The 144,179-nt window shown below is 37.5% G+C and overlaps 4 protein-coding genes and 1 pseudogene across 8 annotated transcripts; 3 read left to right on the top strand and 2 right to left on the bottom strand.

The window, feature by feature from the left end:
* Positions 1-32,857: 32,857 nt before the first annotated feature.
* On the top strand, positions 32,858-35,862 carry LOC145060980 (uncharacterized). Its single transcript, XM_079008321.1, has 5 exons — positions 32,858-33,110; positions 33,726-34,932; positions 35,020-35,280; positions 35,355-35,510; positions 35,598-35,862. The coding sequence occupies exons 1-5, from the start codon at positions 33,103-33,105 to the stop codon at positions 35,715-35,717; spliced, it is 1,752 nt and encodes a 583-aa protein (XP_078864447.1). The 5' UTR covers positions 32,858-33,102; the 3' UTR covers positions 35,718-35,862.
* An 88-nt stretch (positions 35,863-35,950) lies between these two features.
* Positions 35,951-119,190, bottom strand: LOC145060978 (lysine-specific demethylase JMJ28-like). 5 transcript variants are annotated; one of them, XM_079008317.1, is made up of 14 exons: positions 118,174-119,189; positions 117,948-118,084; positions 117,435-117,682; positions 117,287-117,347; positions 115,777-116,746; positions 114,843-115,304; positions 114,649-114,721; positions 114,495-114,580; positions 114,149-114,268; positions 113,991-114,058; positions 113,636-113,712; positions 113,462-113,538; positions 111,839-112,018; positions 35,951-36,113 (listed from the first exon to the last, which is right to left on the bottom strand). In XM_079008317.1, the coding sequence occupies exons 1-11, from the start codon at positions 118,927-118,929 to the stop codon at positions 113,688-113,690; spliced, it is 3,006 nt and encodes a 1,001-aa protein (XP_078864443.1). In that variant the 5' UTR covers positions 118,930-119,189; the 3' UTR covers positions 35,951-36,113; positions 111,839-112,018; positions 113,462-113,538; positions 113,636-113,687. The 5 variants fall into 5 exon arrangements, with proteins under 5 accessions (XP_078864443.1, XP_078864442.1, XP_078864441.1 ...); XM_079008316.1 differs by lacking the exon at positions 35,951-36,113 and adding an exon at positions 111,481-111,737 and having other exon boundaries at positions 113,632-113,712; positions 118,174-119,190; XM_079008315.1 differs by lacking the exon at positions 35,951-36,113 and adding an exon at positions 111,481-111,737.
* On the bottom strand, positions 36,890-99,599 carry LOC145063812 (lysine-specific demethylase JMJ28-like; annotated as a pseudogene).
* LOC145062050 (uncharacterized) lies at positions 100,193-103,272 on the top strand. Its single transcript, XM_079009663.1, has 5 exons — positions 100,193-100,479; positions 101,094-102,300; positions 102,387-102,647; positions 102,719-102,874; positions 102,978-103,272. Exons 1-5 carry the CDS (start codon positions 100,472-100,474, stop codon positions 103,095-103,097), a joined length of 1,752 nt encoding a protein of 583 aa, XP_078865789.1. The 5' UTR covers positions 100,193-100,471; the 3' UTR covers positions 103,098-103,272.
* LOC145060979 (uncharacterized) lies at positions 108,491-111,493 on the top strand. The gene is made up of 5 exons (XM_079008320.1): positions 108,491-108,737; positions 109,353-110,559; positions 110,647-110,907; positions 110,982-111,137; positions 111,225-111,493. The coding sequence occupies exons 1-5, from the start codon at positions 108,730-108,732 to the stop codon at positions 111,342-111,344; spliced, it is 1,752 nt and encodes a 583-aa protein (XP_078864446.1). The 5' UTR covers positions 108,491-108,729; the 3' UTR covers positions 111,345-111,493.
* Positions 119,191-144,179: the final 24,989 nt, after the last annotated feature.

The following is a 144,179-nucleotide window of genomic DNA, read 5'->3' as shown; positions in this document are numbered from 1 at the left end:
TGGTTGAGTGTTTGGGGTCCCGGGTAGCATTTAAGGGTGCTAAGGGTCTCCTATCAGCTGTGGGACTTTTCTATACTCACATATCTAGTGTGTAAAGGGGTTTAAAGCATCAATATGGACCAAACAAGGAGTTTACGGCCCAACCTAAGGGAGTTTACGGCCGTAAACTCCCAAGGTCATGTTCTTGGGTGTTTGATGCTTCTAGCTTGTTCCTTGATTTATTCTAAGCACTTTTCCCAAAAGGCATGAGTGGAATTGAGGCCTCTAAGGGTATTTTATAGGAGTTTACGGCCTAAGAACTCTCCCAAGGGAGTTTACGGCCGTAAACTCTCACCCTTAGTGATTTGTGAAGTTTCAAGCCTCTAATGCCTTTCTAGAATTTTCTTATGAAGTTTGATGCTATTATGGGTGATTAAAACCAACATTTGAGGGGGTTTTGGGGAGTTTACGGCCTAGATAAATGCTTGGGCCGTAAACTCCAAGAAATCCCTCATTTTCTTGGGTTTAAGTCCTTAGATCCCCTCCTAGTATTTTATGGTAAATGTCTAAGGCCATTAGGGGGGCAAAATCACACTTTTGGGCATGATTTAGGGAGTTTACGGCCTTGACCAAGTCTGGGCCGTAAACTCCTTTCTTTAATTCATTTTGGAGTGTTTCAAGGGTCTAAACTCAAAGGAATAAGTCCCTAAATTATGTAATAAGCCCTAGGATGAGTTTGGTGCACATTTGGGACCATGACTTGTGGAGTTTACGGCCTAAGCATGTGCTTGGGCCGTAAACTCTTCTTTGAGTCCTAAATCCATGCATTTTAGTGTTTAAACACCCCTAGGCTATATCCCCTAATAGTTTCTAAGCTTATGGTCAAGTTTAAAGGCATATTTAGCACCTTTTTAGGGGTTTACGGCCCTAGAATGTTCTTGGGCCGTAAACTCCTTATCCTATGCCTTCTTGGATGGTTTTTGGGCTGTAAACATAAATCAATACGCTTAGAATAAGCTAGGGTAAGCAGACTTACAATATGGAAGCGTTTGGTTGCGAATTCGGGGCGAAAACGGGTCTAGAGAGAGAGAGAGTGTAAAAAGTCTCCAATGGACTCCACTCATCCATATATAGGTTTCACAGTCAAGGCTCAGTGAAATTTTACCCGATACTGCCGTTAAACGGGGCTTTTGGTCGCACCCGATTTAGGGGTCGTAATATTAATACTTGACATTTTCCAATTGAATGAAAATGTGTGTCCTGTGTTTTTATTTCCTTTTATTACGACTTAACGGCATGTTAAAGGTAATCAAATGGAATTTTTATTAAATTGATGCCCTCTAATTAACGGAACTTTTATACAGTGGAATATTCCGTTAACGGTAACGGGGCAACTTGGGTTGTCACAGTAGATGACTCAGAATTTGGGTAGCGCTTCACCTAGCACTTTAGCTTTTCCTTTGGTATGACCTATGTAGAAAGATCACTAAACATTAGTCTTATATTCCTTGTGACTAATGATATTCTGGATTCCTCAACAATCCCAATGTCTACTAATCTATACCTGATAAGGAGCATCCAGGTAATTTGAAGTAGGTTATGTTTGGTATACAAAGTATATTGTTGGCAGATCCTACTTTAAACACCTCATTAAATCAAGTAGAGATTTTTCTAGCGAAAAGTCAAAAATTGCACTGGCATAACTCCGACCCTATAACTTCTAATTACCGGGATCTCAGAGACCCCCGAGCTAACCAAAATACCCTAAATACTAGAAAATGTTCAAGCCAAATGTATAGAAATTTGAGAGAGATAGAGAGAGATATGGAGAGATATTGGAATGTGTGAAGAGTGAATGGGGGGTGCTAATCTAATTATAAGTTGAATTTTGCATAGGCGTGTCACACCTTCAGAGGTGCATGGCATGCACTCTAGCCACGTGGATCATCCCACCTTGTGACACGTGTCATGCTTCTACTGGTCCTACGTATGCCTTTTAGAAGCGTGTGTCGTGCCTCTTACACGTAGCATCAACGAGGAACTTTCAAAAATTCATATCTTCTTCATATAAATTCTGTTTTTTGACGTTATTTATATCCACGTGTAGCTATCTACAAGATCCACAACTTTCATTTAGACTCCATCGGCTAATTTTCAATTTATTTTTAAAATTATATTTTTAACATGCTTAGACTATTAAAGTCTGTATAAAAATCATAAATTTCTCATACGACATCCGTTTTCAAATGTCTTTATATTGATGAAATCCTATTGACGAAATCTTTAACTCTTGTTTAGATTGTTTCGGCTAACAATGATTTGAATTTCAATTTATGTGCTAATACAGATGCCTTGAAACTTCGAAAAATCATAACTTCCTCATACGAAGTCAGATTTAGGCGTTCCCTATATTTATGCTCTTGGTTTTATAATTACTACGACATTGGTTTAGTTTACTTAGACTAATAAGAAACATATATCTGATTCACTATTTATGACATGCATAGCAGTGCCAATTTTGATTGTGAAACTTCAAGATAGTATAACTTCTTCATACGAAGTCAGATTTACACGCTTCTTATATCCACGAGATAGTCTTTATGACTACTACATATTTAGATAAGATTATCTATTACATTTTAAATGTCTAGCCCAAATTTACAGGCATTACTATTATCCTCCCCTTAAGACGATTATGTCCTAGAATCATCAGCAAAACAAGGCTTGTATAATGATTATGCACGTCACCTTTCCATCCTAGATAATAATTGTAACTCTTATGTTTTTGTCAAATGAGTATCTAACTCTTGGACTTCTTAGCTGTTGGCGGTGTTCAACCTTGCATTCACTCTTCATTCTTGGTTGGACCTTCAGTCCTAACCTTTGAGTTACAAACTTGGTCTTCATCGGAGACTCCTGCTCCTTCTATGTAATGCTTGGTTCCTGGTATGCATTTAAACTTATAATTTATTCATGTTTACAGAGTAACTCGACGAGTTGGAAGCCCCAAAATCGTCGAGTAGAGATTATTAGGACCGCGGGTTGAGAAACCTACTCGACGAGTTGGGAGGCCTCAACTTGACGAGTAGGCTGGCAGATATGAAACCCTAATTTACGGGGTTTGCACCCTATTTAAACGTCTTAAACCTTTCATGTTGGCCTCATTTCCAGCCTCCAAGTCCCAAACCCTAAAGCCATCTGAGTGTTTGTGAGCTATTTTTAAGTGTTTTGGTGTGTACTTGAAGCTATTGGAAGAAGGAAGAGCTTAGAGACACAAGAAGGAGCATATAGATCCACAATCCTTGCCTCATCCACGTTAGTTTTCTGGTATAAAGCTTGAACCTTGCCTTGTAGTTGATTAGATCTTCTTTTAGGGTTATTTTGCTTCTTTTTGGTCCAAATGACATGGTTCTTGGGATTTGGACGTCCCAAATAGAGAATACTTCAGATCTAGGGTCTTGAGCAATGTTTTAAAAATAGGTTTTTTAGTTGAACCGGTATGGTGATCAATTCCTGGTTCAACCGGTTCGACCGTCGGGTCAACCGGTTTCTATAATTTTCATCTTTTTTCCTATTTTTTTACACATACATACATATATAAATCATGAATTTGATGTTTATTAGTTCAAACATTAAAAATATATATAAAAATAAGTTTTACATCAATCTAAATACAATAAAATAGCACATAACCATAAGTTTTAGTGTTTTACATCAATCCATATATGTCAAAAAGAAAATAAAATATAATACCGAAAAAAATATAGTATTAGATGAATACAACGATATCAAAAAATAATATAAATTTACCATATGTTTTTATTTAGAGAAAACTAAATATATTTGAAAAAAATCACCAAAGTTTATTATGAAAATAGTTCTTTTCCATATGTTTTTATTCGCTTTAATCGGTTCAACCGGTTTATTTTAACCGGTTCAACCGGGTTTTCCTAAAAACCGACTGGTTCAATCCGGTTCAGAAATCGACATAAAACCGGTGATAGTTGAACCGCTCTCTCCTCCAGATCCCGGTCCAACCGGTTCGACCGGCCGGTTCAAACTGGTTTTTAAAACATTGGTCTTGAGAGGTTTCATGGCATAAAATGCCAACTTTATGGCCATGGAAGTCCCATGGAACCTTTAGACCATCATTTTGGTCTTTTGAAGCTTCTAATGGCCATGCATGTAGAGAAAGTTGGGACTTTACATGATCTTCTTGTCCTTAGAGTCCAGATCTATGACCTCAAGGTCTATCTTGTAGTTTTTGTGGTTTTAGATTAAGACTTTGGCCCTTTTTGGGTTAGGGTTTGAGCTTAATCTCTTTAGGAAGGATATTAGTGGGTAAAGTTGGAAACTTTACCCTTCTAGGGGCATTACCAGTCAAGATCTAAAGTGTAGAGTTTAGATCTAAAGAATAACGACTTAATGAGTAAGAAGGGGCTAACAGACAGAGGAACTCGACGAGTTCGAGGATCGACTCGACGAGTTGACTTGAAATGTTCCAATTCTGTTGATAAGGAAGAACTCGACGAGTTCATAGAAGAACTCGACGATTTGGAACGCGAAATCACAATTCTGTGATCCATAGGAACTCGACGAGTTGAAGGGTAAACTCGACGAGTTGAATCAAATCAAAGCGTTGACTTTGATTTTGACCTAGACTTGACGTTGACCATGGTTGACCCTAAGAGTTGTGAGTAAGAAATGGCAGCTAAGGGATTGTTTTGGTTTAGGGAGTGAGTAAAGGTAATTTTGGGGCAGAGACGTTTCATCTATCATCCAACATTTGAGGTGAGTTTCCTCCTGTTCGAATGGGTCGAAGGCACCAATGTCGGCCTGTATGTATGACTATATGAATTCCGGACTAAGGTTCGATGTCGGGCGGCACCCGATGTAGGTTTATATGTTTTTTGGATTTCGATCCGATGTCGAGCGGTGCCCGATGAATGTTTGTACGATTGATGTATTCGTGATTCTTACATGTTTCTATAAGTGTATGCTTCCGGATTATGGTCCGATGTCGGGCAATGCCCGAGAAATGTTTGTATGCTTCCGGATTTCAGTCTGATGTCGGGCAGGGCCCGATGAATGTTTATATGTTTATGTTATGTGATTAGCCTATGTGTATTTTTTGATATGTTATATGTATACCGATCTTTTCTCGATGCCGGGCAGGGCCCAATGACAGGCAGGGCCCGATGCCGGACACTGTCCGATGTTGGGTGAGGCCCAATGAAGGGGCGGGCCCACAATATGTTTATATGTGATTATGTGTATGGTATGTGGTAGTTTAGGGAGACTCGCTAAGCTTCGTGCTTACAATTTTCAGTTTTGGTTTCACGTACTTCTGGTAGCAAAGGGAAGAGCTCGGGATGACTGCATTGCACACACCATGATGTTTTAGCCTGAGATGTTTATTCTGATATATTTGATAGATGTTTTGATATGGATTGTTTTGAGATACTATGACTTATGTTTTGATGAGATGATTTTGATAACTATGGTTTTATTTAATAATTAAAAATGAAAATTTTGGACCGTACTTTGAAAATGATTACAAGGTTATTCAAGTTTACAATACACCATGCTCTTACATCAGGATACATCACATAATACTGTCTATATGACTTATTTATATCCTAAACTCCACATAAGCAACTCCCTATTCTAGATCTCCTACAACATCTGCTTAATCAAGGATCATATCGAATTCTCATTCCTTTGGCTTTGACGACACATTTGGTTTTGCAACTTCTTTCTTCTTTGGATAGTCCTTCATTAAGTGTCCTTCTTCTGTGCATTCAAAACATACCCTTCCATTGTACCTACATTGATCAGAATAGTGACCAGGTCTGCCACACTTGTGGCAGGTCACTTTTTCTTTGTATTGCCCAAAATGCTTCTTTTTGCACCTTTCACACCATTTGGTGTAATTTTTACCAATAGACCTCTTGTCGTTGGGGTTATACTTCGAGAATCTACTTTTCTTATCGGATCTTGAAGAGCCCTCGAGCTTCCTCTTCTCTCTTGTCTCAGCCTTCTCCAGACCCCTCTCCCTTATTTGTGTCTCTACATTCCTAGCCGCCCAGATGGTTTCATTCAGAGTTGTTGTTAGCTTCATCGTTGGACTAAAATATGTTGGTAGTCCACTAGAAAACTTATTTACTTTGGAAAGTTCGGTAAGAACCAAATAAGGAACTAACTTCATCTTCTCAACAAAATCTGCAACATACTTGCTGACACTCATATTTCTTTTCTTTAGGTTTTGGAATTCGTTGTTGATCTCCATAAGATCTTGTTCAAAGCATAATTTCATTTTCAATTCCACAAGGAAATTTTCCTAAGACATCTTCCTTTCTTCTCCGTTTGGCATGCAATCAGCCAACAACTTCCACCAGCTCAACACTCTAGTCTTCAGTTTTTTGACTACTAAGATGGTGTTATGTTGGTCATTGTAGTCACAACTTTCAAAAACCATCTCCATCTTAGAGATCTTGTCCATAAATTCTACTGGTGTGGGGCTCCCATAAAGACTTGGTGGTTTGGAATCCATGAAGTCCTTATATTTGCATCCATTTCTTTCAATCTCCTTATCAGGGTTGTTCTTTCTAACCCTTCGTTGTTTAGCTTGGTAAACAGTCCTATTGTAGCTTCCCTCTTCAGACTGTTCCTCATTCAGTTTAGGTTGCACAACTGGTGCAGTTGGTTCATCCATATTCTCTCAAAGTAGCCACTTTCTCTCATTCATCTTTCGTTCTAGCATGGCTTGCATCATTTCCTATACTCCTTCCATCATGATATGTTTGGGTTCAAGTGCGAAGACTAGTGCACGACCAATCACACACTCAGGCTCAAGCTGTCGACTTCCATTGCAATGTTGCTACGGGTCCTCACCATGATGTTTTGTATACAAGAAAAATCATTCATGGTACCGAAATTGCGAGTATATTATGATAAAGAAGGTTTTTGTTATGTTTTAGACGCATAATACTCCTTATCACTCCGAAAAGTTATATGTCAGTTCTAATACAATAATTAAACGTTTAGAATCCTGAAAACATAAAATTTCCAAATCGAGGTCGGTAATAGACATTAAATCTAGTCTAGTAATAGCAATCTAGGTAGGCAACCTAAAGCATGCTATAATATAAATCATTTAGAACATAACAACATTTTAGGCATCTTATCCTAAAGTAAGCTAGTTCTTTTGTCGAATCAGTTGTACTACTTGAAATATAATAGACACGTATCTCACGATTATCGCTTGACATTCTCGGATTAAGTCTAGAAATCCTCAAATATTCCTAGTTCGCTTAAACTAATGCTCTGATACCAACTGTGACATCCCTATTTTCACAGTCAGAAAAGATTTTTTTTATTTATGCTTATTAAAATAATAAAGTTTACTTATAACTACAGAATTTGTCCCATAAAATGTATTTCCGAACAAATGTTTTTAATTGGTTATTAAAACTTGTGATTTCATAACTGATACAAAAACATAAGCATAAACATGGTCACTACATTCCTTACATCATCTTTTATACTATGTCATATATTTCCTCTGATCTCTCGTTGGATCCAAACATCATTATCTTTGTACCGCTTCTTGTGATACAGAGAAATTGAATGGGTCAAGTTGGGAAACATGACATTGGGTTTTCAATCCATAATATTATAACCTTTAATTATATATATATATATATATATATATATATATATATATTTCAATAATCACTACTGCAATTATCCATTCCGGTTATCCTCACTTCTTAATCCTAAAAAAACGATCTCGAGGGATCTCTCCTAAAGGATCTTTATCAACATCAGTCGTCATCTATTCTTCCTTAAACATATAGACACATCAATATGTTAGTACTTTTAGCACAACACAACAGTACAACAAGACTTTGGGTAAACACAACAATATGATAGTACTTTGGTCACAACACAACATATCATAACTCATTATTTCACACTTTCTTTTTCTAACTAATGCTTTCCTAAATGACTAGGCACAACAACACAACAATACTTTGGGTAAACACAACCGTACGATAGTACTTTGGATGAACACAACAGTATGTTGGTACTTTGGTCATAACACAACAGGTCACAACTTATTATTTTGCACAACCCTTTACTAACTTATCTCAACCTCTCATTTATTCTTCCACACAACCCTTCACTAACCTATCACAACAGATCATTTATTACTTCTCACATCCCTTCACTAGCCAATATTTTTTTAAGTTTGCTAAATATATAGTTTAATCAAGTAATGGCTATATCATGTGGCACATATATATTAAGCACGGTTAAACAACACATATAACATTTCAACAATTAGAGTACTTGTATCTATGTGTAAGTTGGAAGTAAATATGCACCCACCTGTTAAAAGTGGATGACTCAAAATTTGGGTAGTGCTTTGCCTAGCACTTTAGCTTTTCTTTTGACATGATCTAGGTACGAATATCACTATGCCTTAGTCTTATATTCCTTGTGACTAATGATATTCTAGATTCCTCGTCAAACCCAATGTCTACTGATCTATAGCTGATAAGGAGCAACCAGATAAGATCATACCGGAGGTAGGGTCTATTTGGTATATAAAGTATATTGTTTGGAAATCCCACTTTAAACACATAACTAAATCTACCAGAGATTTTTCTAGCGTAAAGTCGAAAATTGCACTGGTAGAACTCCGAACCTATAGATTCCAAATGTCGGGCTCTCAAAAACCTCTGAGCTCACCGAAATACCCTAAATACTAGAAATTTTTTGGACCAAATGTGTGGAAATAAGAGAGAGAAAGTTTGGAATGTGTGGAGAATGAATGGGGGTGTTGATCTATTTATAGGCTGAATTTTGCTTAGTTGCGTCGCTCCTTTAAAGGTGAATGTTGCGCAATCCCTCTACGTCGATCCTCCCGCCTTGTGACACGTGGCATGCTTCTACTGGTCCTACGTAGTGCCTTCTAGAAGCATGTGTCACGCCTCTTGTGCATGACGTCGACGGAGAATTTTCAAAAATTCATATCTTCTTCATAAGAACTCCGTTTTTTATGTTCTTTATATCCTTACGTAGCTATCGACAATATATACAAGTTTCATTTAGACTTTGTTGGTTCTTTCTCACTTTATTTTTAAAGTTATATTTTTAATAGGCTTAGACTATTAAAGTCCGTATCAAAATCATAACTCTGTAACATCCCAAGATCCAATCACTTGTAAAACTAAGGATGTGTACGGTCACGCCTTTGCCTTTCCATCACCATCTGAATCACCTGAAACAATAAACTGAAATTGTAAGCACAAAGCTTAGTGAGTTCCCCCAAAGTAACAACACACAAATATATAACATATACAAATAATAGCATGTACTGGGTCCACATCTAAAGACTGGATTACCCCTAAGCCCACAGCATAAGTCGGGCTTTCCCTCAGGACCTACAACTTATGTATGGCTTGTTCCCCGACCAGATCAGTCACTAAATACCACCAAGTCCTCAATACGAGTTTGGCATGCCCTACCCAACCCTCAGCTCGCATCTGGAATGCTCATGAGCCCTCAATATGAGTCTAGCCTGCCCTACCCGATCCTCAGCTCATATCTGGATTGCTCCATGGGTTGTTGGCTACCACACGGAGTAGTACAACCTTAACCCAACCCACACAATATGTCGACATATTACAGATACTCACATATACAGATAATCATACAGACAATATCATAGGTAGTCCTACCGATCTACCAAACTATCATGCATATTTATTCCACACTCATCATATCAACGGATATTAGGTTATCAAACCACTCGGCCGACCTTGTTGCCTTCGACCCAAAAACACAGTGAGGAAAACTCACCTGAAGCGGCTGAATATCTCAGACCAATGCTCAGACTACTGATCCGAAAATCCCCGTGTGCTAGCACCATCAATAATCACCCAATTAATAATTGAATCTCGACCCATACCCAAGAATCTGAGTTGCTTGCCTAATGACCAGGGTAAAAGACCGTTTTACCCTCTTTCTTACTTGGCCCAAAACCAAGGATTGATATGGCCCAAATTCCTAATTGGGCCTAAAAACCATCATGAATGAAATCCAAAGAAAGCTCATACTAAATCCAAGGCTTAAGGTTAGAAGTCCAATGGTCCAACAAAGCCCAAACCAAAAGGTCAAAAATTTCACCTCCTGGGGAGTACGCCCCACGTACCAAAAGTGTACGCCCCGCGTACTCGCCTTCCATGCACAATGTACAAGTCCTTATAACATGATATCCCATTTATGCTAAGCGTACATTTGAGTACGCCCAACGTACTCATCAGGGGCCAAAAATTCACATTAAGCTCTTATTGGATTAAGTCAAAGGCATCCAACCATTTCTCTTAACCCTAAATGATGTCTTAACCCATAAAGTTGAAACCTTTAAGCCTTTGCATGGCTAAAGAAGGATAAATCTCCAAAATCCTTTGTTTCACAACACTCAAAACCATTTAAATCTTGCATGGTGCTAGGGAAACAATCAAGTAAGCATTTTTATGACTCGTTACACTTCAAGACCTCATAAAGGGCAACTAAAATGCTTTGGACTACTCCATACTCACAAATATCCAAACTTTGGGACAAAATCTCATGAAAATATGCCATGACAAGATCTAAGAATAGATTCATCAAGTTTGAAGCTTTATACCTTTAGAAGATAGATCATGATGCATTAAGCCTGGAACCACAAGCTCCAAGCAATCCCACACTTCTCCAAGAAGCTCCTTGATGAGTTAAAAACTAACTTGATGATCGATTAGATCTTTAAAACAGGTAAAATAATAAACGAGTAAACAGCAAGAACACAATAATGGATCAAAGAGTGTCGAAATGATTAATCAATAATCCTCAGCAGAGCTCGATAAAGAACTTCTACTGTAGAGGATTTAGGGTTTACAAGAACGATGAAGTAATAAACTGTGATCTATCGTAATTGCTATTGTCTTCTAGATCGTTAACCTAATATGCATGCAAGCACATTAATTTATACTAAAACCTATCAGCTCATGGTTGGACAGGCCCAAACCGGAGTAACAAAACTTGGACTATTAACCGAGCCCAATGGACGCAATACATCAAAAAGCTACGCTACCCAACACTCCTTCTTCTTCTATGAGCACCAAGATGCATGAAATACCACCAAGAACTCAAAAACTATTCCAATGGAGGCTAGAGCTTTATTTCTAAGGCTAAATAGGATGGAGGCTGAAGATATTAGGGTTTGGTGGTGAATTAAGGTGCTTAAATAGGGCCAAAGACCCTAAATTAGGGTTTGGGACTGGCTAGAGTATGCCCATCATACTTATGGTACGCCCAACGTACTCCATAATGCTTACACGATCATCAACGTAGTATGCCCAACATACACCAAAATACACGCCACCTACTGGACTTCTCACTAGTATGCCGTGCGCACACTTATGTACGCCCCGAGTACGTGGATAAACCCTAAAATCACCCCAAACTTCCGAATGCCATAACTTATTCATTATAAGTCTATTTTCGACGATCCTTATATCCACGAAAAGGTAAAGAGAAGCTCTACACTACTATCAACTCATCATTGCCTTAAAACTTTCCGAACAAAAATCCAAAATTCATAAAAGGCCCGACTACCACTTTACAATTATACCCTTGGGTTCCACATCACAAACCGAACTTCCCGGATCATCTATCCTACCTAACCCACACCCAAATGGGTCTGAATCTCCCTTTCTCAAAGACCTTAAGCCTTATGATGATCATTTTTCGGGTCACAATCCCGAATTAGGAAACAATTTGGGACAGAGTGTTACAACTCTCCCCCACTTAAATTGGATTTCACCCTCGAAATCACTCCTTATCACCCACCTGGGAACCAAACACTCCAACCCACACCATAAATGAGAACAAACATTGATCCTTCTACTGACGAACCAATGCTACTGTTGAATCCGAAGCCCAAACTTGTGCGTTCTGCACGCAGGTTGACCCAAATACAGAGCCTTCAGCATGACTGGATTGCCTCAACCCAATATACCATCACATAAACCATAACTTGTTGATGAAAACATTTGATACATCAATACCATGACGACTCCCAATGTGAGCCTCATCCATTAGCCGTTGCAACGAAGCCTACAAACTGCCAAGATGATCTACAACTTCCTAGAAATAAAACCAAACTTTTAGTGTGAGCCAAAGTTTTTGTAACATCCCGGAATATCAGAAGTTGAGTTGAAGGGCTAAAAGTGTAAGTGTGAAAGGGCAACTCGGCGAGTCCACGAGTGGACTCGACGAGTAGGGTCGCGACTGTGGTCGCGTGTTAAGTAACCAACTCGGCGAGTAGCATGGGTGGACTCGGCGGGTTGGTGCTGAGTGGAGAAAACCCTAATTTCGGGGGATGAGCCCTATATAAAGAACATAACACTTCTTCCCCAGCCTCTTTACCTTCCCCTTGAGTTCTAGAAACCCTAAATTCGTGTGAGCCTTCCTTGGTGAGAGATTAGAGCCTTGGAGGAGGTAATCTTGGAAGGAAATTGAAGAGCAAGAAGAGTGGAGCAAGGGGCTTTGCAGAGAATTGGTTCATTCATCAGTGGGAGCCTTCATTTGAGGTAATAATCTTCTATTTGAGCTTTTGTGCATCTAGATCTATCTTTTGTGGGGGTTTTGGGGGAAAAGATGAGGTCCATCTGAAGTTTGGTGTAAGATCTGAGGTTGCTACCTCAGATCTAGGTTGTTAATGATCCAGAAAGCCATAAAGTCTATGCTCAAGAGTTGTTGGTGAAGTTCTTTTGTCCTAAACCCTAGCCCTAGAGTGTAAAATGCCTAGATCTCTTTGGATTCGCGTAAAGTTTGCCACTTTACGTGATAGATGGCTTGTAAAAGGTCAGATCTATGGTTTAGAGCTTCTACATGGCTTGGAAAACCTCTGTATGGTTTCAGATCTAGGGGTACTCGGCGAGTCACAAGGGTGTACTCGGCGAGTTGCTTGAAGATAGGCTGGAACTCGACGAGTTGGATGAACAACTCGGCGAGTTGGATGAAGATGGGCAGGAACTCGACGAGTTGGAAGAACAACTCTGCGAGTTGGTTGCAGATAGCCTTGGACTCGGCGAGTCTGGTTGTGAGGTCCTAACCTTTCTTCTAGTTGATTTGTGAATCAGTGAGTCAAGGGATGATTCGGTGAGTCGAGTGTGAAAGGACTCAGGGTTGTGGAACTTGGCGAGTCTCGGGGTGACTCGGCGAGTTGAGTCGCGGATTGGGGAAGTTCTGTGCATGGGGACTCGGCAAGTCATCGGGTTGACTCGGCGAGTAGAGTCAGTCAGGGGTTGACTTTGACTTTGACTTTGGCCAAGGGTTGACCAGTTGATTTCCAGGGGCATTTTGGTGATTGTTGGCTTTTGTTTTGAGTTTAGTGTTTTGGTGTTGGCCAGTGTTGGAGATCGTATCAGTAGTCGGAGCAGCTTGGGTTTATCTATTCAGCCGGCAGTTGCGAGGTGAGTTATCCTCACTATATCGACAGGGTCTACGGCACCAAGGTCGGCCCTTTATCGGATTGAGATCCGGGTATCGCTGTTATGATATTGCTTGTTGTGTTGCATCTTGGTAGTTAGGATGGTATATGTTAGAGACCTGGTTAACGTCGGTATCCTGGTTAGGATGATGCTATGCTAGTGATCGGTTAGGTCGGTATCCTGGTAAGGATGATGCTATGCTATGCGATCTGCTAGATCGTTTGATTAGATGTGAATTGCTTTATGATTGAATGATTATGTGCACATGGTTGTTGGACTGGGGTTGGGTTGAGGCGGGTCCTGCTTTGTGTTGTAGGCCAACATACCCAGGGCGGACCGGTTATCCCGAAGGCCCAGCGAGCGGTCCGGATAGGCTGTAGGCCCCATGAGGGTGGACTAGACGTGTCGAGGCTCGGAGAGTGGACCAGGCCGACTGAAGGCCCAGTGCGGGCGGACCAATCATACTGTAGACTCAAGGAGTGGACCAGGTGGATTGAAGGCCCGGTGCGGGCGGACCAATCACACTGTAGACTCGATGTATGTGGCTAGACTCGGAGGGTGGACCGGGTGGACTGAAGGCCGGTGCGGCGGACCAGCCACCCAATAGACCCGAAGTGCATGGCTGTTCTGTGTTCTGTTATATTATGGCATGTTATGCGTGTATGGTATATGTGGTTGGTATTTTGGGGATATCTCACTAAGCTTTCGGGCTTATAGTTGTGGTTTAATGTTTTTTTCGGGTTCTTCAGGAGACCGTGGCAAGGCAAAGGCGTGATCGTATCGCTCCTCATGTTTATGTTTTATGATGTGGTTCTGGGAAGACTCTGATAATAATTGTATTGAAAACCTTTTTGTAATAACTTCATGAAACTGGGTTGTTTTTGAAAAAGTTTAAATTGGTTAAAATTTTATGGTCGTTACAGTTTTGGGCACTCTCAACTACAATCACCGACCCAACTCAAACAATCTGCCTCTCGAGACCAGGAACCCATCAAATCTAAACTTCACAAATCAAATCCAGAGCCAATATTCATCCTTTCATCGAATCTACCTCTTGCCTTTGAGTATGATCACTACTAAATTTGCGGAAAAAGATCTCAAACCCATCAATTGCGAATTTTTTCCCACCAACTCCAAATCCATAATATGCATCGAAATCCTTTAATAAACCCTTGACTCCCTGACACACCATTCGCAACCACTGCTCCCTCGAGCAAAGATGAGAAATCCAAGAATTTTCATATTTGCCTCCAATCCTTATCAACTCAGGTGTACCCCACCTAGCAAATCACTCGGTACATTCACAAAGAAATTTATGATTCGAGACTTCATAACCGATACCCATTCTTGATAATCAAACCCCTAATAACAGCTTGCGAACAAACGAGATTTACAACGCAAACATTCTGAAGAGACTTTCCGATGCACGAATGATACTCCCAACAACCCTTAACTACTCCCTTTATCCAAACCAACTAATTTGTGAGTCTACCGACTTCCAACAACGCATCAAAACCGAAAGTACCACAAGCTAAAGAAATGAACAATCATCTTCACTGGGCCCACAACCTATGACTATAATACCCCTACAAGGTCCCCATCATAGGTTTGGCTTGCCTTAGAGCCCACAGCATGAGTCTGGAATGCCCTCCCCGGCCCTCAACCCATGTCTCGAATGCTCCCGATATCACACTGACCTTGTCGACATTACATCATTCCCCCAGCACTCCGGGACTAAAGATACCCACCTCATTATATTGCCTTGCAGGGACCTAATCAACGTCCCTCACAATGTCAACCGAGCACAATAATGCTGTAATCTTACCACGCACGATTCCCTTTACGAAACAAGCTGCTAGCAAAGCAAAACCCTACGAAAACATGGTCGCAGACGACCTGAGAATAGGAGAACGGACAAACTCTTGATCCAATTCGCAGTCTAACACCTAAACAGAACCATGCACATAATTCGAACCAAATACTCCAATGCTATCTTGCCCAGCTCACATATGCCCCTCTCGGCCATATATATAAATTTACCACAATGAACATCCTTAGGGAACCCATTACCTCATCCAAAAGGGAATAAATACCAAAGTTTAATCGAAACAACACCTCAATTAATAACAGAAGACATCCCCATGATCGGTCGAAACAAGATCCCATACTTGATTGAGACTGAACAGATTCCACCAATATGAAACTAGCCCGAGAAGAGTTCTAAGGTGATCCTGAATGTTTCCAAAACCTGAGTCTGATATGAACCAAAATTCCACTCCACCATTGAGGGTAAACATACCCAAAGACCAAAGGAACATAGAACATACTGAACATGACGATAGGTTGACACGTCCATTGAAATTCAACTATCAAAACTTGAACTTTCGGAGAACCTATGTTCAATGATAAATGAAAAGACTAACGGTCGAGACTGCATTGACAACTAACCCAATAACCCAATACGCCACTTGCATAATACCCCTACGAACCATTCTTACAACATAACAAACTCAAATAGATCATTGATCCTCCAAGCAGAATACCTAGTTCTCCCCCACTTAGGGTTCGAACTACCATCCACTGGTGTTGCGAATAAGCCACATCTCAAACCAACTTAACCAGGTACAACCACCCTCGACTCTTTAAGTGTATAACACACGTAGGATGATCTTCCAGCTAAGGATGAAACAAAACCTCAGAGAATCTTGAATTTCAGCCGAAGACCTCTGAAATTTTCCAATCATGCAAAAGCATAAGCAAATACTGACTTACAATCCAAAACATACCCTCATTGCCAACAATCCCAGCCGTCAATTCGGCACTTGACCTGCCTATAACCAAAGAAAACGAACCCTTGATCGCATCACAAGACATCCATACCATATCCATCCACCTATGTACTTCCAAGCTGACATATTGCCGTCAAACACCATGGCCAATAGTGTTGGGTTTTGAGCATTCTAACTCCCCTAAGTGTACATGCAACCCTAAATACCTTGGTTCTATGTTTTCTCTATTATACATGCAATTATGAACATTCCAAGGTATTCATCCTAACTAGCATAATAACATTGATTCAAATGAATATCTTAAGTTAGAATTACATACCTCTTTGATGTAGAATGTCTTCATGAAGCTTAAGTGCCTAGTGCCCCAAGTGTGACACCTCAAATGGTTCACACAACACCAAATACAAATGGAACGACTTGAGAGAAATTGGAACACTTCATAAAATCGGCTAGCCCTTCATTCTCATACATAGTGGCCGATTTTCTCCAAGAATAAGATAATTATATAGTTAGGGTTACACTATGTAAACCCTAATTGTCATGGCCTTTCATTTCCATGATCCATGGGTATAAATACACCATGGAGCATCCATGGAGCATCTTATGGGTTTTAGCCCAACTTGACAATCCATGGACCATTAGCCCACTATATAAGTATGGATGATTTACACAATCAACCCATATATTTAATTAGTCTTCTTTTGATCACTTAATTAATCGTAGATTAATTCTTGATCAATACTAATTAAATAATCTTATTAATATATTAGAACTTATAATATATCAACAAACCTTAAGTGTTATTTCTATCATTATAGTCTATCCAAATGCATGATGCCATGCGACCCAAATGGACCATGCCGGGTCGGGTCAAGTCTTACCAATTATAGTTATGGACTTAGACATTAATCCAACAGTATCCCACTTGGATAAGTCTAAAACTATTATTGCGTATGACTTCAAGAACCGACTGACAATCGTAGCTCTCAAAAGCTTCTGTCGAACTCTGACCTTGCTGATGATCTCTGACCTTTGTCAATGACTTGTCCATTAGATAAGGGATCATATATTCCTCCATTCTAGATATCATATGGACTGAGACATGAATTATAATCATTCTCTCTGTCCATTTGTTGTTTCCCGATTTCCGATTTATGACGACTGAGTAATTGAACAAATCAAATCAGTCCAGGCCCGGCCGAGCACTTACATTTGTCATCACCAAATCATCGAGGGGCCCACAGATATCGTTTTTATCCCGAAGGTAAAAGGAATGGATAAACTTCAACTCATATGGCTTGTTCCACTACTTGTTGAATCATACACAAAGGCAAGTTCTATAACATCGAGTTACCAATGCGTTTTCGTGCAATCAATGTATAACCAACTCATAGTAACAACTCATATCTCTAGGTTTGAAGAATATAAGATATTATCATCTCATGATCACTCGTGATAAAATCCATGAAGTGATTCCAATGAGCGCGGGTTGAATCCAATACTCAGAACTTATGAGCACTCATGAGTGTTGTAGCATCACCTTGTCCAACATCTTAGACCTCTACAAGCCCAACCCATGACAGTCTTGATTCATATTTACTTCCAACATATGATCGATTGTGGATGGTTTGAATAACTTAGTCATTCAGAACAATGACCTAGTTATTCTGGAAGTCAAAACATGCAAAGTGAAACACAATAATAATCGAATCCAATATGGTCTCATAATTTATGAATATAAATAAAACACCTTTTATTTATCACCATATGATTACAGATTATTCATTGTATACTGTTTCAGCTATCAACTTTATTCTTGAATTTAAAACAATAGTAGTCCCATGCTCAAAGCATATACACTATGTTTTCTAAACACTAGTCATGCCATACACCAAGTATGCATACTATGTTTGTCTATGATATTTACTTTGCGAAATAGACCAGTTGAACATAACTCCAATGATTCTCATTTCACAGTCCCAATTCCTTACTGCAAATGCAAGAATTCCAACTTCATGCCGTTTACTGAAATCTGTTAGATTCTAAACTTATATGCATTGATCCTCTTGTAATGATTATGCACAAAGTCACAACGACTTGACAACAAACATTACAGAGCATTCCAAAGGAGATCAACTCCTTGGAAATATCCTTCTTGCATTAAGTTTCTTCTAATCTTACATAGATTGAATAATTTCTAACTTTGAAACATTTTCATATTCCATTTTGACTATCACTTCTAAACAAGAGTTGCCTCCTTACAGATTATGTCAATATGGTCCTTCCAGAATTAACACTATACTTCCAACTGTCCTTGAGCAACCAATCTTTGGTAAACCTTAGATCGTCGTCGACAATTGCTTAATCATTTTAGTCATATCCAATTCTAGACCTTTTCCCTTCTTAATGCCCGAGGCATTTGGAAAATTTTAGAACGGATGAATATAGCACATGTAATCGATCCTATATCCGAAGCATATGGTACACGATTCATGATGTCTCACATAAAAACTAAACTAGTCTTTTGCTATAATATTTCCATTTTAATTTGCCAAGTTCTCATAATTCAAATTATGAAAAGGGATGTCGTAATCATAATCGAATTTTAGAACGCAAATAATGGACCCATATATAGAATTTTTTTATGTTGAGCCATTCCAACATAACATACATATATATACTTGACTAAATACGATTAAAACATCAATCTAAGCTTGTAGATTTGAGATGAAGGATAATTTCCTCTCCCTTAATTATAGCAAAACAACTCTTTCCTAACTGAAACCTTTTGTTTTCTATAATTAACATTGCTAACTTGCAACCTTTATCATAATTATCATGCTCCCACTAACATGATGATTATTAGCATAACACTTATGCTCCCACTAGCTTTGACATGTACTCAGAAATCAGCTGGACTTCTAGAAATCAATACTTTATTGACTTTCTTACCAAAGTTCAGATTCCTGATACGAGATTGATTTGATAAAACTTTATCAATATCATACACCTTATCTTAGATAGCTCACAGGTGTGTCTAAACAATTTTAAGAACTATGAAAAGGGATGCCGTAATCATAGTCTCGATTGTTTAGACCTTTGCCACTTCTCACAAGTCCATGTTAGTGTGCTGGTTAACCACACATGCTCCACTAACGACTTTGAGAATGCAAATATCACAATTGCTATCTAGCTAAAATCTACTTAGTGAAAGTGTTTCCTCACCATCATTTTCATGAATCGGAGAGAAACCTTATGACACTTAGATTTAATGGTGTATGTATTCTTATCCATGTGAATTGTCAAAACCATAGTCTCAAGACAAGGATAATGAAAAATTCAAACTCATATGGACTGAACTCAATCTTAATTTATTGCCATCTGGCAGGCCAAGGGCCTGCCATTGCTTCCAAGTTGTTGTGCAACCAATTGAGAACTCTAAGAACTCGTATGCAAAGCCAACTTTAATTGGAATGGGCACAAACTATGTCAACACGATAGGTTATACACCTCAAGTCGTGTGCTAGTGAAGAACTTCAGGTTTTTATTCTTGATTATCCTTTCAGGATCCTTAAGACTCCCACTATCCTATTGACACATAAGACTCACTTGCCGAATATTCAAGAGATAGTTTGGATTCTTTATCAAGACAAACACTTCACACAATTGGCCTTAGTTGGTCTTTGTTTTATCCAAAACATCACAACTTACCAATTTCAAATGTACAAGAGTATAAAACTTTTACTCTTACATTTGACAAGTGTTTTAAACCTTCTTTAATACATGTCACTCAAGTTACAATCTTAGAGTATAACTCTAAGAAATGTTTTTGAAACGAAGTATGACTCATCTTCTTGATTTGACCACTTCAACAATTCATAGCTCCTCTTCTTAGCTATCAGAATACACTTAGAGTATGAATTGTGATAAGGTCTCTTAATCATTAAGATGATTATATAACATGATACTAAAGTACTCTCCCATCTTTCAAATTTGAGAAACTTTTATCCTTCTGCCTAGTTTGATTATTTTCATTCGTTCTGCCATACACTGAAATTTTTCCAATGCTTCAGAATTATTCTTAAGCCTGTAAGTATAACCATATTTACTAAACTTTAGTAAATAATGACGAATAGTCTTAACGATCTTTTGTGGTGGACTTAATCAGTGCACAAGAATGTGTACTCGACCCCTTAGTCCGTTACTTGACTCACTTAAACATGTGAACAAGTAGTTAGTCTTAATTTTTCCAATGCTTGAAAGTTCTCATTCATCATGCTATACAACTTGCATGATTCCAAGTTTCTATCCAACTGAAACTTGGGTGATGAGAATCTTTCCTTATTTGGTAAATTTAGACACTACCACAAATGAAAGAATCAAATTCATATTTCCACTCTTTCTCTTAATGGAATCTTATAAGCAACAAAATTTTCACAAATGCCATTGTAAGGATATTTTAAAATAAATAAAATAAAAAATTTTCCTTTTATTTTAAAACGTTGCGGAAAAACTATCCTTACAGTGCAAAAGCACATGAAAACTTTGTTGTTATCTATTCCTAAGCAATATATCATAATTCCTAAGAAGTAGCTCAAGAATCTGATCTTCAAACTATGCGATAGAAATCCATCAACGCGATCAGATTCAACATATTCTTTCTTTAAGTTTCTTCACCTTTTCTTTGATTCTTAAAACATCAACATGTGACCCAGTCACATCAAGTAACAAGAATCTCAGAATAGAAACTTAGCAGAGTTGGATAGTGGACTTTACCTGGAGTAGAGTCAAACTTATTGACTTTAACATACTTATGTAAATTTGGCAGCTTTGCAACTACTGCCCCTTCCTTTGGCAATAGATACCTATGGACCCTTGATAATGGGACTATCTCAGACTTAGCTTCTCTCTTTACCATTTGGTCAACCGAGTTGACTATGGCCGATCCCTTTACATTGGGAAGAGAGAGCTTTACAGGATATCCCATGTCATCATTGTCAATGTCCATAAATTTTTAGGAAGTTGATCTTATCAAATAGATAAGATCATTAAGGGTCTTGTCATAGTCTGCTTCATAGGTGTCCTAAAGAAACTCACTATGTGACTTAGAAAGTAGTTGAGCTACCAACTTTCTAAAGACTTTGACACCCGACTCTCCCGGCTTGTCAATATGTGACTACATCTCCAAGATGTGATCACACCTAGACCTTGCCTTGCCAATAGGGCTTGAGTGACCTTGAACTTGTGGGTTAGGGAGAATAATTGGAGGAGGTGAAAGAAGTATGATTTCCATGGGACATCATCTTCATTTAGGAAAGCTTGTTTCAAGAGATTTGGGAAGATCATAAATGTCTGAACTAGACATCTTTTGGGAGATATTCAAGATAGTTGATTTAAAGTCCTTAATATAACACCTAATATGAAATATTAAGGCTAGGACCCAACACAATATTTTATAACTTGGAAGAGGGATGCCGTAATCCAAGCTATAGAATATTTTAAGGTAGGTGAATGACGATTCACCAATTTCCACCATGAAAAACAAAATAATTTAATTAGGTTTTACTTGGATTTGAAACTCCTAGATCTTTTGAGATTCATTGAACTGTTCAATGGCATGTTTCAATCTCGAGTGTGCTATTCAGGTTTTGTGACTGGGATGTCGAGGATCATAAAACAAGGTGTGAATAACCATGCAAATATACTTGGTACCCTTAATATCTACCCCTTAATCAATGTGTCGGTTAACCACACACAATCCACCGATACTATGACAAATATTAAGTTACCCTTTGCCTACCTTGTTAAATACGAGTTAGTGTGCCGGTTAACCACACACGCTCCACTAACCGACTTAAACGAAGTGCAAAGTGTAATTTCATGGATTAGCACCTTGTTCACATTTTCCTAAGTAACTAAATTTGGGTATTTATAAAATGTTTAGTTACTTAGTATTTATCATTAATACTTATAATGAAGGGAGAATTCTAGTCCTTGTCCTACCCGTTCGGCTAACGACCCTCCACCGGTCAAGGAAGCGGTGGGTGAGAGTGGACACCCATTAAACTATCATTTTATAGGCAGTAACCTTATACCCCCTTATAGACCGGCTTCGTGAATGAGGCCTACTAATAGTAAGACCGACTTTACTCTTATACATATATATATATATATATGTAAATATTATTAACTTATAATATTATAAAGTATAATTGAATTTTAACTTTTAAAATTCTAAGGGCTAACTTGGAATTAAAGTATTCATAAGTGAAAACTTTTCAAATTCCAAAACTTGAGGGCAAGTTTTGAAACTATTCAAAACTAATTAATTCCATAACATATGTGTTTAAAGTAGTTTTAATTAAAAAACTCTTCAAGTTCCATAACTTGAGGACAAGTTATGGAAGACTTTAAACTAATAAAAGAATGTAACTTTTCTTTATTTTGTAACTTATGGAATTAATTAAGGTTACACATTTTACTACTTAATGAAGTGACTCGTGAACCTCCATAACTTGAGGACAAGACTCTTCATTTTTTGTAACCATTGCCAACTTTTATGAGTTTTATGAAACTTAAATGTGACCTTTAATGTAACATGAGGACAAGTTACACAAACACATTTTAGAATCATCTCTTAGATTAAAATGGATTGAAAACACATAATCAATTAACTTTTCTATTAATCTAAGCAACTCATAAGAACAAGATAATTCAAATCAAACTTTTTCATGTAATTAGTCTAAACCTTAAACTAATACAAAACATGAATCTATTGACAATTATATTTGAAATTGGATTAGCATGAACATTACCACATCAAAAACAAGTTTATAAGTCCAAAAACATCTTAGGGTAATGTTCCTAGTCTAATTCCAAGCAAAAAAGTCAAAAATATGATGTATGGGGGTCCAAATCGTCGAGTGCATGAACCAACTCGACGAGTTGGATTGTTTTGACCACTTAAAGGCATGGACTCGTCGATTCCTCTGATGGACTCGCCGAGTCCGTTGTCCAGACAGCACAAAACTTCGATTTTTAAGCAGTTTTTGCAGGTATAACAAGAAAACAAGCCTAGGCTCTGATACCACTGTTGGGTTTTGAGCATTCTAACACCCCTAAGTGTACATGCAACCCTAAATACCTTGGATCTATGTTTTCTCTATTATACATGCAAATATAAACATTCCAAGGTATTCATCCTAACTGGCATAATAACATTGATTCAAATGAATATCTCAAGTTAGAATTACATACCTCTTTGATGTAGAATGTCTTCATGAAGCTTGAGTGCCTAATGCCCCAAGTGTGACACCTCAAATGGTTCACACAAAACCAAATACAAATGGAATGACTTGATAGAAATTGGAACACTTCATAAAATCGGCTAGCCCTTCATTCTCACACATAGTGGCCGATTTTCTCCAAGAATAAGATCATTATATAGTTAGGGTTACACTATGTAAACCCTAATTGTCATGGCCTTTCATTTCCATGATCCATGGGTACAAATACACCATGGAGCATCCATGGAGAATCTTATGGGTTTTAGCCCAACTTGACAATCCATGGAGCATTAGCCCACTATATAAGTATGGATGATTTACACAATCAACCCATATATTTAATTAGTCTTCTTTTGATCACTTAATTAATCCTAGACTAATTCTTGATCAATACTAATTAAATAATCTTATTAATATATTAGAACTTATAATATATTAACAAACCTTAAGTGTTATTTCTCTCATTATAGTCTATCCAAATGCATGATGCCATGCAACCCAAATGGACCATGCCGGGTCGGGTCAAATCTTACCAATTATAGTTATGGACTTGGACATTAATCCAACAAATAGATCCCATGCAGGGTTTACATCCCTGCTCTGACAATCACAAGCCTGCTCACTCCTTCTTCAAACTTGGAAAACTGAAGGGACATAATCCCTTAATGTATATAGCGACAATCCAATCCATCAATCCGCCACTTTAACTTCCAGCTGCAAACCCCAAGCCAATCATAACAATCGTTTCCTTCTTGAGTCATACGACTCAATGCATGACCTTGAGAAAAAACCTCGAGGCCTCAAAACCCACAAACTCATTAAGGTATGAACCAATCAATCCAAACCGTTATTGCCACTAGGGCTCAAAACAATTACCAGACATATCCTTATGCCTGAGCATCCATAACCCAAAGGTCGACAGATACGGACCCACTGCCACGAATCATGGTATCAAACCATGCTATCTCTCCCGACCAACCCTTAGAATCCCCGAAACTCTCCTTGATTCGAGTATAGATCCTATGCTTCCAGCAGTACGGTCCTAATACTACCTTCCACACCTATCCATACTTTCCTTAAGGATCATCTTGGGTCCTCTAAGACATACCCATAAAATACTCCTGATACCTGCTGCACAACGAAACAACCGCACTAAAACACTTCCTAGGCTCTCCTGGGATTCCCCCACCTCCCCTACCATCAGCTACTGAAGCATCCCCTACTAGTGTCGGATAACCACTTCATGAATATAATTACATGCAACAAAGTTTAAATAATCTTTCGACTAAAGGACTCAACCCTATAACGGTTGGAATCAGACAAGAGTTGCGTAATAGGTCCAAGTCCTTCATTTTGAGATTATTTAACCTTCATAGCATGTAATTTAATGTATTCATTTGATGGTTAACTCACATCAATATAGGTCCCACAAATCACAAAGCAAGCAACATTCAAATAGAGGAGTTGACTGTCACTAAGACTCAATAAAATTAGGCAAATCCTCATACGAAATTCTTGATCTCTTAATACAGCATCTCGGATACACCTACATCCTGTGCTGACCCTCTTAAGAGTGGCTAACTATTCCACACACTATCCAGCCACGAACTGCACCCATTAATGAAACATCCACCAACCCTACAACCACCCGTGCATGCTAATCATACATAACGCTGGATCCCATAGACAGTCGAATACTTGACTCTACTCTAAGCCCTTAATCAGACAAGAGCAGGAAGTAAAGCTAAATCAAACATTCTCAGGATATAGAAATTTTTTTATGTACGACTATGATGCACACATTAAGTGACCGCAATAATGATGTCAACTTCATATAAGAAAGAACCTCGAGCTATCAGACATCATATAATCAGGTAATTCTATCATGTAATTCATGAAGATCCTTAGCCTATCTCTAGCATGCAGTTCTAACATATCATGATATCAAATAACGATATGGTAATTTGGGGTCTACTTATTGGCTACGACTGGTCGTACACATCGCATCCTCTTTTGGTTATTTTGAAAGCAACTTTGAAAATTATTTGTAAAACCCTTACTTTGAAAACCATTTTCCTTAGTTTGAGACTGCATTCACACGAGTGTTCCTCCAATTTACTCAAACCAAGGCTCTGATACCAACTTGTAACATCCCTAAAATCTCAACAAATTTAAACTTTTTAAAACAACCCATTTACTAATAAAAGTGTTTACAAAACCATTGTTTCCAAAACATGATTTAAAATTAGAGTCTCCTAAGATCCAATCATTTGTAAAACCAAGGATGTGTATGGTCACGCCGTCATGCCTTTGCCTTGTCACCACCATCTGAAGCACATGAAACAATAAACTGAAACTATAAGCACAAAGCTTAGTGAGTTCCCCCAAAGTACAAACACACAAACATATAACATATACAAATATCATCATGCATTGGGTCCACAGCTAAATACTAGATTACCCCTGAACCAATAGCATAAGTCTAGCTTGCCCTCGGGGCCCACAACTTATGTCTGGCTTGCTCCCCGACCAGATCAGTCCTCGGAATGAATACCACCAAGCCCTCAGTGGGAGTTTGGCATGCCCTACCTGACCCTCAGCTCCTATTTGGAATGCACATGAGACCTCAGTATGATTCTGGCATGCCTTACCCGACGCTTGGCTCATATCTGGATTGCTCCAGGGTTTGTTGGCTACTGCACGGAGCAGTGCAACCTCAACCCAACCCACACAATATGTTACTAACATATACAGATAATCATACATACAATATCACAGGTAGTCCTACCAATCTACCAGACTAGCATATCAAAAATAACATGCATATTTATTCCACATTCAACATATCAACGAATATCAGGTTATCAAACCAATGGGCCGACCTTGGTGCCTTCGTCCCGAAAACACAGTGAGGAAAACTCACCTAAAGCGGCTGAATATCTCAGACCAATGATCGGACCGCTGATCCATAAATCCCCATGCGCTAGCACCATCAAATATCACCCAATTAATAATTGAATCTCGACCCATCAAGAAAATATAACTATATCTACTATAATCATCACTAAATGTAACGTAGTAGTGATTTCCATCCTCCGTGGCATATCTGAGTGGTCTACACATATATGTATGGATGAGGGCCAAAAATCCTCACCTCTTTCACATGTACCAGTGAAAGGTGATTTAATCATCTTTCCCATTAAACAAGATTCGCATTCATCGTTTAATTTTAGGTCAAACGATTCCATCACTCCATCCTTTTGGAGTTGGGCGATGCGTTTCTTGTTAATGTGCCTAAGACGACAATTCCATAGGCATGACTGGTCTAAACTTTTAGAAGAACCAATACTATACACATTCTTTCCTAATTCATTCACACAAACAATAGTCTTATACACACCATCACAAGATAAGCTTTGAAAACAAATACACCATTAAAATAAACTGAAAAAAGTACCATCATTATTATCAAAACCATAATGATATCCTTGTCTAAATAAAGCATGAAAAGAAATAATGTTTCAATCCATTTCTAGCGAATAGCAACAATTATACAAATCAACCCTAATACTATCAAACATAAGCTTGTAAGTCCCAATCCTAGTAATAGTCGATCTTCACTTGTTCCCCATGATCAAGTTTAGCTTCCCAAGCTCAACCTATTCACTTTCCTTTAGTCCCTTCATATCTGAACAAATGTAGAAATCACATCTTGTATCAAGAACTTAGGAATTGGAAATGAAAGTATTGTTGACTTGAATAAAATACACACCAAAAGAAGAGCCAGTAGCTTTGGACTTGGCATCTTTCACTTCCTGCAAGTACTTAGGTCAGCTTTTTCTCCAATGGCCCTTTTGGCCACAATAAAAGTACACAACCTCTTTTGGATTAGCAACAGGAGGAGCGTTTAATTTGGGCTTTGCTTTAGATCCACTGGACTCTCCAAGGTGAGCCTTCCATTTCCATTTGGATTAGGAAGCGACCTTTATCTTCTTTCCTCTGCTTTTTGGACAACCATGACAGGAGCAATTGCAGAATTATTTGAATGAGATTTCTTTATTCTCGCTTCAGCCGTTTGCAACATATTGTGAAGCTCCATCAACGTAGTCTCTGTATTGTTCAAATGATAGGTCAATAAATCATCCAAAAACTAAACAACTTTCTACTTTCCTAGTCATCTACCCATACACTATCCAAAATATTGGTTGGAATTATATACCATCAACCATAAATACCTTGTTTGATCAGGCACACTTCAAGGACACCTAAACCACATCCCAATATCTAACATCCCGTTTAAAATAGAATAACTAAATAATAAACTTGGAACGTCGAGAAGTAATTATTATTATTATTTTATATTATCATTGTCCAAAATCAAATAATAATTAGTGGGATGTTGGTTTCGGGGAGCCAAATGACATGACTTGGAGTTTCGGGGGTTAAAGTGTAATTTTGGGACTTATTTTGTAAAGATTTTTAGAAGTTAGGGAGTGTTTGGTATTATTTGGACTTAGTATGTAAGGATTTATGGAAGCATGGCTAATTGGTAAGATTTCAGACTTAATTTGAAAAGGATTTCAGGAGGCAGGGTATAAATGGTAAATTATGGATGTGCTTTGAAAGAAAAAGGAAAAGGAGGGACTAATGTTGTCATTATGGGGTGTAGTTTATGTGAATCGGGTAGTTATCCTCTAGGTTCTGTCTAACCCTAACCCTAATCTTCAGCCGCCACTACTCTTGGAGTGCCATTTAGCCGCCGTCGGACGTAGCCTCCCCGACCGTCTCCGACTCACTGTTGCGAACCACCGAGGCAGCCACCTTCGTCTCTTGCTGCATCGAGTCGCCTTACTATAGCGGCTGCATTTCCTTCCTGGCGAACTCGTGTAACATCCCAAAATTCAAGGCCAAAAATTTCAATTTTAAATAAGTTATTATAAAACCAGCAGTATAAGAAACATCCATCATATCATGTCATGTCAAAACCAAAGTCGAAATAATCAAAACATGCTATCATAAACAATATCAGAGTGTAATCCCAAAGATCTCGTGTGCGGAAAAAACCATAGTGTGATGCGCTGCGATCGAGCCGGCTCCTTTCCTTTGAAAATGAAGTACCTGAAACCAAAATTGAAAACTATAAGCACGAAGCTTAGTGAGTTCCCCCATCATACCACATACCACACAACATACATGCTGTCGGGCAATTCTGGGGTGCCTGACCTACCCATGTCAAGCCGTTTTGGGGTGCTGATCTACATATGTCAAGCCATTCCGGGGTGCTGACCTACTCATGTCAGTCCATTCTGGGGTGCCGACCTACCCTCCGGTCTATCTTAACCGGCAACGGGGACTATTTCACCCCTACCACTACCACACAATAACATATCATAATCATACTGTTAGGCATATCTGGGGTGCCCGACCTACCCTTCGGTCTTAACGACCAAACTTGGGGACTATTCCCCTCTTACTACCACTATCACATATAACATATCATAAACATACTGCTAGGCATGCATGTGTTCTGACGACCCCTTCGGTATCTCTGAATTGGTATCTGGGGACTATTTCACCCTTACTACTACTAACACGTATCACAAAGCATCCTAGCACACAAACATAACAGATAACGACATACCAGATAATTATCACAAAGACAATCATCTAACAAACAACTCCTGCTAGTGGGCCGACATTGTGGTCGTAGACCCACTTCTACTGGAAGGTAACTCACCTCACATTGCTGAAGTCCCGTAGACACAATCCCAACTGCTGGATGACAGCTTCCCGAACTGTCAATATCAAAACATCACCCAATTAATAATTAGGTTCCACTACATAACCATATGTACATACTTGGGGTCATTACTACATTACCCCATGCTTGGCTTTATTCAAGCCCAAGGCCCAATCCATAGGCCCAAAAGTCAATCTAGGAATCAAAGCCCAACATATGGCCCAATTTTCCAAATTGGGCCCAAAACTTTACATGATGTTATTCAAAGGCCCAACCATTTAGTCCAGTCCATACACTTGGCATTTCAATGGCCCAATGTCTCATAATTATCTAGACCCAAACTATGGCCCATCTATGGCCTAATTTTCCAAATTGGGTCCAACCCCTCATACAGGCCTACCCTAAAGTCCATCTAATTATTCTAGTCTATTGATTGTCCTTGGATGGCCCATTATTGGCCCAAACACCAAAACCCAATAGAAAGGCCCAACACAAGCCCAAGTGAAACTAGGGTTTCACATAAAATGACAATTAGGGTTAGGTGTTTCTCACTTAACCCATTAAGGACTTAATCCATTAAGTCCATTACTCTACTAGGTATATCATATGGTGAAGTCGCGCTTAATAGACAATTCCATTACTCTACTTGTAAAATTGTAATCGTGTCAGAATAATCAAAAGAAAAACTCGTAACCACCACCAGCCATCGTGTTAGGTGACAGTGTGCTTTTGCTTGTGTTTAGTTGCTTTTGGGATGCTTGGACAAAAATGGACTGCAATCATAACCACCACCACGAGGTGGTGGCCGCCGCCGTGAGCCGCCATTGACCACCACTACCTGAGGTGGTAGTGGGTGATGTCCAACTAATGAAACCCTAATGGGCCCAATGAAACCCTAATGGGCCCAATGAAGACCTAATTGACCTAAAAGCCCAACTATGCGACTAATGGGCTAGTATTGGGTTGGAAACCCTAATTAGGGTTTGGAAAACCCTAATGGCATAAAACCCTAATTTTGGGGATCGATCGGGACCCGCAGGGGAATTATTTAATAAACCTAAGATATTTATTATTAATCATTTGCAATTAACCTAAGGCAATATTGGACTTAATGTATTAAGTCCTTAATGGGTTAAGAAAGAAACACTTAACCCTAAGGGTCATTCCATGTGAAAACCCTAATTTCACTTGGGCCTTAAGTTGGGCCTTTCTTTTGGGCCTTGGTGATTGGGTTATTGATAGGCTATCCAAGAACAAGTAAATGGACTTAAAATAATTGAATGGGCTTTACGATAAGGCCCATATGAGGGGTTGGGCCTAATTTGGGAAATTGGGCCATAATCTGGGCCTTGATGATTATGAGATATTGGGCCATTGGTATACCAATAGTTTGGACTAGAATTTATGGATGGGCCTTAAGGAAAGACCATGTAGAGGTTTGAGCCCGGTTTGGAAAATTGGGCCATATGTTAGGCTTTGGCCCATTACTTGACTATTGGGCCTTTGGAGTGTGAGTTGAACCTTGGGCTTGGAACCCAATTATTAATTGGGTGTTGTTTGATGTTAACAGCTTGGGAATCTATCAACCAACAGCTGGAGTTTTATCCGCGAGACTTCAGCAGTATGAGGTGCGTTTTCCTCACTATACTCAAGGGTCGAAGGCACCAAGGTCGACCCTTTGGATTGTTATCCTGGTATGCTATGCTAGTATGATCTGTTAGATCAGTATCCTGGTAGATAGGACGATATTATGTTATTATGTGGCTATGATCTGTGAGATCGGTTTGCTTGTCCATAGACTGTTATGTGGTTATCTGTTATATGTGCACATGTTTGATTGGTGGTTGAGGCTTATTTGAATATCTGCTTTGTGCGAAAGTCAATAGACCTGGGCATTCCAACCGGATGGTTGTGGGTCGTGAGTATCCCATCCCGAGGATGATTGGACTCGTAGTATGTGGGCTTTCCAACCTGATGGTTGTGGGCCGAGGGTATTCCATCCCGAGGATGACTGGACCCGTTATATATATATATATATATATATATATATATATATATATATATATATATATATATATATTGACATTCCAATCTGGGGTATTCCATCCAGATGGATGACTGGACCCGGAGGTTGATTGGGCCTGGGGTATTCCAACCTGATGGTTGATTGGACCTGACATATTTGTCAGTGTATATGGTGAGACTGGGCTGCTTTGTGTGCCTGGGGTATTCCATCTTGATGGATGATTGGACCTATAGTATGTTGGCATTCCAACCCGATGGTTGAAGGTCTGGGGTATTCCAACCCGATGGTTGATTAGACCCATAGTATGTTGTGTGTGATTATATGTGTATTGTTGTGTGTATGGGTATTTTGGGGGAACTCACTAAGCTTTGTGCTTGCGGTTTTAGTTTATTGTTTCAGGTGCTTCAGATGACTCGACAAGGCGAAGAGGTGACCGTACACATCCTCGTGGTTTGGACTTATGGTTTCTGAGATACTCTGATATTAAATTATTTTGAAAACGTTTTATAATAACTAATGGCTTTTGGATGTTTGAAAAAGTTTTAAATTGGCTTGATTTTTATGTGTGTTACACAATGAATGCAATGAACAAAACAAAGATCACACACTTAGCAGTTCCCAGGTAAGTCTTCATCACAGTGTTTTTCTTCATCAATTGTCTCTCAAACACTTCGTTCTCTGTTTCCATAGCTTGCTATAGCTTAACCACCTTCTTTTGAGCCTTCAAAACTTCATTAAAGTCTTCCTTTCTGCGCAACTCAAACCTCATCTTACAAAGCCGCTCTTTGTAATACCCCTCCTCCATTGCATCGTCTTTCCACAGAAAAACTTACATTTTGGACCTTCAGCTGGCTGATTAAAAAGGAAGATGACAATTAGGGTTACGATTAAGGAAAAGGTGCTCATTTCCAGCTCAAGATACCAAATAGAGTGTAATTAAACAGAAGGAATACTCACCAAGAAGTTTTTGTAGTTCCAAAACCTTCGAGTTACGTTGTCGTCAGTCCAAGAAGTCCTTTCGACGCTTATTCCATCTTTACAGTCACAAGGTGGGCATGCTTCATCATCGCGATGGATTCCGACACGCAGGAGGTTGGTCGATTGACCGAAGGAGGCAGACATTGCTCTGGTTATATCAATTGAGTAGATTGTATCGGTGTGACCTAATTTGGGGTAAGAATGTATCATTTATGGTTCTAATGAGGTTTCATTTAAGGAAAATTTCCACCGTATACAATGATATGGTCAAATGGTAGTTCATATAAACCAAGACACGTCAACGGTGACCCGTAAACCGGATTTACTAACGTTAATGACCAATTGAGCATGTAAAAGTTAGTGACAAAATATACAAATTAGTCAAAGATTATTGTGCTACAATGTAAAAAACTATTTGTATCTTGAATTCATTATGTATCATATCAAAATTAATTTGCACATTTTGACCTATTTCTAATCCCTAATATTGGGAAGATCTTTTACATGTACAAAAATATCTTATTGCCAGAGGAAAGGGTTCCTCCTAAAAAGCGTATCAAAAAACGTCTAACCTAAGATCCCAAATCAAAATCAGCCTTGAATCCCCCATTGTTGTAATCAAGTGGAGCTTGACGATGATGCAGAACGAAGATTGAATTAAATTTGCGTTCAGATGATCAACTGGAGTCGAATTTACGGCAGTATTTATAGAAAATGATCAACGAGAGTCGTAACAAAAAACCACTCCATTCTCGCTATGTCAAGGTTCTTTTATTTTTATTTTTGTATTCAAATTACTTATTCCCTGCTTCCATTTCATTAGGGTTATGTATTATTGAGGAGATTGCTGTTGAAATCTCGAGTCATGAAACATTTAGGGTTTAGCTCCGACATTGATAATATAAACGTTCTGTGATGACATTTTTAACTATGGCAACATCGTTGTGACTATATTTTGCTTAGCTATTAAGCTAGGGTTTCACTTTAGTCCTTTTTGTTATGTAGATTTTAGTTCATGTTCTTGTAAAATTTTTGCATCTAGGTATTCTTAGCTAGAATTTGCAATACCATCATTATCTTCTCAGAACAACTTATAAGGTTCTTGAACATGCATCCCTAAAATGATTAATACCACTTCATTAATCACAATCAAATAATGATTTCATTAAATGTAAAATCATCTACGTTTCCTTAGACATAAACAGCTGATTATACAGTTATCTACCTACATGCTCTATTCTTTTAGGGTTAAACACAAGAAATAACAACTTACATTCATTTATATGTTTATATCATCCTACTTTCACTTCTATATTTGAGTAAACTGTTCAAACTACAATACTATAATCATCTGAAACTGACTTCCTTATTTCAACACAGGTTCTTGGGGTTCAGAAACATTAAAAGAATTGTGCAATCAATTCGAACAAACAACTCAAGAATCCAATCAAAAGATGGGAACCACAAATCAGTCGATAAAATCGCTCTATTTTCCTCACAACCCGCTTTCCCTTTTAAACAACGTACCTTCTTTTCCCGAAATACCCCTGCTTCATTTCACAATGAGAAACCACTTTCTCCCATACTTAAAATCTCCCGAGCATTTACTTTATCACTAACCCACTCTTATATAGTCATTCCCGGTATAATACTATACAAAAACACAACATTAGCAAAAACCAGAACAAATCTTGAATCTTTTCAACCAAGAAACAACACTCTTTACATAGAAGATGGACACGCCCTTTTAGTTTCATCAATCTTATCACTTTTTGAATGCTTCATATTACTAATTCGTGCATTATATTTAGCAATTTTATTCTCCCCCAGCATAACCACAGCTCCATTCGCTGAATACTTCGGTGATTCCTCAAGAAAAAAATGGCTAAAACTCGTTCGTAGGACATTAGAAATCGCGGGTCCCGCTTTTATCAAATGGGGCCAATGGGCTGCAACAAGGCCCGATCTTTTTCCTAGAGACATATGCACAGAACTTTCAAAACTTCACACAAAAGCCCCTGAACATTCCTATGCGTACACTAAAAAGACAATTGAAAAAGCTTTCGGGCGTAAAATCCACGAGATTTTTGACGATTTTGAAGAGGTTCCGGTAGCTTCCGGAAGCATTGCTCAAATTCATCGGGCAAAATTAAAATTAAAATCACACGGTAAAAAAACGGTGAAGCCGTTAGTGGTGGCTGTAAAAGTTAGGCATCCGGGGGTGGGTGAATCTATTAGGAGAGATTTTGAGATAATTAATGTTGTTGCAAGAATTTCTGGGTTTTTGCCGACTTTGAAATGGTTAAGGTTAGATGAAAGTGTGCAACAGTTTGCTGTTTTTATGATGTCACAAGTGGATCTTGCACGTGAAGCTGCTCATTTGAGTCGATTTATTTACAATTTTAGAAGATGGAAAGATGTTTCGTTTCCTAAGCCTGTTTATCCACTTGTACATCCTGCTGTTTTGGTTGAAACTTTTGAACAAGGTGAAAGTGTCGCGTTTTATGTTGATGAGCTTCAAGGACACGAGAGGCTTAAAAGTTCGCTTGCTCATATCGGGACCCACGCACTTCTCAAAATGCTTCTGGTAAGCTAGGGTATATTAGTAAATTTTAGACGGTGCTTTGATAATCAATTTTGTTGGTAGTTTTACGATTGTGGTGGTGTTTTTCAGGTGGATAATTTCATACATGCGGACATGCATCCTGGGAATATTCTAGTACGAAACAAATCATCGAGGAAAGGGATATTTAAATCGAAGCCGCATGTTGTGTTTCTTGATGTTGGAATGACTGCGGAACTTTCCGGAAGTGATAGAGTGAATTTGTTGGAGTTTTTTAAAGCGGTTGCAAGGCGAGATGGTGACACTGCAGCAAAAAGCATGTTGAGGTTATCAAAGCAGCAGAATTGCCCTAATCCACAAGCATTTATAAAGGTAATATATATAATTTTAATTTTAATTTTTTTTTTTGGAAAGTATGAAGAGATGAAAGTATGTTGCTATTGTAGGAAGTCAAGGAGTCGTTTGACTTTTGGGGTACTGAAGAAGGCGACATTGTACACCCCGCTGATTGCATGCATCAATTGTTGGAGCAAGTAAGGCGTCATCGAGTCAATGTTGATGGAAATGTTTGCACTGTGATGGTTACAACTTTGGTTCTTGAGGTATATTTATTACGAAATTACCCTTTTGTTATGTGAATAGATATGAATACCCTTGTTTTTTTTTTTTTTTTTTTTTTGTGATTGTAGGGTTGGCAAAGGAAGCTGGATCCGGATTATGATGTTATGCATACGCTACAAACATTGTTGCTAAAAGAAGATTGGGCAAAATCACTAACCTACACGATAGAAGGATTAATGGCCCCATAAACTTGATTTAAAAAAAAAGTTTTGGAAACATAAAGTGTTCATAGTTGTTCAAACAATATCTTGATTGGTTTAATCTTTTTTTTCCAATTGTTGAAATTTTGTAGATGAATTTTTGAGTTTATGAAAGCAAAATACTAGCAATGAATTTTTGAGTTATAAATAAAGATTGTTTCATAGAACAGTGACAAAAACACATTGAATGGAACTGAATGATACAAATTATCGTTGAGAAGCATACAAATGTACAACTGTACAAAATTATATCACATCTAAAGTGTTGAATCAGAACTCTAGAGTAACAATGGAGGTGACAAAAATGGCGTCCATGGTGAAGCTGTTGGGTTATTGATCCTGTATCTTCTTAGTTCTTTGGTTGTGATCAAAGAGACATTTTATCTGCAATAGTAAATTATGGGATTAACAGAAAAAAAAAATTGAATATAAAATTATACTATAATTGGGTGGCTTTTTAAAAAAAAATAGAATGTTTGTAATACCTTTTGGCTATTTTTTTTTGCCATTTTTTAGCTTCATTTCCAGATCACCAGCTTCTTCTTATCCTGATTCAGAGTCCCCAAGAACATCTTTAATTTAAATTTCTTTTTCAAGAACAAGTTGAAGCCAAAAACGCACTTGCTTTCTTCCAAACTCCATTATTTCAACTCAAGAACACCACCTACAACACAAAATTAATTCAAGTGATTATAAAATGAATATATATATTTTTTATCGATTTAGCAATTTAACTTAATGTAAAATAACATATTTATTCTTATTATTATAATCCGTTTCAAAATGTACATCCAAACACCCATCAAAATGAGATTGAATCTTACATAGGGTTCATGATGCTACTTTAAAATGAATACATCAATCAATAAAGACAAAAATATTGATATGCATTAGTAACAAATGAACACAAAACTTAAAATCTAACGTTCAAATAATACAATGTAGAATTCATGTTGTTAAGAGACTCTTAACTAATATTAATGCAGAAAGAATGTCTTAATAGAAAGAGCCAGGAAAATGAGGTTTTCCACATTAAGTCCTAAACTTTTTACAAATTTACCCTTTGTAGTTTTTTTCTCCTGGTCTCTTATCATTTTTTCAAATATTTTTTAAATATCATTTATCCAAACAACACTAAATAGGAAAAAAGAATAAAGTCTTTACTCTGCTTGTGATACTCTCTTGATTTCTTCAACTACAACATTTACACTATGAATAGTCATTCTCTTAACCTAAAAAACAATTTTGGAATTAGTCATGTCATTTAAAAAAAACACTACAAATTCGAAGATTAACTATTGAAATATAATAATATATACCTCCAACATTTTTCCTTTTGCTTTGTGATTTACGGGAAGTTGACGGATTTCATCACTCAACTTGATGCCCATGGATGCACTTTTAGGTGAGATGAATTCAATAACCACATCAAGATTTCTTAGGATCAACAAAAAGATTCACACAAGCATATGATAATGGTTGCATGGAACAAAAAACTAAACATATAATGTTTACATGATTCAACAACTTGCCCAAATTGAAATAAGTATAAATGATTAAACACTTAAGTGGATAAATCGAGATATAATGGGAAAAGTTCAAGTGCTTTTCTGTATTTTAACCTATGACAGACAAAAGAATCATACCTTAATTTTCTTTACTTGATAAGGGTATCTAGCTGGAATGATGACAACTTCACCAATACGTTGTTCAAATGTCCATGGTTCCATATCTGTTTAAATTGTATTAGTAAAAACACAATGAATGAAATAGAATTTAACCCTATTTTATAAATGTTGTTGAAGGTCATCATTAGCCCAATGGAGCTTAGCCTAATAGAGTTTAGCCCTTTATCAAAAAGATGTAATAATGTTCTAGAATGATCTAGAAGAATCTAGAACATCATGGAAGCCTATGGAATATTCTAGAACATACAAGAAGACTCAAGAATATTATAGAATGAGACGGAAGACACCAGAATGTTATGGAGCATTCTAGAAACATATATAAGCATGTAATAGATATAGATTACGGTAAATGATTCTAGAATAGTCATGAATGTATGTAGTTTGTAGGAAGATGTAGAAACTTCCTATAGGGAGGTGGAAACACCTATAAATAGGCGTGGAGCTCATTTGCTCCAAGCCATCCCAACATCCAAGTATCCAAGAAAAGCTTCAAAGAAAGCAAAGTGTAGTAGTCTCTAAAATTGCAAGTTCTTCTTAAGTGTCTTAATAAAAGTATTGTTGTTTCTCACATAAAGAGTCGTGTTCAACAATATGGTATCAGAGCGAGGTTTTTTGATAGTGACAACGAGTGTTTCTCTTTGTATCGTGAGTAGTCTGTGACTCTGCAAGTTTAGTGTCGAAACTAGCTTGTTTGGAATTACTGAGGTATTGCCAACACGATGGGTGATCTCTAAGTCGTTGGAGGAATCAAGAAACTCAAAAACAATAACTACAAAACGTGGGCAACATGTATGAAGTCCTACTTACAAGGACAAGACCTATGGGAGATCGTTGGAGGAAGCGAAACTGTGCTGCCAGAGGAAGATGTTAATGGCGCTCTATGCAAATGGAAAATCAAAGCAGGCAAAGCGATGTTTGTCTTGAAGACCACAATCGAAGAAGAGATGTTGGAGCATATTTGAGATGAGAACATGCCGAAAGAATCTTGGGACACGTTTGTGACACTTTTCTCAAAGAAGAATGATACGAGACTACAAATTTTGGAGAACGAGCTATTATCAATCTCATAACGTGATATGATGATTGTTCAATATTTCCACATGGTCAAGTGTTGGATTAATGTCTAAGTCCATAACTATTTTGGTATGTACTTGACCCGATGGTGCATGGTCCTTTTGGGTTGCCTTCACCAAAGCAACTTGATTGGAGAAATAAATAGAGAGAGAGGTTATTATGATTTATTAATATGTTATAAGAATAATATATTAAAGGAGAAATCATATTTGTTTAATTAATATTGGTCAATAATTAATTAAGAATTAATTTTGTGATCAAGTGTAATTAATTAAACTAGAGGGGCTGAATTGTAATTATGTGATAGTTACAAAATAAGGTAAGGATTATCTTAAATATAGGGTGAACGAATTTAAGGAGATAATGCCTTAGAATTCGACTAGGATAAGGGTTTCTAAGATTTATCTTATGGTTGCTTGGTGGGCAAGCAACTAGATAAGGATAAAGACTAAAACCCTAATCTTTACACCTATATAAACCCCCTAAGGCTCATGAATTCGTCTAAGCCTTCCCAAGATGTCCTAAGGACGAATTCCTACCTCTCTCCTCTCTCTTTATACCTTCTCCATTTTCTCTTGGTGTTTGTAAGCCATTAGAGGAGTGACACTTGTGACTCTAAGCCTTCCAAAGTCAATTCAAGGAGGAATTGGGATTGTTATTGCTACATAACAATCAAGGTAATATCATAAACCTAATTATATGTTAATATTGATTTCCATATGCTAGAATTAGGGTTTATAGTCTTGGATTCAAAGCATGTACAATAGAGAAACCTAGATCCAAGCATTAGGGTTTGTATGAGCACATAGGATGTCTTATGACCAAAACCCATCATCAAGTCGATATGTCGAGAGATTACTGAACTAGATCCGCAATCCATTATTGCAGAAGCTCGAATGAAGATGATCATCATCCATGGACTGAGGCTAGAATATAGAAGCTTTGTTACTACTGTACAAGGATAGTCCATTCAACCATCACTTATAGAGTTTGAGAATTTGTTGGCCAGCCAAGAATCCATGGCCAAGCAAATGGGAGGCATCACGTTGATGAGTGAAGAGGAGGTACTCTACATAAGTAAAAGTCAGAGGAATTTCAAGCCACCTGTTAAAGAAAGATACAAAAATGCTGACAAAGGGAAGAATCAACAAGTAACCTCACAACCATGGAGATCTCAAAAGACCGACAATAAGAGTCCTTGGGGGAGGAGGTTCGAATGCCACTACAACAATTACGGAAAGTGGGGTCACATGTCCAAGGATTGTTGGTCAAAGAAAAAGTTCGTCGAAAGCAATTTGATGACTTCCAAAAAGGAAGTAGAGGATGAATGGGATGCTGAGGCACTATGGGTCATAGAATAGAATAAAACTAAAAGAGGAAGGCTAATGTTCGTGGAGGCCAGGGTAAATGGAAGATACATCAAGGCATTAGTAGATACTGGTGAATCTCATAATTTCCTTGCTAAAGATGAAGCTAGGAAGTTGGGTATTAAATATACCAAAAACCCAGTTAGGTTGAAGTTCATCAACTTTTTATCCAATCCTATCATTGGTGTTGCATGTGGAGTACATCTTAAGATAGCAGAATGGGAAGGCACCATAGACTTGACAGTGGTGCATATGGATGATTATCGTATGGTATTAGGAATGGATTTCCTAGACAACATACGACCCTATTCATTTGAGAGATATGATACCATGCGTATCACTAAGGGTTCAATAATTCACATTGTACCCTTGAAGAGAAATAGGATTGGATCCCGAATCCTATCAACCATGCAACTCGACAAAGGTCTCAAGAAGAGTGAGACAAAGTTTATGACAACCTTGAAGGAGGAAGTTATTATTGGATTAGGTGTCTAAGTCCATAACTATAATTGGTATATACTTGAATTGATAGAAGCATAGTCCTTTTGGGTTGCCTTCATATTAGCAACTAGACAGGATGACCTATTGAGGAAGAGGAAGAATTTATTATTTGATTGATAAATTGAAATTAACAATTTATTAATGTATTATGGAAATAATATATTAATTAGAAATCATGTTATTTAATTAATAGTTTATCATAAGTTAATTGCAATTAATTTTGGGATTAATTGAATTAGTTAAAAGTACATGGGGGTTGTTTAGTGATTTATTGATAGTTGAGGAAAGAAGCTCTAGAACCCTCCTAAAGAGGCTTGGACGAAATCTTCTAGGAAAGCCCTAGAATTTTCATCCAAGGGCTTATGTTTGGAAGGGTTAGGGTTTGCTTGGTCCTTAAGCAAAGCAATTAGGATTTCCTACTTCTAACCCTAGCTTAGGCTCTAAGTCACCTCACTATTTAAAGACCCATACCCTTGTTAATTTTCGGCCACTTGAAACCCTAGAGAGTAATAGCCGAAAATTGAATCTTCCCCCTCCCTCTCATATCTCATCCTCTTGCTAAGTGTGTTTGTGATTCATTAGAGGTATGACACTTGGGATACTTGCTCTCAAGCTTCAAGATCTTCAAGGTTTTGGATTGTCATTACTACATAACAATCAAAGGTATGTATTTTAATCCTTATTGTGTGATTTTCGATTATTATCCATAGATATAGTTTTTGCATGATGTTTTTCATATTATATGTTCAATTAGAGAAAACGTAGATCTCAATTAGGGATGCATGCACACATAGGATTGTTTGTAATGCTCAAAACCCATCAGTGGTATCAAAGTCTAGGTTTAGTTTTCTATTGAATTGATACTAATATGAACTTGAACATTTACAAGCTAAATAGAATCTGCATTCTGTTCCACTACCACGATGTGGTGACCTTCGTTTTTGCCTTCACCACGACATAGTAATGTTTACCACGACGTGGTGGGTTGTCAGTTCCTAAAATTTGAATTTTTAAGATATCTCATGATTTGATTAGGATAATTACCTTTTATAATATCGTTTAATTGTATAAATCTGAATATTTTGAATTGTAATTTGATATCCTTATCTAAAAATTCATAATTGGTTTTATTTTTAATTTGATTAATTGATATTAATTTTGAAATTTTAAGATATAACCCACGTATTTTGAAAAGTTTAAAATACGTCATTATGGATCTTATTATTAATTTAATTAAGTGATTAAATAAAAGATAGTTAATAAATCCATAAATGGTTTATATTTAATTAAATTAAAAGTTTAGTTTACTAAAAGCTTAAACCCTTAGTATTTTGAAATGTTTAAAATACACCCTTATACTATTATATATCATTAAAAGTTATATATGTATTATATCTATAAGAAAAGTCAATCGAACCGCTAGTACGCCTCATTCACGAAACCATACTATAAGGGGGGTTTAAGGAAGGGACCTATAAAATGACCGCCATTGGGTATCCATTCTTACCCACCACTCACTTATATGGTAGAGGGTCGTTAGCCGAACGGGTTTGATAGGATATAATCTCAATAAAAGTATAATGACATAAAGTAACTAAACTATTTTCTAAAATCCCACTCTTAGTTACTTTAGGGAAAATGTGAATTTGATGTTAATCCATGAAATTGCACATTGCACTTCGTATAAATCGTTAGTGGAGCATGTGTGGTTAATCGACACGCTAATATGGACTAATAAAAGGTGGAAATGGGTGTCTCGTAAATTATCATTGATTAATAAAGCGTGTGTGGCTAACTGACACATTGATTAGATTATAAATGACATCAAGAGTACCGAGCTAATTTGCATGGTTATTCACATCTCATTTGTGATCCTCGACATCCTAGTCACAAAGTGAGAGCATAATCGAGATTAAACATGCCATTGAATAGTTCAATGAATCTCAAAAGATCTAGGAGTTTTATAAGATTGAAAAATGGTAAATGCTTTACCTACCTAAAATAGATTTGAATTTGATTACGGCATCCCTCTTCAAAGTTCGAATCGAAAATATGGATCCTAGCCTTAATTTAAATTTTTGGGTTAATAATTAAGGATTAAAATCAACTAACTTGAATTCTCCTTTATCCTATTATAGATGCCAAGTTCAGACAACAATGGTCTTCCTCGTCTTTCTGGAAATGTTTTTCCTTCTCAATCTGAAGATGATCTTCCACATGTTGATCAAGGTGAAATGATGTTCCCTTCTTCAAGCAATGGTGGAACTGGAAATCATGTTTCTCCAACTCTTCTTCCACCTCTTCCAGTGACTCTCCCCAAGTCATGTTTCTTTCAAGTTGAAAAATACGAAGTTACTCAAGCCTTGTTGGCATTTAACTGTTGGATTAGGTGTTTAAGCCCATAACTATAATACGTATGTACTTGAATTGATAGTGTCATGGTCCTTTTGGGTTGCTTTCACACTAGCAACTAGACAGGATGATTAATTGAGAAAGAGGAAGAATTTATTAATTTGATTAATAAACTGCAATATATTATTTACTAATATATTATGGAAATAATATATTAATTAGTAATCATGTTATCAATTATTATTTAATCAGAAATTAATTTTGGGATTAAAGGAATAAACTGAAAGTGTAGGGGTTGTTTTGTAATTAATTAATAGTTGTGGTTTGGGCTCTTGGATCAACCTAAGTAGGGTTGGCCGAAATTTCTATGAGAGGCCCTTAGAATTTCGTCCAAGGCCTTAAGGAGGTGGGTCCATGGGCTGCTTGGGGCCTAAGCTGTAAATTAGGGTTTCCGCCTAGAAACCCTAGCTTTGGGGCGAAGCAACCTAACTATATAAGGAGCATTACCCCTTGTGGGTCCATGTACTTGACCCGGTTGTGCATGGTCGTTTTGGGTTGCCTTCACCAAAGCAACTTGACAAGGTTATTTAAGAGAGAGAGAGAGAGAGAAAGAGAGAGAGAGAATATATTATGGTTTTATTATTCACTAGCTAAGTCACACACAATAATGCGTTTTATAACATCAAGTTACTGATGCGTTTTCGAATTATCAATGTATAATCAACCAGCAAACAATAACCATATCTCTGGGTTTAAAGATTATATGATATTATCATCTTGCGATCACTTGTAATAAAACAGTGATACCAGCAAGCGCGGGTTTATTCCAATGCTCAAATCATATTCATAAGCACTCATGAACTTTATAGAAAACTTTTTCTATGCCCAAAACCTTTTAGACAATCTACAAACAAATTCATGACAGTCTTCATTCATACCTACTTCCAAAACATGAACGACTGTGGACTATTTAAATAATCTTATTATTTAGGAAGTCAAAACATGCAAAATTGAAACAATAGATAAATAACCAACACAAGATAGTAGCTTTACTCATAAATAACACAACTTTATTTATTCATCAAATGTCAAGTACAAATTATCTATTACACGTTTCTTGTCTATCTAATCTAAACTTATATCGTCCTTCAGCTCAATGCTCCTAGCGTGCTGCAAGTGGTTGACCCTACTCAGTCCCTTCGTATGGGGATCTGCTGGGTTTTCTTCTGACGATACCCTCTTTACAACAAGGAGTCCCTCTTCTACCCGATGTCTAATAAAGTGGTATTTTCTGTCGATATGTCGAGATCTGCCATGATCTCTTGGTTCCTTGGTTAAGGCAACCGCTCCTTCATTATCACAGAAATTTTCCATTGGCTCCTTTATGGATGGCATAACTCCAAGGTCTCCAATGAATTTCTTCAAACATATAGCCTCCTTTGACGCTTCGCTCGCCGCAATGTACTCTGATTCACACGTTGAATCAGCTACGGTGTCCTGTTTGGAACTTTTCCAAGTCACTGCTCCTCCATTTAGGGTAAAGACCCAGCCTGACTGCGATCAGTAATTATCCCGATTCGTCTAAAAACTAGCGTCACTGTACCCTCGTACCCTTAAGTTATCACTCCCACCGATGACTAGAAACCATTCCTTGGTCCTTCGTAGTTACTTAAGAATATTCTTAACTGCAATCCAATGAGCTCTACCAGGATTCCCTTGATATCCGCTGACCATGCTCAAAGCGAAGGCCACATCAGGGTGAGTACAATTCATAGCGTACATGATAGAGCCGACTGCGGAAGCGTAAGGTAATCGGCTCATATTAGCTATCTCTGCCTCTGTACTTGGACTCTGAGTCTTACTCAGCTTGGTATTGCTTTGGATTGGCAAGTCCCCTTTCTTTGAATTTTCCATACTAAAACGCTTTAGTACCTTATCCAAGTATGTATCCTGACTGAGTCCTATCAGTCTCTTTTCCCCGTTTCTTAATATCCTTATCCCCAGAATATAAGCAGCCTCTTCGAGATCCTTCATAGCGATACACTTCCCAAGCCAGGACTTGACCTCCTGCAAGGTTGGGACGTCGTTTCCTTTGAGCAGTATGTCATCAACATACAATACAAGGAAGCTTACTATAGTCCCATTGGCTTTGACATATACACATGACTCATCTTCACTTCGTAGAAAACCAAACTCTTTGACCTTCTCATCAAAATAAAGATTCCACCTGCGAGACGCTTGTTTCAATCCATAAATGGATTTCTCAAGCTTACACACTTTATTTGGATGCTTCGCATCGACAAAACCCTCTAGCTGATTCATGTACACATCTTCAGCCAACTTCCCATTAAGGAAAACGGTTTTCACGTCCATCTACCAAATTTCATAATCATGAAACACAGCTATCGCAAGTATTACCCTAATAGACTTTACTTTAGCAACTGGTGAGAAGGTCTCATCATAGTCAACTCCAATAGTTTGAGTAAAGCCCTTCGCAACCAATCGTGCTTTATAGGTGGGCACTTTCCCATCCATGTCCGTCTTCTTCTTGAAGATCCACTTGCACCCGACTGTCTTACAACCCGGTACATTATCAACCAAATTCCAAACTTGGTTGTTGTACATGAACTGAATCTCGCCGTCCATCGCGTCTTTCCATTTAGCAGACTCCGGGCCTGCCATGGCTTCTTTGTAGCTGCTAGGTTCGTCCAAATTTATCAGTGTTTCATCACTAATAAACGTATCCCCTTCAGTAGTAATATGAAAACCATAAAACTGGGGTTGAACACTAACCCTACTAGAACGTCTAAGAGGTAAGGACTCGTCAACGGGCTCAACAGGAGTTTCCTCCTCGGGTTGAGTGCCAGTGTTAGAGTTTCCTTCATCGCTTTGCTCTTGAATCTCTTCAAGATCAATTTGCCTCCCACTATCCTCTTGGCTTATCAATTCCCTTTCTCGGAAAACTCCTCTTCTAGAAACGAAGATAACATGGTCACTCGGTCTATAGAAAAGATAGCCAAAAGAATTTTGTGGATAGACGATGAAATAACACTTCTCACTATGAGGTTCGAGCTTGTCGTGAGTCTCTCGTCTTACGAAAGCCTCGCAACCCCAAACCTTGATATGTGCCAATGAAGGAGCTTTCCCTGTTCATATTTCGTGAGATGTTTTGGCAACCTTCTTGGTGGGAACTAAGTTAAGGATATGGGCGGCAGTCTCTAAGGCATACCTCCAGAAAGCTATTGGTAACAAATCCCGACTCATCATAGAACGAACCATGTCCAACAAGGTCCGATTACGTCTCTCAGCCACACCATTCAATTGTGGCGTTCTCGGAGGCGTCAATTGTGAAACAATTCCGCATTCTTTTAGATAGTCGTGAAACTCAAGACTTAGGTACTCTCCTCCTCGGTCTGACCGAAGCATCTTGATTTTCCTGCCCAACTGATTCTCCACTCCATTCTTAAACTCTTTGAACTTTTCAAAGGTTTCTGACTTTTGCTTGATTAAGTAGATATATCCATATCTGCTATAATCATCCGTAAAAGTCACGTAGAAGCGGCAAGCATCCCTTGTGGTGGATCTAAAGGGCCCACACACGTCGTTGTGTATGAAATACAATAGAACCTCACCCCTATCACAAGTGCCCGTGAAGGGTGACTTGGTAATCTTCCCAAGTAATAAGACTCACACACGTCATCGTCCCTAAGGTCGAATGACTCTAACACTCCATCCTTTTGGAGTTGGGCTATGTGTTTCTTGTTGACATGGCCAAGGCGACAATGCCACAAGCAAGCTTTATCTAGACTAGTAGACGAATCAATATTCAACACATCATTTCCTAAATTATCAACAACCAACACAAATTCATATATCCCATTACAAGGTAATGCATTGAAATAAAAGATACCATTCAAATAAACATTAATAGAACTATTACTATTATCAAATGAGTATTTGAAACCTTGTATAAACAATCCATGAAATGAAATGATGTTTCTTGCCATATCTGGCGAATAGCAACAATTATTTAAATCCAACCCTAACCCATTACTCAACACTAAAGAATAAACTCCGACTCTGGTCACAGGCGACAATCTTCTGTTTCCCATAATCAAGTTTATCTTCCCATGTTCCACCTCCCTACTTCTTTTTAGGCCCTGCAAATCAGAACAAATGTGGTAACCACATCCTGTGTCAAGAACCCATGAAGTAGCAAGTGACGAGTTGTTAAATTTAATAGAATACATACCTGCAAAGGTGGGCTTTATCTTCCCATCCTGTATGTCTTGCAAATACTTGGGGCAGCTTCGTTTCCAGTGGCCCTTCTCGTGGCAGTAGTAGCACTCTGCTTCTTTGGAGTCAGAAGAGGGTTTGACTGAACCAACTTTGGTTCCACTGGAGGAGGAACCATCATGGGGCTTACCCTTGTGGTGGCTCTTACATGGAGCCTTCCTTTTTTTACCCTTTCCTTGACCTAATGCCAACACGGGAGCAGCCACAGTATAGGATGATGCAACAGATTTGTCCTTAAGGTTGCTCTAAGCAATCCTAAGGAGCCCTTGGAGTTTGCTCAAGGTGACCTCTTCTTTGTTCATATGGTAGGTCATCCTAAATTGATTGTAGCACGAGGGCAAGGATTGGAGAATGATCTCGATAGCCAAATCTTCCCCAAAGTTAACATTCAACTTGCAAAGACGATCAACATACCTCTGCATTTTCTGCAAATGCAAGGTTAGGGACTCTCCACTCCCCATCTTAGCGGTGATCATGTTGGTGATGATCTCATAGCGCTCTTGCCTTGTGCTTTGGTGATACCTCTCCAGCAAATCTTGATGCATTTCATAAGGATACATGTCCTCATAGGACTTTTGGAGTTCAAGATTCATGGTGGCCATCATAATGCAATGAAATTTTGTTGCATCACGCTCATGGGCCTCAAAGACGACCATTTCTTCGGGAGTGGTGACTTCTGGATTGATCTTTTCAAGCTTCTCGTCGAGGACATATTCTTTGTCCTCGTAACGAGCAATCATGCAAATGTATCTCATCCATTCGTTGAAATTTGATCCATCAAACGTCACCTTTTGACATAGGCTCATCAATGAGAATGAGCCAGGAGCATTGTTGTTTGCGTTTGCGTTAGACATCTGAAAATAGAAAGGAATAAAGTTTGATTAGAAATGAATCCCTAATTAAACACCCAGATGAGAAATTAGGGCCAGGATCCAACAACATTATTTACAACTTAGAAAGGGATGCCGTACTCTAAAAGTAAATAACTTGAAGGTAAGTGAATGACGATTCAATAATTCTCACCATGAAAAACGAAAAAGAGATTAAGTTTTAAATGTATTTGAAAACTCCTAGATTTTTTAATTCATTGAACTTTTCAATTGCATGTTTAAATCTCGATATGCACTTCAAATTTGCGACTGGGATACCGAGGATCGCAAACAAATTGTGAATAACCATGCGAATCAACATGGTGCACTCAATGTCTCTATCACCTAATCAATGTGCCGGTTAGCCACACACGCTCCATTGATCTATGAAAAACATCGAGCCACCCTTTGCCACCAATGTCAATCCCAAATTAGTGTGTCGGTTAACCACACACGCTCCACTAACGTTTGACAAGGGTACAAAATGTAATTTCATGGAATAGCATTATTTTCACATTTTACCCTAAAGTAACTAAGATTGGGAATTTGTAAAAACATGTTAGTTACTTTGTAATATTCATTATACTTATAATGAGGTATTACGTGCCCTATCATATCCGTTCGGCTAACGACCCTCCACCAGTCAAGCAAGCGGTGGGTGTGAGTGTACACCCATTAAGCGCCATTTTATAGGCAGCAACCTTATACTCACCTTATAGATTGGCTTCGTGAATGAGGCCTACTAGCGATAAGACTAGCTTATTTTTAAACATACATACATACATACATACATATATATATATATATATATATATATATATATATATATATATATAAATCTTATAATAGCTAAAGTATAAGGTTGATTTTTAAACTTGTAAAAATCTAAGGGTTGAAATTTAAAACTTTCGACAATTAAACATTTAATCAAAGAATTTAAATTTCAAAACTTGAGGGCAAGTTTTGAACTTTTCAAAACACAAGGGATCAAATAACAAATAATATAAATCAAACAGTTAATTTAGCGATTATCTATATTTGACCTAATTTAATTTCTTGCAAGATAAGTTACCCAATTAATTCAAATAATCAATTTTAATCATATAAGGAATTTATTATCTAATCAATTGGTAATTATGTTGGCAAGGATAATCTTTCAATAACAACAAAATTCGTATTTTATCAGTTTAAAACATATATGGCAATTATCCTTTAGCAAAACAACAAGAAAATCCGAAAATCCCACTGTCAGACGCTCCGACTCGCCGAGTCACTCACTGGACTCGCCGAGTTGGGTTGACTCGTCGAGTCCATGAAGTGAATCGCCGAGTCAGTTCGAACAGAGGGCCAGAAAACGATTTTCATCAAATAAACAAGTATAACATCACATACAACAGAAACCAATCAAGGCTCTGATACCACTGATGGGTTATATGCATAAGAACAATCATATGTGCTCATACAAACCATAATGCTTTGATCTAGGTTTCTCTATTGTACATGCAATGGATCCAAGACTTGCAACCCTAGATCTAATATGTATAATTCGAAATTAACATCATACGAACAGATCCAAGTGTTTACCTCTTTCAATTTACTTGGAATCCTTTGAATCTTCTTGATCTTGAGCTTAGAGTCACAATTGTAACTCTTCTAATGGTTCACAAACACCACAAGCAAGAAGGCTATTAAGAGAGAGGTGGAAGAACACTAGAAATCGGCCCTAGGGTTTCTCTTAGAGTCAAGCATTCGAAAATTGCATCCAAAGGCCTTTATTTATAGTGTAGGCTGCTAGGGTTTCAGTCTAAACCCTAATGGACAGCTTAGTCACCAAGCAGCCCATGAAACCTTCTAGATTAAGGCCTTTGGACGAAAATATGATGGATCCCCATCATAATTTCGTTCCCCCTTAGTCCATTAGGTTTCCCAGCCCAAAGCTCAACTATCACACTTTTGACAGTTTATGCCCCTTTATTCAATTAATATCTTTTAGTCACCAAATTAATTCCTAATTAATTTATGACTAATATTAATCAAATAATATGATTTCTCCTTTAATATATTATTCTTATAATATATTAATAAACCATAATATCTTCTCTCTCTCGCTCTCTCTCTCTCTCTCTCTCTCTTAAATAACCTTGTCAAGTTGCTTTGGTGAAGGCAACCCAAAATGACCATGCACAACCGGGTCAAGTACATACCAAATATAGTTACGGGCTAAGACACTAATCCAACATAAAACCCATCTGTGGTATCAGAGCGTATGGTTTTTTGTTTTCAATTAGATTTGTTACAATTGATTGAACTAGACCAAATTAGGGTTTATGGCTATTAAACCCTAAGGCCTTTAATTTTCGCAAATTAGGGTTTAAGAACCCTATTTTTTCGAAAATCCCAAAGGGTTTTCAAACCCTTTCCTTTGGCCACATTGGAGTCAAAATCTAGGGTTTCCTAACCCTAGGGTTTTCGAAAATTAGGCAAGGTTGAAAGCCTTGCCTTCCACTCCAAGCAATAGATTTTGAAATCTAAGGAATTAGTTAGTAGGTTGTTATTTTTGGTAATTATCTTGTTAATTGTTTAATTGGATAGTTAAGGATATCCCTACCCTAAATTTTTAAATCCATGAATAAAGGATAAAATTAATTTAATATGTTTAATTTAAATTGATAATCCTTATGCGATTTAATAATTTAATTAATTGTTTAATTTTTGGATAATTATTAAATCAAAGGTTTTTTAAATTTAAAATTTTTAAATTAAATGGTTTTAATTTTTGAAAATTTTAATAGAATTAAAAACCCCAGTATTTTAAAAAGTTTAAAACACATCCTTATGGATATTATTAATAATTTAATTAAATGATTAATTAAAAGATAATTAATAAATCCATAAAAGGTTTAAATTTAATTAAATTAAAAGTTTAATTTATTAAAGGATTAAACCCTTATTATTTTAAAATGTTTTAAAATACACCTTATACTATATATTTAATTAAAGGTTTATTATATATATGTATAAGACAAGTTAGTCGAACCGCTAGTACGCCTCATTCACAAAGTCGATCTATACGGGGGATATAAGGAAATTGCCTATAAAATGGTAGTTGAATGGGTGTCCACTCTCACCCACCGCTTCCTTGATTGGTGGAAGGTCGTTAGCCGAACGGTTTTGATAGGACATAACCTAATTAAAATTATAATGATAATAAGTAACTAAACTATTTTCTAAAATCTCACTCTTAGTTACTTTAGGAAAAATGTGAATTTGGGTCTAATCCATGAAATTGCACATTGCACCTTATTGGTCGTTAGTGGAGCATGTGTGGTTAACTAGAACACTAATATGAGACTAATATTGTTGGCAATGGGTGTCTTGTAAATTATCATTGAGTTAATGGAGCACGTGTGGTTAACCGGCACGTTAATTTCAGATGAAAAATGACATTGATAGTACCAAGCTAATTTGCATGGTTATTCACATCTCGTTTGTGATCCTCGACATCCCAGTCACAAAGTGAGAACATAATCGAGATTAAACATGCCATTGAATAGTTCAATGAATCTCAAAAGATCTAGGAGTTTCATTAGATTGAAATTTATAAATGCTTACCTACCTAAAATAGATTCGAATTTGATTACGACATCCCTCTTCAGAATTCGAATCGAAAATATGGGTCCTAGCCTTTATTCAAAAATGTTGGGTTATTAATTAAGGATTAAATAAATCGACTAACTTGAATTCTTTTCTACCTTTATAGATGTCCAGTCAAGACAACAATGGTTTTCCTCATCTTTCTGAAAATGGTTTTCCTTCTCAATCTGAAGATGACCTTCCACTTGTTGATCAAGGTGAAAGAATGTTCCCTTCTTCAAATGGTAGGACTGGAAATCATGCTTCTCCGACTCTTCCTCCACCTCCTCCAATGGTTCTCCTTGAGCCATAATTTCTTCAACTTGAACAGTTCAAAGTCACTCAAGCCCTATTGGCATGTAAACATCAAGATGGAGAGTCTGTATGTGCTAATGTTCTGAGAATGAAATCGCACGTTGACAGACTAGGGATGTTAGGTTTCGTTTTCCCAAAGGAGCTAGGCATTGACCTGGTTCTAGTTTCGCTTCTTAACTCATACAGTCAGTTCATTATGGACTTTTATGAGAGGGACCATGATGTGACCTTAATCTATCTGACATATATGCTAATTGATGCTGAAGCAGAAATGCTTAAGAGCATAAATCAAGCATATATGTTTAAAGGATCTGTCTCCCAAGTTTCCATGGACATTGACAATGGAAAAATTAGTAGTCCAGAAAAGGTTTATCTTCCCAATATAAAAGGGTCGGCGAAGGTCAAACTGTTTGACCATGTGGTAAAGAGAAAGACCAGTTCTGAGATAGTCCCATGTGTTGTTCCTGAGAAGTCCATATGTTTCTATTTCCAATTGAAGGGACATTGGATGCGAAGCTGTCCTGACTACCTGAAAGATCGCAGAGATAGTAAAGTTAAGTCGTATGACTCTACTTTAGGTACATCCACTATCTAACTCCGTTATTTTATTAAGTTCCTATTCATAGATTCTTAATACATGATGTTATAGTCACATTTTGATGTTTTGCAGGATCTAATAGAAAGAATGAAGCTTAAGAAGAGAAAGCTAATTCTGATCGTGAGAGATGGATTTCGGTCACATGGTTCGATGATCAGAATTTGGAGTTGCTGCTTAGGAGTTATGATAGATTAATAGATTGCTTAGGAAATATGTAGAAACATAGTTTTCATATATTTGCATTGTAAGGAAAAATATTCCGCTTATTATTAATAAAGTGATTTTTTATTTTATTTACTTTGCATTTCCTTGCAATGACATTTATGAAAATTGGTGGTTATATTTCTATTATTAGCAATATTAAAAATGGATTTGATTCTTAATTATGTTGTTTGTGGAAATGTCATAAGTGACCAAGTGAAAAGGAATTATCATCACCCAAGTTTCGATTGGACAGAAACTTGGAGTCATACAATTCGAATTGTGTGTTGTATGAGAATCTTGATCATTGGAAGATCATGGCTAATTCATTGATCACACGTTTATGTGAGTCAAGTGAAGGACTAAAGGATCTAGTACACATTGATGTGGACTATTTAGATCCACCATAAATGACGATAAGTTTATTTGTCATGATTTACTGATGGTTTAGTAAATATGGTTATACTTATAAGATTAAGTATAATTCTGATTCTTTGAAAGGTTTCAAAGAATGGCAGAACGAATATGAAGGATCTATTAGGCAGAAAGATAAAGGTTCTCTAATCTGAAAGGAAAGGAGAGTACCTTAGTATTATGCTTTGTGAAAAACGTAATGATTATGTAACTATGTCATAATTGATCCTCTAAGGACATCTTAGTGAAGTTGTCTCAACTGAGAAGAGGAATCAAATATTGTTGAAATAGTTTAATCAAGAAATGAATCATACTTCGTTTCCGAAACAAGTTTTAGAGTCACACTCTAGTAACTTTAAATCTTATCTTGAAGATTATTTCAAACTATGTAGGTTTATAACACCTCATGAAATGTGGAGTAGAAATGTTTTCTTACTCGATCACATTTGAAATTGGTAGCTGTGATGTTTTGGTTAAAACAAAGATAAACTAAGACCATTTCCATGAGATATTTTCTTGTCGAGAATCCACACTAACTTTTGAATATTTGTTTTTGCTTGTCAAGGAATGTTCCTTAACAGAAAAACTTATTTGTCAAGAAGTTAGTGGGAGTCTTATTGATCTTAAAAGGTTTCAAGAGTCAATCAACGATAAACCTTTTAGTTATCACTAGCACATGACCTGAGATTGGTAACCTATCGTGTTAAGTTGACAGATTCTTGTTTTTGTGCATCTTCCTCTTGAGTTAGCAAATCTTATGAGTTCTATGGTTCTCATTTGACTGAAAAAGCCATAGCACGTTGGTCAGTTATAGTACATTGATCAATATGGATGAGCTGCTTGACAACTTGGAAACATTGGTAGGCCCTTATGCTACTAGAAGGCAAGAAATTAAGATTAAACAAAGGCCAGTCCATGAAAGAAAAAGAACAAGATTTGATATTGGTTTATCCTCAACCTTATCTTATGATTATAGGTTGGAAATGATAACTTCAAATGGATGGGAACACATACACCATAAAATCTAGGTGGCAAAAGGTTTTGTTCTAATTCATGAAAATGATTATGAGGAAACACTTTCGCTAGTAGATTTTAAATCTGATTAATATAATTATGGTTAGAAGTTGTGATAATTGTTTTCTCAAATTTGTATATGATTACGACATCCTTTTTCATAGTTCGAATTGTGAGAAATGGCAAGAAATAGTTTGAACGTTCAGGACATATTGCTATAAGTTCTGAAAGGGTTTGAAGAAACACATATGCTATATAATGAAGGTGTAAGAGCTTGAGAAGTCTGCTTGAAGACTTATCGAAGTATCATGTATTATAAATTTGAACTTCAGTAAGAAAGTCAAGAAGTATTGATTTATAGAAGTCCAGTTGATTTCTGGGTACATGTCAAAGTTAGTGGGAGCATAATCGCTATGCTAGTGGGAGCATAATTGTTATGCTAAGTGTTGAAAGTTGTCACTACTAGTTATAAGAAACAAAGATTTCAAATTTTGCAAATTTCAAAGTTTGGGAATTGTTTCTCTACAAAAGGATTTAGAGAAGAAGGCACTTATACAGTTATACTTCATTTCAAATCTAAAAGTTTAGATTAAAAGGATTTGCAAGAACTTGATCATGGGAATATATGAATATCATGTTGAAATGATTCAATATAAGAAATTTAATATATATGAAAATATTATAGCAAGACACTGATCAAATATCATGTCTTTATGTGAGACATTATGTGTCGAATCCCATATGTCTTGGATATTGGATTGATTACATATGGTAGTCTAGAAAAGGTTTTTCTTCCCAATGGAAATGGATCGGACACGGTCAAACCATTTGACCATTTGGTAAAGGGAAAGGCTAGTTCTAAGATAGTCCCATGTGCTGACCCCAAGGAGTCCATATGTTTCTATTACCAATTGAAGGGGCATTGGTTGTGAATCTGCCCAGACTACGTGAAAAATCTTCGAAATGGTGAAGTCAAGTCGTGTAACTCTACTTCAGGTACATCCATTTTCTAACTACATTATTTTAATAAGATTCTATTCATAGATTCTTAATACATGATGTGATGATCAAATTTTGATGTTTTGCAGGATATAAGAGAAAGAAGGAAGCTTAAGAAGAGTAAGTTGAATCTGATCGTGAGAGATGGATTTCGATCAGATGGTTCGATGATTAGATTTCAGAAGCTACTGCTTGGGAGTTATGATAATTTAATAGATTGCTTAGGAAATGTATAGAAATATTGTTTTCATATTTTTGCATTGTAAGGATAATTTTTTCCATTTATTATCAATAAAAGGTGAATTGTTGATTTATCAAGTTTACTTTGTATTTCCTTGCAATGACATTTATGAAGTGTTGGTTACATTTCTATTATTAGCAATATTAATTATGGATTTGATTCTTAATTATATCATTTTTGGTAATGTCATAATTAACCAAGTGATAAAGAATTCTCATTGCCCAAGTTTCAATTGGATAGAAACTAGGATTCATACAATTCGAATTGTGTGATGTATGAGAATCTTGATCTTTGGAAGATTATGACTAATTCTTTGATTACATGCTTATGTGAGTCAAAGTGAAGGACTATTAGATCTTGTACATATTGATATGGAATCTTTAGATCCACCACAAAGGATAATAAGTCCATTCGTCATGATCTACTGATGATTCAGTAAATATGGTTGTGTTTATAAGATTAAACATAATTCTAACACTTTGAAAATTTCTCAAAGAGTAGTAGAACGAATATGAATAATCTATTAGGCAGAAAGATAAAGGTTACTCCAATCTGAAAAAAAAGGATAGTACTTCAGTATCGTGTTTTGTGATCATCTTAATGATTAAGGAACTATATCACAATTGATCCTCAAAGAACATATTAGTCAATTGTTCGACTAAGTGGAGGAATCAGATATTGTTGAAATAGTTCAATCAAGAGATGATTTGTAACACCCCGACTCCCAGGTATAAATTATATAGCTTTGCATTCAAATGTAAAGGCCTACTCAACGAGCTGGATGCCCCAACTCGTCGTGTAGAAACGGATATGGCTGCGTGACTTAAGGGACCTACTCGACGAGTTGGAGGACCCAACTCGATGAGTTGGAGCTGGAATATGAAACCCTAATTTTTAGGGTTTTCATCCTATTTAAAGGACCTTAAGTCCTTCCTCCCATCCTCCTTACCACCCTTTCACATCCATAAGAAAACCCTAAGCGATCTAACCCTATTTTTGAGTGTTTGTGAGGCTAAAAGAGTGTTTTTGGTGCATTTGTTGAAGAAGCTTAAAGGTTGAGAAGCTTGGAACGGGAAGGAGCTTGTAGATCCAGCATCTACATCGTATTGGCTTCCATTTAAAGGTAGAAAGTTGTTACCTTGATCATTCTAGTGTTAGATCTCTTTATTCATGGGTTCAAGGCCATCTTTAGCGTATTTGTGGGTCATTTCGGGTATTGGGCATGATCTGAAGTTGTAACTTCAGATCTGGACTCCTCTAAGTCTTCATAGTCATAAAGTTATTGAATTTATCAAGCTTTGGCCCTTCTCTTTGGCTTAAACCTCTTCCGTAGCTTGGTTTTGGTATTTAATACCTTGCATGCACGAAAAGTTTGCAACTTTACGTGGTAACCATGCCCTAGGAGGCTAGATCTACAATTTGAAGCCTTGGTCTTTCTTAAAAGCGTCGGAATAAGAAAAGGACTAAAGGGACTCGATGAGTGGCATGGTCAACTCGATGAGTTGGATGAAGATTACCTGCTTTTGGTTCTGCATGGACTTGGCAAGTCAGTGAGATGACTCGACGAGTTGGTTAGGGTTTTCCCGACATTCTAGACACTGCATGGACTCGACGAGTTGTCTGGAAAATCGGCGAGTCGACTAGGGTTTTCAGGACTTCTTGAGATCTGAAGGAACTTGACGAGTCAGTGAGTTACACTCGACGAGTTGGGTCAGCATAGACTATTGACCTTGACCGTTGACTTTGACTTTGACCAAGGGTTGACTAGTTTGGCTTCTGGGGTGTTTTAGTAATTTGCATTTATGGAAGTTGATCATTGGTGGATGTAGGTGTTTGAGTTTGGAGATGTATTTGGGAAGTTTGATATCATCATCCCGAGCTACTTGTGAGGTGAGTTGTCCTCACTATACTAACAGGGTCGAAGACACCAATGTCAGCCCTTTTCGGATTCGTATCCGGGTTTATTGCATGATGATATGTTTAGTGACCTGTTAGGTCGGTATCCTGGCATATAGGATAATTCTACGTTAGTGATATGTTAGATCAGTATACTGGTGATAGGATGATGCTATGTTAGTGATATGTTAGATTCGCATGACTATCTGTACATGCTAGCTAGTGTAAGATATTTATGTGCACATGATTGTTTGATTGGGGGTGGGTTGAGGCGGACCTGCTTTGTGTTGTAGGCCAACATACCCAGGGCGACCCGGATAGACTGCAGGCCCAATGGGGCATATCACTCAGGCCAAAGGCCCGAAGAACGGTCCAAATAGGATGAAGGCCTGGTGAGGTGGAGCAGACATGCTGAAGGTTGTGAGAGTGAGCTAGATAGATTGAAGGCCCAGTACACGCGGTCCAGTCATACTGCAGACTCTATATGCATGTTGTTTGCTATGATATGATTATATTTTATGGCGTTTGTATTTTGGGGGAACTCACTAAGCTTCGGGCTTACAGTTGTTGATTATGTTTCAGGTACTTTTGATGATCACGAGAAGGCGAAGGCGTGATCATGCACCTCCTTATGTTTTTATGATTTGATTTTGGGATACTCTGACATGATACCATTTTGAAAACAAATTTGTAATAATTATCGGTTTTTGAATGATTTAAAAAGTTTTAAATTGGCATGATTTTTATGACTGTTACAAGTTGATATCAGAGCCTTGGTTTGAGTGAATTGGAGGAAACACTCGTGTGTATCCAATCTCAAACTAAGGACAAGATTTTAAAATGATTTTTCAAATGGTTTCCAAAATACTAGAGGAGGATGCAAGTGTACGATCAGCCGGAGCCAGTAAGTAGACCGCAAAATACCTTATTTGATTTTGTGATATGTTAGAACAGCATGCTAGTACTAGGCTAGGGATCTTCAGGAATTGCATGATAGAATTGTCTGATTATATGATGCCTGATAGCCTAGGGATTTTACTTATATGAAATTGACATCATTACTGTAGTTGCTTAGTGTATGCATCATAGTTGTACATAATTAAGATCTTATAGCCTGAGAATGTTTGGTTTGGCCTTATTTCCTGTTCTTGTCTGATTAAGGGCTTAGGGTAGGATCAGATATTCGAAAGTCTATAGGGTCCAGCGTTATGTATGACTAGCATACACTAGTGCTACAGGGTTGGTGGAAGTTTCATGGATAGGTTGTGTGGGATTAGTCGGCCAGTTATTAGATATTTAGCCTTCCTCTAGGAGTGAGGATTGAGCACATGCCATGCTTATGTATAGTGTTATGGTGTTGTGATGATACTTGAGACGAATATGGGTAGGTGTGGAAGGTAGTATGGGCCCGTACTACTGAAAGCACATGACCCATACGCGTAGCAAGGAAGTCACAACCCCTAGGGTTTTGTTGGGAGTTGGCTCCCAGATTATTATATGGAGTGTTTGATATCTCCCTGGTATATTTCTAGCATGGTGGTTACTAGACAATTTGTGACTGGATCCGAATCAGGATCAGTAGATGGCGGTTAGGAGGGACCAGCAGTGCCCGAGGTCATTGGTCAGATGAGGTCGGATGAGTTGGATGCCAAGATTCGAGAGATCTTGCATGATGAGGTTGGTACTCTATTCCGGGCACAGTTGTCGGAGATGTTTGGATCTATCAAGACCGCTATGATGGAATAATTCATGAGCGCTATGTAGCTCTTGTTGAGAAAGTTGCCGCTGCAGCCTCTGCAGTGGTAACCACCGCTGGTGGTGGGACCAGTCCATCTTTCCAGTATTGGGACTTCGATAAGACGAAGCCCCGAAATTTTGAAGGGGTTCAGGACATGATTGTAGCCATGAGGTGGCTGTCATACGTGGAGGGATGTTTCTTCACATTCTCATGTCCTATTGACAAGAAGGTCAGATGTGCCCTGAACCTGTTGAGCTCCGGGGTAAATAACTGGTGGACGTTGATGATAGGGTCGTATATAAATGATCAGAGAGTTGCGATTACTTGGGAGCAGTTCAAGGATATGTTCCACACTTGCTACATTCTGTGGGTTGAGCGAGAGCAGTTAGCTCAGGAGTTCTTGGAGTTGAGACAGGATGTTGAGACTGTGATGGAGATCACCCATATGTTCACTGAGAGGGCAATGTTTTTCCTGGAGTTTGCTTCCGAGCAGGCTTAGATGACACGTTATCTGAGCATGCTCAAGACTGACATTTGTCAGTTTGTTGCCACCTAGCGTTGTGATACACTGCTGGAGTTACAGGAGGTCACTAGGCGGCATGAGATTGAGATCGACTTACAGTTACGGGAGTAGAGGCAGGCCACGACGCAGTCACAGTTGGCGTCAAAGGGCTCTAAGACCTCTAATTCTAGGCCGGGAGGCCAGCATGGTCGCACTTGTGGCAAGTGCGGGAAGGGTCACTCAGGGGTTTGTAGATTTGGTAGTGCGTGCCGTAAATGCGGAAAGGATGGACAATTTGCGAGGGATTGCCGCCAGCCAGCACCAGTTCAGGATATGAGGATTTGCTACTATTGCCATCAGGTTGGTCACGTGAAGACCAACTGTCCAAAGCTCACTGTCGGACCGGCACAGGATCCAACATCGGCTACACTGAGGATTACTGACGGGGGTCAGGGTAGAGAAGAGCCTCCGAAGACTCTGGGACGTGCCTTCCATCTTACAACCGTGGAGGCCAGGACATCACCGGATGTGGTTTCTGGTATGTTTCTACCCTTTATCTTGTTGATTATATCTGTTTTATGCTTATGTGTTTGTACCTATGATTAGGTACGTTCTTAGCGAACTTCTTACCTGCTTTGGTGTTATTTGACTCGGGTGTGATTCGGTCATTTGTCTCTCAGTCATTTAGTAGGAGTTTGGTTTGCCAGTAAGGGAGCTTGAGTGTCCGTTGCGAGTCTCTATTGCCAACGAACACATGATTTCTGCTTCTTCGGTCTATCGGGGTTGCGTATTAGAGATCTTCGGGGTATCTTTCCCGATAGACCTGATTTTGATTCCCATGGAGGATGTATGTGTGATTGTGGTTATGGAATGGATTAGTCGCTTCGATGCCATGATCGATTGTGAGGGTCGGCATGTGGTAGTTCGAACCCCAAGTGGGGGAGAACTGATTATCTACGGTGAGGGCACCAGATTGGGATCAGGGTTTTGCTCAGCTGCCAGGGCTCGACAGTACATTCAGCACGGGTGTGTGGGTTATCTAGAGTATGTTGTGGATACGTGGGTCATGGATCAGGCCTCAGTTTTAGAGGTTCCAGTAGTCAGGGAGTTTGCTGACGTGTTTCCGGAGGAGTTACCCGGAGTGCCTCCAAAGAGGCAGGTCGAGTTCAGGATCGACCTTGTGCCAGATGTGACCCCTATCACCAAGGCGTCGTACCAGTTGGCACCACCAAGGATGCAGGAGTTGTCCTCACAGTTGTAGGAACTGATGGACAAGCAGTTCATTCACCCGAGCTATTCTCTGTGGGGAGCGGTGATCCTCTTCTTCAGGAAGAAGGATGGTTCACACCGGATGTGCATTGACTAACGGGATTTGAACAAGTTGACGGTGAAGAACTGATATCCACTCCCGAGGATAGATGATCATTTCGATTAGTTGCAGGGAGCATCCTCGTTCTCCAAGATAGACCTGAGGTCCGGGTACCATCAAGTTAGGGTTATGGAGAAGGACGTGGAGAAGACCGCATTGCAAACTCGTTATGGACATTACGAGTTCGTGGTGATGCTATTTGGGCTCACCAACATGCCAACAGTGTTTATACACCTGATGAATCGGGTCTTGAAACCGATGCTCGATCACTCAGCCATCGTGTTCATAGATGATATCTTGGTGTACCTCAAGACCAAAGAGAAGCATGAGGAGCATCTTCGGGAGCTATTAGGAGTCTTGAGGCAAGAACGGCTTTATGCCAAGTTCTCGAAGTGCGAGTTTTGGTTACACGAGGTTCAGTTCCTTGGACATCTCGTTAACCAGGAGGGGATTTTGGTCAATCGGCCAAGATCGAGGCGGTTATGTACTGGGAGGTTCCGAAATCTCCTTCGGATATTAGGAGCTTCTTGGGATTGGCTGGGTACTATTGGAGATTCATACAGGATTTCTCCAAGATTGCAGTACCCCTCACCCGCCTGACGAGGAAGGGGGTGGATTTTCGGTAGGGCCCTGAGCAGCAGAGGGCATTTGAGACCCTCAGACAGCGACTTTGCGAGGCTCCGGTCTTGAATATCACGAAGGGAGTTGAGGATTTTGTAGTGTTATGTGATGTATCTATCACGGGACTGGGAGTGGTCCTCATGCATAGAGGATGGGTAATAGCCTACGCGTCGCGACAATTGAAGCCGCATGAGACAAGATACCCCACACATGATTTAGAGTTGGGAGCGGTGGTATTCATTCTCAAGATTTGGAGACATTATCTCTATGGGGTCCGTTGTACCATTTACACAAACCACAAGAGTCTGAGACACATCATGGATCAGCCGAACCTGAACATGAGGCAGCGCAGGTGGCTGGACGTAGTTAAGGATTATGACTGCGAGATCCTTTACCATCCAGGTAAAGTGAACGTGGTTGTGGACGCTCTGAGCCGCAAGTCAGTTGGGTCTTCTACTCCTGTGACATGTATGAGGGTATCAGTGGATTCTCCATTTGTGAGCTTGATCAGGGAAGCTCAGGTTGAGGGTGTACGGTAGGAGAACTGGAAGCTTGAGAGTATTACAGGCGAATTCACCTGATTTGTGCAGGACAGTTGGGGGTTGTTTCCCGTTGTGGTTGGGTCTGGGTTCTGATGTCTGGTGGGGTCAGACAGATTGTTCTGGAAGAGGCTCACAAGTCTTGCTTCTTTATTCACCCGGAGGCCACTAAGATGTTTCGGGATCTGAGCTTGAGTTATTGGTGGTCATGCATGAAGCGAGAGATCGCTTGGTATGTGGAGAGGTGCTTGACTTGCAGGATGGTCAAGGTCGAGCACCAGAGGCCGCATGGAAAGCTGCAGCCTCTAGAGATTCCCATGTGGAAATGGGAGCAGATCACGATGGACTTCGTCACCAAATTGTCGAGAACGACAAAGGGTTTCAACGCTATATGGTTCATCGTGGATCGATTGACCAAGAGTGCTCATTTTATGCCCATTCGGGAGAGCTCATCGGCTGAGAAGTTGGCCGATGTGTATATATACGAGATTGTCGCTCGACATGGGGTTCCGGTCTCTATCGTTTCAAACCATGATGTTCGGTTCACCTCCCGTTTTTGGCAGATGTTCCACGAGGAACTAGGCACGCGGTTGCATTTCAGTACCGCATTGCATCCGCAGACAGACGGCCAAAGCGAGCGGACCATTCAGACACTCAAGGGTATGTTGAGGGCCTGTGTCATTGACTTCGGTGGGAGTTGGGACTCCTACCTACACCTTGCAGAGTTTTCCTACAACAACAACTATCACTCCAGCATTGGTGCTCCACCTTATGAGCTATTGTATGGACGGAGATGTCGCACCCCTGTGTGTTGGGGTGAGGTTGGTCACAGGGTAATGGGTCGGACCGAGGTAGTCCTGTAGACTACCAAGATGATTCAGCAGATCAGACAAAGGTTGAAGACCGCACAGAGTAAACATCAACTATTACGTCCTCATGTAAACATCAACTATTGTAAGACTTGTAATCTAAGTGGATATCACACTCTATGCTCAATCAAAATCATCCATTTGAATCAAAACTCCTGAGCGAAGTTCAAAACCTAATACAATGCATCATTTATACTTAGCTATAGTCCGAAACCCTAAGTATCCCAGTTCAAATTTATTATGGACTAGAATCCTCTTATTGGGCCTAATGGGCTAGTAAACCTTCTAATTGATAATTTTGGACCAATGAAACCCATTTGGGCTTTAGTTGGGCCATATTCGTCAAACCATAACAATTGGGCCATGTTGGGCCTAAAATAACTCACTTATTTATCATGGGTCATGATAGGCCGTAAACCATCCTAATGAACCATGATGGGCCGTGAACCCACTTCTCATGGTGATTGGGTCGTAAACCCCACCCTTTCACCACCTTTGGGTCGTGAACCCTCAAGAAGGGCCCAATAGGAAAAGAACTTTCAACTTGGGCCCCATAATTTCAAGAATATTCAATATAAGCCCAAAACTCTCTTTTCTTTCACCCTTTCCTCTCATTCTCGGCCCAACTTCAGAAAAAGAGAGAGAGAGAGAGAGAGAGAGAGAGAGAGAGAGAGAGAGAAAACAAGGGGATAATTTGAGGTGCCACCTCATAATTATCTTGTGGACTTCCATGATAATTATCCCATAAGTAACCAAGTGATCTCATTTATCCATGCAAACATCATATCTCCTTTCACCCCTCTTTTCCCCCTTTTCTTCTTATTCTCGACCAAGGGTTCCCACCACCATTTTTACTCTCAGTTCTAACTACTTCAAACACTCTCTAGCACAAGAACTGCTCTCCTCCATCCTCCAAATTCTCATGAGTTTTAAGGGTACATCAAGGGCTCTCCATCAAAACTCATACATCCTTGGTAAGTTATTGTGAAACTCTATAACTTTTTATTCAAGTTTACTCTAGAAATCTCTTCTTAACCCACATCATTTCATGATCCATGCTCTTAGAACTTTATAGATCTCGAAAATCTCCTCAAGGAAACATCTAGGGCCGAAATCTCCTTCAAAATCTTCATCAAACCGAGAACAACAACCCAAAGTGAGTTCATACCCCCTATTTTCGGTTTTTACTATGTTTTGGGGGAGAATACAAGTTGTTTTCTGTAGATCTATGTGTTTATGCATGTATGTGTGTGTTTTCACGTTATATGTTGTGTTTATGTTATGAAAACATGCTAGATCTCTACTAAACTCGAAATGTCTACTATACTTGGTGATGTTTGTAAACTAAACCATCTTATCTGACTTATTATGAGGTGGGAAAGATTAAACATGCTAAAAATGTTTGAAAACTTACTAAAATCGTGTAAAGGGGCCATTTTTGACAAAATAAATAAAAAGTGAGGTTCTTCTGTAACTCGCGGTTTTGAGAGGACCAAAAGAGTCATTTTTAAATCAAAATGGATCTTTATGATATTCATGGTCTTAAAGGGGCTAAAAGTTCAAATTTTCACAAATGGGCTTATTTATGGGCCTTCATGGTTTTAATGGGACAAATATGCCAATTTTCACAAAAATGGGTCTTATTTTGTCACACCCCCGAACCAGACGGCGGAAACGTCCGGGGGCTTGCGCATGACTTCATCTTGAAATATCATTACAATGAATATAAGTGAAACATAGCATCATCATCATCATGCATATCAAATACAACCAACATTGTTTACATCAAGTACAACATTACATGTTCAAAATATTTAATGTGTGTTGATAACAAAATATAATAAATTCCAGCATTTCTTGTTGACCTTTCTTCTTAACGATTCACTGAGAATACAAGTTATTTTGAAAAACGTAAACATATATAATGTTGGTGAGTTCATAAGCATATTTGAATGAAAAGTTTTGAATTGTTTGTATACACCAAAAAATATGATATTTTCTGAAAATGGTTTGAACGTGATGTATCAAAATCAAGTATTAATGCATGTGTGTTTGCTGTAGTTAAAATGTATCGAAAATAAAGATGTAATCCAGATAAAAATCATGTGTAATCTGTTGTAAGTAGAAGGTAACGTATAATTGTATTGATCCCAGAAAATCCGATATTTTCTGCTTATATGAGTATTGATGTCATAAAATTTCCAAGACCGTGTATGGATGTCTGTATGTTTTTAGTATCGTCAAGATTAGTATTAATATACCGAAATCTTTGATGAAGTTAGTATCTAAGTGAGTCGTTACAACCATGCTTGATAATTACTAACTCGCCTTTCTTGGCGTTTTCAGGCGCCGGTTTTCATGTAGGTAAGGTTTGTCACTCTAGACTGGCATAGTCTAGCTGTAGCGAACAACTAAGGCGTGGGGGTCACCCTGTATATATCTATACACAAACTCCCGCTCTCCCTCCAGGAGACTCTGGTTATTGTTGGATAAGATGTCTAAGTCCATAACTATTTCGGGCTTGTACTTGACCCGACCCGGCATGGTCCATTTGGGTTGCATGGCACCATGCAATTGGATAGACTAAATGAGAGAAATAACACTTGGAGATTATTAATATATTATAAGTTCTAATATATTAATAATATTATTTGATTAGTTTGATCAAGAATTATTTGGAATTAATTAAGTGATCAAAGGATAACTAATTAAATATATGGGGTGATTATGTAAATCATCCATATCTTGTATAGTGGGCTAAGAGGCTCCATGGATTATCAAGTTGGGTTCTACCCATAGGATGCTCCATGGATGCTCCATGGGAGTTACAAACCCATGGGTCATGGAAATGAAGAGTCATGACACATTAGGGTTTACATGGTGTAACCCTAGATGTGCCAACACTATATAAGAGTCCCATTCTCCACAAAATTGGCTACACAAGTTGAACACTAAGAAACTAGAGGGCTTGGCCGATTTTTGAAGTGTGTGTTATCTCAAGAGTCTTTCCAAGAGCATTTGGTGTTGTGTGAAGCATTTGAGGCATCACACTTGGGGTGCTAGGCTCACAAGGTTTCAAGGAACACAATCAACAACAAGGTAAGTTATTCTATCTATGATTCAAGTTAAAATTGTTCCCCATGTATGCTAGATAGGAATATAACCTTGGAATTCAACTTTGCATGATAATTAGACAAACATAGATCCAAGGTTATTAGGGTTGCATGTACACTTAGGAAGTGTTAGAATGCTCAAAACCCATCAGTGGTATCAGAGCCTAGGCTTGTTTGTTTGTTATTTTTGCTTAAAAGTTGAAGAAAGTCGAAAATTCTGCTGTCTGACAGATGGACTCGGCGAGTCCATGGGGAGGACTCGTCGAGTTCATGTGTATCTTCAACCTACTCGGCGAGTAGGTTTATGCACTCGGCGAGTAGGGTCGACAGAGTGCAGAATTTCGACTTGAGTTGCTGGAAATGGATTAGAATCATTACCCTAAAATGTTTTGGTACTTGAAAACTTGTTTTAGAAGGTGTAATGTCTTTTCTAACTCATTTACAACAACTAGTTATCAAAATTACAAAGATTAAATGTGATTTTGATTCTTGAAAGTGTTCATATTCATATTCTTGTTCTTATGATGTTTAGATGATCATAGGAATTATTTGTAACCTATGTGGTAGATTAATTCATGATCATAATGTGTTTTAATGGGGTCCATAACTTGTCCTCAAGTTATGGAAAACCAAAAGTCTCTTGGATTAAAAACCATTAAAAGAACACAAGAGTTAGGAAAAATGAAAAGTCCTCATTTTATTACTCTATTAAACTCATAAGTTACAAGAAATGAAAAGTTTTGAAAGTTTACAAAACTTGCCCTCAAGTTTTGGAACAAGTAAAGTTAAGTTAAAACTTTAGTTCCAACCCCTAGAATTTTAAAAGTTAAAATTCAACCCTTATACTTATATTATTATGATTTAATAATTATATATATATATATATATATATATATATATATATATATATATATGTATAAGAACAAAGTCGTCTTACCGCTAGTACGCCTCATTCACGAAGCCGGTCTATAAGGTGGGTATAAGGTTGTTGCCTATAAAATGGTGACTTAATGGGTGTCCACTCTCACCCACCGCTTGCTTGATCGGTGGAGGGTCGTTAGCCGAACGGGTAAGACAAGGACTTATTAATTCTCATTCAAAGTATGATGAATATTATAAAGTAACTAAATGTTTTATCAAATTCCCAATCTTAGTTACTTTAGGAAAAATGTGAATAAGGTGCTATTCCATGAAATTACACTTTACACTTTGACTAAGTCGTTGGTGGAGCGTGTGTGGTTAACCGGCACACTAACTTGGACTTAACAAGGTAGGTAAAGGGTGACTTAGGGTTTATTATAGTATCGATGGAGCGTGTGTGGTTAACCGGCACATCGATTGAGTGATAAACTTTAAGGGTACCAAGTGATTTGCATGGTTACTTCACACCTCGTTTTGTGATCCTCGGTATCCCAGTCACAAAACTTGGAGGGCACACTCGAGATTGAAACATGCCTTTGAAAAGTTCATTGAATCTCAAAGAATCTAGGAATTTCTAAGAACCATTCAAAAACCTAATACTAAAATATTGCGGTTTTCGTGGTGGAAATTGGTGAATCGTCATTCACCTACCTTTCAAATATGATATAGCTTAGATTACGGCATACCTCTTCTAAGTTATATTATATTGTGATTGGATCCTAGCCTTAATATTACATTTGGGTGTTTTATTAAGGACTCTCTTATATCTAAACTAATCTTGTCCTCTTGTCTTCAGATGTCTTTCAACAATGCTTCTGGCTCTAATCCTAATGGCTCCTTTACCCTTATGAACTTGTGTGGGAAAGTCACCTTTGATGGATCCAACTTCAATGAGTGGATCAGAAACATCAGGATGATTACCCGCTACGAGGACAAAGAATATGTCCTTGACAAGGAGCTTAAGGAGATTGATGAGTCCACTGCAACTCCTCAGGAGATCGCTGAATTTCGGGCACATGAAAGGGATGCTACGAAAGTGGCTTGCATCATGATGGCCACGATGACAGCGGAACTCCAAAAGTCTTATGAGGATTTCTACCCTTATGACATGCACCAAGATTTGATGGAAAGATACCATCAAAGTGCAAGACAAGAGAGGTATGAAATCATCTGCTCCATGATAACAACCATGATGAAGGACGGGGAATCCGTCACGAGCCACATGCAGAAAATGCAAAGGTATGTGGATCGTTTGCTGAAGCTTAATGTGAACTTCCCGGAGGATCTTGCAATAGATATTATTTTGCATTCCTTACCATCGTGCTATGATCAATTCCGCATGACATATCACATGAACAAGGAAAAAGTCACCCTCAGCAAACTTCAGGGACTTCTCAAGACCGCAGAATCAGGTCTTAAGGGGAAGTCGGTTGCTATCACGCCTACTCAAAACTCTACTCCGGTTTTGGCAATCGGGAAAAGTCGAGGGAGGAAGAGAAAGAGCTCTTCTAAGGGTACCAAGGCTCGGACCCTTGATGGCTCTTCTTCAAGTGGAACCAAGAAAGGTTTCATTACTCCTTCTTCTGACCCAAAAGAGGCTGAATGCTTCTATTGCCATGAAAAAGCTCATTGGAAGCGGAACTGCCCAAAATACCAGCAAGATGTGAAGGATGGGAAAGTTAAACCCAACCATGCAGGTATTTACACTATCATTTCTAATAACTCACCCCATTCTAATTCTTGGGTCCTTGATACCGGTTGTGGTATTCATATTTGTTGTGACTTGCAGGGACTAAGAAGAAGTGAGGATGTGGAGCAAGGAAGGATAAACTTGATCATGGGGAATAGGAAAGCTATACCTGTTACCAAGATTGGAGTTTATACTTTATCGCTAAGTAGTGGGTTTAGTTTAGATTTGAATAAGTGTTGTTATTCGCCAGGAATGGCAAGAAATATTATTTCCTTTCATGCTTTGTACAAACAAGGGTTTACCTTTTCATTTAATAATGAAGTTGGTTCTATTGATGCTTTCTTTAATAATGTTCTTTATTTTAAAGCATTACCTTGTGATGGTGTGTATGAAGCTGTATCTGTTGTAGATAACTTAGGAAATAATGTTTTGTGTATTGATTCTACTAATAATAACTTGGATAAAGCATCTTTATGGCATTGTCGTCTTGGACATATAAGCAAGAAACGCATAGGCCAACTCCAAAAGGATGGAGTCTTGGAGTCGTTTGACCTAAAGTCAGATGATAGTTGCGAATCATGCTTACTTGGAAAAATGACAAAGTCACCCTTCACAGGTTCGTGTGAGAGGGGTGAAGGTTTGTTGGACCTTATACACACGGATGTGTGTGGACCATTCAAACATGCCACAAGGGATGCTAATCGTTATTATTTGACTTTTACTGATGATTATAGTAGATATGGATATGTCTACTTGATCAAGCATAAGTCAGAGACTTTCGAGAGGTTTAAGGAATTTAAACAGGAAGTCGAGAATCAATTGGGCAGGAACATTAAGATGCTTCGATCCGATCGTGGTGGTGAGTATCTTAGTTCAGAGTTCCTCGACTATCTAAGGGAATGTGGGATAGTCTCACAATTGACACCTCCCAGGACACCACAGTTGAATGGTGTGGCTGAGAGGCGTAATCGAACCTTGTTAGATATGGTTCGTTCCATGATGAGTCGAGCTACGCTACTAATCTCATTCTGGGGGTATGCCTTGGAGACTGCCGCCCATATTCTTAATCTAGTCCCTACAAAGAAAGTTGCCAAAACTCCTCACGAGATGTGGACTGGTAAAGTACCTAAACTAGACCACATCAAGATTTGGGGTTGCGAGGCTTTCATGAGACGCGAGACTCATGATAAGCTCGAACCTCGAAGCGAGAGGTGTATTTTCATCGGTTACCCACAGCGATCCTTTGGTTACCTCTTCTACAGACCTAGTGACAATGTGGTCTTTGTAGCAAGAAGAGGAGTCTTTCGAGAGAGAGAATTTATAAGCCAAGGAGACAGTGGGAGGCAAATTGATCTTGAAGAAATTCAAGAATCAAGCGGTGAAGGAACTTCAAACTCTAGCCCTCAACCTGAGGAGGAAACTCCTGTTGAGCCAATTGACAAATCTGTACCTCTGAGACGTTCCACGAGAGTTAGGAGTACACCTGAGCATTACTATGGATTCCATATTACTGCAGAAGGTGAGACACTTATTAGTGATGAGACACTAGTAAGTCAAGATGACCCTAACAGCTACGAGGAAGCCATGGCAGGCCCCGAGTCTGCTAAATGGAAAGAGGCTATGGATAGCGAGATACAATCCATGTATGACAATCAAGTTTGGAACTTGGTTGAAAATGTACCAGGTCGTAAGACAGTAGGGTGCAAATGGGTCTTCAAGAAGAAGACCGACATGGATGGTAAAGTACACACTTATAAGGCTAGACTGGTTGCAAAGGGCTTCTCTCAAATTCCTGGAGTGGATTATGATGAGACCTTTTCTCCGGTAGCCAAGATTAAGTCTATTCGGGTTCTGTTAGCCATAGCTGCATTTCATGACTATGAAATATGGCAAATGGATGTCAAAACCGCTTTCCTTAATGGAAAGTTGGCTGAAGATGTTTACATGAGTCAGCCAGAGGGTTTTGTCAGCAACGAGTACCCTAATAGAGTGTGTAAGCTTGAGAAATCCATTTATGGATTGAAGCAAGCACCTCGCAGATGGAATCTTTGCTTTGATGAAAAGGTCAAGGAATTTGGCTTTTCTAGGAGTGAAGATGAATCTTGTGTGTATGTCAAGGCTAGTGGGAGTATAGTCAGCTTTTTGGTATTGTATGTGGATGACATACTACTCATAGGAAACGACATTCCAACTCTGCAGGAAGTAAATTCCTGGCTTGGGAAGTGTTTCGCTATGAAGGACCTTGGTGAAGCTGCCTATATTCTAGGGATAAGAATCTTGAGAGATCGGAGTAAAAGACTAATTGGACTTAGTCAGAGTACCTACTTGGATAAGGTGCTGAAGAGATTCAGCATGTAGGATTCCAAGAAAGGAGAGTTACCCATCCAGAGTAACACCAGATTGAGTAAGACACAAAGCCCTAGCACTGAGGCTGAGATAGCAGAAATGAGTCGAACACCTTATGCTTCAGCTGTAGGATCGATCATGTATGCTATGACGTGTACTCGACCCGATGTAGCTTTTGCCTTGAGCATGGTTAGCAGGTATCAGGCGAACCCTGGCAAGGCACACTGGACTGCGGTAAAGAATATCCTCAAGTACCTACGAAGGACTAAGGACTGGGTTCTTACCCTCGGTAGGAGTGATGACTTGAGAGTTGTAGGGTATAGTGATGCTAGCTTCCAGACTGATAGGGATAATTTCCGCTCTCAGTCGGGCTGGGTCTTTACCCTAAATGGAGGAGCAATTTCTTGGAAGAGTTCCAAGCAAGAGACAGTGGCAGATTCTACTTGTGAATCAGAGTATATTGCAGCTAGTGAAGCAGCAAAGGAGGCGATATGGCTGAAGAACTTCATTGGAGACCTTGGAGTTGTACCAGCTATTAAAGAGCCAATGGAGATTTTCTGTGATAGTGAAAGTGCTGTTGCCTTAGCCAAGGAACCAAGGGATCATGGGAGATCCAGACACATCGACAGAAAATACCATTTCATTAGACATCGGATCGAAGAAGGACACCTCGTGGCAAAGAGGGTATCATCAGATGAGAATCCGGCAGATCCCCTCACAAAGGGATTGACTCGGGTTAAGCATCTTCAGCATGCTCGGAGCATAGGACTGAAGGATGATATTAGATTTAGTAGTTAGATAATCTCGAAATTTGTAAAGTGTAATTGACATTAGATGATGAATAAAAATGTTTTATTTATGAGTAAAGTGTTGCTATCTCTTGTCAATCGTTTACTATATTTCTTTTGCATGTTTTGACTTCCAGAATAATTTTGTTTGGTATAACATATTATTCAAATCTCCACAGTCGGTCATATGTTGGAAGTAGATATGAATCAAGACTGTCATGTTTGGTTGTAGAGGTCTTGGACAAGGCTACAACAATCATGAGTGCTCATAAGTTCTGAGCATTGGACTCAACCCACGCTCACTGGAATCACTTCATGGAATTTTATCTCGAGTGATCGTGAGACGGTAATATCATATACGTCTTCAAACCTAGAGATATGATTTGTTACTTACAAGTTGGTTATGCATTGACTGTACGAAACCGCATTGGTAACTCGATGTTATAAAACGTACTTTTATGTGTAATTCAATAAGTGGTAGAACAAACATATGAGTCGAAGTTTATCTGTTCCTTCTTGGATTAGAAGCTGATATCTGGGCCCCTCGATGATTTTGTTTTGACCCATGTACCGGGCCCGGTCAGAACTAAGTTGATGTGTTCAATTAAGTTCTATGTCAAACAAATCGGAAATCGGGAAACAAATGCTGGACAATAAGCAAGACAATGTTCCATGTATTTGTCCGGCTGATATCTAGAACGGAGGATTATATGATCACTTATCTTAAATGGCGTATCATCATCTTCTCAGTTCCGAGAGACCTTGAAAGAGCTACGATTGCCGGTCGGTTCCTGAAGTACTAGAGATATAGTTATTAGACTTATCCAACTGGGAGACTGTTGGATAAGGTGTCTAAGTCCATAACTATTTCGGGCTTGTACTTGACCCGACCCGGCATGGTCCATTTGGGTTGCATGGCACCATGCAATTGGATAGACTAAATGAGAGAAATAACACTTGGAGATTATTAATATATTATAAGTTCTAATATATTAATAATATTATTTGATTAGTTTGATCAAGAATTAATTTGGAATTAATTAAGTGATCAAAGGATAACTAATTAAATATATGGGTTGATTATGTAAATCATCCATATCTTGTATAGTGGGCTAAGAGGCTCCATGGATTATCAAGTTGGGTTCTACCCATAGGATGCTCCATGGGAGTTACAAACCCATGGGTCATGGAAATGAAGAGTCATGACACATTAGGGTTTACATGGTGTAACCCTAGATGTGCCAACACTATATAAGAGTCCCATTCTCCACAAAATTGGCTACATAAGTTGAACACTAAGAAACTAGAGGGCTTGGCCGATTTTTGAAGTGTGTGTTATCTCAAGAGTCTTTCCAAGAGCATTTGGTGTTGTGTGAAGCATTTGAGGCATCACACTTGGGGTGCTAGGCTCACAAGGTTTCAAGGAACACAATCAACAACAAGGTAAGTTATTCTATCTATGATTCAAGTTAAAATTGTTCCCCATGTATGCTAGATAGGAATATAACCTTGGAATTCAACTTTGCATGATAATTAGACAAACATAGATCCAAGGTTATTAGGGTTGCATGTACACTTAGGAAGTGTTAGAATGCTCAAAACCCATCAGTTATAACTACATGCTACAATCATACACTCAAATGTGTCAACCGACAAGTCTCACAAGATTCTCAACTTGTTCACGAGTAGTGTATTTCACCAAGTATAATGTTTACGTGTATGTTTTAAGTTTTCAAATCCAAAGTACGTATATGAATATATGAGATTCAATGGATATGTAGAGGGATAGTTAAGATCCACTAAGCATGTGATTTTCAGTCCAAGCCCAATTAGCATGTAAATGGACCACTAAGGCCCAATAAACATGTAAAAGGGTAATTTAGGCCCAATAGGCATGTAAATGGACCACTAAGGCCCAATAAACATGTGATCCATAGTTCAGGCCCAAATTAACATGTAAATGGGCCACAAGGCCCAACAAACATGTCATGGAAGATATTAGGCCCAATATACACTTAAATGGGCCTTTAAGGCCCATTCGCCTTGTAACGAGAGTATTAGGCCCAATAAAATTGTTATTGATGCATTTTGTCCATTCGTTAGTATTTTGTTGTTTGTTTTAGCTCAAGGTATTACCAAGACAACCAAAAACATCTAATTTTTTTGTAATAGTGACACTTTTGGCCCACTAGACCGAAAATACACATTTTAGTCACATTTTTTTGGAAAATTTGACACTTTAGATCCCTTAAGACTAAAAGTCTTCAATTTATGGGCTTAATTCAAATATAATGACCATTTGTAGCCCATTTTGGTTAAAATTTTGTTTTCGGCCCAAAATTCATAAAGTTAACATTTTAGGCCCAACTTTGAAACAATTATCATTTTTAGTCCCAAAAACCATGGGTTTTTCATTTTAGATGCAAGTTTACATATAATGACATTTTGGTCCATCAAAATCAATATTTTTCACTTTAGGCCCAAGAAAATCGTAAAGCCCATTTAAAGGCCCATTATGCGAAAATTTGCATTTATGGTCCCTCTAATACCAAAATACCAAAATAACATAAAATTTGCACTTATGTCATAAAAAGTCCCAACATTTTTGTTTATTTGACAAATATAGTCCTTAAACATGTTTTTTGTTAGTTTATTCAACAAGCATGCATGTTTAACACTTTCTTCCATAAAGTATGTTGTTTAGAGCGTTTTTGTTTACCAATCTCAACTATTTTTGCTATAACTTTCGAGATCTAGTACGTATAGCCATATTTTCACAAGAGAAACACACATAACATGCACAATACTTAGATCTATCACATAAGCACTTGTATTCTCCCCCAAAAACATATGAAACCCGAAAAAAGGGGGTATGAACTCACTTTTGTTTAAAGGTTTCGATTTTTGATGAAGAAATGAAGAGATAATGTTGTTTTTGGCCTTGTATGCTTCTTTAGAAGGAGTTTCAAAACTTTGATGGTCCTAAGAAGCTAGAACACGAAATGAACCTACGTAAGGAAGGGTTTTGAACACAAAATGGAGAGTAGGTGTTTATGTATGATAACAACTTACCAAGAGTGTGAAAAACTTGGTGAAAACTCTTGGAATCACCCACCAAGTCACGAAATTTTGGCGAGAATAAGGGGATTTCTTGAGAGGATTTTTGTGCTTGAAAAATGAAGAAGGACCATTGTGGTGTAGGCTCTATGGCCGTAAATAGGGAGAGGGAGGGGAGAGGACCAAAAAAGTTGGTTAATACATGGAGGTTTACTCCTAGAGGTATGTGAGTTAATTACTTGGAAACCCATTAAACAATAATTAGGTGGCACACCCTAATTATTCCCTTATTGTTTTACTTATATATATATATATATATATATATATATATATATATATATATATATATATATACACACACATGAAATCGAGAATTAGAGAAATAAAAGATATGTTGGGTTAATATTACATATACTCGAAATTATAAGGTTCAATGTGAAAGTTTTTGGCCCATTGGGCTCTCATTGGTGTTCACGGCGCAATAGAAGCCCAATAATGTAGTTTACGACCCATTAGGGATAATGAAACTAGGTATGGCCCATCATGGCACATTAGAAGTAAGATGGATTATTCTAGGCCCATATGGCCCAAAATGATAAAGTTTCATGAATGTGGGTCTAATTAGAGCCCAATTAGGTTCTTAGGCCCAAAATAGTCAAGTTGAAGGTTTATTGGCCCAATAGACCCAATAAGAGGATCCTAGTCCATAATTACTTGGACCGGAATTTCTAGGGTTTTCAATCCATGTGAGACGTTTTGCATTTTGTCTTGAACTTAACTTGTGAGTTTGGATTCAAATAGATACTTTTGATTGAGCATAGAGAATGATGATCACTTAGAGTACATGCCTTACAATAGATGATGTTTACATGAGAATAGAATTTCCTAGCTAAAATGCTAGTTGTGACATCATCCCCCCGTTAGAGGGAATTTCTTCCCGAAACTCTTTCGAAAGCTTGGATCATAAATGAGATAATAGGAGAGGGTACTTTTGCTTCATCTTGTTCTTGCATTTCCATGTGAATTCTGGCCCATGCTTAGCGTTCCATTGAACCTTCACAATCGGTATGTGACTCTATTTTGTATGTATCACATCCCTATCCATTATCTCAACCGGTCCTTCGACGAAAAAGATATTCTTGTTTGTTTTGATCTCTTCCAAAGGAATGATAAGGGTTTCATCTAATCAACACTTTTTCAAATTTGAGACGTGGAATATGGTGTGTACATTGCAGAGCTCCGCAGGTAGCTGCAACTTATATACCATCAGGCCAATTTGGGCAAGAATTCTGAATGGTTCGATGTATTGTGGATTTAGCTTTCTCCATTTCCCAAAACGGATCATCCCTTTCCAAGGAGAGACCTTTAATAGCACCCAATCTATGACTTGGAATTCCAGAGGCTTTCATCATTTGTCGGTATAGCTCTTTTGTCAATCTCGTGTTGCTTGACAATTGTCCTTTTTCCAGTTGGTTGCCACCCACCTCAGCCCAACAGAGAGGTGATTATGTATTTACAACCATATAAAGCCTCAAAAGGAGCAAACTTGATGCTCGTGTGATAACTGTGGTTGTATGAGAATTCGAGCAAGGGCAAGTGGGTATCCCATGACTTGCCGAAATCATTCACACAGGTTCGGAGCATGTCTTCGAGTGTTTGAGTGCTCTGTTCGCTTTGGCTATCGGTTTGAGGGTAGTAAACAATGCTTATGTCTAGTTGTGTTCCCATAGCCTTCTGGAGTGACTGCCAAAACCATGAGGTAAATCTTCTATCCTGATCTGAGATTGTAGACATTGGCACTCCATGGAGTCTCACGATTTCTTTGATATAGATCTGTGTTAATCTTTCCATCTTGTATGATTCTTTTATTGGCAGGAAATGAGCATATTTGGTTAACCTATCGACGATCACCCAGGTAGTGCCCAATCCAACTTTTGTAATAATGAGCTTCGCCTTGTTGACTTTGAGAGTTCTATCAAATCCACGCAACGCTTCCTTCGCGATATTCTCCGGCTTTGATGCCTCCCAAGTCGGCTGTAAGTGTTAACAGTGTTTGTTCTTGTTTCATGAGCAAACGAGTATGTTATCGATGAAAATAATTAAAAGGTTGACTAGGAATGGTTAGGGAAACTTGGTTAGTGGGGTCCATGAATAATGAGGGGGCATTCGTTAGACCGAAGGGCATCACAACGAATTCGAAATGGCTGTATCGAGTTCGGAAAGCAGTTTTTTTTGGAATGTCCTCTTCTCGGACTCAGAGTTGATGATAACCGGGTCTTAGATCTATTTTAGAGAAATAACTAGCTCCTTGAAGTTGGTCAAATAGGTCGTCAATCCGATAAAGTGGGTATCGGTTTTTAACAGTGAGCTTATTCGATTCCCTAAAATCGATGCACATTATGAAGGATTCGTCTTCTTGACAAACAAGGATGGAGCTCCCTAGGGTGAGAATCTTGGTTTGATGAATCCTTTTCCCAAACATTCTCTTAATTGATTGGATAAGTCCTGAATTTCGGAGGGAGCTAACCTGTAGGGTGAATTGGCAATTGTTGTGGCTCCTGGTATGAGGTCGATTCGAAATCCAGCCTGTCTTTCTGGGGGTATTCCCAGAAGGTCTTCAGTAAATACATCCGGAAAGTCGCATGCCACTTGGATGTATTAAATGTTGATTTTATTCTTTGGCTTTATCAACAACGTGAGCGAGGGACGCATAGTTCTTCTTGTGCCGGCACTTCTGTGCCTTGCTGCAAAAAATGAGACGAAGATTGGCGCAAGGTTTATCACCATAGATTATTAGGGTTTCATGATTTGGAGAAGTGAAGGCGAACGACCTTCTCGCGACACATAATATCGGCATGGTGGGGGCTTAGCGAAACCATGCTGATCATCACATCAAAATTCCTAATATTTACTCGTATCAAATCTATTTGAAATGAATGGTTGTTTAATGTTAAGGTGCACCCTACATAAATATTTTATAAGAGGGATTAAAAATGTGAATTTATTAAAATTTGGGCCAAAAAGATGGATTTATCTATAATAGGCCGAAAATGCACATTTTTATAAAAATCAAGCCAAAATGATATTTTTGACAAAAGTGAGTTAAAATGTTATTTTTACAAAAAGTGGGCCTTTTATGTCATTTTGGTAAAAAAAATTAAACTAAAACAAGCAATAAAATAACAAACGGGCTAATTTTGCCATTCTCAAGTTATTGGGCCTTAGTGACCCATTTATATGTTTGATAGGTCCTGAATACGCTTTTCATGTTTATTGGGCCTTGTTGACCCATTTACATGCTCAACGGACCTTGGATACTCCTTGTGTACTTCTTGGGCCTGTAAATAATATACATGTGAAACGTGCCTTAGTTGTCTTTTTACATATATATTGGGCCCAGGTTATATAATCTCATTCCTTATGAGCCTAGAAATGATTTACATGCTTAGTGGGCCTTACTTTTTCACTTACATGTTCACTAGGCCTGGAATGTACTTTATATGTTTCTCTTCGCGTAAATTCGATTAAGGATCTAGTGAGACGTGTCGGTTGACACCTATTAAGTGTACGATTGTAGCCTGTAGTTATAACCAGAGTCTCTTTGAGGGAGAACGGGGGTTTGTGTATAGATCTATACGGGGATGACACCCCACACCTGAGTTGTTCGCAAAAGTTAGACTAAACCAGTCTAGGGTGACAAAAACCTTACCTTATTCCGTCGGCGTCCATAAACGCCAAGACAGGCGAAATTTTCATTATCTACTATGGTTAACGACTCACTTAGAGGAATTAACGCTATAAAATTTACGGGAGACCATTCTCTTTTCTCATTGGAATACTGAGTAACATACTCACGCTGCTACGCAACCTCGGGGGTTGATATACCAACATTCTCTTTCACATACAACATTGGGTTGTCTGGGGACATTCTCTTTATATTCTCTTCATTCTTTTTTTGCATTCTGGTAAACATTAACACACATGCATTAATACAAGATTGGAAACAAACATACTAAATTGTTTTCAGAAAATATTGGATTTTCTGGTGGTTATAAAGTTATACAAAACATTTTCTCAAACATGCTTATGAACTCACCAACATTTTTGTGTTGACCTTTTTAAATTAACTTGTATTCTCAGGAAACCATTGAGCAGATTGGGCAGAACGAATTCATGGAAATTTTTTTATATTTTGTTTCATCATACCTTAACTATTTGGCATGTAATATTGAAACACAATACTCAATGTAAACGATGTATGTTGTTATATTACATGTGTGATGATGATGATATGTTTCAATTATATACTATGTGATGATACTACAAAGATGAAAGTCACACCAAGCCCCCAGACATTTCCGCCGCCTGGTTCGGAGGTGTGACAACCGGCGCCGATCTGAGTTGGAATTTCAGGTCGATGACATGGTACTCTTGAAGTTCTCACCCTGGAAGGGTGTGATTCGCTTAAGGTAGAGGGGGAAGTTGGATCCCCGATACATCGGGTCATTCAGGATCATTGCAAGGGTTGGAAAAGTGGCGTATAGACCGGATCTTCCGGAGGAGCTTAGTCAGATCCACAACACTTTCCACGTTTTACAATTGCAGAAGTGCATATTAAATGAGGAGGCAGTGGTGTCATTGGATGATATACTGGTCGACAAGCGCCATAATTACATGGAGAGGCCAGTGGCCATTCTGGAGAGGAAAGTGAAGGTTCTACGGAACAAGGAACTACCTTTGGTAAAGGTAAAATGAGAGCATTGGAGAGGATCCGAGTGGACTTGGGAGCTGGAGGCAGAGATGCGGGAGTATTATCGGGAATTGTTCCACACAACAGACTTCGAGGACGAAGTCTAGCAAAGTGGGGGAGAATTGTAACACCCCGACTCCCAGGAATAAATATTACAACTTTATCTTCAGATTTAAAGTCCTACTCAACGAGTTGGATGCCCCAAATCGTTGTGTAGAAAACGGATATGGCCGTGTGACTTAAGGTACCCAACTCGACGAGTTGGAGCTGGAATATGAAACCCTAATTTTTAGGGTTTGCACCCTATTTAAAGGACCTTAATTCCTTCCTCCCAGCCTCCTTATCACCCTTTCACGTCTAGAAGAAAACACTAAGCGATCTAGCCCCATTTTTTAATGTCTGTGAGGCTAAAAGAGTGTTTTTTGTTCACTTGTTGAAGAAGCTTGGAATAGGAAGGAGCTTGTAGATCCAAGATCTACATCGTTTTGGCTTACATTTGAAGGTAACAAGTTGTTACCTTGATCATTCTACCGTTAGATCTCCTTATTCATGGTCTTAAGGCCATCATTAGCATATTTGTGGTTCAGGGCCTGCTTTGGTATTATTTGACTCGGGTGCGAGTCGATCATTTGTCTCTTAGTTATTCAGTAGGGAGTTTGGTTTGCCAGTAAGGGAGCTAGAGTGTCCGTTGCGAGTCTCTATCACTAAAGAACACGAGATTTCCTCTTCTTCAGTCTATCGGGGTTGCATATTGGAGATCTTTGGGGGTATTTTTCCCGATAGACCTGATTCTGATTCCCATGGGGGATGTATGTGTGATTGTGGGTATGGACTGGCTTATTCGCTTCGGTGCCATGATCGATTGCGAGGGTCAGCGTGTGGTAGTTTGAACCCCACGTGGGGGAGAACTGATTATCTACGGAGAAGGCACCAGATTGGGATCAGGGTTTTGCTCAGCTGCCAGGGCTCGGCAGTACATTCAACACGGGTGTGCGGGTTATCTAGCATATGTGGTTGATACACGGGTCACGGATCAGACCTCGGGTTCAAAGGTTCCAGTAGTCAAGGAGTTTGTTGTTGTGTAACCGGAGGAGATACCCGGAGTACCTCTGGAGAGCCAAGTCGAGTTCAGGATCGACCTTGTGCCAGATGCAAAAATTATCGCTAGGGCGTCGTACCGGTTGGCACCACCACAAATGCATGATATGGGCATATTTAGTCATAAAATTCATACATTACCTTAATACTTTATGTTGATTTCATCTTATTTAATGAACAAAAGATGCTTAGTTAGTTTTAAAATTTCATTTTCAGCAATAAGGACATGCTCGGAAGGAAAAGGAAGCAGAATTGGCGATTGGAAGCTTGGATCTTTGATTTTGAGGGTTGTGTTAGTTGGGGGTTCGGTAAAACTCCCCATCATAAGAAACACGTCTTCTTGGTGTTTGATAGCAGAATTTGGGGAACCAGTTTGGGGTTCTAGTCATGAATTGAGTTCAGTTCGTGTTCGGTCGAGGGTGTGCTCGACTCTGAGGGTTTTTGGATTGATAGATTGAGGTTTTTGTTAGTTGCCAGGGCTTGTCCGTACTTTCAGCACGATTGTGCGAGTTATTTAGCGTATGTGGTAGATACGTGGGTCAGGGATCAGAGCACGGTTTACGAGAGGGTGGACGATCAACATGAGGCATAGGGTTAGGTCGAGGTTATATTCCACGGAAGGGACCAGGAGTTCGAAACCCCAAGTGGGTAAGAACAGGTTGCATAGGAGAGAGCACCAGGAGGGGGTGGTCCAGGGTGATACTCAACAGTTTAGAGCACTCCGGATAGATTGAAGGCTGGTGGGGCGTACCAATCAGGTCGAAGGCTCGGAGAACAGTCCAGACAGGTTGAAGGCCCAAAGAGGCGGTCCAGACATGCTGAAGGTTTGGAGAACGGTCCAGATAGGCTGAAGGCCAGAGAGGCGGTCCAGACTTGCTGAAGGTTCTGAGGGTGGTCCAGATAAGTTGAAGGCCTGGTGAGGTGGTCCAGTCATGCTGAAGACTCTGAATGTGTGTGTTTGTAGATCTGTGGTTGGGTATTAAGTGTGCTGCTATGTTATAGTAATCAGTAGGTATGTCTCCAAGTATTAAGCATGCTGCTGGAGCAGGCTGAAGACTCTGGTGTATTTTGGGATGATCGGAAGTTGTTATTAGAGGTAGGATGGAGTACTGGGTATCTTGGTGATCTCATCAGTTCGGAGTGTTTCAAAGGATTAATATTCTTGGATCTGGTAATACTCTAGTTAGGGACTGGGAGTAGATCCGAATGGGTATTTATCAACTTTAGGAAGGCTTGGGATTAGAATGTCCTATCTTTCAGGTTCTGGGGACCGGGTTAGATCTTTCTTCGGATCATCTATGGCGACACATTATATTTGAGGAGGGTTGAGGCGGTCCTGCTCTATACAGTAGGCCAAGATACCCAGTGTGGACCGATTGAAAGTCGCATGCACGGAGGCTCAAGAGGAGCGGTAGGCAAACAAACCCTGAGAATTTCAACTTGATGGTGGAATTGATTCGATATGTTGGTATTCCAATCGAGGTTATCCCATCCTAGGGATGATTGGACTCGTCGTAGGCATGCCTGGTATCCAGCCCGAGGCTGATTGGGCCAGGCATGAGTGTTCATGTTTATTAGTGGGTTGATTACGTATGATATTTTGGGAGCTGAAGGACACATTATCCTGTCATCACAAAAAGCGTTCGCTTCAGAAAGAGGGAAGGTTGGGTTTCGATAATTTGGATCATCAGGGTTATTGTCAGATTTAGCAAGGTGACGTATAGGTTAGACCTTCAAAAGAAGCTCAGTCAAATTCGCGACACTTTTCATGTCGGGCGTCTGAAAAGGCGCATATTGGATGAGTAGGCGGTTGTATCGCTAGGTGATGTTTAGGTCGGAGAGCACTTGAACTATGTAGGAAGACCAGTGGCAGCATCGGAAAGGATCCGAGTAGGCTTGGGAGCCAGAGTCCAAGATGCGGGAGCATTATCCTGAATTGTTCGCCGTAGCAGGCTTCGAGGACGAAGCCTAATTTAAGTGGGGGAGAGTTTTCACATCCCAAGATGTGTCATTTGTAGTCCCTAGGGATGGAAGGGTGAAGCCATGAAAAGCCTAAGGGCTAAGTTGCAATTTTGGGACCAGGTGGAGTACGTTGTGCGTACATAAGGGTACGCTTAGCGTACTAGGCGCGACCTAGTATGCTAGGCGTACACTTGTGTACATTGTGCGTAATCATATCAGAAGGAAACCCTAATATTTAGGGTTTGGGTGCTATATAAACAACCTTATGAGCTCATCACCCTCCCTTACCTCAACCTCCACTGTTTAGAGTCGTTTTCCCCAAACCCTAATCATTTCCTTGAGTGTGTGAGCTTATAGAGTGTATTTTGAGTAGTTGGAGAGGAAGGTGTTGCATCAAGGAGTTGGAGAAGGAGAACAAGCTTATAGATCTGAAGTTGTTTGGTGCCCTAGAAGCTCCAGAAGGTAGAAAGCTTCAAACTTTATGCTTGTGTGATATAGATCTATCCATTCTAGCTTTATGGAGCTATTCTTGTCCCAAAAGTCCCCAAGTTGGTGCATGTGATGATTTGGACGAAATGAGTTGTCCTTTCAGACTCTAGGAAGGGTCCTAAGTGATAAAAATGATGTCCCAATGGCTGAAGGTGTCCCATGCATGTAGTAGAAGGGTCTTAATGGATTAAGACCATGTATTAAGAACTTTATGGACGTCCAAAGTGATAAAGTTCCAGACTTTATGATTCTAAGGCACATTTGGTCGATGGATCTAAAATTTGGGCTTAAGTGCTTAAACCATTAAGCACTCATTAGAGTTTTAAGAACCGCTCGCATACGCCTCGCGTAAATCCAGTACGCCCAACATACTGGGTCAACCACCCCGATGGTGGTCAACACAAGGCCGGGTACGCCCAGTGTACCAGAGGAGTACGCCCTCTGTTGGGCCTTTAACGAGTTGGGCATCGGGTTTGGGCTGCTTTTGGACTATTTGGACTTGGGCCTTGCTGGGCTTTCTGAATAATGGTGTTTGGGCCAGTTTTGAACTTGGATCTTTGCATGAGGCTCAATTAGGGAGTTGGGCCCAATTTGGAAAATTGGGCCAATAATGGGCCATGTATATGTATACTTGTGGATCATGGATTTGGTATTGGGCCTTGGCCGGCCCAAATTAAAGGAAAGGCAAAATGGACTATGATTGGTTGAAGGACTCTTGGTCAAATTAGTATCCCTATTTATTGACTTAATATTCATTATTTTGATAGTTCGATATTTTTGGTGAGACAACGATTCGGGAGTTCTATTCTTCAGTTCATATCGGCATTGCGAGGTGAGTTATCCTCACGATATCAATAGGGTCTAAGGCACCAAGGCCGACACTTTATCGGATTTGTGTCAGGGTATTTGCATGATATGTTTATTGATATGCTAGATCTGCATCTTGGTAGTTAGGATGGTATTATGTTTAGTGACCTAGTTTAGGTTGGTATCTTGGTATACGGGATGATGTTATGTTAGTGATCGGTTAGGTTTGTATCGTGGTTATAGGATGGTTGTTGTGTTAGTGATCTGTTAGATCGGTATGGTTATCTGTTATATACATGCTAGTGTATGATATTTATGTGTACATGATTGTTTGTTGGTATGGGGGATTGGGTTGAGGCGGGTCCTGCTTCGTGTTGTAGGCCAACATACCTAGGGCAGACCGGATAGACTGCAGACTCGGGAGGGCACAGTCATACTGTAGACTCGGAGAGTGGACCAGGTGGACTGAAGGCCCGGTGCGGGCGAACTAGTCATGCTGTAGACTCGAGATGCATGTTGTTCTGTGTTTGTTTATATGTTTACAAGATATGGTTATATCGGTATGACGTTGGTATTTTGGGGGTAACTCACCAAGCCTTCGAGCTTACATTTATCGATTATTGTTTCTGGTTCAGCGGATGGCCGCAGGAAGGCGAAGGCGTGACCGTACACTTCCTCGATTTATGATTATGATTTCTGGGAAATCTGATATGAAAGTATTTTGAAAACAAATTGTAATAACTTAATGGTTTTGAATGTTTTAAAAAGTTTTAAATTGGCTTGAATTTTATGGATGTTACAATATTTTTTTGTAAATTTACTAATTTTCAAATTACATCACACATTTAATGTCTCATAATATAAAATAAAATTTCATACACAAAAAATAAAATAAATCGCACAAATTATAATATGTCATAAAAATAATCATTCAAATGTTAAACAAAACCAATACATTGCTAACATGGGTTATACATTCCTATAAAACTAACAACCCTCGGTAACCTTGATCCAGATCGAGGTCGACTTGGATCGATGACGACGATTGGATTTTAGATACACAACATGATACTGACCTAAGACCATGTGCAACAAGTGCATCCCATGCCCTATTTTCAGCAACCACCACACATTTTAGTGTCTCAAGGGCTAGAATACTTCCTCCTTGCCATCCAATAGCTTTCATTAACAATGGAACCACCTGTAATTTATTAAAAAAAACAAGGTCAAAACTGAAAACTAAGTCCATTAAGCCAAAATGATATCTATTTCCCTTGCTCCTTTTTTCCCCTTAACACAGGTAAATAATGATGTCTGTCTAGATAAAGCTTGTTCCTTTTCTAGACTATAAGAGGATTTTGATTGAGTCATTAAGTCCATTAAGCCAAAATGAAACAGATACTAGCAATTTTAATGAAGTATATGACCAAAATCAAAATGATCATAAAATATAAATAAATAAATAAGTGAGACCCGAGTTGTCCATTAAGCAAATGCAGATTACCTTTTGTCAGAAAGATGAGCAGTACCGACCCATTGCTCTTCGTAAACAGCCACCCTCATGATTTGAATGTCCGAACCACTATCATTGAATTCTATAGTGTTTACAATCCATAGTCTTTTGTGACACACTTTAACTAAACACTAATTGATGATATAAAATAGTTTTGTTTAAATAAGGGTTTCAAAACATGATGAAACCACGAAAAAAACTTACTTGCTCGAATTTGAAAGCTAGGGATAGGAAGTAATTGGAATCATCAACTTCTCCAACATGTATGTCAACTGGACTCCTTGAATATGAGCCATACTTTCATATAATATTTTTATAACAAATAAATAGAAGCTTTTTTATAACAAATCAATAAAAGACATGATTGTACAGATGTCACTTCTAGCTAGTCTTCAATAGCAGCTCAACTCTGACTTCAACTTCCTTTGACTATTAATCAACCAACCACATCAATCATATATAGATTATTACAATAAAAATAAACAAACAAATTTACACAATATAATGAGTTAAGAATATCAAATCTGCTTACCAGATGTTCTAGAATCCCACATTGAACTGCAAGAAATATGTAAAACAGAATGATGAGGGTGAGAAGGGGCAGGATAGTCTTTTTGTCTGTTATTATCAAATCTGCTTAGAAATGTGATTCTTTAAAAGTAAAAAGCTGAAACTACCAGACCATAAAATAAATGTACAATTGTTTTAATATATTACTGAAAGGGGCAAAATAGTCTTTTTGTTTGTTATTATCCTTGTCCCAATCCCTAAAATTCATGTAATATATTAACTACTATATATTTTCTAGACCACAATTTATAAAAGTGATGGTGTTTTAGTAAACTAAAAAGTCAATATTTTGATAGAAAAGAAAAAAAAAGCACAAATGGTTATGCTACCACATACCTTTCAACACACACCAACAATCTTTCCCCGGCGGCCGATAGTTTTGTTGTGTTGCCCACGAACTCTCAGAACCTAGTATTGAAGCCAATAGTGATTCCTAAAATGAACAAAACTTGTATCTCAAGATATTAATATATTCTTTTTCTATAACATATATCAAACTAACATTATTATGATTCACTTATGTGGATAAATCATCAAAAAGAAAAAGAAAATGAGAGACCTAGTTAACGTACTACTTCATATGACCAAATATCAAAATCCAAGAATCCAACATAGCACAATTGCAAATGAAGGAAATTTTGGGGATGAACATGTAATCCTAAAGAAGCAAAGAAAAGCACAAATAGCAACCAAGAATTAACTTTGGGTGTGAAGGGTGGGTGGTTAGTGGTTGTAGATGGGTGTTAGGTGGTGTTGGTGGTGGGCAATGATTGATGGTGCCATGGTGGGTACAGGCGGCGGTGTAAACAAAGTACGCCATTAATGAATTGAATTCGAGGCTTTAATAGTTAAATTACACAAGTAGTGAAGTAGAAAAAACCAAAAACATACGCTAATCAAGTAATGAAGTTGATTCAATGTAACACAGTAGCAAAGAGCAAGGTCCAGAAATCAAAATAATTACTAATACTATCAAAGTCGATGATAATTACACAAGAAGAGAACCAGTAGCACTCATCGGAGGTCAATAAACAGGTCGGAGGTCCGTAGGTCGCTTAATTTGTTGGTGTAAATTTGTCGATGAATAATAGCAAGAACTGGAGGGATGTAGCCTTCAGATTAATGAGAACGTGGCAATAAGAAATGAAGGAAAAGAAGCATACAACACAGATTTGATTAGTGCTCTTCACAGTAGCCTTCAGATTCTCCGAAGTCTCTTGGTGATAGTCGCAGTCTCCTCGTGAAAGTAGACACCGGAGGTGTCGCTCTATGTCGGAGAGGAGGGACTCCACCGACTAGGACACTAGGTCTCGCTGGAAAGTGCCAGAGAGGAGGGGCTCCATTGGTTGCGTGTCGCTGGAAAGCATTGGATGGCGGGGCGGGGCTGGACGGAGGTCAGAGGTGGGAGGCGCCAGAGCCAAAAGAAACGTCGGAGGTGGGAGAACTTGTTGACGTCGAGAACTGAGAAGAAGCGAAAGGGTTTGTCGAAGTGAGAAGGAGAGAGAGGGAAGCTGAAAAGAGAATGTACAATAGAGGAAGGCGACTGGGGCAAGTTCTTGACAAAAAGCTCGAGCTATTACAAAGAAGGAAACTAAAGTGGAGGAGAAAAAAAAGGAAGGCGGGGTTTTTAAGTTTTTGGGATTTCATTTTTCCCGAATGGAATGCGTGTGTTCTATTAAAATTTATCAAATGAGAGTCTTAGACGACACGCAGTTTATTATAGGTGCCCACCGTGTTTTTTTTAGACACTAATTTTAGGGCACGCAAAAATGCGTGTCCTAAATCCTTTAAATTTTGAGAGAGATGACATTATTTTTTGGACACACACATTTGCGTATCATAAATAACTGCATGTCATGGTTCGCATGTCGTAAAAGACTGTTTTTATAACAGTGAAATAGTGCCTTGCCGTACACGCGTTTTAAGTAAAAAACTCGGCGAGTTTTTCCCAAAAACTCAACGAGTTGGAGCTGAATTTTTGAATCTATATATAGATCGTTTATTCCCGAAACCCTAACGAATGTTGGAGGCTTTGAGAGACTGTTGGAGGCCAGAGAGGTTCTTAGAGGCTTTGGTTTTCGAGAATTCAACCTAGAAGTCAATTTTGAAGAGATCAAAGGCAAACATACATTACTTTTATCTTAATCTTTTGTGTAAACCATGTTTGAATAATTAGATTTCGATTTTAGGACGCTATTTGTTGTAGTTATGAGCTAAAAGCTTTATACTTCTGTTTAGACTAAATGATCTTATGAATATGGTTTGATTGAGTGGTTTGGATTGATTTGATTTGATTATTTATCTTGTTAAGCTTGTTAAAAGATCCTTGCATGTTAATGACAATTATTTTCTATTAATAATCAAGTTTATTGAGTTGTATGAATATCTTCTTAATTGCTTGAATTATGTAGTTTTGTGAAAACAAGATTGTATGCCTAGTATTAGTGAACATGAACCTAGGGTTAACTAGAAAATAAGTAAGTTAATGTGTGAAGATGTGTGATGAACAACCACATATGAGTTGATTGAATCGACAAATTTAGTTAACTAATATTACAAGTCTTACTTTATTTGAATTGAACACTAGGAAACTTGTTAGTTTAATCACTTGATCGTTGTTTGAATTAACTTGTTTGCTAAATGATTAGTAATAGTGAAAATGAACCTAATCACATTATAAATCGGTAATCATTGATATATTAATCCATTGCACTTGCCACGAAATCAACCATAGGAATAAGTGAATCGAAATCTAAATGGAAGTCTCTTTTATCTTATTGAATCTAGTTGTTTTTTTCATTCTCCTTTAGCTGTTAATCGTCTTTTGTTTAAGTGTTATTTGATTGTTAAAGTTTCTAGTCTTGCAAAACTAGAGAAAACCCCTTTTTTTATTTAGGTAATACTAGTATTTATTTTAATTGTTACCATTCCCTGTGTTCGATACCCTACTTACCTGAACTAAACTGCTAATCGATAAGTACACTGCCTTTCATGTGTTTGTCTTTGTGTTTAAGTTAGTAGGATTAAAACTAGTAAATGCCACACATATCAGTCACGAAGTTAGTGGTAGTCTTATTGATCTTGAAAAGTTATAGGAGTCAATCAAGAATAAACTGTTTAGTTATCACTAGCACACGAATTAAGGTTAATAACCTATCATGTTAAAGTTGACACATTCTTGTTTCTGTGCAACTTCCAGTTGGGTTGTCGATGCTTATGAGTTCTATGGTTCTCGTTTGACTGCAAAATGCAGATCACGTTGGTTAGTAATGGCATATTGGTCAATAAGGGTGAGTCACATGACAACACGGAAGCACTGGTCGGCCCGTAAGCTACTAGAAGGCAAGAAATTAAGAACAAGTTCAGTCTATGAAAGCTAAATTTGAATTTGGTTTTTGTCATAAACCTTGTATTATGACTAAAGGTTGTATATGATGGGTAATCATGGATAGTAACATGTAAGCCATAAAATCTAGGTGGCAAAAGGTTTCGCTCTAACTCATGAAAATGATTATGAGGAAATAATTTTGCTAGAAGATTTTAAAGATTGATAAATATCATTTTGGTTAGTGTTTGTGATAATTGCGTTCTCAAATTCGCAATATGGTTACGACATCCCTTTTCATAGTTCGAATTGTGAGAAATGACAAGAAATAGTTTGAACATTCGGGACTTATAGTTATCAGTTCTGAAAGGGTTTAAACACACACATATGCTATCAAATGAAAGGTGTGTGAGCTTGAGAAGTCGGAGACTTATTGAAGCATTACGTATCATAAATTTACACTTTAGTAAGAAAGTCAAAAAGTATTGATTTCTAGAAGTCCAGTTGATTTCTGGGTACATGCCAAAGCTAGTGGGAGCATAATTGTTATGTAGATAGAAGCATAATTGTTATGCTAATGGAAGCATAATTATTATGCTAAGTGTTGCAAGTTGGCAATATTAATTGTAGGAAACAAAGTTTTCAAAACTTGCAAATTGCAAAGTTTGGGATTTTTTTTGCTACATAAAGATTTAGGGGAGAGGGCACTTATACTTCATTTCAAATCTAAAAGTTTAGATTGAATGGTTTAAAAGAACTTAGTCCTGGACATATATGAATATCGTGTTGAAATTATTCAACATAGGAAATTCGATATATGGAAATATTATAACAAGAGACTGATCAAACGTTAGGTCTCTATGTAAGACATTATGTATCGAATCCCATATGATTGAGAGGGAAAAGGACAAGAACTGGATGTGAATAAAGTTGTTTAACAATTGTCAAGAACATTCTAAGGTTATACCAAAGGATTGGTTGTTTGTGGATAGTTGGAAATATAGTAGTAGTTGGAAGGACCATAGTGACATGTTTTAGATTAAGATGAATCTTGATCAGAATTGATGGTTATATGGGAATATGGAAAGGTTTCCATAATTGGAGTTGATTATTGAAATCTACATGTAAGTTAGGAAACTTAATGCAAGGAAGGTGTTCAAGAAGTGTATCTTGAATTTGAAGCTTCATTACTTTGGAACTATTTAAATAACAAAGTTTCGATGGAACATTCTATAAAATCGTTGGGTAAGTCTTTGTGACAAAAAAGCCTCGACATTACAAAAGATCACTACATTTAAATTTGAACTCTAAAGAATTCTAGTAATGACTAGAATATGGCATTATGAAATGAGCATCATTGGGATAATGTCTATTCGATCTGTTCACAAAGGAAGGACCATAGAGAGACATAGTATGCATGTTTATGACATGGCACAAACTGATGTTTAATTCAAGTGTTTAGTTGGTTAATCGAAACATTATACAATGAATAAAGTCTAATTAATACGGTGGTTAAATAATAAGAGTTTTATTTATATTCAATAATTTTGAGACCATAGTTAATTAGGTTATTATTTTGTTTCACTTTACATGTTTTACTTTCCGAATAATTGGATTATTCAAAACTCCATAGTCACTCATACTTTTGGAAGTAAATAGCGAGTTAAGACTATTATGAATTAAATTGTAGATTGTCTAAGGGTTTAGACATAGAAATAGTTTTGCTGCAATGCTCATGAGTACTTGAAAATGGCGATTTTAAGCATTGGATAAACCCACACTCAGAGAATTACTTCAGGGATTTTATCACGAGTAATTTTGAGACGATAATATCTTATATTCTTGAAACCGAGATATATGAGTTGTTGTTTACGAGTCATTTGTGCATTGATAATACGTAAACGCATCAGTAAATTGATGTTATAAAACGTATTGTTGTATGTGACTTGATGAGTAAATAGTACAAGCATATAAGTCGAAGTTTATATGTTCCTTTTTCCATAACGGGAAAAGTGATATATATGGGCCCCTCGATGATTTGATGATGACATCTAAAGCGCTTGGCCAAGACTGGATTGAATTGATGTGTTCAATTGGTGGTCTGAATCTGTCGTCATAAATAAGAAATCGGGAAACAAAACTTGGACAATGAGATTGATTATAATCCATGTCTCATGTCCTTATGATATCTTGTAGAACAGAGAAATATTTGATCACTTATCTTAGCACTCATATCTGACTAGTTCAGAGTTCAACAGCGGCTTTGAGAGCTACAATTTGCTAATAAAATTTTGAAGTTATATTGGAAACTATAGTTATTATACTTATCCAAGTTGGAGACTGTTGGATTAGGTGTCTAAGTCCATAACTATAATTGGTATATACTTGAATTAATAATAGCATAGTCCTTTTGGGTTGCCTTCATACTAGCAACTAGACAGGATGACCTATTGAGGAAGAGGAAGAATTTATTATTTGATTGATAAATTGAAATAAATGATTTATTAATGTATTATTGAAATAATATATTAATCATCAATCATATTATTTAATTAATAGTTACTTAGAAATTAATTGGAGTTAATTTTAGAATTACTTGAATTAATTAAAAGTACATGGGGCTGTTTAGCGATTTATTGGTAGTTGAGGAAAGAAGCTCTATAACCCTCCTAAAGAGGTTTGGACGAAATCTTCTAGGAAAGCCATAGAATTTTCATCCAAGGGCTTATGGATGGAAGGTTTAGGGTTTGCTTGGTCCTTAAGCAAAGCAATTAGGGTTTCCTACTTCTAACCCTAACTTTGGCTGTAAGTCACCTCACTATATAAAGACCCATACCCTTGTTAATTTTCGGCCACTTGAAACCCTAGAGAGTAATAGCCGAAAATTGAAGTACCTCCTCCCTCTCATATCTCATCCTCTTCATAAGTGTGTTTGTGATTCATTAGAAGTATTACACTTGTGATACTTGCTCTCAAGCTTCAAGATCTTCAAGGTTTTGGATTGTCATTACTACATAACAATCAAAGGTATGTATTTTAGTCCTTATCATTTGATATTCGATTATTATCCATAGATCTAGGGTTTGCATGATGTTGTTCATATTGTATGTTTAATTATAGAAAACGTAGATCTCAATTAGGGTTGCATGCACACATAAGATTGTTTGTAATGCTCAAAACCTATCAGTTATTCCCTTGAAGATGGAAGTTCCAAAGGAGAATAAGAACATGATGTCATCAGAGTTGCATAAAAGTTTCATCTTAGACGAAAAGTGGAACATGTGATGGAGAAACTGGATAAGGTAAATAATAAGAAAAACACACTGATTCGTAAGAGCGTAGAATCTCTCAACCGAGTAACATCTAAAAGAGATGATCATATCAATAAGGGATCACGTCATAACATGTTAATATTCCAAGAATTTTCTTAGGCTTGTAAAAGGGACAACCCACATGCATACAAGTTTTCCAAATGGAGGCATAAGAAACTATACAAGAGAGTTCAACGGGGTCAGGAACAATATTATGGTGAAACAAAAGGCAACCACGATTGTCATTGTTGTAGTGACAAAGAACATGGTTTGGCATGCAGAATTTAAGTTTGCATAATTGAACATGATGATTTGCGTGCTAAAAGATATATTCAATCATAGTAAATAAGTACAAAAATGGATCTAGTCTAGAGCTTCATAAATATCTCACTCACTAATCACTATGAACTACATCTCTCAAGCACACCTCTACAAGTGGACAAACCCACCTTATATAGAGGTGTTTACATGTCTCTCTCTCACTCTAACAAACAAATGGGTCTAAAGGCTAAAGCACCACATTTAAGTGGGTTTTACAAAAGTCAAACATTTACAAAGTCAATCATGAATAACTTTGCACCCTAACATTCTCCCCCTCAAAGTTAGGAATGAATGAACCACTTCAAATCTTCCAAAATCAAGCACTAGGCGGTTTGAGCCTCAAAGGTGACACATGTCAAAACAAACTTCAATCTTCAATTCTTCCATGACTCTTCAATTTGGGCTCTAGGATGTGAGACCATACAAACCGAGCAGCAACGAATGATCAAGAGTATTCCAAACTCCAAATAATCACCCAAAGTTGCGCATAAAACCACACCCCAAAAATCTTCAATAAATCCAAACCCATTTCGAATATATCACTTCCGAGCATCCAATTGCATCATCTCGTAGACTTCAAAACTTTAAGATCACTTCGGTCTTCAAATCCGCGTAATATGAAAAATTCAAGTTCGAATTTCCATATAAAACTTCTCCCCTTTTTTATAATCGAAATTTGATTATAAAACTCCAAAGGAAAAAGAACGTGCTCTATTTGGAATTTTTCATGTCAAAACTCCCCCTTAACATGTGGCATAAACTTTGTGCTTCAATCCGGAAAACCCAAAAAATAATCAATTTTTATTGTCGTTCACGGATTGCCTTTGACAAAATATCTCAAAAATGGGTAGAAATTGTCAATTTCAAAATTCTGCAGTGACCCGTTGCGCCCAAAACAGCCAAATATGCAAAACTCTCCCCCTTTTCCAAAGCTGGGTAGAAAGCGTCAATTTGCACAAACTGCAGGGGCTTAAAATGCATTTTCTTCAATTTTCAGCAAAAACAGTCCTTTTTCGAATTTGGGTATGAACCGCCAAACATTCGAAGCCTCGGGGACTATTTTCGAAAATTTTGTCATTTTACACCAAACATGCGAAGAATCCCCAAAATATTCGAAGCTCCAAAAAAATTTCGAATTTGGGTGAAAAGTGTCAAACATTCGAAATTTCAGGGGCTGAATTCAAAAATTATGCTTTTTGATCAAAATGTTCGAAGCTTTTGTCAATCATTCGAAGCCTTGCCCCAACATTCGAAGCCTTGCCCTAACATTCGAAGTTAGACCATTTGTGTCACTTTGTTAAAAGATCAGGGACCCAATTCGAAAATATTTGTTTTCTTCTTCAATGGAACGCTTCGTACGAAAGCTCAGGCACCAAACACACGAATATTTTTCACCTACCCAAACACACGAATGCGAAGTGTACGAAGAGTTGACTATGAACAGTAATGAACAGTAATACCCTTCGTATGTTCCCAGTTATTTGATTCCAAAAATTCTTCATTTCTTATTGTAGTGACAAAGAACATGGTTTTGCATGCGGAATTATAGTTTGCACAATTGAACATGATGATTTGGGTGCTAAAAGATATATTCGATCATAATAAATGAGTACAAAAATGGATCTAGTCTAGAGCTTCATAAATATCTCACTCACTAATCACTATGAACTACATCTCTCAAGCACACCTCTACAAGTGGACAAAACCACCTTATATAGTGGTGTTTACATGTCTCTCTCTCACTCTAACAAACAAATGGGTCTAAAGGCTAAAGCACCACATGTAAGTGGGTTTTACAAAAGTCAATCATGAATAACTTTGCACCCTAACAGTTGTCAACCACATAAACAATATACGAAGCAACAAATGCAACAACTGAGGAAAAACAAAGAATGTGGAAGAGAAAAAGTTAACAAGGAAGAATTCAATATGAGACATATTAAGAATAATTATCAAGTAGCAGATGGAGTTCACTATGGGTTGAGTGTTGAGAAATATGAGGGGTTTAATTGTCAGCTCAACATAGTACGAAAAATAGGGGCTAGTGTTGAGGGGGGTGTTGAAGGTCATCACTAGCCCAATGGAGCTTAGTCTAATAGAGTTTAGCCCTTTATCAAAAATATGTTATAATGTTCTAGAATGATCTAGAAGAATCTAGAACATCATGTAAGCCTATGGAATATTCTAGAACATACAAGAAGACTCAAGAATATTAAAGAATGAGACGGAAGACACTAGAATGCTATGGAACATTCTAGAAACATATATATAAGCATGTAATAAATATAGATTACGGTAGAAGATTAAAGAATAGTCATGAATGTATGTAATTTGTAGGAATGTGTAGAAACTTCCTATAGGGAGGTGGAAACACCTATAAATAGGTGTGGAGCTCATTTGCTTCAAACCATCCCGACATACAAGTATCCAAGAAAACCCTCAAAGAAAGCAAAGTGTAGGATCTTTGCAATTGTAATTTCTTCTTAAGTGTCTTAATAAAAGTATTGTTGTTTCCCATATAAAGGGTCGTGTTCAACAAATGTTATAGAAACTATAAGTTACAAGAAGGTGTGAGGATAAAACTTACCTAATTCTTCCTTGAGATACTACTTATGGAAAGCATCCAAGAAGAAGCTCTCATCAAGAATCGGATGAACAACCTATATGGAAGATAAATTTTATGAGTGCAAATCTGTAAAAAGTTAGGACTTGATGGGAAAACTGAAAAGTCACTTTTATGTAAGTTTCTCTATTAAGTCATTCTTTATGCATTAAGTCAAAATGTAGCAAAGAAAAAGAATACCTTTTTTGGGTGATCAAGAGGATGTGTTAAGCTCTTTGGAATACTTTCTAAGAAACTCAACAAGCTTAGAAACATCTTGTCTATGAAAAACATCCCATTGGGCCCCACGACTGTCAACAATTTCCTCTTTGTTACCCCTTGGACTTCCAAACTCTTCTTCAAACATATCTTCATCATCTGAATCACCAATTCTTGAATCATCAGAGAACACACACGGGTCAACCGGACCAACATTAGGTATTTAAGTGAGTTCTTCATTTGTGTTGTCCTTCATCTCTGATTGTTGAGTTACGTCATTACTAACTGCTGATTTTGCCACATGGTTCATCAACTTTGTTCTTGGTTTTATTCTTCTTTGGAGTCTCATTATGATCTTGTGAATACTTGTCCAACAAGACCTTTACTTTATTGAGCTTTTTCTCGAATATTGGAAGCTCCATAGCATTCACAAGAATATTAACCTAAACAAAAAAAAATCATTATTTATTATACTACCCAAAAAGATGGGATTGTGACTGATGTCAATGGGACAAAAGTTACAATTCTTTATCCCACCTAAAAAGATAATAAGACAAATGTTAATTTTTTGTCCCACCCAAAAAGGTGGGACCCAAATGGGAAAAAAGTTCCAATTTTTGTCTCGCCTCAAAAATGTAATTGTTCTTTTTCCACTCAAAAAGGTAAAATGGGACAACTACTTATGTCAATGGGACAAAAAAAAAATCCAACTTGTTGTCCACCCAAAACTGTTGGACAAAAACAAAGCCGGATTTCTTGTCCCATGCAAAAGGTTGAACAATGAATCACTCTCTATCTCTCATCTATGTAAAAGACTAAAATGCCCTTCTCATCCTCATAAAAAAATAACCCATCCCCTTCCCCATGTAACAAACACAACACAACCTTTGATACATACCATATCATATGCATGATAACACAACTTTGTTAAAAAATCACCCCCTCCCCCCCCCCCCATAACATCTTCGGGTCTACCATATGAAATATAAACAAACAGACCCAAATCCGTCTTTTGACTTTCTGGTGGCATATTTGCTTCCAAATTTAGTACCCCTGACACTGGATTAATATACTCTTGAAGAGGCAAAGCATGCATTATAGAAGCAAAATGACTAGGGAAATGTTCTTGAAAGAATCCTGAAGATAACCAAACTTTAAATTTTAACTTCTAATGCCCACACATTCGCATGTGTTTTCCCACCCATGAAAATATGCTGCCTACCGAGTTCCACCTCACACCAATCTGGACAAATTTCAACTTCGATTCTTTTGCATTTCGTGATTTTGCACTTCTTTCAAGATACATACAAAACATAACAACCGAATCCCAATTCAACTCCAAAACATTCTTGATGATATCTTTAACAATAATCGATTGACCTTTGACCCAATGTTTAGTGAAATGCTCAAGATTTTTGTCCTCCAAATATTGATCTTGAGTGATCGAGAAATACAAACACTTGTGTAACGTCCCGAAAATCATGACATATTTTTTTTTAGATTAATAAATCGTTAGTACGGATTATTTCCATAAAACCAAGGTAACCAATATTTAGCAAAACATCATCAAATCCGAGTAATTCACAAAATGCGGAAACATGTGGTGTGTGCTCTGCAATCATCCCGAGCTCTCCCATTTGAAAACTGGAGTACCTAAAACGTAAACTAAAAACTGTAAGCACAAAGCTTAGTGAGTTCCCCAAAATACCATACAACATACAACCACAGATTATCATGCAACATACATATAGTTTCCATGGGCTCCCCCCATGGTCTTTATCTGGAATGCCATGGGCTCCCCCCATGGTCTTTACCTGGAATGCCATGGGCTCCCCCATGATTTAATATCTAAGTCTCACATGCTACCCCCTGGGTCTTCCATGCAAGTACCTCAGAGACAAAATCCTTGGTTGTGGCCGATAGATCCCCGAACTATCAAAGTCAAAACAACACCCAATCAACAATTGGGTTTCAATCCATAACCATAAATCCTTTACTAGGGTAAATGACCAATTAACCCCTCACCTACTTTTGGACCAAGACTAAGGCCCGAACCTAATAGTCCACAAGACCCAAATACCAAAAACTACCCATGGCCCAATTTTCCAAATTAGGCCCAAATCAATAGTGGGCCTCCACAAATAGATATCAACCTAAGACCTGATGTCCCAATAGGGCCCAAAACAACAAAGCCCAAAAGATGGCCCAAACCGAAGCCCAAAAACCGAAATCCCACTTTGTTGAGTAAGCGGGGCGTACTCGGCTTGTACGTTAAGCGTACGGTCATAAGAGCTTGTACGTTGTGCATACTCCTCCTGTTTGACTAACTCTCAATTCTAGCTCTTAATCCATTAAGCCAAGACGTCCAAAACCTCAAAATAGCTAAATATAAGTGACTTGATCCATAAAGTCAAATGCTTTAAGCCTTTGCATGTCTTAATGAAGCCCAAACACCAAAGATAAATTCCAAATGTCAAAATCACTCCAAAATGTCTTAAAAACCTCTTAATACCTTAAGACCTTAGTCCAAACTTCCAGATCTGATTCAAAGGGACTTCTTAAGTTATAAAGTTCTTGACTTTATGACTTAGCATGACTTAATGGGACCCAAATCAAAACCCTAAGTCCCAAGCTTCACCAAAAGGCTACCAAATCATGCATGGAAGGTTTATACTAATCAATATCCAAACTTTATGACTCCATAACCCTAACAAAGGCCAAATATGAAGCTCCAAGGTTCTGGAGTAACTTCTACTCACAAGAACCACCACAAAGGGACCAAAATCATAACAAAGTGTCGCCTAGCTAGATCTACAAGAAAGAGTTGTCAAGGTTGAGAGTTGAGACTTTATACCTCCAGAAGTTAGATCTAGGTGAACAAATTTTGTTTCCAAAATCTCCAAGTCAAGCAATGCCTCTTCAATAAGTTCCTTCTTCCTCCTCAAGCACCAAAACACACATAAATCACTTTGAAGCTCTAAAATCACTCAAATGGGGGCTAAGGATCGATTTCTAGGGTTTAGAGGGATATGCGTTGAAGATATTAGGGTTAGATTATGAGATAAGGAGCTTAAATAGGGTCCAAGACCCTAAAATAGGGTTTGGGCCTGATTGGAGTACGCCCAACGTACATATGGTACGGCCAACGTACCCCGAAGAGCACCTGCGACCATCCTGGTCTGTACGGCCAGCGCACACCAAGGTACACCCCGCATAACTCTCTTCACTAGTACGCCCCGCGTACCCTTTGTGTACACCCCACGTACCGGGCTAAACCTTAAAACCACCAAACTTCCAAAGGCCATAACTTCTTCGTTATAAGCCCGTTTCTGACGATCCTTATATCCACGGAAAGGTAACAATAAACCCTACACTTCTATCAATTCATACCATCCTTAAGACCTTCTGAACAAAAATCCAATTTCCATAAAAGCCCGAAGTGACACTTTACCGAAATACTCCTAGGCTCCAAAACACTAACCGAACACCCGGATCACTTCAAATACATCCCTCGCACCCAAATGGGCCTAGATCTCACCTTTTAAAAGGCACTAATCCTTATAATGACCGATCTTCGGGCGTTAGCCTCGATTAGGAATCGATTCGAAACAGGGTGTTACAACTTGTTTTCAATCAATATTTCACCCTTTTCCCCGTTTTTGTCATGTTCATAACATAGTGCTCAACTTGAAGTATCAAGATTGAAACTTTTTGTGAAATTTGAGTTGGAAGCTATTTCTTTTGCAGATGCTTCAAGATCTTTAGTCTAATTGAACGGGTGATGAGAGAATAAAGTGTGTTAAGCTCTTTAGTCCATTGCATCGTCTTTCCACAGAAAAAACTTACATTTTTACCCTTCAGCTGATTGATTAAAAGGGAAGATGACAATCATCGTTACGATTAAGGAAAATGTGTACATTTCCAACTCAAGATACCAAATAGGGTGTAATTAAACAGAATGAATACTCACCAAGGAGTTTTTAGAGTTCCAAAACCTTCGAGTTACGTTATCGCTAGTCCAGGCAATCCTTTCGATGCTTATTCCAACTTTACAGTCACAAGGTGGACATGCTTCATCATCGCAATGGATTCCAACACGCAGGAGGTTAATTGATCGACCAAAGGAGGCAGACATAGCTCTGGTTATATCGATTGAGTAGAGGGTATCGGAGTGACCTAATTTGGGGTAAGAATGTATCCTTTATGGTTTTAATGAGGTTCCATTTAAAGAAAGTTTCCACCGTATTCAATGACATTGTCAAATTATAGTCCACAAAAGCCAACACACCGGATACATTTTATCCTAATCCTTAAATTAGTTGTTATTTACTATCGTAAAGGACCAACTGAACAAAAAAGTAAAAATAAATAAATAAATAAATATTAGTGATTAAATTAAATATGCTAATTAGTCAAACCGGCGCTAAAACTCGTGTTTTATAACTTGGATTCATGTGTCCCATATCAAAATTAATTTGACATTTTGATCTATTTCTAATCCCTGATATTGGGAAGATGTTTTACATGTACAAAAATATCTTATTGCCAAAGGCAAGGTTTCCTCGCGTATCAAAAAACATTTAGATCCCAAGTCAAAATCAGCCTTGAATCCCTCATTGTTGTAATCAAGTGGAGCTTGACGATGATGCAGAACGAAGATTGAAATTAAATTTGCGTTCAGATGATCAACTGGAGTCGAATTTACGGCAGTATTTATAGAAAATATCAACGAGAGCCGTAACAAAAAACCAGTCCATTCTCGCTATGTCAAGGTTCTTTTATTTTTATTTTGTATTCAAATTACTTATTCCCTGCTTCCATTTCATTAGGGTTATGTATTATTGAGGAGATTGCTGTTGAAATCTCGAGTCATGAAACATTTAGGGTTTAGCTCCGACATTGATAATATAAACGTTCTGTGATGACATTTTTAACTATGGCAACATCGTTGTGACTATATTTTGCTTAGCTATTAAGCTAGGGTTTCACTTTAGTCCTTTTTGTTATGTAGATTTTAGTTCATGTTCTTGTAAAATTTTTGCATCTAGGTATTCTTAGCTAGAATTTGCAATACCATCATTATCTTCTCAGAACAACTTATAAGGTTCTTGAACATGCATCCCTAAAATGATTAATACCACTTCATTAATCACAATCAAATAATGATTTCATTAAATGTAAAATCATCTACGTTTCCTTAGACATAAACAGCTGATTATACAGTTATCTACCTACATGCTCTATTCTTTTAGGGTTAAACACAAGAAATAACAACTTACATTCATTTATATGTTTATATCATCCTACTTTCACTTCTATATTTGAGTAAACTGTTCAAACTACAATACTATAATCATCTGAAACTGACTTCCTTATTTCAACACAGGTTCTTGGGGTTCAGAAACATTAAAAGAATTGTGCAATCAATTCGAACAAACAACTCAAGAATCCAATCAAAAGATGGGAACCACAAATCAGTCGATAAAATCGCTCTATTTTCCTCACAACCCGCTTTCCCTTTTAAACAACGTACCTTCTTTTCCCGAAATACCCCTGCTTCATTTCACAATGAGAAACCACTTTCTCCCATACTTAAAATCTCCCGAGCATTTACTTTATCACTAACCCACTCTTATATAGTCATTCCCGGTATAATACTATACAAAAACACAACATTAGCAAAAACCAGAACAAATCTTGAATCTTTTCAACCAAGAAACAACACTCTTTACATAGAAGATGGACACGCCCTTTTAGTTTCATCAATCTTATCACTTTTTGAATGCTTCATATTACTAATTCGTGCATTATATTTAGCAATTTTATTCTCCCCCAGCATAACCACAGCTCCATTCGCTGAATACTTCGGTGATTCCTCAAGAAAAAAATGGCTAAAACTCGTTCGTAGGACATTAGAAATCGCGGGTCCCGCTTTTATCAAATGGGGCCAATGGGCTGCAACAAGGCCCGATCTTTTTCCTAGAGACATATGCACAGAACTTTCAAAACTTCACACAAAAGCCCCTGAACATTCCTATGCATACACTAAAAAGACAATTGAAAAAGCTTTCGGGCGTAAAATTCACGAGATTTTTGACGATTTTGAAGAGGTTCCGATAGCTTCCGGAAGCATTGCTCAAATTCATCGGGCGAAATTAAAATTAAAATCACATGGTAAAAAAACGGTGAAGCCGTTAGTGGTGGCTGTAAAAGTTAGGCATCCGGGGGTGGGTGAATCTATTAGGAGAGATTTTGAGATAATTAATGTTGTTGCAAAAATTTCTGGGTTTTTGCCGACTTTGAAATGGTTAAGGTTAGATGAAAGTGTGCATCAGTTTGCTGTTTTTATGATGTCACAAGTGGATCTTGCACGTGAAGCTGCTCATTTGAGTCGATTTATTTACAATTTTAGAAGATTGAAAGATGTTTCGTTTCCAAAGCCTGTTTATCCACTTGTACATCCTGCTGTTTTGGTTGAAACTTTTGAACAAGGTGAAAGTGTCGCGTTTTATGTTGATGAGCTTCAAGGACACGAGAGACTTAAAAGCTCTCTTGCTCATATTGGGACCCATGCACTTCTCAAAATGCTTCTGGTAAGCAAGGGTATATTAGTAATTTTACACGGACCTTTGATAATCAATTTTGTTTGTAGTTTTACGATTGTGGTGGTATTTTTCAGGTGGATAATTTCATACATGCGGACATGCATCCTGGGAATATTCTAGTACGAAACAAATCATTGAGGAAAGGGATATTTAAATCGAAGCCGCATGTTGTGTTTCTTGATGTTGGAATGACTGCGGAACTTTCCGGAAGCGATAGAGTGAATTTGTTGGAGTTTTTTAAAGCGGTTGCAAGGCGAGATGGTGACACTGCAGCAAAAAGCATGTTGAGGTTATCAAAGCAGCAGAATTGCCCTAATCCACAAGCATTTATAAAGGTAATATATATAATTTAATTTTTATTTTTTTTTTAAAGTATAAATTGTGTAATATAAAGAAATTATTATAGGAAGTCAAAGAGTCATTTGACTTTTGGGGTACTGAAGAAGGCGACATTGTACACCCCGCTGATTGCATGCATCAATTGTTGGAGAAAGTAAGGCGTCATCGAGTCAATGTTGATGGAAATGTATGCACTGTGATGGTTACAACTTTGGTTCTTGAGGTATGTTTATTACGAAATTACCTTTTGTTGTTACGTGAATAGACATGAATACCCTTGTTTTTGTTTTTTTTTTTTTTTTTTTTTTTTTTATGTGTGATTGTAGGGTTGGCAAAGGAAGCTGGATCCGGATTATGATGTTATGCATACGCTACAAACATTGTTGCTAAAAGAAGATTGGGCAAAATCACTAACCTACACGATAGAAGGATTAATGGCCCCATAAACTTGATTTAAAGAAAAAGTTTTCGAAACATAAAGTGTTCATAGTTGTTCAAACAATATCTTGATTGGTTTAATCTTTTTTCCAATTGTTGAACTTTTGTAGATGAATTTTTGAGTTTATGAACTTTTGTAGATGAATTTTTGAGTTTATGAAAGCAAAATACTAGCATTGATTTTTTTTAGTTATAAATAAAGATTGTTTCATAGAATAGAGACAGAAACACAAACACAAACACATTGAATGGAACTGAAAGATAAAAATTATCATTGAGAAGCATACAAATGTACAACTGTACAAAATTATGTCACATCTAAAGTGTTGAATCAGAACTCTAGAGTAACAATGGAGGGGACAAAAATGGCGTCCATGGTGAAGCTGTTGGGATGGGTTGGGTTATTAAGCCTATGTCTTCTTTGGTTGTGATCAAAGTGACATGTTATCTCCGATAGTAAATTATGTTATATCAATATTGGGATTAATAATGGGATTAACAGGAAAAAAATTGAATATAAAATTACTATAATTGGGTGGATTCTCTTTTTTAAATTAGAATGTTTGTAATACCTTTTGGCTATTCTTTTTGCTATTTTTAGCTTCATTTCCAGACCACCATCTTCAATTTCATCCCGATTCAGAATCCATGGTCACTTGTGTTTGTATAGAGAGTCATTATATAAGAGAGTTTTTACTTAGACGAAAGATGAGTGTTAGAAAACTTATAACGGTTGTGTCATAGAAGTTTGGTCTTCATGTAAGTGTTGGTCAATGCAGGAGAGCTAAGAAATATGCACTCCAACTAATAGATGGTATCCTAGATGAACATTATGCAAAGTTGTGGTCATATGCAGAAGAGATTAGGAGATCAAATCCAGGTAGCAATGTGAAGCTTGATGTAAATCATATGCCATATGGGAAGATTTACTTTAGTAAGTTCTATGTTTGTTTTGATGCGTTGAAGAAGGGGTGGAATGAGGGATGAAAGAAGATAATAGGTTTAGATGGTTATTTCCTTAAATGGATGTGCAAAGGGGAGTTGTTATGTGTTGTTGGAAGGGATGCAAACAATAGGATTTATCCCATTGCATGGACAGTAGTATGTGTGGAGAATAAGGAAAATTGGAAGTGGTTTTTAGATCTACTCATTGATAACTTGAGACTTAACTTAGGCTATGGATACATTGTAATATCATATGAACACAAGGTAATTTACTTGTTTGTAATTACTTTCCCTTTCTAGTTGCATCCTTATTCACTATAATTTTCATTTTTAACAGGGTTTGATCGAGGCTGTAAAAGAACTCCTTCCATACGTAGAGCATAGGCAGTGTGCCAAGCATATTAGCCAAAACTTAAGGATAAGGTAGAGCAGTGCCCAATACTAAAGCATATTTTGGAAGGCCTCTAAAGCAACTATAGAGGTAGATTTTAAGGCTACCATGAAAGAACTTGAAGTGCTAGACGTAAATGTTCATCGGTATCTGATGGACAAAGACCCCAAAACATGGTCGAGAGCCTACTTCAAACCAGGAAGATGTTGTGATGTTGTGGAGAATGAAATGTTAGAAATTTTTAATGTTGTGATAGTTGATGTTAGGAAGAAGCCAATTATCACCATATTGGAGGAGTTGAGGATGTATATGATGGAGAGGATGTTCAACATGAAAGCCAAGGGTCAAGGATGGGGAAACCAAATTTGTCCAACAATTAGAGAATTAGTGAACGAGATTAAGAAATCCCAAAGACATTACCAAGTATTACCTAGTGTATTAAGTTAGTTTGAAGCAAAAGGAACTAGAGATGCTTATAAAGTAGATATTGAAAGAAGAACTTGCTCGTACATGCTATGGTAACCTAATGAAATAGGTTGTGTCCGTTCTATTGCAGCCATAAGTTATATGAATAGGGATGTAGAATCATATGCAGACATAAGGTTTAGTGGCATCACTTACATGAAGGCATACAAGTTTAGGTTAACACCTATGAATGGAAGTAAATTGTGGTATGCAAGTGAGTACACCCCACCTTTACCTCCTGTTCACAAAACTATGCCTGGGAGACTTGCAACTAAAAGGAAAATGGGTGCAACAGAAAACCAGTCAAGTAACAAATCAAAGAAGATTAACCAAACACAAAACAATGGTAAGCAGCAGGTGAGGGTATCCAAGGCTGGAAAAGAACAAAATGTAGTCTTTGTAAGATTGAAGGACACAACACAAGAGCTTGTACTCTAACAAGGCCTCCTAAAATCAAGGTCAGAAGAAAAACAAGACAAGTAAATAAGTAGTTATACGGTTAAGTCTTTACAATTTTTTTTTTATTTTCTAATATTGTTTCATATGGGTCAATCAAGGTGGTGCTGAAGTCAATGAAAGTGATAAAGTGAATGAGGGTGATCAAGCAATCAATGAGTGTAGAGACAATGTCAATGTTAGTGAGGTGCATGTGCAATAAGACTATGATGAGGTGGAACTCACTCCTTTGGAGCTAGTGAGGTGCATGTGCAACAACAGGAAAGACCAATTGCAAACCTTTTGAAGAAAATCAGAAGGAACAAATCTGAAAGGATTATCCAACTAAAGCTGAGCAAGAGAGTTGATGATGAAGATGCACTTGGGAATTCAATATTTAAAGCTGTTACTCTAGATTAAGTTAAAATGTTGGTTTATGTGATATGAACTTGGTATGTAGTATGAAATTATGTTTTTTTTTTGGTGTACTTTAAATAGGATGTGATGTGAAGGGACCCTGATGTGAACTATGGTTGTTTGTATGAAATTATGTTGGTTTATGTGATATGGAATGTGTATTAAGTAAGTTGGTTGTTATTTTGAGTTATTTGTTGTGTCGTTTATAAGTTACAAGGACTTGTGTGGTTAAACTGCATGCCAATGACATATATGTCCATAAATGGCTAATTTTAAATTGTCACGGATTATGTCGTTATATACCAAGTGTGGTCCATATGCCCTTCTTTTTGCACAAGAGGGACCCCTACACATAACTCAATTCACTTTTAAATGGACCAAGTGTGGTCCATATGCCCGACAATGTGGTTCCCAAAATTCAATATTAAAAGGAGCATATGTATATCATTAAGTACATAATATATAACAATTGGGATCTTTCATACCATTCATTGAATTTACAAAAGTTCATATAATATTACCCATCTACTGCCATCCCAATACAACTATTCCTAAAATTCCAACAACTATATCTACCATACATTCCAAATACACACCCTGATCAAACAAGCATTCATCCAAAAACCTGACCATATATAACAACTGGGATCTAACCTTGACCATGTACCAATTCATCCAAAAACCAAACAACTTTCTACTTTCTTGATCATCTACCCATACATTATCCAAAAAACTGGTTGGAATTATATACCATCAACATAAATACCTTGTTTGATCAAGCACACTTCAAGGAAACTTCAACCACATTCCAATGACTGCAATGAACAAAACAAAGATCACACACTTAACAGTTCCCAAGTAAGTCTTCATCACAATGTTTTTCTTCATTAACTCCATCACCTGTCTCTCAAACACTTCCTTCTCTGCTTCCATAACTTGTTGTAGCTTAACCACCTTCAGGGGCGGATCCAAGGGGATCCCGGGGTAGCCCGGGATACCCCTCAAATTTTTTTTCGGTAGTGTAATTTTTTTTACGTATCCCTCAAAAAAAATTCGGTATAGTGTATATATACACATCCCTCCACTTATAAACACAAACAAATAGTTGGTCTGCTAGTTAAGGCATTGGCTTATTGAAGCAAAGGTCTCAAGATCAATTCTTGCTTATTACATATTCTTTGTTTACTTTTGTTATTTTCCCAGCTATTCTATCCCACATCGCTAAACACATGTAAACTCAGCCATTTTTTTCTATTATATAAACTTGTTATCCTCATGCTTTATTTGATATATACTTTGAGTCCCACATCGATTCAAAGATCAAAATATACTTCAATTTCATGTTTATATAACAAGACTTGAGATTAGCTAAGGATTCGATTAAGATTTGGGTTTAAAACCGAAACCGAACCGGGGAAACTTAAGTACCCCGTGAAAAAAATTGGGATGCCCCTTTACTTTGATCTTGGCTCCACCACTGACCACCTTCTTTTAGCCTTCAAAACTTCATTGAAGTCTTCCTTGCTCACACAAATCAAACCTCATCTTACAAAGCTGCTCTTTGTAATACCCCTCCTCCATTGCCTCGTCTTTCCACAGAAAAAACTTACATTTTGGACCTTCAGTTGACTGATTAAAAGGGAAGACGATAGTTAGGGTTACGATTAAAGAAAAGGTGTACATTTCCAGCTCAATATACCAAATAGGGTGCAAGTAAACAGAATGAATACTCATTAAGGAGTTTTTGTAGTTCGAAAACCTTAGAGTTACGCTATCGTCAGTCCAAACAATCCTTTTGACGCTTATTCCATCTTTACAGTCACAAGGTGGACATGTTTCATCATCACGATGGATTCCGACATGCAGGAGGTTGCTCGATCGACCGAAGGAGGCAGGCATTGCCCTGGTTATATCGCTTGAGTAGAAGGTATCGAGGTGACCTAATTTAGGGTAAGAATGTATCCTTTATGTTCCAATGAGGTCCAATTTCAAGAAGGTTTCCACTTATACAATGACATGGTCAAATGGTAGTCCACATAAGCCAAGACACGTCAACAGTGACAGATAAACCAAATACATTTTCTCTTAATCCCTTAATTATATATTATTCACTAATATTAATTACCAATTGAGCACAAAAAAAACTTTAGTGACTAAATATATAAATTAATCAAATATTGTTGTGCTACGGTCTCAAGTACCCTGTGGTATTTATTTATAAATATCCCAATATTGTATCTTGGATTCACTGTGTCTCGTATCAAAATTAATTTGCACATTTTGATCTATTTCTAATCTACCCTAATAAATGAAAATGACTTTGCCACATGTCATTCTCTCATAAAATTAGCCACATGTCATTTGTCATAATTTTAAATATATTTATTTTCCACTTGTCATTACTTTAATTTTCATTTTCAATATATCATTAATTTGGTTTTCATAAATTAAACCTACCATTAATTTCAAATTTTAAATTTTAAATTTCAAATAAATTTACGGTTTAAACCTTTATGTTTAACATTTTGTTATAATTAACCTGTGTACTACACAATAAATACATAATTTTTATTTCTTTATTTTTTGCATGTTTTTTTCTCATAATTTTCACTTATTTCAATTTAAAATTCAAATAAAATTTCTATTTAATCGTTCGTACTTAACATTTTGTTTTAATCAACCCGTATAATATACGGGTCTCACAACTAGTCCCTAATATTGGAAAGATTTTTACATGTACAAAAAGTATCTTATTGCCAAAGGCAAAGGTTTCTCCTAAAAAGCGTGCCAAAAAACGTCTACCCTAATATCCCAAATCAAAATCAGCCTTGAATCCCCCATTGTTGTAATAAGTGGAGCTTGACGATGATGCAGAACGAAGATTGAATTAAATTTGCGTTCAGATGATCAACTGGAGTCGAATTAACGGCAGTATTTATAGAAAATGATCAACGAGAGTCGTAACAAAAAACCACTCCATTCTCGCTATGTCAAGGTTCTTTTATTTTTATTTTGTATTCAAATTACTTATTCCTTGCTTCCATTTCATTAGGGTTATGTATTATTGAAGACATTGCTGTTGAAATCTCGAGTCATGAAACATTTAGGGTTTAGCTCCGACATTAAGAACATAAACGTTCTTGTGATTGCATTTTTAACTATGGCAACATCGTTGTGACTATATTTTGCTTAGCTATTAAGCTAGGGTTTCACTTTAGTCCTTTTTGTTATGTAGATTTTAGTTCATGTTCTTGTAAAATTTTTGCATCTAGGTATTCTTAGCTAGAATTTGCAATACCATCATTGTCTTCTCAGAACAACTTATAAGGTTCTTGAACATGCATCCCTAAAAATATTAATACCACTTCATTAATCACAATCAAATAATAATTTCATTAAATGTAAAATCATCTACGATTCCTTAGCCATAAACAGCTGATTATACAGTTATCTACCTACATGCTCTATTCTTTTAGGGTTAAACACAAGAAATAACAACTTACATTCATTTATATGTTTATATCATCCTACTTTCACTTCTATATTTGAGTAAACTGTTCAAACTACAATACTATAATCATCTGAAACTGACTTCCTTATTTCAACACAGGTTCTTGGGGTTCAGAAACATTAAAAGAATTGTGCAATCAATTCGAACAAACAACTCAAGAATCCAATCAAAAGATGGGAACCACAAATCAGTCGATAAAATCGCTCTATTTTCCTCACAACCCGCTTTCCCTTTTAAACAACGTACCTTCTTTTCCCGAAATACCCCTGCTTCATTTCACAATGAGAAACCACTTTCTCCCATACTTAAAATCTCCCGAGCATTTACTTTATCACTAACCCACTCTTATATAGTCATTCCCGGTATAATACTATACAAAAACACAACATTAGCAAAAACCAGAACAAATCTTGAATCTTTTCAACCAAGAAACAACACTCTTTACATAGAAGATGGACACGCCCTTTTAGTTTCATCAATCTTATCACTTTTTGAATGCTTCATATTACTAATTCGTGCATTATATTTAGCAATTTTATTCTCCCCCAGCATAACCACAGCTCCATTCGCTGAATACTTCGGTGATTCCTCAAGAAAAAAATGGCTAAAACTCGTTCGTAGGACATTAGAAATCGCGGGTCCCGCTTTTATCAAATGGGGCCAATGGGCTGCAACAAGGCCCGATCTTTTTCCTAGAGACATATGCACAGAACTTTCAAAACTTCACACAAAAGCCCCTGAACATTCCTATGCGTACACTAAAAAGACAATTGAAAAAGCTTTCGGGCGTAAAATCCACGAGATTTTTGACGATTTTGAAGAGGTTCCGGTAGCTTCCGGAAGCATTGCTCAAATTCATCGGGCAAAATTAAAATTAAAATCACACGGTAAAAAAACGGTGAAGCCGTTAGTGGTGGCTGTAAAAGTTAGGCATCCGGGGGTGGGTGAATCTATTAGGAGAGATTTTGAGATAATTAATGTTGTTGCAAGAATTTCTGGGTTTTTGCCGACTTTGAAATGGTTAAGGTTAGATGAAAGTGTGCAACAGTTTGCTGTTTTTATGATGTCACAAGTGGATCTTGCACGTGAAGCTGCTCATTTGAGTCGATTTATTTACAATTTTAGAAGATGGAAAGATGTTTCGTTTCCTAAGCCTGTTTATCCACTTGTACATCCTGCTGTTTTGGTTGAAACTTTTGAACAAGGTGAAAGTGTCGCGTTTTATGTTGATGAGCTTCAAGGACACGAGAGGCTTAAAAGTTCGCTTGCTCATATCGGGACCCACGCACTTCTCAAAATGCTTCTGGTAAGCTAGGGTATATTAGTAAATTTTAGACGGTGCTTTGATAATCAATTTTGTTGGTAGTTTTACGATTGTGGTGGTGTTTTTCAGGTGGATAATTTCATACATGCGGACATGCATCCTGGGAATATTCTAGTACGAAACAAATCATCGAGGAAAGGGATATTTAAATCGAAGCCGCATGTTGTGTTTCTTGATGTTGGAATGACTGCGGAACTTTCCGGAAGTGATAGAGTGAATTTGTTGGAGTTTTTTAAAGCGGTTGCAAGGCGAGATGGTGACACTGCAGCAAAAAGCATGTTGAGGTTATCAAAGCAGCAGAATTGCCCTAATCCACAAGCATTTATAAAGGTAATATATATAATTTTAATTTTAATTTTTTTTTTTGGAAAGTATGAAGAGATGAAAGTATGTTGCTATTGTAGGAAGTCAAGGAGTCGTTTGACTTTTGGGGTACTGAAGAAGGCGACATTGTACACCCCGCTGATTGCATGCATCAATTGTTGGAGCAAGTAAGGCGTCATCGAGTCAATGTTGATGGAAATGTTTGCACTGTGATGGTTACAACTTTGGTTCTTGAGGTATATTTATTACGAAATTACCCTTTTGTTATGTGAATAGATATGAATACCCTTGTTTTTTTTTTTTTTTTTTTTTTGTGATTGTAGGGTTGGCAAAGGAAGCTGGATCCGGATTATGATGTTATGCATACGCTACAAACATTGTTGCTAAAAGAAGATTGGGCAAAGTCACTAACCTACACGATAGAAGGATTAATGGCCCCATAAACTTGATTTAAAGAAAAAGTTTTGGAAACATAAAGTGTTCATAGTTGTTCAAACAATATCTTGATTGGTTTAATCTTTTTTCTAATTGTTGAACTCTTATAGATGAATTTTTGAGTTATAAATAAAGAAAGCAAAATACTCGCAATGAATTTTTGAGTTATAAATAAAGATTGTTTCATAGAACAGTGACAAAAACACATTAAATGGAACTGAAAGATACAAATTATCGTTGAGAAGCATACAAATGTACAACTGTACAAAATTATATCACATCTAAAGTGTTGAATCAGAACTCTAGAGTAACAATGGAGGTGACAAAAATGGCGTCCATGGTGAAGCTGTTGGGTTATTAATCCTGTGTCTTCCTTGGTTGTGATCAAAGAGACATGTTATCTGCAATAGTAAATTATGGGATTAACAAAAAAAATTAAATATAAAATTATACTATAATTGGGTGGATTTTTTTTTTTTTTTTTTTAAAGTATTGCAGATACCTTTTTGGCTATGTTTTTTGCCATTTTTTAGCTTCATTTCCAGATCACCAGCTTCATCTTCATCCGGATTCAGAGTCCTCAAGAACATCTTCAATTTTAATTTCTTTTTCAAGAACAAATTGAAGCCAAAAACCCATTTGCCTTCTTCCAAACTCCATTATTTCAAATCAAGAACACCACCTACAACACAAAATTAATTCAAGTTATGATTATCTGATTACTTTCAGGGTCAATATTTAATTACAAACATACACCCTAATTTTATGTATTACTTCCTTAATTAATCACAATTTGTCACACCATCAGTAGTGATTATTAAAATTGTATGATAATGCAATCTCATACACTACATTTTCTGACAACTAATTATTCAGTAGCACAAAGTTATTGTTAAAACACACATCCAAACAAATTAGAAGCAGCAAGTTAGAAATCACTGCAAGAAAACAGCTTTGAGGATAAATGCAAAATGACCAAACTATCCTTAATTTCAATTAAAAAGATAGTCTGATTCTGATCCTTGAAGTTGCAACAATCACTTCAAAAAAGCAATCCAAACACCCCTTTGGAAACCTATATGAACCTAGAGAACATAATACATGTTACCATTAATGATTAAACTCTAACAAAGAAGGAAAAAAAAAAAGTTTTAGCACAAGTCTACTAAAACTTGAAGAAAATGCAAGAAAGTATCACTAGATTCAACAATAAATGCAACAGAGATGATTAATGTCTTAATAGAATTTATCTAAATAAACAAGATTTGCATAATATGCTAAAGGATCCATGCTTTAAATTAATCATATGTTAGCTAAGGTTATGAACTACATTTATTATAATGCAATGTATTAGTGTACTAGTTACATAGCAACAAGATTTATTTCATCATGTAATAAATATTTATGATTCTTCTTCTATTTTTCTATTACTTGATTAGCATAATACTCACATGTGTTCCATAATAAGTATCCTTTGGCTTCAAGGTTCAAAGAAAGAAATTATTCAACTAGAAGAAACATAAATCTACTTGATTTTTATGTATAATTGTATGGATAAAAAAAAGTTTTCTTTAAAATATTGTAAAAAATCATAGGGTAAAATGCAAGGAGAGCAATATACTTCCATAGATTTTTGTTTATTATAGCATCCGACTTTCATTTCCTCATATTACAACATTATACTTTGAAAACTCTACCCAATTATAACAATAATATAATTGGATAGATTTTTCAAAATACAATGTCATTATAAAGAAATCATTTGCAATTTCTTGCATTTAATCATTTGCAACATTTAACTCGACAAGTGATTTTATAAGAGTGACTATTAATCGAAAACACGTTCTACAAATAACAAAATTTGGAAACTTTTTCAGACCAAATTCGATATTAACAAAAAAAATTGCTAGAAAACAACAAATTGCAATTTCTTTGGGATAGAGGGGAGTATAAAAGTGGATACTTATTATGGAACAAAACAAGTAATCATATTTCATGATACGACTCATGAATAAAAAAACATGGAGTATATTAATATAAACATGGGCCCTAAACTACAAAACCAATCTATATATATATACAAAATAAACATAAAGCATTCAATGCAACATTTTTGTTATGATACCATGTATGTATCATCTGCACAATCGGTTGATCTACAGTGGATCATGAACATTGAATATCATCCTCCCGTTTTGATATCTGCAGATTTTGGATTATTGGTTTTAAAAATTGGGATTTTATAAACTAAATTTTGTTAAAGAAATAACAAGAGACATGCTTTTTTTTTGCTACCTACATCACATGGTGAGATTTGATCATATGCCAAGTTCACTAGTAACTCTTCATCTCTACTCCTCTACTTTGTCACTAATTCTGGAATTGAAAAGAAGTCAAAGATTGAGTCAGGAAAAGTCCAGGTGATTATAAAAGGAATATACTTTTTTTTTTTTATAAATTTAGCCATTTCACTTAATGTGGAAAATGAGGTTTTCCACATTAAGTCCTAACCTTTTTACAAATTTACCCTTTTTTGTTTTTTTCTTCCATTTCTTGAACTCTCTCATCATTTTCTCAAATGTTTTGTAAACATCATTTATCCAAACAACACTTAACAGAAACAAAAAAAAAAAAAAAAAGAACAGATTCCTTACTCTGCTTGTGATACTTTCCGGATTTCTTCAACAGCAGCATTTACACTATGAATAGTCATTTTCTTGACCTAAATACAATTTTTTGGAATTAGTCATGTAATTTCAAAAAAAAAAACTACAAATTAGAACTTTAACTATTAAAATGTAATAATATATACCTCCAGCATTTTTCCTTTTGCTTTGTGATTTACTGGAAGTTGACGGATTTCATCACTCAACTTGATGCCCATGGATGCACTTTCAGGTGAGATGAATTCAAGAACCACATTAACACATGACTGCATCAAGATTTCTTAGGATCAACAAAAAGATTCACACAAGCATATGATAATGATTTGCATGAAACAAAAAAACTAAACATATAGTGTTTACATGATTCAACAACTTGCCCAAATTGAAATAAGTATAAATGATTAAACACTTAAGTGGATAAATCGATATATAATGGCAAAAGTTCAACTGCTTTTCTGTATTTTAACCTATTGACAAACAAAAGAATCATACCTTAATTTTCTTTACTTGATAGGGGCATCCAGCTGGAATGATGACAGCTTCACCAATACGTTGCTCAAATGTCCATGGTTCCACATCTGTTTAAATTGTATTAGCAAAAACACAATGAAGGAAATAGAACTTAACACTATTTTATAAAACTCACCAAATTCTTCCTTGAGATACTTCTTATGGAAAGCATCCAAGTAGAAGCTCTCATCAAGAATCGGATGAACAACCTATATGGAAGAGAAATTTTATGAGTGCAAATTTGTAAAAAGTTAGTCACTTTTATGTAAGTTTCTCTAATAAGTCATTCTTTATGCATTAAGTCAAAATGTAGCAAAGAAAAACAAATACCTTTTTGGGTGAACAAGAGGATGTGTTAAGCTCTTTGGAATACTTTCTAAGAAACTCAACAAGCTTTGAAACATCTTGTCTACGAAAAACATCCCATTGGGCCCCACGAGTGTCAACAATTTCCTCTTTGTTACCCCTTGGACTTCCAAACTCTTCTTCAAACATATCTTCATCATCCGAATCACCAATGCTTGAATCATCATCAGAAAACACACATGGGTCAACCGGGTCAACTTTGGGTATTTGAGTGAGTTCTTCATTTGTGTTGTCCTCCATCTCTGATTGTTGAGTTACTTCACTACTAAATGATGATTTCCCACATTGTTCATCAACTTTGTTCTTGGTTTTATTCTTCTTTGGAGTCTCATTATGATCTTGTGAATACTTGTCCAACAAAATCTTTACTTTATTCAGCTTTTTCTCGGATATTGGAAGCTCCGTAGCATGCACAAGAATATTAACCTAAACCAAAAAAAAAAATTAAATTCAATATTTATTGTACTACCCAAAAAGATGAGATTGGGACTGATGTCAATGGGACAAAAGTTATATTTCTTTATCCCACCCAAAAAAAGCAATGGGACAAAAGCTGAAACCTTTTGTCCCACCCAAAAAGATAATAAGACAAAAGGTGCATTTTTTTGTCCCACCCAAAAAGGTGGGACCCAATATCAATGGGACAAAAGTTCCAATTTTTTTGTCTCACCCAAAAAAGGTAATTGTTCTTTTCCCACTCAAAAAGGTTAAAGTGAGGACCAACACTGATGTCAATGGGACAAAAAAAATCCAAATTTTTGTCCAATTTTGGTTGGACAAAAACAAAACCTAATTTCTTGTCTATGTAAAAGACTAAAATGCCCTTCTCATCCTCATCAACAAAAAATAACCCATCCCCTTCCCATGTAACAAACACAACACAACCTTGGATACATACCATATCATATGCATGATAACACAACTTTGTTAAAAAATCACCACCCATAACATCTTCGGGTCTACCATATGAAATATAAACAAACGGACCCAAATCCGTCTTTTGACTTTCTGGTGGCATATTTGCTGCCAAATTTAGTACCCCTGACACTGGATTAATATACTCTTGAAGAGGTAAAGCATGCATTATAGAAGCAAAATGACTAGGGAAATGTTCTTGAAAGAATCCTGAAGATAACCAAACTTTAAATTTCAACTTCTCATGCCACACATTCGCGTGTGTTTTCCCACCCATGAAAATCTGCTGCCTACCGAGTTCCACCTCACACCAATCTGAACAAATTTTCAATTTTGATTCTTTTGCATTTCTTGATTTTGCACTTCTTTCAAGATACATACAAAACATAAAAACCGGATCCCAATTCAACTCCAAATCATTCTTGATGACATCTTTAACAATAATCGGTTGACCTTTGACCCAATGCTTTGTGAAATGTTCAAGATTTTTGTCCTCCAAATCTTGATCTTGAGTAATCGAGAAATACAAACACTTGTTTTCAATCAAGATTTCAACCTTTTCCCCATTTTTGTCATTTTCATCACATAGTGCACAACTTGAAGTGTCAAGATTGAAACTTTTTGTGAAATTTGAGGTGGAAGCTATTTCTTTTGCAGATGCTTCAAGATCTTTAGTCCAATTGAACGGGTGATGAGAGAATAAAGTGAGTATATTGTCCCCACAACCACCTAAATTCTTTGGTGGACAATTTATACTTCCATCTTCATTAGTTTTCCAATTCCATAAAATCGTGCATAAAGATCTTCGTTTATCTGCTGTTGTGTTTTTAAGATCTCTAAGTCCACCATGTAAATGTCCCTCACGAAATTCTTGACAACAAGGTAAACAAAGAATATAAGAGCATTTTCCACAGCTTCTGTGAACATCCACAATGCAAGCTTTGCAAAAACCACTGCAAAAAACAATAAGGTATAATGATTTTAAACTGAAGTTTTGGGTTATCGTTTATTGATAAAGGGTAAAAATGGAAAAATTAGCCAAAAAGAATACAGTTCGGATGGTTTAAAAGTTACTTAAAAGAGTATATACAAGTGTTCACATTACAACCTCCCAAATTGCTTCAATTTAGAAAATGATTTGGATCACCATTCTAATTGTAGTTTTCTGATAATATTTTAATGTATTAATTATTTATGAAATTCAAGAAAAGGACAATGTCAATGACATAATAGAACGAAATGAAAGCAAGATGCTATGATATATAAGTAAATGAAAGTATATTACTATTTCTTGCATTTAGCTCTATAGAAAATGATAAAACATGTAAAAATCTCGAGCTTTATAGCCTAAAATCTTTTGTAGGGATTACAAATGAGGAATGGAGTAATTTGGCTAGAAGCTTTACCAAAAAAATACAATTTTGGAACACCTTTTGGAAAATTATTCCACTTTTTTTGGGGACAAAAGGAGTATTTAGATTTTAGAAACATACCAACACCGTTGTTTTGGGGAGCCTATAGCATTCTGTATTTGTAGCTCACTTTGATCTTCTCCTAAATTTTTCAGAAGAAATGATAAGTGTGATTCTCTCATTTTTTATCACCAAATGTAAAAAATTAACAAGATTGAGGATCCCCTACCTTTAATTTTAGCTTCAATATCCAACTCAATAATCTTTTCTTGATTTACTTGTTCAAGCAAGGGAAGGAGCAAATGGATCATGTAAAGATGTTGTTGACCTTTGTCAAACTTCCCTTCACCACTATAAACAACAAGATCCTGAACCTTACTTTTCACTTCTTTTGATTTTCCCCTTATACAGAGTTTGCAATTGCAAGTTCCATGGCAAACAGGGCACTGTTTCTTGACATCTGCCTTATCAAGAAGCCTGAAACCATTTCAAGATCCAAATTAGATTTCTATTTTTATTTTAAAAATTATGCACCCCGAAGAAAAAAAAAACATGGAATTGAAACAGAGGGTTTTATCAAGAAGAACTTTAATGAGACAACACTTTATCCATAATGAAGAGAAAAAAGGAGATATGGTCTAAGAATAATTAGACCCATTTATGAATTCCAAAATCATGATATATTTATTTCACAAAAGGATGATGTTATATGCATTAAAAGCTATTAATAACTAAAACAAACCTCTGACGGATGCAATCTTCACAAAAGAATTGTTTTTTGCAAGTCAAACATTTGACAAGAACACGATAGCTACACATCCTACACCAATGGCACTTCTTTGTAGCGGCTTTTACATTAGCTTTTATACTTGGTAAAATCTAGAGATGAAGAAAAAAAACAGTAAAAATACATAGCGAAGTTATAACTGTTTCAGAAGGAATGGATCAAATTAGGTTAAAAAAACAACCTGCATTGTGGCGATAGGTACTCTATCGATGTTTTTTGACCTAAAAAACCTAGTAGGCATGGAACTTGAGGGAGAAACCCCAATTTTGCCATTCAAAAGAGCTGCATTGTTGACTGTGATGGGTGTTGTTGATGGTGAAGATTGTGAAATTTCCAATCTTCCGTACTTTAATTCTTTCACGATATCTTCTTTCACTATATCCTCTTTTTGTGGTTGCTTCCCTTTTTTCTTCTCAATTTGTCTATTGAGACACCCTCTAATCAAATCTAATTGCAAATCCCCCTTCTTCAAATTCATCTTTCTTAAAGCATCGTCAAGATCTTCGGAAATATCCATGGATGATTTCGATTTTGCCTCTTTTTGGTTTCTTTTACGTAGTTTCCGATGCAGATTTGAGCTACCCACGACTCCTTTTTGCCTGGTTTCATGACTCTCGCCTGTGTTTTCTTCATCAAGGAGCTTTCTTTTACCCCTTTTTCTGGGTAAATTGGAAGAATCCACATTCCCATTAGCCCTAATTTCACTCTTCTCAGTAGGGTTTTTTTCTTCGGATTTTCGGTTGGTTTTTTGTCTCTCCAGCTTTAAATTCTCAGGAACCGGTTCCTTATGTTGACGGTGACGACCTTGAAGAAAATGCGTCTCACAGAGAGTCCTCCCATCCATCACCGGCCGCCCGCACCGCCATTTCCTGCCGTCGCTTCTTTTACACCTCTGCTCGTCTGGCAAAGAATCGCCACCACCGCCATTTTCCTTCATTTTTTTACACTCTTCTTTGAGGCTTTCCCTAAAACGAAAGAAAAATCACAATTTTGTCAAGAAAATGGAGGAAAGAACGATTTTTTGTCAAGAATTATGTGGGTTTTGAGGGAAACGGGGCAAGGGTTTTGGGGGAAAGGGAAGGAAACAGTAGAGGGGGGAAAGGGGAAAAAAGTTCCGCTTGTGATTTGGTTTTCGATATGTGCATTAGACGGTGAAACCTGACTAAATGACCAAGGGTATCTTGGATTTTGAATTGTCTCGTGGATTCTGTGCATATATTATACCCTTTCATCTGGATATCATAATTCTATCTTTACAAATTGATTGATGTAACCCTAGTGCGGACATAGAAAATAAATCGCAGCATTCTAATATTTGGGTGATTATATGGTTTTTTTTTCCAAAGTAAGATTCGGGGGGAGTGGGATCGGTAACCATCACGACATGTTCGGCTCACCCTGTTATGGTGACATTTCAAGAACATAGAGGCAGAGATGCGATTTAAAATAGGAAAATCGGTTTGGAACCGGAACTGTTAGAACCGAAATATGTAGAACCAGTCTGGGTTCCGGGTCTAAATAATGGGTTTATCCGGGTTTGGGTTTGCCGGGTCCGAGTACAATGGGTTTAAAAACCAGAACTGAAATGACTTTTAGGGACCGGAATTGATTTTTGTGAAAAATTTAAAATATGCATATCTCATTCGTTTGAAGTCGAATTGACATAAAGTTTTTTTTCAACTTGTAGTTTAGAGTTCGTAGATGAATTTAAACTATAATTTTGTCATTTTTGGTTTAATACACAATGACTTACAGTCCCCCGAAGTTGGGATATCAAAACTGAAAGTTTTTAGTTTTTCAGCTCTTATTGTATTCTATGAAGACGTTAAAACATACATATATAATCCGTTTGAAGTCGGATTGACATGCGGTTATTTCCAACTTGAAGTTTAGAGTTTGTAGACGAGTTTAGACTATAATTTTCTCATTTTTTGTTTAATATTCAATGACTTACAATCCCCCGAAGTCGGGATATCAAAGCTGAAAGTTTTTAGTTTTTCAACTCTTTTTGTATTTTGTGAAAATGTTAAAACATACATATCTAATCCGTTTGAAGTCGGATTGACATGCGTTTTTTTTTCAACCTGTAGTTTAGAGTTTGAAGATGAGTTTAGAATATAATTTGATAATTCTTGTTTAATATTCAATGACTTACAGTTCCCCGAAGTCGGTATATAAAAGCTGAAAGTTTTTAGTTTTTCAGTTCTTATTGTATTCTGTGAAAACGTTAAAACATACATATCTAATCCGTTTGAAGTCGGATTGACATGTGTTTTTTTTTCAAATTGAAGTTTAGAGTTTGTAGATGAGTTTAGACTATAATTTTCTCATTTTTTATTTAATATTAGAAGACTTACAGTCCCCTGAAGTTGAGATATCAAAGCTGAAAATTTTCAACCTTTTAGCTATTTGTTTTTTTACTTTGTATTCTGTGAAAGTTTTAAAACATGCATATCTCATTTGTTTAAAGTCAAATTGGCATGCAGTTTTTTCAGGAGTGTAGTTTAGAGTTTGTAAATGATTTTAAACTACAATTTTGTCAATTTTGATTTCATATTCAACGACTTATAGTCCCCTGAAGTCGGGATATCAATATATAAATTTTCAAAGTTCAACCCACCAAGTAATTACCAAAAAATTATGGTTTTTTCGGGTTTCCGGTTCTAGACCCACTATACCCAGTTCCACCCTACCCACTTTGATGTTTTCGGGTTTTTTGGTTCTAGACCCACTTTACCTGAAACCAAACTGGAACCGGTTCCTATATACCGATCCGGTTTTCGATCCTACAAAATCTTGTTAAGTGGTTCAAGGTTTTCTGGGTCCGGTTCCATCCGGTCCGGGTTTGGACCCACTTTCATCCCTATATAGAGGTGAAACTGCAATGGATTGTTGAAGAGAGATTTGGCGTTTAACAATTATATTTTTTTTCTTTCTTTTTCCATCCGGTCCGGGTTTGGACCCACTTCGTATGAGGAAGTTGTGATTTTTCTAAGATTCGACTTAGCAGTGCACGGCCCGAAACTCGAATTTTAGTTCGAGCGGTTTTTGTCTTACACGAACTAAATGAGAGTTGAAGATCTCATTTATAGGAACTCAACGGTAAAAAGACAGACAAAAACGAAGTTCGTATGAAGGAGTTACGAATTCTTCACGGTCATTAACAGTCTAAACTCTTCCTACTGTTAAATTTAAGATCGGTCAAGAATTAGCCGACGGAGTCTAAATGAAAGTTGTAGATCTTGTTTTTGACGGGTTTTGGTTATAAGACATCCTATGTGCTCATACAAACCCTAAAGCTTGGATCTAGGTTTCTCTATTGTACATGCTTTGAATCCAAGACTATAAATCCTAATTCTAGCATATGGAAATCAATATTAAGATATAATTAGGTTTAAGATAGTACCTTGATTGTTATGTAGCAATAACAATCCCAATTCCTCCTTGAATTGACTTTGGAAGGCTTAGAGTCACAAGTGTCACTCCTCTAATGGCTTACAAACACCATAAGCAAGAGGATGAAAAGGAGAGAGGATGGAGGCTGCCTAAAACGTGTTCTAACCCTAGAAGAGAAGTTCCCCACGTTTTTTAGCCTTAAGGGTTCTATATATAGTGAGGCTATTAGGGTTATCTAACAAGGAAACCCTAATTTGGTTGCTTAAGTCGTAAGCAACCCACAGACTCCTTTAATCAAGCCCATGGACGATTTCCTTATGGGTTTTCCCATAGAATTCGTCCACTCCTTGATTCAAGGCAATCCATGGCCCAAATTGCAATTATCTTATAATTACAATTCCAGTCCTTTAAGTTTAATTAATCTATTTTAGTCACAAAACTAATTACCAATTAATTATTAACTAATATTAATTAAACAATATGATTTCTCCTTTAATATATTATTCCCATAATATATTAATAAATCATATTTAATCCTTTCTCTCCATAATTCATCCTATCAAGTTGCTTTGGTGAAGGCAACCCAAAAGGACCATGCACCATCGGGTCAAGTACATACCAAAATAGTTATGGACTTAGACACTAATCCAACAGTCTCCCACTTGGATAAGTCTAATAACTATTATGCGTATGACTTCAGATCCTGATCTGCAATCGTAGCTTTCCAAAGCCGCTGTCAACTCTGATCTTATCAGATACGCATGTCCTTTAGATATGGGATCATATATTCCTCCATTCTATATATCATATGAGATATGATTTCAAATCATTCTCTTTGTACTATATCTCGATTTCCGATTTATGACGACTGACTAATTGAACAGATCAAATTAGCCCTAGCCCGGCCGAGCATTTATGTTTGTCATCACTAAATCATCGAGGGGCCCAAAGATATCGCTTTTATCCTACTTTGGATAAAAGGAACGGATAAACTTTGATACAATGCTTGCTTGCACTCACTCACCGAATCACACACAACAATATGTTTTATAACACCAAGTTACTAGTGCGTTTACATATTATCAATGTGCAATCGATTTGCAAGATACAACTCACACATCTCGGTTTCAAGAATATACGATGTTATCGTCTCACCAATCACTCGTGATACAATTCATGGAGTGATCCAAGTGAGCGTGGGTTTAATCCAATGCTCAAATCATATTCATAAGCACTCATGAACGTTGCAGCAAACATTTGCTTATGTCTAATACCTTATAGACAATCCACACACCAATTCATGACAGTCTTCATTCATATCTACTTCCAACATATGAACGATTGTGGCCCGTTCGAATAATTCGATTATTCTTAATAAATTCAATTATTCTGGAAGTCAAAACATGCAAATGTGAAACACAAGAATAATACTAATCCCATATGGCCTCAAACCTTTGAGTATAAATAAAACTCCTTTTATTTATCACCATATCGATTACTAATTATTTGTCGTTTCGGGTAATCAACTTCTTACTTGAATTATTACACTTGTCCCATGCTTTTAGCATGCACACAATGTTTACCTATGGTTCTTACTTTGTGAAATAGACCAAATTGAGAACATTTCCAATCATTCTCATTTCACAACCCCAAATCCTTTTTCATAAGTGAAAGAATATCAAATTCTTGCTACTTATAGAATATGCTAGATTCTAACATTATATGCAACTATCCTTTCGTAATGTCACTGCACCAAAGTCACAAAGACTATTGCCAATGATATTACAAAGTCTTCTATCGGAGATTGTTACAAGACAATTCCTTATATATGATGTCTCTCACTCAAAGTACATTCCTTTGAACATCTTTTTGCATAAAGGTTTCTAATCTAGTCATAGATTTTTCAATATTCAATTTCTAATATGGATACATTTCCATATTTTCCATATGACAACTTATTCTTAATAGAATCTTATCTATTCATAATAATGTCGATATGGTCCATCCAATATGGAAACATTTCCATATTTTCCATATGACAACTCATTCTTAATAGAATCTTTTCTATTCACAATAATGTCGATATGGTCCATTCAATACCATGCTTCCAACTACTCACAAGCAACCAATCCTCGTCGAACTTTGGATTGTCCTTTGATAGTTGTTTAATTATTTTAGTCAAAACCGATTCTAGTCCCTTTTCCCTCTAAATGCGCTAGACATTTGGAAAATTTTAGAATGGTCAAATATTAAAGCATTTGCAATCGATCCTATACTCGAAGCGTATGAGACACGATGCATAATGTTTTATTTGCTATGTTCTCAAAAATCGAATTGTGAAGAGGAATGTCGTAATCATAATCGAAATTTTAAGAACACACTATGTACCTTTGACTAAATTTATTAACATTTCTCAACCTAAGCCTTTAGATTTGAAATGAAACATAATATTCTCTCCCTTAATTATAGCAAAACAACTATTCCATCCTTACGACTTTGTCAAGAATGACTCTTGTTTTCTATAATTAATATTGCCAACTTGCAATACTTTCCATAATAATCATGCAATCATAACATTTATGCTCCCACTATCATGATGATTATTATAAACATAACACTTATGCTCCCACTAGCTTTGACATGTATTCAGAAACAGCTTAACTTTCAGAAAAACAATGCTTATTGAATTTCTTAAGTCCATGTTTCTAATACTTGGTGCTTTGATAATCTTTTATCAAGGCTTCTTGAACTTATACACCTTTGCCTTAGATAGTTCATATGTGTCTAAACAATTAAGACTGATTGCCAAACCTCACAATTCAAGTTATGGAGAGGGATACCGTAACCATAATTGGATTCGAGAATGCAATTTTACAATCACTATCTTCTTAAAATCTTTCTTAGTGAAAGCATTTCCTCATAATCATTTACATGAAGGAGGAAATCTTATGACACTTAGATTTAAACGGTGTATGTGTTCCTATCCATGTGAATTTGTTAAAACCAAAGTTTACGACAAATTCAAACTCATATGGACCGAACTTCCTTAATCTTGATTTCTTGCCTTATGGTAGCACAGCTGCCCACCATGTCTTCCAAGTAGTTAAGCAGCTCACCCTTTCCTATCAAAGTACCTTTCATTGCTTAAGGTGCCTTGCCTTTTATGCATTCAAAATGAGAACTCATAGGGCTCACATGCATAATTAACTCATTTGGAACAACACAAAAACACAATAATGTCAACACGATAGGTTGTAAACCTCAACTCGTGTGCTAGTGATGATCGATAAGGTTTATTTGATTTGTTCTTGAAACCTTTCAAGACCATTAAGACTCCCACTAACTCCTTGACATATAAGATTCTCTTGTCAACAAACATTTCTTGACAAACAAATATTCAAGAGTTAGTGTAGTTTTTATCAAAATGATAGGTTGTAAACCTCAACTCGTATCAAATAAACCTTATCGATCATCACTAGCACACGAGTTGAGGTTTACAACCTATCGTGTTGACATATAAGATTCTCTTGTCAACAAACATTTCTTGACAAACAAATATTCAAGAGTTAGTGTAGTCTTCCAAGTAGTTAAGCAGCTCACCCTTTCCTATCAAAGTGCCTTTCATTGCTTAAGGTGCCTTGCCTTTTATGCATTCAAAATGAGAACTTATAGGGCTCACATGCATAATTAACTCATTTGGAACAACACAAAAACACAATAATGTCAACACGATAGGTTGTAAACCTCAACTCGTGTGCTAGTGATGATCGATAAGGTTTATTTGATTTGTTCTTGAAACCTTTCAAGACCATTAAGACTCCCACTGACTCCTTGACATATAAGATTCTCTTGTCAACAAACATTTATTGACAAACAAATATTCAAGAGTTAGTGTAGTTTTTATCAAACCACTTCATAAATTGGTCCTAGTTGGTCTTTGTCTTATCCAAGACATCACAACTCTCCATATTTGATGAATGTTATAAACCTTCTTAATACTTGTCACTCAATGTCACAATCTTAACTTTAAGACTTGTTTTGGAACGAAGTATGATTGACTTATTGATTTAACCATTTCTTCAATTCTTGATTCCTCTTCTTAAACATACAACTGTACTAAGACTCACTTAGAGGATCAATTGAGATATGGTTCTTAATCATTAATACCTATCATAAAACATAAAAGGTACTCTCCCTTCTTCTTAGAATGGAGAAACTTTTATCTTTCTGCCTACTTGATTCTTCTTATTCGTTCTGCTATTGATCTAAACCCTTTAATCAATTCAGAATTACACTTAATCTTGTAAGTATAATCATATTTACTAAGCCTTTAGTAAATCATGACGAATATCTTTGTTACTCTTATGGTGGACTTGATCAATACGCAACTTTGTGTACTCGATCTCCTAGTCCTTCACTTGACACTTTGTCAATGAATTAGTCTAATTTCCAAATATGAAATTTCTCATTCATTGTGCAACCAAGTTGCATGATTCCAAGTTTCTGTCCAATTGAAACTTGGGAGATAAGAAACTCTCCCTATTTGGTAAATTCCTGACATCTCCATAAATAACATGACTAAGAATCATATCCATTCGTTGTAGAAATATGCAAACATCAATTTTCATAACGATTTCATTGCAAGGAAATAAACAAATAAATAAATAAGTCAAACAAAATTTATTTTATTTATAAAAGCAGCGGAAAAATTTGTCCTTACAATGCAAAATCCATTGAAAACTATGTAAAAGGAAAATTTCTAACAACTCTATCATAACTATTTAAGCTCAAAATCTTATCTTCAAGTCCATGCGATCGAGATCCATCTCTTGGTGATTAGATTCATCTTGCTCTCTCTCAACAAGCTTCCTTTCTTTTCACCGATCCTGCAAAACACTCAAATGAAATCTTATTACATCATGTATTAAGAATCAACGAATAGGAACTTAACGGAGTTAGATAGTGGATTCTTACCTAAAGTAGAGCCATACGTTCTGACTCTCCCATCTCTTAGATCTCTTAGGTAATTAGGGCAACTTCGTCTCCAATGCCCCTTCTCTTGGCAATTAAAGCAAATTGACTCTTTTGGAACAACACATGGAACTACTTTAGACACCGCCTTTCTCTTATGATCAAACTTTTCGATCATTGCATGTCTTTCATTGCCATTGTCTATATCCATAGAGGTCTTGAAGGCAGATTCACCAATCAACTTTGCTTTTCTATTGTGCCAAATCATTACTGATTCAGCAGCAATAAGCATGTAGGTGAGATCTATAAGGGTCACGTCGTGATTCATCATATAGTACTCTCTTACGAACTCACTATACAAGTTAGGAAGTGACTGAAGAACCCAATCAACAACTATTTCCTCACAGACAACGGATCCCAACATTCTTAACCTATCAATGTGTGACTTCATCCCTAGGACGTGTGCACACACCGACTTTCCTTCTTTATGTTTACTTGCCAAAAGGGCTTGAGTGATCTTGAACTTTTCAAGCCTTTGAACTTGTGGGTTAGGGAGAATAATTGGAGGAGGAGGAGGAGGAAGTGAAGCATGATCTCTTGTTCCTCGATCGAATCGTGGAATATCATCTTCATGTGGAATGCTTGTTCCACGGGATTTGGGAAGACCATAGTTGTCAGACTTTGACATCTACAAAACGGGAGAAAACGAATTCAAGTTAGTTGATTGATTGAGTCCTTGGTAAATCACCCAAATGAAATACTAAGGCTAGGACCCAACACAATATTCTACAACTCGGGAGAGGGATGCCGTAACCCTAATTGCAGAATATTTGAAGGTAGGTGAATGACGATTCACTAATTTTCCATCATCAAAACGAAAAGAAAATTCAAGTTTTAAATCTATGAAAACTCCTAGATCCATTAAGATTCATTGAACTTTCAATGGCATGTTTAAATCTCGATATGCCCCTCTTGTTTGTGACTGGGATGCCGAGGATCACAAAGTGGGTGTGAATAACCATGCAAACTTACATGGTGCCCTCACATGTTACAGTCACCTATTCGATGTGCCGGTAAACCACACACGCTCCACCGAACTATGATAAACATTGAGTCACCCTTTGCTACCTTTTCTTAGACCCATTTAGTGTGCCGGTAAACCACACACGCTCCACTAACGTCTTCGCAAGGGCACAAAGTGTAATTTCATGGAATTGCATCAATTCACTTTTGCCTAAGTAACTAAGATTGGGAATTTTATGAAAACATTTAGTTACTTTAATAATTCATTATACTTATAATGGAAGGTTTCGTCCTATCTTACCCGTTCGGCTAACGACCCTCCACTAGTCAAGAGTGCGGTGGGTAAGAGTGGATACCCATTCAATCGCCATTTTATTGGCAATTTCCTTAAACACCCCTTATAGACCAGCTTCGTGAATGAGGCCTACTAACGGTAATACTGACTTTTACTCATACATATATATAATGTTAGACTTTTAATGTTATATATAGTATAGGGTGTATTTTACACTTTTAAAATATTAGGTGGTCAAATTTAACAATTATACTTTTAATTCAATTAAAATTTTAAACCTAAACTTTTATGGATTTATTAAACTTCTTTTAATTATACACCTTAATTAATTAATAAAACCATAAGGGTGTGATTTGAACTTTTTCAAAACTATACTAGAGTTTTAGAATTTAACATTCCTAATTAAACTTTTAATAAACTTTTAAATTCCAAAACTTGAGGGCAAGTTTCGAAACATTTCAACACATTAGAGTTTAGAATTTAAATATACATCAAAATAAAACAATTAATCAAAATTTAAATTCCAAAACTTGAGGGCAAGTTTTGAAACCTTTTTCAAAACATTAGGGTTTCAACTATTTAAATTTCAAAATAACAAAACTTTTGGGTTCAAATTTAAACTATAAAACCTAAAGGGCAAAATATGAAACTTTTCATAACAACAAGGATCAAATAACAAATAATTCAAAATTAACATTTAATCACATAATTATCCATATTTGATTTGTTTAATGATTTCTTGCAAAACAATTTATCAATTTACTCAAAATAATTAATCAATTATCACATAAGGAAACAATTATCTTATTAATTGATAAATATCTTCAATTAGATCAAAATTATATTCAATATATCATATAATCGGATTAATATTGATCTAACATGATAAGGTAACTATCCATAAGCAAAAACAGCAAGAAATCGCGAAATACCCTCCATCTGACGAGTTGACTCGTCGAGTCAGGCTTGGACTCGTCGAGTCTGCATGGACTCGGCGAGTTCAGCCATGGACTCGGCGAGTCCAGCCTCCAGAATCCAAAAAATCGAATTTTCCAGTTATACAATGCATCAATACAATTGAAACCAAGCTAGGCTCTGATACCACTGATGGGTTTTGGTCATAAGACATCCTATGTGCTCATACAAACCCTAAAGCTTGGATCTAGGTTTCTCTATTGTACATGCTTTGAATCCAAGACTATAAATCCTAATTCTAGCATATGGAAATCAATATTAAGATATAATTAGGTTTAAGATAGTACCTTGATTGTTATGTAGCAATAACAATCCCAATTCCTCCTTGAATTGACTTTGGAAGGCTTAGAGTCACAAGTGTCACTCCTCTAATGGCTTACAAACACCATAAGCAAGAGGATGAAGAGGAGAGAGGATGGAGGCTGCCTAAAACATGTTCTAACCCTAGAAGAGAAGTTCCCCACGTTTTTGAGCCTTAAGGGTTCTATATATAGTGAGGCTATTAGGGTTATCTAACAAGGAAACCCTAATTTGGTTGCTTAAGCCCTAAGCAACCCACAAACTCCTTTAATCAAGCCCATAGACGATTTCCTTATGGGTTTTCCCACAGAATTCGTCCACCCCTTGATTCAAGGCAATCCATGGCCCAAATTGCAATTATCTTATAATTACAATTCCAGTCCCTTAAGTTTAATTAATCTCTTTTAGTCACAAAACTAATTACCAATTAATTATTGACTAATATTAATTAAACAATATGATTTCTCCTTTAATATATTATTCCCATAATATATTAATAAATCATATTTAATCCTTTCTCTTCATAATTCATCCTATCAAGTTGCTTTGGTGAAGGCAACCCAAAAGGACCATGCACCATCGGGTCAAGTACATACCAAAATAGTTATGGACTTAGACACTAATCCAACAGTTTTTACCTACGCGTGGATATAAAACGGAGCTCGTATGCGAAAGTTATGAATTTTTGAAAATCGGCTGATTTCCACTCTATGTGCGATGCCACGTGTCAGCACCAGGCTGTGACTTGGAGCCCAAGCTCACTCATAACGTGAACATCAAGAGATTCACGACATGAACCTTCCTCCATCCCCTATAAATAAGTGGTGAGGCCTCCTTTCATTCTCACACCTTCCTACTTCTTCCTCTTTCTCTAGAACCTCTCTCTAGCCCCCGAACCCCCCCCCCCCCCCCCGAAAAGCCTAGGGAACCTCCCTAGCACGAGGCGGAAGCCCCGGAGCGCCCGACGGCTCCGAGAAGAAGAGCCTTTCGGATTGGGAACGCTGCTCCAGCGGAGCCCGATTTTGAGAAAAACCCGCCGTAAGTGAGCTACGCCTAACCTATCTTTAGTATAACTTATGTTTTAATATAGTAATGTTATTAGGACCTTAAAATAATTATTTGGGCTATTATTATGAGTTATATAGAGTGTTGTTTAACGCTTATAAAATAATAATAATAATAGCTAGACTATTAATTAGTCGCGGTTAACGTTAGACTAAACCCTAGTGGTATTGATACTAGGTTTTGTCGAGGGAAATTGTTTTGAGATAACGAAGTGTTGTCCGAGTGCCGAGTCAGCACCTTATCAAGTGAGTGCATGGTCCCTTTCATCTTACACATAGATATGAAGTATTTTATATAAATTATGTGTTATGTGTGCATATTATTTGAATACTTGATGTCTATGCCGGATGAACGATTTTATACATGTTTTAAATGATTTAAACTGTATATGTATTTTACATCTACGATAATGTTGGGGTAAAACATGGGTAGATGGAATATGAGTTGGATGATGAGTTGAGAGGTGTTATATACCTCGAGGTGAGGGTGAGAGGTGGACGATGTGAGAATCCTTTTCCCCAAATGATGGCCCCGTCATTCAGCAGAGTATAGATGACAACCACTGACTATTCTAGACAATCCAATGGAACACTAGCAGGCTCGCAACCTGTAGGTGTTGTGAAAGATGTGTTCACCCGGTGTACTCTAAACCTTGGTGATCATGTAGACTTGATGCCTAAACTCTGGCGATCATGCAGACTTGATGCCTAAACCCTAGTGATCATGCAGACTTGATGCCTAAACCCTAGTGATCATGCAGACTTGATGCCTAAACCCTAGTGATCATGCAGGCTTGATGCCTAGACCTTGGCGACTATGCAAACTTAGTGCCCGTCGTGTAAACCGTGGCAACGATGGACTCGTGTCGATTCCTTAGGATGATCCTTAGGAATGAGTGAACGAGAAATAGTTGATTCTCAGGGCAGATCCTTAAGAATAAAGAAGATAATGGGGATAAGTAATTGGGTTGATTGTTTGATTGTTTAAACATAATAATTATATTATTGTGGGTTGAAAACCCTATGTACTCACCAGGTTTCCCAACCTGACCCACTCAGTTTTTTTATATCACAGGTGTTGTTATGATGTCACATTATACTGAGAGATTAAGGTGTTGTTTGTTTTTCCGAAGTGAAACTGTATGAAGTCTACGGACCACCTCTGCAGCCCTCTGCAGCAGAAGAGGTGGACCACAGTGCTGCAGACTGTAATGGGAAGCATGTTTGTTTTTTTAACGGCTGCAGATATTAAAAAATTTAAAATAAAATAATTTAATAAACCGAAAATAGTTTTTTAATACCAAAAATTTAATAATTGTAGTCTTAAAACATTGAAATAAAATTCAAACAACCAAATTAGTCCTACAATAATATTTTTAAATAAAATTCATACAACCAAACTTTAATAATTTTCATTCCATATTTTGCATCAATTGTTCGACAATTTCATCTCTTAACTGGGTCATGTATTCACGGTCAGCTGCAGTACCATGTGTTGGAATCTCATCTTCATCATTATCAACGACTGCATTGTTATTCTGAACCGAGACATTTGGTTCATCATATCGTGCAAAAAACTCATCACGTAGTCCCTCTCTTCTTATAAAATTATGAAGCGCAAAGCATGCTAGAGTAGTGTTTCATTGTGTAACCAATGAGAATGGTGTCATCCTCTTCAGTCTAGAGAATTGTGCTTTCAAGACACCAAAATCACGCTCAATGACATTCCGAAGTTTTGCATGTGCATGGTTAAATTTTTCTTTATTCGTTAATACACGTCTTCGGCGGAAATCTCCAAGACAATACCTCACATTACGGTACGGTGCCATAAAACCTCGAATGTTTGCATAAGCGGCATCACAAAGATAATATTTATCTGTAAAAAAAAGTCATTTAGTTTTTCAAGCTAAGATAAAACTATTTAAATAGCCATAAATTTACCTGGTGGTGGAAGCGGGAATGGTGCATGTGGATTTGCTAATGCTTCTGATAAAATTCTAGAATCGTGTGCTATCCCTTCCCAACCGGCCACAACAAACGTAAACATCTTGTTGAAGTCACATATTGCCAATACGTTTTGGTAACAATCACCTTTTCCCCTACTTCTATATAAACCCCGTTTCTTTGCAGGGACAACAACAAGTATCAAAGTGTCATCAAGTGCACCAACTGCTCCCTTGAACACCCGTCGTAGCCTCCTATTATGTCCCAAAATGTTTGGATTCGAATTAAAAGAAGTTGGCACTATAATGTCATGTGCGAAAAGCAACATTTTGTCCAACACTTCATGAAAAAACTTATGAATTGTTTGCTTAGAGTGTTGAAATCTCCGCTTGATAATCACATAACGTTGGTTATGATGATCCATCTTCTCCTCAACCGACACATGTTTGCTATCCTATAACGCGTAGTTTACTCTAAAATGAGCACGTAGATGGACAAATGATTCACAGGACATGCGTAGCACTTCAACACATTGTAGAGGATTATGGTGAAGTAACTCTAACGTAAATTCATGTCCCGTCATTTCTGAATCGTTGTCCCGCACTCGTTTTACACCCATTTTCCAAAAGTAGCGGATGTACAAGTACATTAGAATTATGAGTAGTATCTTTTTGTCGTGATCCATTAGGAACCTATTAATCAAAAAAGTACCAAATAAAAAAACATAAAACTCAAGTACCAAATAAAAAAAATATAAAACTCAAGTACCAAATAAAATAACCAAATAACCAAAATATATAATCACATAGTTCAAGTTCCAAATAAAAAAATATAAAACTCAAGTACCAAATAACATAACCAAATAACCAAAATACATAATCACATAGTTCAAGTTCCAAATACTGCAAATAACATTCAAGTACCAAATAGCCACATACTGCAAATAACATCCAAGTACCAAATAACCAAAAAACATAACCACATAGTTCTAACACATGCAATTAAAACCTAAATAATTCAAATATGTAAACTTAATGGACAATCTTTCCATCCTTCAATACTCCTAAACTTGTAGTTGTCATCTCGATCCATCCTCTTAATATTTGTGGATCATTAGGCAAATTTACCCACATATCTCTCATATTCATGGTCCCTCCAAAAATATGATAAGGAGCAAATCATAGAGGGTCTACCGGGCCTAACTCGAGTAACTCTAGCTTCTCTAAACATTAGGGAATTGTTGGCCCTTGAGTCAAATGTCGTAGAGCTTTCTGCATCTCCAATGCTAAATCATCAGCAGTAATAGAAGCTTTAAGGGAGGCACTAGAAGGTGGCTCAGGTGAGGCACTAGCAGCTCGAGGTCTAGGAGTTGAGGGTTTAGCTCTTTTGTTGGGGTTACCAGAAGGTGAAGCAGCAGAAGGTGGTGGCTGAGTAGTATGATTGGAAAAGATATCATCCTCATCTATGTTAACAGAAGGGGTGTCCATAAGTTGTAGTGGTGCGACATGGAAAGAAGATGATCCATGTCCCGACGGTGTTTGGGATGTGGCATAGCTGAGATTACCAGAGGCACTATTTCCATCAAAGAGTTCTGCACAAAGCTCTGGAAAACAACAATGGGACAGTTTTCAAAGAAGCGGCTTTCGGATGTCCCTAAACCCAATCAATGCAACAAAAATAGTATAAGAATAAATGGAAACTATATAAACAAAATACATATTAATATGTGTGTATGTATATATATATATATATATATATATATATATATATATATATATATATATCCCAATCCTCATTTGTTAAGTTAAAAGTGTTTGTTTGAGGATTGTAAAGGTTGCCAGTTTTGTTTTTCAAGTATAACCATCACGTGTATTTGGCTTTAAGGTTGTCGTAGGCGTTTTTCAATTGTCTTTGACTTAAATCCACACCAAACTTTTCCTTAATGGTTGTTCCTAATTTGTTCCATGAATGTTTGTGCAAACTCAAACCTTTTCTACCCATATTTTGTACTTCTTCAATGCAAGTGTTCAATAAGAATTTTGTTTGCTTATTGGTCCATGTATGTTTATCTACCATTGCTAATAAAAAAACCATATGGAATACATACTTTAGCACACATAACCTTATACCAACAACTTTCAGCATAATTACAACTTGTAATGATGAAAATAACCAATTTCAACAAAGATTATTCATATTTCAGCAACAATTATGACACTTCAGCAACATTTTATGACATTTGAACAATATTTCATGACGTTTAAGCAACAATTTGTGACAATTCAGCAACAATTTGTGACATTTCAGCAATAATTAGTGACAATTCAACAATAATTAGTGACAATTAAGCAACAACATATGACATTATAAGCACAAATTGAAGAAATTGGGGCAAGAACAAAGATTCAAGAACAACTATTTGATATAAGGCATGAACTATTTGATAATATTAGCATCAACAAGCAAACGCAAAGATTCAACAACAAAAATCAAACAATTAGTATGAAGCATGAACAATGAAGTAAAACCACCAACAAAATCGAAATGTTGAAATACCCAAGCACAATCACTGCCTTCAGCAGCCAAAAACGAAAAAAGAAGAAGAAGAAGAAAACAAACTTGGAAGGACGACTGACGGAAGGGGAGACGTCGGTGGGGGCTGCGCCGGTGGTCACTGGTCTGAGAGGAGTATCGGTCGAGAGAAGGTTGGAGATGAAGCCTCACGATCAACTTGCCTGGAACAAATGGAGGTGGCCACTTTTTTTAAGGGTTTAGTTTTGAAGAGGTTAGAAGCAATTTTCAAGTGTTGTCCCAAGTAGATGATGGGAAGAGGTTTTTAATTTCGAAGTCTGCAAAAAAACAAACAACTGCGGGAAAGAAAGTGTTGCGCGTGTGCTGCGTCGCGCATCACGAAGAGGTTTGAAGAGGTTTTTAATAAAAAACAAACAACACCTATGGATATGTAAATCACTAGTGATAATGAATGTAAGTTCTGTTTATGCTTATGTTTCTGTATTGACGATGACATCCCAAATGTTTTAAAATGAATAAAAATACTTTTCTTCGGAAATGCTTTGATAACGTATTTATCATATTTTACTGGGAACAAATTCAGCAACCTGTTTATTAAAAGAGATACTTTGATTTTTATAAAGCATAAAAAAATCGGTCTTTTCTGGCCGTGAAAATGAGGATGTCACGGTTGGTATCAGAGCATTAGTTTAAGCGAACTAGGAATAATGATTTATTTCTAGACTTAAACTTAGAATGCGAAGCGATAATTGTGAGATGTGAGCACTATCTTATTTAGGAAGTATGCCTAATATGATTTATGTGTTAAATGCTTTATGCCTTATATGCATTATATGGTCGGATCTATGGTCTATTGCCGACCGGATCTGGAAACTTTATGTGTTCAGGTTTCTAAACGTTTAATTACGGTATTAGAACTGGCATATAACTTTTCAGAGAGATAAGGGGATTATACGTCAATCATAGATAAAATATTTCCTATCTTAATTCTCATCATTACACACCGACCGTCTGATTTGGTGTATAGATCGAAATGGCAAGAACCCGAAGTGGAGTCGGAAACGCGAATGGGAATAGGAATCGACAACCCCCAGTGATTGAACAAATACATGTTGTAGTAACTGCACCTGAGCCAATCACAATGGCCGGGGTACAAGCGATGATCCAAATGATGTTGGATCGTCAAATGTAGGAAACAAGGCATTTACTTCAACAAAATCGAGAGGAACTTGCGATGCCTATTGAACAGCCCCAGCTGAAGGATGGGCAGTCAGAAGGAGGGAACTACAGTGAGACAGTTGGTCAAGACAACCCACCGGTAGTTAGACGAAACAATCAGGATGGAGGAAATGAAGAATGTGGATGCAAGTACAAGGATTTCATGGCATCCAAACCCCCGAGTCTTTCTGGAAGCCCATCACCAGTGGAAGTTATAGACTGGATCTCCGAGATGGAGACAATGTTTGAGAGTTGCGAGTGTAGCAACAAAAAAAGACCGCCCTTGCAGTCCCTCTGTTAAAGTCTGGAGTACTGAGCTGGTGGGAGCTACTAGCTAACACGATGCCCAAGGGAGAAACAAGCAAGATGTCTTGGGAAGATTTCCTAGTGCAATTAAAGATGCAGTACTACTATGAGCAGGATCTTCTAAAGATCAACAATGAATTCCAGAATCTGAAGAAGGGGAGGATGAGTGTCACCGAGTATGCTGCAAGTTTTACGGAGATGAAGTTCGTTCCTTATCTAGTTCCAACTGAGCTCTCCAAGGTCAACAAGTTTGCCCACGGATTACCAGTGGACTTTGGTCCAGTGGTCAAGCAAACAACCACTCTGAAAGCTGCCATCTGGGCTGCTAAGAATGTGGAGACCCAGATAAAAGAGAAGGGTCTGGAGAGAGCTGAAGTTGGCGAGAAAAGGAAGCATGAAGGATCTTCAAGTTCCAACAAGGAGAGAAATTTCCCGAAGTCCGGAGGGGGAGGAAGTGAAGCAAGATGGTGTGAGAAGTGCAAGAAGAAGCACTTTGGAAGATGCGATGGAGAAGTGGCGTGCTATAAGTGTGGTAGGACCGGTCACTATTCCAGAGATTTTACATTCGACAACAAGAAGTGCTAGGAATGTGGAAATGATGGGTATATTACGAAGAACTGTCCAAAGAAGAACGAAGCTGCAAGGAAAAATGCGCCGCTAAAGCCAAAAGCAAGAGCATTCCAAATGATCCTTGACGGAGTAAATGGCAATGCCAGGAATCAGGAGTGAGGATGGATATCCGAGGATCAAGTTATGAAGAAGCCATGCGGATAGTATCAGGAGGTGTAGCCTATTAGAGGCATAGTATAGGTTGAACTTCAACACCTATGTAATCGTTTCGAGGAATAATATAAAACCTTCGTTTTGTTATCTGATGTGTCAATTTGTTATGTGATTTTTTTATGGTTAATTAAAAGACTGCGAGACAATACTTGGGATGAGTATGAGTAGGTGTGAAAGGTAGTAAATGCATATACTACCGGAAGAACATGACTCACGCTTGGATCAGGGAAAGTCACAAGGTTACCAAGAAGCTAGTAATTGATTTCGTTTTATTCAAGTATGTCGTTACCATCGTTTCGGTAATGACTAAGAAGATAATTGAGTCCGACTACAATGAGTATGTTACGTGCAAGTTTGATGTAGCATCTGACTTAAGTCGGAAGATTGAAATAAAAGATAATCAAAGCGATCGGTAGAGGTATCGTGATAGTTGCTTCGAGCTAGAAAAACTACCTTTTAAGATGTGATTAGAACATGAAGGAAGGTATAGTATGTTCTGGAATTTGACTCTAAAATACCTGAGTCCAAGCAATGCATCATACGATGAGAGGTCATTAGAACATGACCCATCGGTCTATTATGATAATCGAAGGAAGAAACTTATCTCAAGTTTGTTAAAGAAGGAGTCTCCAATAAAGATCAAGATCGTGACATGAAGATCATGACTGAAAGTCTGACATGAGATAGAGAGCGGGTCCAAGATCGGGCACCGCCTGCAGTCAAGAAGTCTTAGAGTTAGATACTCGTTCGAAGAAACATCAAAGTTACGGTTATTACTTAGGATGAAGAGATAATGTATGGAGTCATCATGTGAGCCCTGTTTCGTTGATAATTCTGGGACATAATCATCCTAAGGGGGAGATAATTGTAACGCCCGTAGATCCGGGCCAGTCAATTTAGAAATAATAGGGGTCGAAAACGGATTTTCAACAAAATATTATTTAGAATAAATAATCTTAACCAAGTTGTAGAATATGTATCAAGGGTTTCGTATATATAAAGAGCACTGAACTCCGAGTTATAACGAAGAAGTTATGGCCCGTCGAAGTTTTCGGCAAAACCGGCACGACACCGGGAGACATAAAATAATGAATTTATGATAGAAGACTTTTTGGCCTTATTAATATAAACCAAAGTTATAGTATACATTAAACCAAGAACGTCCATAAAAAGAACACCTAAATCTGACTTCGTATGAGGAAGTTATGATTTTTCTAAGATTCGGCTTAGCAGTGCACGGCCCGAAACTTGAATTTTAGTTCGAGCGGTTTTTGTCTTACACGAACTAAATTAGAGTTGAAGATCTCATTTATAGGAACTCAACGGTAAAAAGACAGACGAAAACGAAGTCCGTATGAAGGAGTTACGAATTCTTCACGGTCATTAACAGTCTAAACTCCTCCTACTGTTAAATTAAAGATCAGTCGAGAATTAGCTGACAGATTCTAAATGAAAGTTGTAGATCTTATTTTTACCTACATGTGGATATAAAGAACATCGAAAACGGAGCTCGTATGCGAAAGTTATGAATTTTTGAAAATCGGATGATTTCCATCCTATGTGCGATGCCACGTGTCAGCACCAGGCTGTGACTTGAAGCCCAAGCTCACTCACGACGTGAAAACCAAGAGATTCACGATGTGAACCTTCCTCCAGCCCCTATTAATAAGTGGTGAGGCCTCCATTCATTCTCACACCTTCCTACTTCTTCCCCTCTCTCTAGAACCTCTCTAGCCCCCAAAACCCCCTAAAAAGCCTAGGGAACCCCCTAGCACGAGGCGGTAGCCCCGTAGCACCCGACGACTCCGAGAAGAAGAGCCTTTCGGCTCGGGAACGCTGCTCCAGCGGAGCCCGGTTTTGAGAAAAACCCGCTGTAAGTGAGCTACGCCTAACCTATCTTTAGTATAACTTATGTTTTAATATAGTAATGTTATTAGGACCTTAAAATAATTATTTGGGCTATTATTATGAGTTATATAGAGTGTTGTTTAACGCTTATAAAATAATAATAATAATAGCTAGACTATTAATTAGTCGCGGTTAACGTTAGACTAAACCCTAGTGGTATTGATACTAGGTTTTGTCGAGGGAAATTGTTTTGAGATAACGAAGTGTTGTCCGAGTGCCGAGTCACCACCTTATCAAGTGAGTGTATGGTCCCTTTCATTTTACACGTAGATATGAAGTAGTTTATATAAATTACATGCTATGTGTGCATATTTTCTGAATACTTGTTGTCTATGCTAGATCAACGATTTTATACATGTTTTAAATGATTTAAATTGTATATGTATTTTACATCTATGATAATGTTGGGGTAAAAAATGGGTAGATGTGATAGATGGAATATGAGTTGGATGATGAGTTAAGAGATGTTATATACCACGAGATGAAGGTGAGAGGTGGACGATGTGAGAAGCCTTTTTCCCAAATGATGGCCCCGTCATTCAGTAGAGTATGGATGACAACCACAGACTATTCTAGACAGTCCAGTGGAACACTAGCAGGCTCACAACTTGTAGGTGTTGTGAATGATGTGTTCACCCGGTGTACTCTAAACCTTGGTGATCATGCAGACTTGATGCCTAAACTCTGGTGATCGTGCAGACTTGATGCCTAAACCCTGATGATCATGCAGACTTGATACCTAAACCCTAGTGATCATGCATACTTGATGCCTAAACCTTGGCGACTATGCAGACTTAGTGCCCGTCGTTTAAACCGTGGCAACGATGGACTCGTGCCGATTCCTTAGGATGATCCTTAGGAATTAGTGAACGAGAAATAACTGATTCTTAGGGCAGATCCTTAAGAATAAAGAAGATAATAGGGATGGGTAATTGAGTTGATTGCTTGATTGTTTAAACATAATAATTATATTATTATGGGTTGAAAACCCTATGTACTCACCAGGTTACCCAACCTGACCACTCATTTTATTTATATCACAGGTGTTGTTATGATGTCACATTACACTGAGAGATTAAGGATATGTAAATCACTAGTGATAATGAATGTAAGTTTTGTTTATGCTTATGTTTCTGTATTTACGATGACATTCCAAATGTTTTAAAATGAATAAAAATACGTTTCTTCGGAAGTGCTTTGATAACGTATTTATCATATTTTACTGAGAACAAATTTCGTAACCTTATTAAAAGATATACTCTAATTTTATAAAGCATAAACAAAATCGGTCTTTTCTGGCCGTGAAAATGGGGATGTCACACTGACCTACCTATGTCAGGCCATTATGGGGTACATGCCTACCCTTCGGTCTATCTCACCCGGTCACAGGGACTATTTCACCCGTACTACTATCACATAAGAATATATATCACGATCATGCTTTCAGACATATATGGGGTGTCCGACCTATCCTTCGGTCCTAACGACCGAATCGGGGACTATTCCCCCTTCCTACTACCACTAGCACATATAACATATCATACTGACACATACAACACATCTAATAATAACAACCAAACAATTATCACATAGACAATCATCTCTACTGTAATCAACTACTAGTGGGTCGACATTGGTGCCTTAGACCCACTTCTACTGGAAGGTAACTCACCTCAATGTCGTGTAGTGCCTGCAATGTCCTCGGTGTGAAAATTGACCCTCCGGCAGGGCTAATATTGGCGCCTCGCACAATCTCTGTCTCTGCGTCTCGAATGCGGCCTGCTGCTCTGGCCCCCAGCGAAAGACCACAACTTTCTTTGTCAACCGGGTCAAAGGCACGACTATCTTGGAGAAGTCCCAAATAAATCTATGATAGTAACCTGCCAATCCCAGGAAGCTCCGAATCTTAAATGGAGACCTCGGAACCTCCCACCTCATCATGGCCTCCACTTTGACCGGGTCGACGGAAATCCCGTTCTGGTTGACAAAGTGCCCAAGAAACTACACCTCGTGCAACCAAAACTCACACTTAGAGAACTTGGCATACAAGCTCTCCCTCCTAAGAGTATCCAACACCTCCCACAAGTGCTCCTCATGCTGCTCCCGTGTCTTGGAATAGACCAAGATGTAATCAATGGAAACTATCACAGACCGATCCAACATCGGTCTGCACATGCGATTCATAAGATCCATGAACGCGGCAGGTGCATTGGTGAGCCCGAAAGGCATCACCACGAACTCATAGTGACCATATCGCGTCTGAAAGGCAGTCTTCTACACATCCTCCTCTCTGACCCTCGTCTGATGATAACCTGAACACAGATCGATCTTGGAGAACCAAGATGCTCCCTGAAGCTAGTCAAAGAGATCATCAATCCTCGGGAGTGGGTAACAGTTCTTCACCGTTACCTTATTCAGCTCTCGATAGTCTATACACATCCGATGCGACCCGTCCTTCTTCTTCACAAATAGAATCGGGCCTTCCCAGGGTGAACTACTCGGTATAATGAATCCATTGTCTAACAGCTCCTACAGCTGTGTAGACAACTCCTGCATCTCAGGAGGAGCCAGTTAATACGCTGCCTTGGCTATCGGAGCCGCACCAGGGACTAGGTCGATCCTGAACTCTACCTGCCTCTCCGGAGGTATTCCAGGCAGCTCCTCTGAAAATATATCCACGTACTCTCATACCACCAGCATGCCACTCACCATCGCCTCACCCGTCTCCCGAGTATCCAAAACATAAGCAACATATGTAACGCCCGTAGATCCGGGCTAGTCAATTTAGAAACGATAAGCCTCAAAAACGAATTTTTGATAGAAGATTATTTAGAATGAATAATCTTACCTAAGTTGTAGTGGCAGTGCCAAGGATTCCGGATATATAAAGAATGTCGAAATCCGAGTTATAACGAAGAAGTTATGACATGTCGAAGTTTCGCGCCAGAACCGACACAACACCATGCGACGTAAATAGTAAATTTACGATAGAGCGATATTTGGCTCTAGCAATCTAAACGAAAGTCACAGAATACGTTAAACCGAGAGCGTTCATAAAAAGAACGGCTAAATCTGACTTTGTATGAGGAAGTTATGATTTTCGAAATTTCGACTTAGCTATATGCAACCCAAAGTTCGAATATGAGATTGAGTGATTTCTAGCCGAAACAATCTAAACAAGAATCGAAGATCTCATCGATAGTAGTCCAACGGTAAAAAGATAGACGAAAACGGACGTCAGATGAAGGAGTTGTGAATTCCTAACGGAGTTTCCTGTCCCGGCCTACGTGTGGATATAAAGAACGTCGAAAACGGAGCTCGTATGCGAAAGATATGAATTTCTGAAGTTCGTGGTGCGAACCCCGACACTGTGTCAAAGTTCATGACATGAATACAGTGTTCACAACGTGAACTCAACATTTATGACTTCTGGAGCCTGACAGACGCAAGTTGCGATGACGCACCTGATGACTACTGAACTCACGACGTGAATATTTGAGATTCACGACGTGAATCCAGAAAAATGGCCCTATAAATAGAAACCAAAGGGCAGCTGGCCATAGCTGCTAATTCTTTCACTCTCTCACTCCCGATACCCTATCTAGCCCTCTTAAAGTACCTCTCGTAGCCCCGGTATCATCTCGACACCCGAAGCGAGTCCCGAAGCCCCGAAGATCCCGAGGAGAAAAGAGTTTCAAGCCGAAACTTTGCCCGCGAGAAGACCGGTTTGTGAAGATATCTCAGTTTCATCAAAGAATACTACTTGAAGAGTAGTAGTGCTATCCGACAATCATCTTAACAAGTGAGTGTGTAGCTACTTTCTTTTAACAAATAGATATGAAGTATTTGCCATGAAGTACGTGCTATGTGTTTATACATTGTTTGTTTACTTGAGATGGATGTTGAATTAATGTTTTATACAGGTTTTAAAAGTTTTAAACTGTATATGCGTTTGCATTTACAAATATGTTGGGTAGAATATGGGTAGATGAAATAGTTGATGTGAGACAAAATAATAAGTGTTTTTGAACTCAACGTGTTCATTAGGTATTTTTGAACTCTATGTGTTCACTTGGTGTTTTTGAACTCTATGTGTTCACTTGGTGTTTGAACTCAATGTGTTCATTAGGTATTTTTGAACTCTATGTGTTCACTTGGTATTTTTGAACTTAATGTGTTCATTAGGTATTTTTGAACTAGATGTGTTCACTTGGTGTTGTTGAACTGAGTGTGTTCACTAAGTGTATTAGAACTAAGTATTCACCAGATGTTTTGAATTAAGTGTTCACTAGGAGTGTTAGAACTAGGTGTTCGCTAAGTATGTTGAACTAAGTGTTTACCGATTGTAATTTGAGGACCTTGGCAGTGGTGGACTTTGTGTCAATTCCTTAGGTCAATCCTTAGGAATAAATGAATAAAGGATAGTTGATTTTTAGGGTAAATCCTTAAGAGATAAAGGAGATAATGATGATGGGTAATTTGGATTAATTGATTGATTGATTGATTGATGATTGAATATAATAATTATATTATTGTGGGTCGAAAACCCTATATGCTCACCAGGATCCCAAGCCTGACCCACTCAATTTTCTTTGCATTACAGGTAATGGCACAAGAGTATAAGTTGGTTGACTTGACGAGAGATTTTGGATTATAGACAAGTAGTTGTAAATAACTGTTGTAAGGTTAAATTGTATTGTTTATGCTTTTTGGTATGTATCGGAACATGACATCCTGAGGTTTTATTATTTAATGAAAAGTCCATTCTCTTTGAGAAATGTTTTGATAAAGTTTTATCATATTTTGTCTGGAAACAAATTCCGCAACTCTTTTCTTCAAAAGATTACTCTGATTTTAAAACAAAGCATAAACAAATCGGTCTTTTCTGGTCGTGAAATTTGGGGATGTCACAACATACCCTGCGCACACCTGCTAGAGGTAGCGTTTAGCCCTCGCTGCTGAACATAAAGCTGGTCCACGTTGTGGCTTCTCACCTTCAATCACCAGCTCTCCCCAACTTGGGGTCCTAACCCAGACCAACTGTTGCGCGTAGTCAATCACCGCCCCATTGGGTCTCAACCAATCCATGCCTATAATAACCTTGTTCCCCCGCAACAGTATGGGAACCAAGTCTACCAAGTAGCGCTCCTCGAACAGTCTCAAAACACAATCCCTGAAAACCTTTAATGCTCGAATTGATCGGTCGTCCGCAATCTCGAATTCTAAAGGGCAATCTAACATGCCCGAAGACTTAGGGAACCTCTTGCTAAGAGCAAGAGAGACAAATGATCAGGTAGCATCCAAATAAAACAACACCTGAACTGGGATACCGTTCACATGTAACGATCCTAAACAAAACATATAACATAATACATCAATATCAAAAGCGACATATAATAAAAGTTAGAGAGAAGAAGCCATACCCGTCACCATATCGGGTGTGGCGCGTGCCTCCTCGGCTGTCAACTGGAA

This window comes from Lactuca serriola, chromosome 7, assembly GCF_051521515.1.
Source record: "Lactuca serriola cultivar US96UC23 chromosome 7, Lser_US96UC23_V15, whole genome shotgun sequence".
Taxonomy (NCBI): Eukaryota; Viridiplantae; Streptophyta; class Magnoliopsida; order Asterales; family Asteraceae; genus Lactuca; species Lactuca serriola.
This window is presented reverse-complemented; position numbering and strand designations above follow the sequence as displayed.

Bases quoted from the DNA above. Each gene is read 5' to 3' on its own strand.
- LOC145060980 (XM_079008321.1), top strand. The intron at 35,281-35,354 runs GTAATATATATA...TTGCTATTGTAG, and splicing joins ATCCACAAGCATTTATAAAG to GAAGTCAAGGAGTCGTTTGA. The intron at 35,511-35,597 runs GTATATTTATTA...TTGTGATTGTAG, and splicing joins TTACAACTTTGGTTCTTGAG to GGTTGGCAAAGGAAGCTGGA.
- LOC145062050 (XM_079009663.1), top strand. The intron at 102,648-102,718 runs GTAATATATATA...AAATTATTATAG, and splicing joins ATCCACAAGCATTTATAAAG to GAAGTCAAAGAGTCATTTGA. The intron at 102,875-102,977 runs GTATGTTTATTA...GTGTGATTGTAG, and splicing joins TTACAACTTTGGTTCTTGAG to GGTTGGCAAAGGAAGCTGGA.
- LOC145060979 (XM_079008320.1), top strand. The intron at 110,560-110,646 runs GTAAGCTAGGGT...GGTGTTTTTCAG, and splicing joins CACTTCTCAAAATGCTTCTG to GTGGATAATTTCATACATGC. The intron at 110,908-110,981 runs GTAATATATATA...TTGCTATTGTAG, and splicing joins ATCCACAAGCATTTATAAAG to GAAGTCAAGGAGTCGTTTGA.
- LOC145060978 (XM_079008316.1), bottom strand. From the start codon at position 118,929: ATGAAGGAAAATGGCGGTGGTGGCGATTCTTTGCCAGACGAGCAGAGG. The intron at 117,683-117,947 runs GTTTGTTTTAGT...AAATGGTTTCAG, and splicing joins GAAGATTGCATCCGTCAGAG to GCTTCTTGATAAGGCAGATG. The intron at 113,713-113,990 runs GTAAGGAATCTG...TTTCAATTCCAG, and splicing joins CGGAAAGTATCACAAGCAGA to AATTAGTGACAAAGTAGAGG.